The sequence below is a fragment of the Indicator indicator genome, chromosome 2 (assembly GCF_027791375.1).
Source record: "Indicator indicator isolate 239-I01 chromosome 2, UM_Iind_1.1, whole genome shotgun sequence".
Taxonomy (NCBI): domain Eukaryota; kingdom Metazoa; phylum Chordata; class Aves; order Piciformes; family Indicatoridae; genus Indicator; species Indicator indicator.
Window position 1 is genome coordinate 30663113 of NC_072011.1, and position 130083 is coordinate 30793195.

The window sequence follows — 130083 nt, forward strand, 5'->3', positions numbered from 1 at the left end:
CTGTTCCTGGGAGCTGGTTCCCGAGGCATTTTTGCACTGCCGGTGGGCAGCGTCCCCGAGTCAGATGGAACAACGGTCCTGCAACCCCCTCCACTGCACCTTGGGAGTTTTCCTAGGTTCGTATGAGGCTAGTTTTTCCCGTAAAACACTTGTGCTCCTTGGCTATGTCATTGTGCAACATTGCACGGCCATGGTGTTGCAGCAGCTCTTAACTACACATAGTTGTTTCTTTCCTACTTGTGTTAAAGTGTCATAGAGCAGGTGGGGAAACATAAAAGTAAACAATGAAGTTTATAAATTGCTACCTACATCCCACTAGAGTGCTACATATAAAAATTTAGGACCTAAGAGTTAACTTAGCAGAGTTTTTGCTTGTTCATGAAAAGATGACTGTGCAGAACATGTGCCCAGCCAGCATCACATTACTATTATGCTGTGGCTGGGGAAGAGGAAGTGAAAAGAAGATAAACATGCCCAATGTGGCAGCTCAAAGGTTGCTCTTTGCTATCAGGAACATCATCAACTGGACTCTAATCTCAGAGAACAGATTCTCTTATTACCCATGCCTCTGACTCCCTTTGCCAAACATTTGTGGAGTCCACAATCACATATTCCTTGAAGAAATATTTTCTTCTTGATGGCCAAGGATGTTGCCAAGTTACTTACATAAAACAGTCCTTCTGATCTATCTTTCAGTTCCAGTAGCCCAAAGTATTGCACTCACCAACAGCCAAGATTGTAGTTTTCAGGTTTAGGGATGGTGGCATTAGTTTCTTGCTGGTGAGTAGTTTGTTGGGTTTTTTTGACACATTCACTCCCATCTCCACTGTATGGAAAAACTTCTCAGGATTGCAACAGCAACTAACCAAGCTCCAAAATTCTAGTTTCCTTGTGTTTCTTAGGGGTGCCAGCATGTCCTCTGTTATAATGCAATCTTTATTAACAGCTTTATAAAGCTTGCTTACATACAGTAAAGAAAGCAGGATGCATTTACAAGTCATAAGACAGTTCTCACCCCTTTTGCTTGGCTTTTTGTTTGACCCTTGTTTTCTTTAAGTTATTAAAACATCAACTCACAACCCTCATGTCCCTAGGCACCACATCTCTTAGAAGCCTCCATTGATGGTGATTCAATCACCTCCCTGGTGAGCCTCTTCCAGTGTTTGATAACTCTTTCTGTGAGGAAGTTTCAGGTATTAAGCTTTCTGTTTGCGAGAAGTTCAATCTCTGCATTTTAGTTATTCTGTACTTATCTTTTATTTGAAACGAAAATAAATTTGAACCACACAAAGCCTTGAAACAAGCCCAGGGAAGGAACTGGTTCCACCCTGGCAAACCACACTGACACACAGACAGGCCCACAAGGAGCACTGGATCCACATGGTGGATATTCAGAACTGAAATTTCATTTCCCAGTACCAGCAACATTTGAAAGAAACAACGGGTTTCCAGTTTAGACACTGTCCCAAAGCAGTGAGTCAGTTCTGTGTGATACTGGTTAAGTTTTCAGTTCACCTGTGTATTTTACATTTCCCCACATGCCCTACAAACTTTCAGCCATGTGAAGATGCTGGTACTAGACTTATAGGCTAAATGAGCTGGTCGTCTCTTTCCTCATTTATCACCACATTACATATGAGGCAGTTATAGCAAATTTTCCAGAAGAACCCAAAAACTATTACCAGTAGGAGTTTAATCACAAGCTGCACATTTAAAAAGATGGGGGAAAAAGAATCCCCAATATTCTACAACTTAAACTGGACGACAGGTAAATACCCAACTCCTAGTTCAAGCAAAACAGTTATGAACCTCTCATCATCAGAGATAAAAACACGCTGCTTTGCAGCGTGCATCCATGATGAGAACGGATGGATGGGACGTATCAACAATTCTTTCCTGAGGCAAACACACTGCATAGTCTTTCTCCTCACATTACATATTCTTCCCCAAAGCAGATACCCATAGCATATTTTTACACAGCATGTCCCATATTCCCCCCATGCCCACCCACACGTGTTTTGTCTTGGTTTCATGCATCTGTCTCCTCCCCTCCTACTTTGTCGTTTCTGTTCAGCTCACCTGTTCCTCTGTCCTGCTAAAGACTTGAATTTATCCCCAATGGGTTGGTGATTTGCATCGCATCTGTCCTTCTACTTTTGGAGCCAGCATCCAAATTTGGGATAAGTGTGCTGTATATGCACTTCAAAGCTATGGGGAAAAGCTGGATGGAACTGAGTAAGTGGTAGCAAAAGTCAACAGAGCAAATTCTCTGGAACTGGTTTTGTCTGGTAGGACAGAGGACCTTGAACCTGCTTCTCTCAGCTGTTATCTATCCCTATCAGACAGGGTCAGGCAACTCAGATTCAACAGACGCTTCAGAGTGAACACAGCTCCTACAACAATGGAACAGCACAAATAGACTTCAATGCATTTACAGTAATTATTTACATACAAGCTTTAATTACAGCCACACCAAAAAATGCTAACTATTTTATATGAAATCTGAGTATGGGAGACCTAAATTTCTGCAGATCCATACCCAGCTCCCCTCAAAAAAAGCAGATGAGATACAAATTCAGTTAAGTCCCATGAATTTCTTCAAAGTCTTTGCTGTTTAGTACTCAGAAATTCCCACTATGTATTTTCAAATGTATGCAACTATGTGCATGCCTGCAGCCAAGGTACATGTGCTGGACTTGGGGAGTGTGCACTCTCCTGTCCCTTCAAAGCATTCAGCAAGCACAAAAATGGTACTACCCAGTCTGATTATGCTTATCAATATGACTTAGATGATCTTTCCATTACTGATCTTAGAGTGGGTCAGCACAGACAGATGTTTTACATAAGATTAAGGTTGTGTGCTACTTTCCTTTGATTTGCAAGAGTCTTTCTTTTGAGAAACACCTGACAGACTTCATCTTTCCCTTGTGCACTGTTTGGTTTTACTATGCAAAATGACCAGGCGATAATTAAAAGATACCAAGTGTACATGGGATGGTTGCAAGGGCTAGAAAGGTTTCTTCCTTGTTCAGCGTTAAACAGATGGGGAAGTGAGAGAACATGTAAGAAGTTACACAGCACTGAAGCATGGAAAAAGCCTCAAAGCACTTTGGGATCAGGTCAGTGTTGTTGCATTTAGGTTTCAGCTTAACACATCTTAAGAGCAGAATTGAACACAACAGATACCCAAGTGCTATGAGAGCTGCACTAACACTGGCAGATTCATCCAGAGATCAAGGTAACTTTTTCTGAACCAGCCACACACAAACACACACAGGGGGATTCACAATGGCAGATGCACAGCCAGCCCTATGCTTCTTTGATTACCATACAGGCATTACAAAGCTCATGAAAAAGCTGAGGGAAATTGTGTGGCATCGTGGAGGTGCTGGCAGCTGTAGACTCTACCAATCTTCTGCCATCTTCAAAGGCCTCATAATTCATTAAGAGCCATGTAAGAGCTCCTATTTTAAAAATCCTGTTTGAAAAGGGCTTTCACTTTGCACCTCATGTACCTGTCAGAAAGTGGTGGGAAAAAAAAAATAGAGGTGCCTCTATGCCCAGCCAGTCTAAACTTGGTAATGTTTTCCAGGGAGAAAAATAATGAACAGAATGATCACCATACACAAGTAGACTGTTTTTGCAGGTTTAGTTTGGTTGTATTTTTGTTTGTTTGCTTGTTTGGTGTTTTTTTTTGTTTGGGTTTGGATTTGGTTTGTTGTTGGTTGGTTGGTTTGGTTTCCAGGCTGTAGGCAGTCAAACAAACAAACAAACAAACAAACCCCCCAAAACCAAACCAAAAACCCAAAGAAACAAACATCCCACCAAAATCCAGATGCCTCCTTTATCAGGGAAGTACTTATAAATTAGCTGCTACAGAGTAGCTGTTAAAGTTACAAAGACTACAAATAACCACATAGTTTTCAAGAACCTTTATAGTTTTTTTTTTTAATTAGATTAGCTTTACAAGCAACTTGAGAGCTCTTTCATAATGAACACTGCTTTTCAAATTACACAAGTTTATAGGCAACCTGTAAATGAATCCTGAATTTTTGCCTGCTATAGATAAAGGTCTCGTATTTCACAGCCAGCTAACATCATGAATAAAAATAGCATTATGAAGCTTTATCTTTAACCAGGACTAGACACATACAGATCATAAGACAGTTTAAAAAATAGTTTTAAAACAAGGACCTGCTTGGTGATGTTCAAGACTGAATATTCAACCGACATGAAATGAACAGTTTCTAAAGGACATGGAAGAAATGGCTGACCTGATTTGTTGACCCTATTGTAATGACTTACATGGAGTGAAAAATTAAGCACTTTTTAAACCTGTCTGGCAAGCACAAACCTACAGTGTGATTTGAACTTGATACGCCATGTAACTGTATAAGTTTGAATTACAGAGGGACTGAAATGAGTTTAAAGGCTTATGCTTACATTTCTAAAACAAAACCAACCAAACCTCCTTTAAAGTAGTACTAAAGAAGATGAAGTAGAAGAGGTGGCTTTTTTTTGCTTGTTTCATTGGTAGCCTACATGCACTGCAGACCAGACAGTAATAAAGATTTGCACTCCTTGGCCAGGTTGGCAGAGGCACTTACAGTAAAGGGATCCTGTCTGTTTCTCTGGGAAGAAAAGAGGAAAGAGGAAGAGAACAGCGAAGGGCAAAAACTTACTAAAGAAAAGAAAAGTGAAATCAAAACAAAACTGGGATTTCTGTTGGTTCTCCTAAATGATATACCAATACTGAATTTTTTCTCTCTTCTGTCAGTTTGTTATTAAACAATGAGCTTTTTCATGTTTTACATGAACAATAATAACCTTTTTAATAAAAAATTACTGAGCTTTCCATAGAAAAGGTCTCTAATTGAATACAAACTATACAGATGTTAAAATGGTCACACGTGGTAATATATACAGAAATATTTCTGTACACTCACATTGTTTTGGCTAAGTAAGGAAACAAGGGACAGATAGAAAACTGCAGTGGGTAAGTTCATCAACTCCCAAACTTCTGTAAATGTGAATGTTGTCTTTTATAGGTTTGCTTTTGTTTTCTTAAGCTTTTAAAGCTCAGGGGAAGGGGGGGGGAGGGGGGGGGGTGAAGGAAAAAAAATAAAATAAAAATGTGTCCAAAACATCAGTTTCTTAAGAATAAGAATATAAACATTTCTGCACATTTGGCTTATATTCTGTGATGTCCCCTCTCCTTAATAAAATGAAAACAATGTAAAAGAAAGTAAATTTCTTCTTACTAAATATATACCTCAGTATTGATCAAAGGGCAGTGCCTTTTTGTGGAAATCCTTCAGCACAGTGAAAACCTAACGATGTATTGCACAAGGAGCCTACAGTGATGCACTTCAGCTTCAGTGTGCTGACTATCTCCTTGATACTATATAATAGATCAAGGTGTCAAATCACAGACTGCATAGGACACCAACATTTGAAAAGGAAATTAAAAAAAAAAATTTAGATATTCTATTAACTTATATACAAAGGAAAGGGAGGTGGCAATTATACTTTAGGAAAGGAAGAAAGCTCAACTTTTTCTGTCAAGTATGTAAGGAGGTTCTGGGTACCTCTAATAGCCTAGGAAAGCCCTTGTATATTCTTGCAACTTAATGGTATTTACCAGGTCCCCAAAGCCAATGACAGCAACTGATAGTGTCAAGTTCACTTAGTGCCAGTCACTTAAAAAAACCCCAACCAAACAAATCCACCCCAACAAACCACCAAAACCACTCTCTACTCTCCCCCCCAAAACCCAAACGAAACAAAACTCAAACCCCCAAACCAATACACAATCAAAAAGAAAAAAAAAAACCCAACCAACTAAAAAAGAAAACCAACCAAAAAAAACCAGAAAACAAAGAAGAGACAGAAATTTCCCCTCTGTAGACTGAACAAACAAAACCCACAAACTGAATGTTAATAACAGTGAGATACTGATTTGCTTCTGTTAATAAGGTTCACGAGGACATTAAAAAAAACCCCAAACCACCACCACAAAAATAAAAAAAACCCCAACCAACAAAACCCCCAAAACAAACAAAAAACCCCCCATAAACAAAATAATACAGCAGCAATCTTTAAAAGTTAAGATTAGTGTGAGATATGATATAAAACAATCAGGTTTTTAGCTGGTAATTAAAGTGCTCCTTTTCTGACTTAAGGTGTAAAGAAAATTAAAGTGATTATCAGTTACTGGCAACCCTTACATTAAATTAGGTTTTTTCATGGCAGAGGAGAGCAGTATGAACAGTTTTACAAAAATAGATCCATGTTATTTTGGAGAATACTGTAATTTTTTTCTCTTTTTTTTTTCCTTTTTTTTTTCTTTTTTTCTTTTTTTTTTTTAAGACTCAATTTTGATAAACTGTACCTGGTCATACAAAAATTACCCAAAATTCAAACTTTTACCATATAAAAAAAGGGAGAGATGAATTGGAATCAGCTGGATGACAGGTCTGGCAAAATATAAGGATGGCCAAATTCTATGTAGGGCACTTATTTATGTCCAGATGCATATGCTGTTTCTTACTGATTGCTTATCTTCTTCACATAAGCAGTCACAGGCCTGGAGTCACAATCACATAGTACAATGCTTCAGTGGTCAAAGGACCTCCTATTTGATGCAACATTGAAACACTGTTTGCTTCTTTATTAAGATGTTGGCTTGTTGTTGATTTTCTTTTATCTTGTTATTCACATTCAGAAGTTAATAGATAGCATCAAGATTTATCAGGGACAATAGCAAGGGGAGTTGCTAAATCAAAGGCTTATAAAACGTCTTTCCCAACTGAGTCAGAAGGTTTATTAAGTTCAACCCTCACACCTTTTTCACCTGCAGAAATATGAAAAGGAAATAGGTATTATTTTTCAGCATTTATCATCAAAGTACAACCTATCAAATTGCTTCACCAACATCCAGATTAATTGTGAGAGAATACTTCAGAGATTGTCTAGTACATACAATCTAGCAAGACGGATATTTTTGTATATTCTCTGTAACCGTGGTTACTCATTATCTCTGAAAGTGGACATGGCTGCCCAAGTAGAAAACTGGATAATTCATGTCACATGGGCAGTTCTGAAGCTCATCTGAGGATATTGACCAGAATACCCAGAGTTTCTGGTTATTTACCTTTGTAAAGAAACTGAGGAATTTTTAAGATGTAACACTGCATTTGATTTTCTGCTAAATAAAAAGAAAAAAAACACCACAAAACCTATAACCAAAACCCAAACAGAAAACCACCAACCAACCCACACCTTTTCTGTCCTTTTCTCTAAAAATTTACATAGATATCCTCAAGTACCCCTGTCACACTTAGTGATGGATAAAGTTTGGTAAAAGATTAACCTCCTTATGTTCTAGCCAGTCCTCAGAGGATGTAGAAGGGCTAGGGGATTCATCTCTTACCGAATTTAGCCATTACTAAATGCAACAAGCTTTTACAACTGCTAGATAACTCTGCTCCTACTTATGTGCTTCAGATGCCTAAGAGCGATGAATGGAAATCTCGTTTGGAAATGACTGGCACGTCTTCAACATCATTGGTTTCAATACTGCTGGAAAAAACCCAAACTGTGGAGAAACTGGTGCTGTGCATATGTAAACTTGTGGTACACCTTATTTCGTTGTTGCTTGGGTTTGGTTTTTTTGTGGATTTTTTTGGTTTTTTAAACTATAATAAAAATACAAAATCATGATAGCAATTACAAGCATGACAGAAGTCCTAGGCTAATTTGAACAGGAAAATTAGATCAACTTCCTCTTGAAGGAGAATCTAGAAAAGAAAACAGATGCTAGACACGTAGAATTGGAAACTGAGGAAGTAACTCCATTCTTTGCTTCCACATTTTGATTTCAAGCTTTGTTTTTCCAGTGTAGATATTCTAACAAAGGTAAGTTTTATTCACTTGTTGAATCACTATATCCAATCAGACTACTTCCAGGGCTCTCAGTTCTGCTGTGCCTCTCGGGCTCTGCTGTATTTATCCCCCACATCTCGTACAGAGACTAGACTAGGGAGAAGCTGTATCCCCCATATAAAAATACTGAGCAGTCTCAGGTCTCACAGGAAGTGTGAGCAGGATAAAGCACTGACCTGGATTTCCTAAGTCACTGCCTAGCAGCTCAAACACTGGGTCACCTTCCCTGTAAAACCTGACTTGAGTTACACTGTTTTTTTTCTCCCTTTTTGTGCACAGGATGGGTCAAGGAGATGAGGCTAGATATTTAGCGATTCTTCCAGGAAAAAAAAACAACAACACAGAAGATAGTAACAAGAGATTACCTGTTAGATATTTTACTTTAGCTCGTGCTCTTTCATCTGCATCAAAATACCACACTGTTATTGCGTACCTAGGGAAATGGATGGAAAAAGAACTGAACTATGAAGAAAAAAAAAAAAAACAACCAGTAAAGCATTTGACACAAAACACAACTTAAATGAGGTATTTCCACAGTCTGAAAAAAGAAAGATTTTGTGAAGCATAGGACTTTTTTTTTCTATTAGTGTCACCTGAACAGTCGTTGAAAGTGTAACACTGATGCTGCAAGCTTATGCTTCTTTTTCCTAATGAGCCGGTTCAGATTCTTGCCCAGAACCTGTAAAACAATCTCTGTCCATATCACCTTGCCCTGTAACTTCAACATTTGCTTTACTAGTTCAAGCCAATCAGCAAGTCAGATTGGAAGAACCTCTTTATGGATGTTTGCCATATAGGAAAATTAACCACTCCTTATTATACAGCTCCTCTAGATTTCCACTGCCCACAGAGGATTTAAATATGAAATGCTCAAGCAAATGGCATTTCACTCCCTGACTCTGCTCAGAGCAAACAGGGAGGGGAGAGCAGCACAGCTGTCTGACATGCTGATGGCAATTCCAAGTTGCTTCTTGCAAAGGTACTTGTGTTACCTCACACCTCCAGTCAGTGTCCAGTGCGCTGGCCATCCAAACATATTATTCTATGTTGTGAAATGGGCAACAGGAAGTCTGGATCAACAATTCTAGTGATTCAACTACAAATGCTACCTGGAAGCTGGATGTGGGGGCAGTATAGGCAGGTACCTTTAGCATCATCCACTGTTGTACACTGAGGGACAAAGGAGGTATCAAGTTCCTCTGTGACTTAAATTTGGCACAACTCCTCTAACACTCTAGAAAAAGGAAAGATTTGTGGTTGTGCCCTCTACCCATTCCCAAACTAGAATGGGGTGACTTAGTTTGACTATTTTCTAACAGCTCCCTCCCAACAAGAGGGGACTTAAAAGTTGAAGCACCTTGCCAATCTTCCAGTAAAGCAAAACGCTAAGAATAAAGCGCAGGTAGAAGAGTGCAAAGCCATTACAAAGAAATAATGAGGACAACACCCCTTGGCTAAGGTGGGGTCAGCTTATGGCTCTGCGTGCTCCTACCCAATTCTGACAAGTACATGCTGAGAAACTTCTGACGTTTCCAGTCCTCCCTTCTACCTGCACTGGTATAGAGTCAGAAGCAAAGCAGAGGCCTAATCAATCAGTAGAAAAAACCCTCTTCCCATCCCAGTGGGACCGGAATCATACAGGGAAAGACCTCAGATTGGGTCCTTTCTTCTTATGATTTGCCCATCAGTCCTACCTTGTAGCAAATGCTGGCTGTACTTCATGAGGGTTGCGACGATCAGACCAGAAGAATAGCAGTCTATCGAATTTGGGTTCAATATCAGCAAATTGGGCTTTGCCTTCTGGAAATATCCGAAGGATGCCTCCACTTACCTACAAATTAAATATTTAAAACCAGTGCTTGAAAACAATGTCTCATTGTATTTAAAAATACTTAACATCTGAAAATATTTCAGACACCTTTAAGTGCAATAAGATGCTACAGAAATTATGAACCTATTGCTTTTCTGTTGATAAATTTAACAAAATATTTCACCCAAACCTTTATTCATGTTTAAGTAAAAAGCTGTGGGTTTTGATTGGTTGGTTTCTAGCTGCATTACCTACTCACAAAAAATGCGTAAGACTGATTTTACACAGGTGTCTAAAATATGCTGGAAAGATGAGAGGAACATTGTATTTCGCATCCCAGTTTCACCCTCTCCCATTAAAGAGATTGTTTCAGCAGCAGCACAAATTTATGTCACGTTTCTGTAATTAAGCTTGAATGTCTATTAATCCTGGCCAATTTAGATCCCTCCAGGGCTTTGAGACACTTGGACCTACCTATATATGCCTAGAAAACAGCACAAGTAGGTGGGGTCAATTATTTTTAAGTCACATTAACATCTTCCTATTGATAGTTATTGACATCATTAAATCTAACTAAGATAGCCACTGTAACCTTCATGGGAAAGTCACAACAATGCAAGTATTAGCAAGGTAAATTGATACAAAGAACTGGTTTTTAATCAAGAACTAAATCAGAAAACAAGAAGTGACAATTTGTTCTCCTAAAGAAAGTCTGAGCTTCTTTGATAACCAACACACCTGGTAATATATGAACTTGTAATTTAAAACAAATTTTGCAGGAAAATATGTATTTTTGTTCATAAATTAAATATACAGCTAATAAATTTTTCAGTTAATGCAAAAACATGATTTTACTTCTACTCTCTGGTATGTATTAATTTTTTTCCAGAAAGGAATTGTAAATCAGCTAAAAATGCCCCAAAGCTGTATTTTAAGATGTTCAGTCCAACCCGTTCACTCACATGCAAAGATGTTATCATGTCAAAAAAGGCTAGCCATTTATTTTCTATTTGACGTATTCAACTTAACATTTCAAAGAGGAAGTGTGAAACAGCTTTCCAAACTAGTATTTTCTATGCAAGTATGTTATCAGTCACATCATCGCATCCAGCTGTTATGGAAAGCACTCAAGAAAAGTGGGAAAACCCACACAAAACAAAAATCTCTCAGATGCAACCTGTGCTACCCTTACTTAGTGCACTCCATTCACAGAAATGGTCTGCTTATGTGTCCTTCCACACGCTACTTCCTAAGTAGTAGTAGTACCAAGCATTTTTCATATATGACAACAAACTTCTTCACAGCTAGCTGCACAGCAATCAAGGAATAAACAATTTTGCACTGCTGTGCTTTGAATTACTCTATATTGCTTTCAATACAGACAGAAGCTGCATTTATTCTTCGGATCTGCCTAATCCCACTGAATTGCTAGGAAAATCCCTATTAGCAAGTTCTTTCATCATAGTCACTATGTCTATGGAGAGTTTTGAGTCACTGGTAGTAAATTTTTAAGCTATTTGAACAGTTTTATAGATCCTTATCTAATCTACACGCTGTATCTACAACGATACAAAGACTTGTACTGCTCTGAACTATATTGATATAGTAACAACCATAACACTTGCCTTATCTGAAACTGCTCCCCAACTATACCATCTTTCAACGGCAGTATCAGGAAAAAAACAAACTAAAAGCCATTTATTTTCAAATGTTCTTTATTTACTCTTTGTGTCTGCATATGTGTTTACCATACAAATAATAACACAGTAAGTTGTATAATTATATATTTATGAAATTTGGATACTGGCATCAAACATGAAAAACATGCAATTTTCTTTCAATCTCACTGTCAAGGAGGTCCTGCTGGCATCATTCAAAATCCTGAAAATAAATTCCTCATCTCTACCTGCTCTTACCAATAGCAGAATCAAGGAGGCAAAGGATAACCACAGTTAACAATGTAAGAACACAAGCAAACAAAGGTGCATTAGCAAGTATATGTAAAAAAAAAAGGTTATAGAAAGAAACTGTTGCATACCTTGGCATCCCAGTCTTTATTAAGGTAATATATACAAGTAACACATCTTCCGTCTCCATTTGGATTATCAACATGGCGCACGTATCCTGTTCCATTGCCTGGATAACAAGCCACCATAGCCTACAGTTAAAAAAACAAACAAAACATGATAACTAAATTTATCTCTGTGTTAGAAAGGCTACATTTTATCTGTATCAATTCCTAACTCATTCATTCATAAGCGTGTGCTTTCTTTCCAGTTAAAACCTGGTTTTGAAGCCAAAAGGATGTCTACAACAAAGGCATGTAACACACTGAGGAGAACATTGCGCTATGGAAGGTGGAGATGCTCCCGTGTTGTGACTAATTATTAATATTTCCCTCCTTGAAATACAAGAGAGGAAAAATGTCCTGTGTATAATTAAGCTACTGCATGTGCTACTCCTTCTGATAAGAATACTTGTTTTCCAGACTAAAGTTCACAAACAGCTATCTTGCCCCCCCCCCCCCCCTTCTTTCCTTTATACCTCCTTCTGTGCTTCCAATGCAAATAATTCCTCCTGAAGAAAGAAGCATCAAACTATTTTTAGTAGACATTTTAGACAAGACCATTAGCCCATCTTACTCAATTATTCCAAATACACCCTTGGGCTCATGTTTTGGCCTGTACAGAGGAGGTCTTTGAACCTTTGTTAAAACAAGCCTACACGTAAAACAAAAACATCCTTTTTAGTCAAGAAGTGAGAAACTGGAAACAGTCACCAAACATTAATCTGGAATAACCTTCTGAACATCAAACGATTCCCAGTACAGTAGTATATTTCTGATGGTGCACTTAGCTCGGCTGACCTAAAAGATCCCTAGAAGGTGACTTGATTTCTGAGTCTTCAGACCTGCAGATGTGCATGCAAAACAAACTGGTCATCTTGCTAACAGATGGCCTCATTAGATTGATTAGCTATTAGTTCACATGGTCAGTTTGTTGTACACCATGTCTTCATAACTTTATGTATTTTCTGCAGTGATCATTTCAGCCTTTTGAAAAATATCAGAACAAAATTTTCCAGGCCAAGTTATCCACTACTATCTGCAACAATAATCTCCAATCTGCAATGAGTCATCACGATTTCAAAAGAAAAGCAAAAAAGTGAGTTTCTAGCAACACTCCAATACACTACTAACCTCAGTGAATGTCTGCTGCCTAAAAAAAAAAACCCAAACCCAACAAACGTTAAAGCTTTTAAATGCAATCATTCTTGTCTAGATTTTGCCTGATTTAAGTCAGATTTTAAAGTCAGACCTCTGGATTGCAAGCTCTTTCAAAAGTATTTTTCCCAATAAATGTTAACTGTCAAAATGTAGCCCATCAGATCAGAATTTCAAATCAACTGTTTCACTGATTTTTTTTTCTTTTTTTGCTTTATACTGATACTTTTACCTTCCTTCACCCCTCTTTTTTAAAACATTAACAAATAAAACTTGCTACTCCATGGATAATTCAACCACCAATCAGAAAACAAAAGGGGCGTCAAAGGAATTGCATTACTTGCAAGAAACTGTGCTTTGAGCAGGATTAGAAGTGCTTGCAGTTCAGACAAGTAAAATATTTCTGTATCACACATAAGCAGAATAAGTAGCAAACATTTTAAAGCTCTTTATTTCCACTCTGTCAAGTGAAGGGGCAATTTTTTGGTAGATCCTTCTAGGCAGAAATCGGAGCACAGCATTCCACCAACAGTAGTATCCTGGCTATAAAAAAAACAGCCAACCAATGAACACACACCAAACAAACCAAAAAGACTGAAAACAACAACTAAAAATTAGGCTGAACTTCATTCACATAAAAGGCAAGTGACTACTCTGAATGAAAAAAAATTAAAAACTACTTAATTCAAATATACTTATTTTAAGATTAGGCTCTTAAGCCTCTCAATCCCTTTACTGCAATCATAGTGTAGTCATCATTACAGGCCTCACGTAAACATATTATATGTATCAAGTATTGTAACCTAATATTTGTCAAAATCATGACCTACCTGTTTTGCTGCAGGAAGATAAACCCACAAAAATCACAACATCAAGTTAAAGATATCAAATAATGTAATAAGGGTTTTGTAACTTCCTTTCTTATGGAGAAAAAAAGGAACACAACAAAAGTGAAGCTGGGCTGGAAGAGGAAGATGTTTTGTTTCCACTGAAAGCCAACCCTTTTGAAAAACGTCCCACGTACCACATAAACACTGTCCAGCTCTCATGGAGCATGAACAGTCCCGTGCTGAAAGCAGATAGAGGTCCAATCCCGTAACAGCATTCCTAATAACAGGAAAGTTTAATTTAAGGGGTTTTGCTGAGATACATCATATAAATTAAACCCTGGCATTAGTTGTTGCTCAGCATCCTAGTGAAACAGCTATTACATCACAGTCAGAATGAATGAAAACATTGAGACTGAGTAGCTAGTGCAATATCATTCTCACAGAAATCACAAGCAGTTACTCAGATATGAAAAAGCCTTCAGGCATTTCAGGCATATTTAGGCAACTGACCTAATATCTGCCACTAAGCTGAAAGAATACTGTTGAAGTTTAGGACAGTTACCAGGTCTCTCTGGGCAATACAGGGGTTTTTCTGAGGGCACACTTGTTCGCCATCTGTTCCTCAAAAAGATAATTTTGCCATTAGAGAAGCATAAATTTGCATCCTATTGCTACAGTTTCCTTTATAAGGTACTGAAATGGGTACTTGTTCTCTTTGCTGAAGGGAAATCGAGAAAGGAATCTTTAACATCAACATTGCCATAGGGGAAAAAAAAAAAACAGCAGTGCATTTGGAAAGTCTGGGGAAATATCAGTTGTCATCAATTTCACATAAAGAGCAGTTGTATTCAATGACAGAAGCATCTCATACAACCATTTGAGTCTAAAATACTGTAAATGTTTAAAAAACAGCTTATTTTTTACTTTAGGGTCTGAAATTTCCACCATCATCAACTGCAAGAGATGAGAAACAGTTTGGCTGCGATAACTTATCTAATATGTATTTGTTACAACAGCAAGAATGACTCAGCCTGTAACGGCAAATTGGAAAGCAAACAAATTTGTCAAGCAGTCAGTGTAGCATAATATACATTGCTCTTGACAGCTCGTGTGACAATTCCCTTGCCCCAGACAAGCTAGGGTAAGGATAGTCACAAATCAATATACAGCGCGTGGGAAACATGTTTCTTTATGAAACAAGGGAGATTGTGTTAAACCACATGGAGAGGATGGAAAAGCAACACAGGTAAACAATGAGGTCAGATACTTTTGTTGTTATTTTAACATTTTGCAGTACAAATAAGAAATGCACATGTGCTGAGCAGAGAGAAAATGTTGGGTTTGCAGCTTGTTTTTTTTAAATACTGTTATTTGCAGTGAAGAGAGCCAGGTATTTGAGATTAGAACGTCCAAGTTTCCGAGACATTTTAGACTATGAACAATGAAGTTGTTAGCTCTCCAAAACAAAGTCTTATCAGTTCTCCCTTAAATGTAATTGATGAATCAACTTCAAGGCATTATGTGCATTTTCTTAATAGACAAGGAGGTCTCCCCTTTTGCACTTCTTGTGCATAACAATTTTTAAGCATTCAGCAATCTTAATTTCTGCAAACAATATGTTTAAGTAACACACCGAATTTGTTCACCCAGTGGGTTATTGTGCAAATACTTTTAATACCAAGCGTCTTCAACCAAATGGAGTTCTCTTTTAGTCTAAGCACTCGTGTATACCACATGAGCATTGTCCTAAGATACCCTCTGGAATTCATAAGTAATCCAGAAAGTATGAAAAGCGTCCTCCTGGCTCTGCAATCCACCCAATTTATCAAACTGAAGTAATCACACACTTCAACTGCAGAGCACTCATTCACATCCAGATGTTCTACTTGAAAATGTTTAACTCTGGAAAACCAATTTTAGGCCATCAGCCCAAACTAGGAATGTTAAGTTGTTAACAGAAAACCTAATCAAAACCATGGATTTTTTGCTAAACATAGGCATCCTTAGTGTGTCAACCATTACTCTAACAATTAAATGCACAAAGGTAACATCAGAAGGAAGAACCATGATGTAACGAGGCATCAGCTAAGGACACTCCACTTTGGGAGCCACAGCACACCAGTGCAGCTGACCTAATTTGGGAGTAGCCTCAAAATCCTTTCACAGGGAAGTATATAAAGATGGAACACATGCAGGTAAACAGACTGAAGCCTTTTCCTCTATCCTATTCCATTCCTCTCAGAGATGGGTATCTGTACGTTTAGGTATTGTTCCTTTAAAAGAAAAAAAAAAGGAGGCAGCAACAGCAAGGTCTTAGGAAAGAGGGGAAAATCCCAGTGACATGAGACCCTAACATTCTTTAAAGAGGGAAAAAAACCAAACCCAAATCACAAACATAAAACAGAGAGAGGACATGTCATATTAATTTATTAATGTAAAATAACCCCCCACACCTCACTGGAATGAAGAACCGCAGAAATTAAAAGATCCAACACCTAACATTTGACCTGTCCCTGTATGGTCCATCTATGATGCACTTCTAATTCAAGAATTTGTTCTTCCCCAACATTTCAGTTTAAGATTTTTCACAAGGTGTACAAAATGACAATCAAATTGAAGAAAAGAAGATTGTATTGGTACTACTTTGTGTGAGCAGCATCAAGACTACTGACTTAAACATGTTAATGTGGCACATACAACTTGGCTTGAATTCACTCTCCTGAAAATTCCTCAAGCAGAGATAGGAACTTGCAACAGAAAGAAAATAGCAACAGGGATAAGCTCCTGTCAGCCTAACCCAAAACAGAGGAAGCTGAAAGGGGTAAAATAAACTCTTTGGGACAGAGCTAATCTCAAGTATTTCCATATTAACCTTCATCTGAGAAAAATGTTATGCTGATATCCTTCATAATCTAGTAAACAAGGCTAGAGAACCCAGTTTTCATCCAAGTCAGCACTGTGAAACTGGAAAAGCTGGAGAGAAATATCAGTCCCTGTAAAGATTCCCTCATTAAAAATGAATGCCTTCCAATCATCCACTGGAGAACCTGCAAGAGGAAAGCAAACTACTACTTATCAGCTTAAAAATTAAACAATGCAGTAATTCACGCGTCCCCAAGACAGAATGTGAATCTGTAAACTTCAGTTAGAAGCTAACATACAGAAGAGTGACACATTGCAGCAGCTTTGAACCGTTTAACTTAAACTCTCTCCTAATGCTAAATTACCATTATAGCCATTCAATTGATCTGTTAGCAAAGGAGTAGGAGTTATTATTTTCTGTTGCAAAACAGAAACAACCAAACAAAACAACTGAAACTACTTTAAATACCAGCTCTTAGCATGGGCTAAGCTGCTCTTCTAGGGAAAAAAAACAACTGAAGGCAGGGATGACAAGCATGGGTCACCTCTCTCCCATTGCTGTCAAAGGTAGCAGCAAAGTTTTAACTGAATGTAGGCCTGGCAAAGCTGCCAGCTTTTGATCTGGCACAGGGAAGGCAAGCTGAACTGAGAACAGATGAAAAATTAACTCAGGAAGGGAGAGAGGAAAAATTGAGTTGACACAGCTGCTTACACTACAGACTGTGTACAAGGATTGTGTCTTCCACGTGCATCTCAGGAGTTCAGAAAGCAATGGAAACCTGACTTATCTCACTCCTTCCCAGGCTTCTCAGTGCCATGACCAATACAAGATTTCTCTTTGCTCTAATCAAACCACACTTCATAAGCATACAAAATCAAGGAACATAACATATCATTAAAGGCTGGAACAGATTAATACTTTTACTATACTGGTTATATTTAACTTGCCAGTCAGATGTTGATTGTCCAGACTGAAGTTCAGAGAAAGCCTTGCCAACTTAGCAGTTCAGTGGCAAGCTCTTCAACTTCTCTTCAAATTAAGTCACTCTTATCTTCAGTTTTACATGGCATTACCTGCTTACAAAATTGACTTCACACAGCCAAATAAACTTACACAAATAAGGCAGAAATTTTCATGCTGCATGAGTGGCCACATTCAGCTCAGCATTCTAGGCCCAGAAGATCCACATGGAGTTCTAAACACCTTGAGTGTAACCAAGGTGCCACTCAGCAAACAAGCTCTGGTATTTTTCACTGAAGCTACATAAATTTTGGCACTCCCCTTGTACCATTCAATTCTAATTGCAAGATCACAAAACTTGATGTCCAAATATCATTTATTCATGCATGCACACAGGCATGAAAACGTTAATGAGCTCTTGTACGCACATTTCTTCAGTGATTCAAGTTTGGATAATTTATCAGTTCTTACAGGAAAAAAACAGAACCACAGTTGTTTAAGTTTGATGTTCAGGAAGTGACTGAGAATGTGGGATGTGCTCACACTTGGATGAATGCATTTAATAGAAAATTTATATAAGATAGAGAAGCTCCCATGACGCCATCAAGCAAGAGCCATTAACCTGGGTGAGATGATGGAGTTGCAGGGACAAAAGGCACATCCCCTTGCAGAAAGGCTTTGAGCAAGCCCTGAGGAAAGCAAGGCAGAGAAATGCATCTCAAAAGGCGAACACCAATGAGTGACTGAAACCAGCATTACAGACAGACATAACAGAAACATCTAAAATACACTTCCTAACTGCCAACTGAAGTCCTGCAGCCTCCACCACTACTAAACTGAGATAAAACCATTTAAACATTAACAAGGTTCTCTCTTGTTCTCCTCTACCTGAGCTTGTGAAGTTGCAAGTCTGAAATCCCCAAAGGCAAAGGGATTGCTGAGTCAGCTTACAAGCTCAGGATTAAAAAAAAAAAAATAAGTATTAAGTAAGATACAATTTTTAACACATCAGTATTTCCCAGTTACGTAGGACATGCCTATTCTCAAAATTGGGCCAGCTTAACAAAAAAGTGCTGATTTAAAACTGAAACTCATGCAAATACCTTTGCAGCCCTTCAGCCAAGCTTTCATTAGCTTAATCGAACTGATTATTAGGAAAATAAAACTGGATTCAAGTCTGAAAAAGTATAGGGAGCTGGGCATGGACTTAAAACAGCTGCGGGTTTGGGGGTTTTGTTTGGTTGGGTTTTGCTTTGTTTTTTTTATAAAAATAAATTTTATCTGACATATCTCTGAATACAACAAAATCTTCAAGCCTAAACCACCTGCATTCCCTTAAAGAAAAAAAAAATAAGCACATCAAACCTACATTAGTGCTTCAAAACATTAATAGCTTTTCCAAGGTTCAACATGACACATTCTGATAGTTTTGATATCAAAGTCTATTACAAACTTATAAAAGCCAACCACCTAGAACAATAAAAAGCATAATATATAAATCCCCCCCCCCAAATTTTCTCATACAAGCCCAGGAGCAAACACAACACTAAGCTTTGCAGCTGAGAAGAGTTTAAAGCATATTTTGTTAGCCTGAATCTGTCTATATTATGATTAAGTAGACCAATACACTTCAGATTCAAACAACTGTTGAATAATGTAAAATGTGTCTGTAGAATTGGCTAGCCTCCATGGATAACTTCCCATTCCCCCCAAGAAAAGCAGACTGGTGACTCAATGTTTTGGCACCATACAAAATCTGACAGAGAAGTAAGTCAATCAACAAAAATTTTAAGAGTCTGTTTTTAATTTAATATCGTAAATACTCTGAAATGAGTAATACCACTTAGAAAATAAGTACTTTGGAACTTTTCTCCCCCCTAAGATGGGGCAGAACATTCTGCTCTCACATGAGACTAGTTTCATTACTAACCATTCAGAAAAAGTGCAGAGAAACATCTTGGAAGAACTAAAATTAACACAAGACTACAACAGAATTACAACAGACTTCTTACTAAAATAGTAACAAGTCAAGTCTCATTCAGCTACACCACCTAAAATATATTCTGACATTTCCAGAGCCAACCACATGACATCAGCAGACGCACTGATGAAAAACACACATGAAAAAGCAAGGTTACCTATTTTAAGTAGTGTTGGATATACCAGATAGACTTAATTTACATTACCTTAAAAATAAAGTATGCTAAACTTCAAAGCTGAAGATGTTTTATGCATCTAGTATGAGGAGAGGCTGGGGAGGAAGAAATCCTGAGGATTAAGGGTAGGCAAGGGGTGGTTAGCTTTTTTAATGATTTTAAAACAAAGTTTCACTGTAGTATCTGTGAAAGTGATCGATTGAGACAGCTACAATTTAAAGAACATCACTTACCATCACTATCATTCTCACCCCAAAGCTATATACACTGAGAAGCCTAGAAATTCCCTATAGAAGAACTGTACATGATAGTCCTGCTAAGTATTAGGAGATATATAAAGGAATGATTTTAGTTATTTCTTAATTAAAACTGTGATTTTGTTTCTGCTTTAGTATGCAAAATAACCATATAACTGAAATTAAGTTTGCAGAAAAGGTATCTTTATATAAATTCGAATGTTGTGAAACTGCACAGTAATAGGATTGCATATTTAGAACCATGGTTAGCCAGATACTTCAAGATACTTGTGTACTCTAAGTATCTTAAGTTTATTGCATCTACACAAACATTTAAAGACGTGTCAAAGTCAAGGCTTCAGCTGTTATGTTGACATTTTAACCAGAGGAACTTACTGCCATAAACGGTATGTCAAAGAAAATTATTTTTAAAACAGTTTTTAATATTTGCAAGGGGTCATACATGATTCTGCATGCCCACAGCATTCCAAACTTCACACCATACACTATAGCATTTACTTCTGCTATTAGAACTCAGACTATTCATTGGAAGTATTTAAAAATTAAAGAAAAAAAATAAAATTATGCACTGAAATGCTAATAAACAAAGTGCTGCTTTAATTTATATTGACACTGCACAAGTGTGACTAAAGCTTAATTAAAGCCGAATAGCAACAAGCAGCCTGTAATACACTTTAAAGTCACCTACAATTCAAATCCAAAAAATGCTGACTCTGCCATACTGGTTTTTATAAGCTTTCATACATAAAAACTGTCTCCATCCCACTCCTTACAACCCCACTACCACACTGTAATAGGGCCTCTCTCTCTGCTCACATCAACAACAATTGCACTGTTCACCCAGTGTATCCAGTTCAAACGTAAGCAGGCATTATAAAATCCTACTGGTATTCCATCTATATTGGGTTCCCACCAGAGCTTGGGGAAAGCCTTCAGGAAAGGCTGTGGCTATGCAGAGCTAAAGGCTGACTGACTATAAATGCCAGAAGCAGGACTGCTGACTCTGGCATGCAACTCAGAAAAGTAACTCAAAAACCCATCCCCCTTCCACGTACCTCCCAGCAGAGCCAGCCACTTTATTTCTGGTTAAGAGGGCATATTTCAGGGTAAGAGGGCATTCAGCTGTGCTAGGGAAGCTGCACTGGCTCAGTGAAACTCCTGGAACGGGAGGAATGCAATGCATTTGCTCCAGGAGCACATGAGCATGAGAAAGATCAGAATGTACTCAACGCTGACTCCAGGCAGCAACAAACACCTGAGGAAACTGCCCATGCTTGTCTAGCTGATAAAAAAGCCCCACCATCTTCTTAAGTGTCAATTCTATCAATTTCACTGACTTTACAGCAAATTTACACTCATGCCAGCCAGCAAGATTATCTTTAGTTAAGGACTTACTGAAAAGAGCAGAGCTCCCTGGTGCTGCTCCAATAACTCTTTTCCCACTCTATCAGGCACAAGTGCTTACACCACAAGAGACCAGGATAATGGAAAAACATCACCCTCATGCCTTGGGAAAAATGAAATGTGCAGCATTACCAATTACCGAGTGATTAAAATGAACCTGTCCTGTTTGTTCCAAGTCCATTTATACCCGACACTAGGAAACTGCTATAAAAATGATCCATTCAGGCAAAAGTTAACTGCTTTCCTCCTCGCCACCTTTTCAGTAATAAAATCAGTGGTTTATACATTCATCAAAATTATTCGCCCTTCCTAAAAGGAAAGTAGGCTTCTCCTCTGATAGGCTTTTTTCTGTGAACAACTAGAAAAACCTGTTGATGCTTTCTGTCAAGGCTCCTGTCAATCAACATTGCTCTGACTGTCTGCAACTCTAAAAATCAGAAAGTGGTGGAACCCAAACTCCACACAAAATGATGATGCAAGCAGAAAAGCCAGGGTACAAAACATTACAGGAACAAGAAGAAAACCTCTCTGAAGCAACTTGTCACTGAAATGTTTTGTTTCCTCCTCTTTCAAGGCATTCAGAAAAGCACAGAACCAAGACTTCTCCTTCACAAATGCTCACACAGAAAATTAGAAATCACAGTATCACAGTATATCAGAGGTTGGAAGGGACCTCAAGAGATCATCAGGTCCAACTCCCCTGCCAGAGCAGGATCACTTAGAATAGTCTGCACAGGAATGCATCCAGGTGGGTTTCGAAATTCTCCAGACAAGGAGACTCCCCTGGGCAGCCTGTTCCAGTGCTCCGTCACCCTCACTGTAAAGAAGTTTCTCCTCATGTTGAGGTGAAATCTTCTGTGTTCTAGTTTGAACCCATTGCTCCTTGTCTTATCACTGTGAACCACTGAAAAGAGCCTGGCCCCCTCCACTTGACACCCACTCCTCAGATATTTATAGGCATTGATCAGATCCCTTCTCAGTCTTCTCTTCTCCAGACTAAACAGCCCCAGGGCTCTCAGTCTCTCTTCACAGGGGAGATGCTCAAGTCTCCTAATCATCCTTGTGGCTCTCTGTTGGATTCTCTCCAGCAGGTCTCTGTCTCTCTTGAACTGGGGAGCCCAAAACTGGATTCAGTATTCCAGGTGTGGTCTCACCAGGGCAGAGTAGAGAGGTAGAACTTCCCTAGACCTGCTGGACACACCTTTCTTGATGCATTCCAGGATCCCATTGGCTCTCTTGGCCACAAGAGCACATTGTTGTTCCATGGAGAACTTGCTGTCCACCAGCACTCCAAGGTCTTTCTCTGTGGAGCTGCTTTCCAGCAGGGCAGCCCCTAACCTGTACTGGTGCCTGTTGTTATTTCTCCCCACATGGAGGACCCTGCACTTGTTCTTATTAAACTTCATGAGGTTTGCCTGCACCCAGCTCTCCAGCCTGTCCAGGTCACGTTGGATGGCTGCACAGCCTGAGGGGTGTCAGCCAACCCCCCCAGTTTTGTATCATCAAGCAACTTGCTGAGGGTACTCTCAATGCCCTCATACAGGTCGTTGATAAAGATATTGAACAAAACTGGACCCAGTACTGATCCCTGGGGGACACTACTTGCCACAGGCCTCCAAGTTGACTCTGTGCCACTGATGACAACCCTCTGAACTCTGTTGTGGAACCAGTTTGCAATCCACCTCACTGACCAGCTATCTATGTCACATCTCCTGAGCTTTTCTATGAGGATGTTATGGGAGACTGTATCAAAAGCCTTGCTGAAGTCAAGATATATGACATCCACTGCTCTGCCCTCATCTACTCACTTGGTCATAACTTCATAGAAGGCTATCAGGTCAGTTAAACAATATTTCCCCCTGGTAAATCCATGTTGGCTACTCCTGATAACCTTCTTGTCTTCCATGTGGTTAGAGATGACCTCCAGACTGGAGTGGCATTTGCTTTCTTCCAGTCGTCAGGCACCTCCCCTGTTCTCCAGGACTTTTCAAAGATGATAAGAGAGAGGTTCAGCAACACTATCAGCCAGCTCTCTCAGGACTCGTGGATGTACCCCATCAGGGCCCATGGATTTGTTTGCCTTCAGTTGGTATAAGAGATCTCTAACCCTGTCCTGACTGATCAGCAGAATGTCCACATCTCTCCAGTTCTGCTCCCTTGCTTCTAGAGACTGAGCTTCCTGAGGGCTGGTCTTAGGAGTGAAGACTGAGGCAAAGAAGGCATTCAGCAACTCTGCCATCTCTGCATCATCAGTTACTGTATCTCCCCTCTCATTCAGCAGTGGGCCCACCTTTTCCCTGCTCTTCCTACTTCTTAAGAGCACTGTATTTAATAAAAAATACACTGTCCCACATCCCACTGAGAAATTATAGATTTCAAGACAGGACACAACTTATTCTCTAACGTTTCTGCTGAAAGATTTTTCTGTATGTGCTTCGAAACTCAATCAGCAGAAACATTACTAGTAATGCAAAGGACAATTAGGGCTTTACAATCTACTATACTGTCACTGGGGAGAGACTGATTGCAGGATTAGAAATAGTGGCCTAGATGAGAGGTGCCACATCAGACCATGAGGGCTGTTCCACAGCACATATTTATGCAACCTATATGCATGATCCACAGAGCTTAAGTTTTATTTTCCAAAGCCTGTTCCCAGCTTTAAGCTGTGACAACAGAAGAAAAAAAAATAAAAAGAATAGCAGCACTGACAAAGGTCTGCATTACTGGAAAAAGCGAAAATAATGCTGAGTATTGTGAGAACTAAGGAACAAGTGGAACAACAATCAATTCTGTAAAGTACTAGATTCCATATTTCTACACTTGAAATCAACTTCCCCTTCAAGTCAGCAGACAACCACTTCAAATTTCAGGGTTGGCAGAAATATGTTTTTCAGTAACAGACCATATTTTTAAATTAACATTCTATATAATTACCGAAAATAAGCAACAAATTTTCTAAAACATGTACCTATGATTGCACACTAACAGTGGACAGTAGTTTCCCAATAGGAGATGGCATTCCAGGAAATTATCCATGGACAGCCAACTGTTTTACTAACTTCTATTACATGTAGTAGCATGTATCTTGGCATTAGAGACATTAAGAAATCTCAGAACTCACTTTGTGGCCTCTCCAAGTCTTCAACTCCTTTGCGTTGTACAACTGAAGAAAAGGAAAACCAATGTGAAGCTGAAGAAACACGGACAATGGATGTGCTTGCCAACCCTATGCTGTTAAAACAAAGGGAGCAAGTTCCACAGCATGGCTTTTAATTGTGACTGCCCTGCTACTAACCCCATGAAATTAAGCTGCAAGTACTAATGACCGAGATGCTACATCAGGCCTCATCTATAAATGCTTTTCTGTGTTCTCTGGTCCCTTAGTCAACCACACTAACATCTCAGACACCGGAGGTTTCTTTCAGAAGAATTCTACAATTCTGCTCAGAATTGTAACTGAAAATAAGAAAAAGCTCTTACTCCATGCACAGCACAGTACTATCATGCTCATATCTACCCACTGCATGCTGACTCCTAGATAAAATATTCACAAAGAGGGCCCTTGCAAAAAGCTAACTACCTCTAGCCCTTCTCTCTCGGAATGGCAGCTCTGCCCTCAAGTGTATCGAATGCTCCCCCAGCTTGGCACACACACAAATGCTAAAGTGCCAGTAAAAAGATTGTAATATATGTTATTGCCAGGATCAATACAAGCAATACAATGCAGCTGCTATCAAGATGACTGAATCACTCCAGAAAATAAGAATTTACTTCTTCTGTAGAGGCAACCTTAATTAAGGGTTTCCAAGCCAAGATAACCCTTTTCAAATTAAGGACAGATGCAGAGAATAAGAGATTTTTCAAAGGGACTCCATCTTCACATCACTGGCAAATTCTGTTTTCCACTAAGACTCTTTGGATTTTTCACTAAAAGGCAATTTTTCTTTGGGGTTGTATTATGGAGCTATTAGTAGTTCAACTGCAGAAGCTGAAACCTCAATAGTGAGGAGAGATCATTTGTTAGCAGCTTTGTCTTTCAATGGGTGTGTACCTTGCAAGTAGCAGGATGTGAGTATAGAAAGAATAAAAGGCACAGTAATAAGTCAAAGTCAGAAACATCTCTGCAACATTCATATGAGAATGCCATATGAGAAGACTGAACTGAAAAAGCAGCTTAGCTGATAGTATCATCTATGCTTCTTGTCCTGCAGCAGAATATGATTTTCTGTGTTTACAAGCTTCTTTCTAAAGTTAAAGGACTAAACAGGTAAAAATAATGTATGTTTATCTTATTACCTATATAATGTGCACCATAATTTTGATGTAGCTTTTGGCTCATGACAGAGACTACTCCCATTTTCTATTTTCACTAAGGCAAATGACAAAGTCAGGACTCCAGTCTAGGAACTCCTGTGTTGTTCTTGAGTCTGTGCCAGGTGTTAGAAGGCCTCGGGGAGTCACTACATGTCATTTTCTCTAAGCTACCATGGAGGTTTAATAAAAATGTAACTCAAGGTATCAATTTTAATGTGAAATGTAGGCATTTTGAAGTATAAAGCATTTTAAGCATAGACCTTACTTCCAAGGCATTCCAAAGTACTGGAATAAGCAAAGACCAATAAAATAGTAAATTGCAATAGGAATTTCCCTACAGCAAACTAACCTCCTTCCTTTCAGTCAAAAAAAAAAGAAAAAAAAAAAAAAAAAAAAAAAAGAGAAGTTACCAGCAAGTTTCCCCACAGGATCTGTACTTTTCTTACATGACCTTGGAAAAGCAGTGAGCAGTAGAGTGACAGTGTTCAGATTCAACACTGAAATAAATTGCATAATCCATCCCAGCCTTGACTGTAGAAAGGTGCACAGAAAGGTGAAACACCACCAAGTGCCTGGACCACAAAAATAAAAAAGAAATATGACTCATTACACACAGTGATGCCTTCTAAACTGGACAGCATCCCTTTAGAAAAAAATGCAGTGAATAGAAGCTGTTCTCCTAAGGACATCAGCTGAGCGCAGCAGCAGAGGCAACTAACGTCGTAAATCACTGTGATGGTTTTAAGACTGTCTTTTTAATTTTTCTTCACAAAGTTTGAGCAGAGAAAGTGAAAGAATGTAAATAAATCACTATTGGATGTAAGAAAGCAAAATAATGATTATTCTAAACACTTCCATTGGAGAGGTAGAAACGTTTAAGAATCTCTACTCAAAACAAGGTCAGGGAGTTGGGCAGTCTCAGCCTCTGCTCGGCTTCTGTCTGCCTGCTTGTTCTTTTTTCTAGCTGAAGATAACACACATGCATACTGACCTCGACAAGCCAAGTCTAACAGCCTCTCTGCTTCTTGACTCTCTGCCTTCTGCCAGGGGGGCCTGGGGGATTCCTTCTGGCTGGGGGGGGAGGGGGAGGCCCCTTGGGGAAGAAGCACAGCCCCTCAAGGGGAAGGGGAAGCCAGGGGGCGTGGTTGTGTTTTTCTGTTTGATTGTACATATTTGTAAGTGTTGTGAACGGTGTATACTTGTACATATTCATTGCATTTCATTATAGATTGTAGTTTTGCTTGTAAATACAGCTTTCATTTGCTTCCAGACTGAGCTAGCCTGGTTATTGTTGGTGTGGGAGGGGGATTTCAGCTCTCACACTGTTACAATCACTATACATGCAAAGACGACACAGAATACTATATGACTACACCAGCACGTAAATTCATGATGTACTTGCATGTTAAATACTGCAGTTCTGGTTGCCTCACTTTAAAGGGGGATTAGCAGAACCAGAAGAGCTGCACAGAAGAGAGCACAAATGACCAGAAACATGTTACTGTACCCATCCAAAGAAATACCAGAAAAACTACCATTTTTGAGTTTTGGTGGGAAAGAACGTTAGCTGAAAAATTGCACAGAGGCAAATGACAGACTGAAAAGTAAATGAACATAAGTGAAAAGTAAAACTACTGGGAGAATCGTTTTCACAATACAGTCTAAGAGACACTGAAATCACCAGGCAGCAGGTTTTAAATAAAAGGAAGTTCCTTTTCCATCTAATCAAACTGTGGGACTCGTAACAGGATGTTGCAGAGGCCAAAAGAACAAATGGCTTTTAAAACAAGATTACATAAATTAGTGGCAAGTATGTCCATCCATCTGTGTATTACAAGCAGTGGTCCAGATATAACATCTGGCTCAGACGGTCCACGAATTGCCAGAAGGCGGAGGGCATAAAAGAGCATCAGTTTACATATATTTCAAGGCTTCATCTACACATCAATTATTATTTACAACAGATACATAACAGTATGAATAGAGATGACAAATACTTGCGTGAAATGCAGATATCTGTCAAGGAAGAACTTGCATCTAGCAAGCATGAGAAGGTAACTAATCAGTAAGAGTGCAAAATTGGTAAGTTTGGAACAGAGTGGTTTGCCAGCATTTGAATAGTAACAATAGCTGGGTTACACTTTGTTTCAATGCATTTTTAATTTATTATTATTGTTTTTTACAGTAGGAGTGGATACTCTTCAAAAAACACATAGCTTTAACCTGAAATTCAGAAGCCAATCACTTCCATGACCAGCAGTTTGAGAGAGGTGATTCTGCCACTCTGCTCTGGTGAGACCTCACTTGGAGTATTGTGTCCAGTTATGGGACCCCCAATATGAAAGAGACATGGACCTGCTGGAGTGGGTCCAGAGGAAGGACACCAAGGATGATCAAAGGACTGAAGCACCTCTCCTGTGAAGACAGGCTGGAAGAATTGGGCTGTTCAGACTGGAGAAGGCTCTGGGAAGACCTTGTAACTACATTTCAGTATCTGAAGGGGACCTACAGGAAGGTTGGGGAAGGACTGTTTAGAAGGGCTTGTAGTGACTGGACAAGGGACAATGGTCTTAAATTGGAGCAGAACAGATTCAGGTTGGACATAAGGAGGAAGTTCGTTACAATGAGAGTGGTGGAATACTGGAACGGGTTGCCCAGGGATGTGGTTGAGGCTCCATCCCTGGAGACATTCAAGATCAGACTTGATGTGGCACTGGGCAGCCTGATCTAGTTGGAGGTGTCCCTGCTCACAGCAGGGCAGTTGAATATGACCCCTAAGAGTCCCTTCCAACCCGATGCAATCTGTGAATCTGTGGCTTCAATTTGCAACTACATACAGGGCACGGATGGTCAAATTGGCATCTCCCAAGAGACGTATGGCTCTTATCTTACAAACACAGTCCTTGCAGAGGATAGCACATCAACAGGATACCTGCAACTGCTGAATGCCTGGCAGGAACAGCAAATGGGCAAGCCTCGTCCTCTGCAGCCCTGTAGCTGGCAGCCCATCTCTCTCAGCACCAGCATCTGCTGTCTCCTCTTCCTCAGCAGTGAAGGAACCCACCACTGCAGACGGTTCTCCATGGGAGCAGAGGCAGGAGCAGCAAGTACCATAGGGAATGCAGATGAAAGAAAAATGGCTAGAAGTTAAGTGGGAGGTCAGGATTATACTTTGAAAGCTGCAGGTTTTCCATTTATGCAACAGCCTGAAAAAATATATGAGTCTCTTACATGTTCAAAGGTTCTCTCCTCAGACTTCTCTGAAATTGCATTTCATGGTAAGTGGCAGCATTTTTCTCAAGTAAAATAAAACTAAAAAGTACTAAAAATAATCTTGTCTAGATGTTTGTTACAGATTTGCTACATAAAGTAGGAACTAAGTACTAATATTAAATATTAACATTAAAGCACTTTTAGTATTTTTTGGCTCTGAAACAACATATTTCACTTTTCTGTCTGTCTAGCAAAGAAAGGACAGCTGTCTGTGGTGCAATATGCCCTCTCACTACAGAAGAGGTCCCCAAATCATATATAACTTCAACATTCTTTTGTAGAGAAAGTATGAGTCCCCTTATATTTAAATATTTTTATTTTTTAAACTTTTGCTTAAATTAGCCTTGGCATGAAGTGTTCACATGTTTTAAATCAGCAAGCTGTCCTAGGACAGGGATGTGTAATGGGCATGGGCACACAGGTACTGTAAAACACGCAATATAGGAGAGGAGAGTGAAGAAAGCAGCACAGACTTAGAACAAGTAGCCACCTGGATGATAAAGGAGATCCAAGCCAGGAATATGTCAAAGTGTTACATTACTTACATATTGGACCACACGTTCCTTTAAAAAGCAAAGGACCATTAGTAGGAAGACAGACTTCTAATCACTCAGAGATGTAATATGCAGGTCTTATTACTGACTGTGCCACTGATGGAAAAAAAAACCCAACTATTTTAACACTGTAAAAAATCGGCTTGTATTGTAACTCCTCCACTCCAAACTGCAATTTTTTTCAGTTATTCCTTTTTCCCCACAGGTTAGCAGGGACCTCTGGATATCACCTCATCCAGCTCCTTGCTTAGAGCTGGGTCACCCACAGCAGATCGAGTGACCAGCAGTCAGGTTTCTAATAGCTCCAAGGACGAAGGCTCCACAATCTCTCTGCCAAAGTACTTCTCTGTTTGATCACCTTCCCAGGTGCAACAAGTGTTTCTTATGTTCAAATGGAATTTATTGCATTTCATTGTACCCATTGCTTCATCACTGGACACCACTGCCTGCCTCCCTCTTCTTCACTCCCCCATCAAATACACACTGGTACAGTCCTCCTGCACCTTCTCTCCAGCATAACAGCACCTGCTCTCAGGTTAAGCCAAAGAGGGGTACAATTAGACAACATCTATTTCACTGGGCATCATATAATACGCCAGATGAACCTGAAGTCAGTTTAAGATGCCCTTATCAAGTGGCCACAGTTTCCTTTCTCACAGCAGCAAGGCTGCATGCCAGCTGCCTGAACAACAGTATAGCAACTGCTGGAACTAGAAGGGCCCAGTGCCTTCCACTGAGCACAGACCACACACTGTTCAAATACAGCAGAAGCTGTTGAGGGAGCTTGGTGCTCACAGAGGATTAGCTGCTTGAATAGAAGCTTGAACAGGAAAGAGAGCAGCAGCAAGAGATATTATTAACCAACTAAAAAATGCTTTTCACAGGTTTCATCCTTGAACTTTTTCAAGGGCAGAGAACATATGAAGAATTCTGCCTCAAAATTATTACAGATCATGTGTTTTATCTCTAGCAGTTTAAATTCCACATTATCATAACACTCAGGTTAGTCTCTTGTAACTTTTTGGGTTAATTTGACTAGTGTGTTTTGTTTGGCTGAGCTGGAGTTAATTCTCCTGAGTATCTTTTGTAGTGCTGTGTTCTGCAGTGCTGTAGCTGAGTGTTGGTAACACACCAGTGTTTTGGCTAGTTGAGCCAAGCACCAAGCCTGTGCTTTTTCAGCATTCACCTAACAACAGCAGGCTGAGGGGCAGGCAGGATCTTGGGAGGGGACACGGCTGGGCCAGTTGACCCAAACTGACCAAAGGGGAATTCCATGCCATAGTACCAGTTCAGACATAAAAGCTAAGTGAAAGAAGGAAGTGTTGGGGATGTTTGTGGATGGTGTCTGCCCTCCAGAGCAACCACTACACGTATTGAAGCCCTGCTTCCTGGGGAAGGGCTGAACGTCATCTGCTGATAGGAAGTAGAGAATAACATCTTTGTTTGCTCTTGCTTCCGCATGAGGCCTTTGCTTTTGCTTTTCATCCTGTTAAATTCTACCTTGACTCAAGGGCCTTTGGTTATATTTTCCCTCTCCCCTGTCCACCTAAGAAGCAGAGTGATGAGCAGCTTTGGTGGGCATCTGGCCCCTAGCCAGGGCCAAACCACCACAACTGGTAATTTCAGGACTGTTCTAAATATTAAGTTGTAGCCTTCTGAACTATGCAAGCAGGAAGGTAACAGACCCTGGCACACCAGGTCAGCAAGCCACAGCAAGATTACACCCAGCAGTGAAACCTACAGGCTCTGACACACCACCAAGAATTTCAGGGTATCAACAGAACAAAGTGATGCAAAATGACAATATAAGTTCCTCCTTTGAGCAGATATTTTAAATCTTCACACATTAAAAGCCCTAAATATGAACCAAGCAAATACCTATAAAATTATCAAGTCTTCAGCCTATTCACTGCTTTTTAAAACTTCTTAGTCATCTGACTACCAATGCAACAATTCCTCCACCCTGTTACAACCAAAAGGGAGAACAACTTCCTGACCTCCCTACATGTTTTCACCCTTTCAACATAATGCTTGTTTTCCCTGAAACAAGGCAAGGCAGTCTCAGGCTCCACTCACACAGCAGCATGCTGGGGCCACATCGGAGCATCTTCTCAAAGTTGTAAATCATTTGTACAGTCAAGAATGCTTTCACGGTCAAACTATGTGCTCTGAGCTTATCTGACCCTGAATTAATGTGCAAAATTAATTCTCAGTTGTAAAATAGTCTTTTTTGTTAAGCCCCATTAATTACCTTACATGTATGGCCTTCATCTCTTTGTTAGAGCACTATGCACACAACTGCATATTGGTAACTGCCCTGCCTTCATATACAACATCCCCATAGACATTTCCACCCAATTCCTAACATTACATGTTAACAAAAATATTCTTGAGTAGTTTTAATACTAAAAATCAAGAAAGTCTTCTACAGCTGCTATGTGCTTAAGAACATTATGCTATTTTTGACAGACACTGCCTTGGAAGAGACATAGAACTTGCTTTAGGCCTGAAGCTTGCAAGGGCCACTTACCAGCTAAATTCTGACACAAGCCTACACTGAAAATATGCTTGATCAGCTATCATTAACCAAAAATCTTCAGAATCTGGAAGTTTACAAGGATTTAATGAGCATCAAATGACTTTTTCAAAAGGCCAGAGACCAGCATGAGTCCTCCTTTTTAAGGGTCTAAGTAGGAAGTCACAAATGTGGGAGACTAAAAGGATATAATAACAACTACTCCATTCAGCAGTAGCTGCAAAGTCAAATAACTTTACTGTCCTGTTCACTGAAAATACTGCTTTGAGAGTAATGTTTCCTTAGTATAGTGTAAAAAACCATGCCAATGATTAAAGAGCTTGTATCACATATTCCAAGTAAGTTTATTTAAAAATAAAAGCTTGCACAGTCCTTGGATTGTCCACAGCCACTCCCTTACTGTAAAGTAAGAGAATACAGCAGCACAAGATCTAAGGAAGCCCCCACAAGCATCCTACTTGAACTGAAAAAAAATGCTGTCTTTGTACAGGAACACTCCACGTTCTACAATAATTTAGTTTCTGGATGGGCAAGGAGAAACTTTTGCTCTGATCCATGCATGCCTCTTTTAGAAAATAAGTTTCCTCTCCACTGCAGTATAAACCCTTAAATTACAAGATTAAATGTGTCTTACTAGCTACAAGTACACTATGTACACAACTACAGTTATATAGATACTAACACTCAGAACAGGACACCATAGTAGCAACTGGAAAGACAACATTTTGCAAAATTCCACTAGCAACCTAGCATGTCTCAAAAGTTGTCAGGTATTGATCAGAATTATCTAAACACCCTAAATGAAATACAAACATCATGAGCACAGGTAAGTACCATGAAGGAGAGTCATCTGGAGTACTATGTTCAGCTATGGGCTCTCCAGTATAAGACAGACATGAACTTGCTCAAGCAGGTCCAGAGGAGGACCACAAAGATGATTAGGGGGCTGAAACACCCCTTCCATGACAAAAAGTTGAAAGAGTTGGGGTTACTCAGTCTGGAGAAAACTGTACAGTGGCCTTCCAGTAGCTAAAGAGGGCCTACAGGAAAGATAGGGAGGGACTTTTTATCAGGGAGTGTAGTGATAGGGCTGGAGGTAATGGTTTGAATCTTAAATAGGGTAGATTTAGACTAGGTATAAGGAAGCAATTCTTTACTGTCAAGGTGCTGAGGCACTAGAACAGGTTGCCCAAAGAATGTGGATGCTCCATCCCTGGAAACATTAAAGGCTAGGTTGGATGGGGCTTTGAGCCACCTGATCTACTGGAAAGAGTTTATTATTTATCTGCAGGAAACAGCTGGCAACCTACTGAGAAATTAAGCATCATCTAGAAAAAGAGAAAACATCTCAACTGCTGTTCAGACAGTCTTATGACTTGGCAGGACATCACTTCCAAGGAATTTCAGTCTAAGCAGCCACTGGCAAGGGAAGACAGCTCTTCCTCTCAAACTGAACAGCTACAATGAGAAGCATCCCACCTGATTTTTAGGTGGTATTGAATCAAGCCCATTCTGCACAGGAAAGCTAGCATAGCAAATAAAAGCAACAACACAGTGAGAAAACCATTAAGAACACTGACACAACAAAATGAAATTAAATTACCTACAATGTACTGAAATCACTGATGTACAAAAATCACAAGGCTACGGGTTCCTAATTTCCAAAACAGCAACAACTTGAAAACTAGCTGCAGTTGTACAGTCAAAAATTACTGGGACAAAGAAAGCAACAAACCAAGGCAGAATTTCACTGAGCTATCCTAATGCACCAGGGAACAGAATGGAAACAGGGCAAGAAAATTGAAGTAGTACTGTAATTGCCCATTTCAGACAGAGCCCCTGAAGCAGAACAGGTGTTGGACGTGGCACAAGGGGATGTGACTGAGCAGGTAATCTCCTTACCAGTGGCCGCCACCAGCCAACAGTAGTAAGCTGCAGCACCACATCCATCTCAGAGGATGCCAGTCCAGCACTCCCTTGAAACAGAGAAGCCAAGAATGCCTTTGGTGCTAATAAGACTCTAGGATAATAGATAAGAGACAGCCAACATGGATAAAAAAGCTAGATAGTAGGTTAGTTTTGAAGCTGGGAGAGGAGGAGATGAGATGAGAAGAAGAAAAGAAAAAAAACAGTTTTCATTTGGCAAAAATACTTGTTTCTCTGCACATATTGCATGGGATCACATGGTGGGTAAACCAGTGAAACTCCTGTATAAAACTGTCACATGAAAGATCTGTGGAAGACAGAAGGATGCATTTCTGATAGTAAAAATCAAGTCTCATACTGGACATATAAGAGGAAAGCAAAGAAAGGGAAAAAAAAAGAAAAAAAAAAAAAAGAAAAAACCACCATAGCTAGCAAAGATTTCTTAACAGTGTTTGAATTTTCAGAAGCAAATTTCCAGATAGTCAGTCCCTAAGTTTTAAACTAAGGCTGTAGTTTGGCAAACATTTTAAACTGGCATAAATTTGCATCGCTGCTGAAAGAAAGTCTCACTATCTGCCAGTCCCCAGTGCCAGCACAAACATCCGAACACTGAACCAGGAGCACTTCTTTTGCTAGTTCATTTTTCAGATGGATCAGTTCCCCAAACCAGTTCACAGCATGGCCACGTAAATACTTGTGCTGGCAAAGAAGAGTGACTACTCTAGCAGCACCAGCCAAAACGTTCACTGAATTACAAAGAAACATGGTAGAGAAGTTCCTAGCAGTCACAGGCCGTGCTCCCCACCTTCAGACATTCTGTATTTATGCCACACTTCAAGGTTACAATACCACAAAGCTGCCCCTCAAACTTAGAACTCTTTTACATTTTCTCTGGTATGAGAACTTGCAAGAATCTCTATGTTCTCATTTCCACTGGCCATAAACAAGTGTCTTTTCTGGATCCTGTGCTCCTGGATCAAAAGATCATTTGCCTTAGAGACAATAAGCCAGCCTTTTCATGATCTGTTCCACTGTGGGCTACTGAATACCCTGAATATCCATGAATGACCATACAATCCTTTACTGACCATACTGACCTTTACTTGTCTAGAAGATGACACCATCACCGACAGAAACATTGCTGTCAGAAAAAGAATCGATAAGGGTGAACATCAGTCATATTTTATATCAAGGTCAAGCGACTCAAGTGATTGTTGGGAAACAGAGACCTAGCCATAATTTGCCACTGCCCAGTAACAAATTCTAACCCATACAGTCATCCAGCAGGAACCAGTTAAATCAGTAAGCTTTCTAAGAAGTAATAAATCCAAAACATGATAGTGAAATAAATCCCCAGAACAATACAGAAGGATCTCTGAAACAGACAATGCCACAAGCAAATTTAGGGGAAACTCCATTTGACAGACATTTCTTAGGCCAGATCCTCAGCCACAGCTCTTGGGTTCTCTGAACAGAGCTGGATTCGCCTGAGCTGCAGCAAAGACCCATACTCATTTCCATACTTGCTTTCCTTCTACTGACATTCTGCCACCATCACCAGTTTCCAGTACCTGCTAAGTTGCCAAGTCCTTATTGTCTACCTCTTGATTTTCATCTGTCTTCTTATTGTCACATACGTCCATGGTTATGTTTTGCAAAATAGGACACAGCAGAAAGAACATCCAGAAATCTTGCTCAAGTCTCTTGTATGCTATTTTAAACAGCATCTGCAAAACTCAGACTTAACCTATCCTCCTCCCATTTGCCTCTGCCCCCTTTCTGTGCTACAGGGCTGTTGAAAGCTTCAGCTCTACCAGCTGATTACTGCTCCTTAGTTACATTTCTCTATCCTTGGTAACATTAATCTAACATGTTTATAGAAAAGCTGCATAATAAATATATGCCCAGAGCAAAGGGTCTCTTCTTTCGTCTTTACAGAATAGCTATCAGCAGGGTATGAGAAACCCATGCATTCTTAGAGGAGTTGTAACAGTGTGAGAGCTGAAATCCCCCCCACCGACAGTAACCAGGCTAGCTCAGTCTGGAAGCAAATGAAAGCTGTATTTACAAGCAGATCTACAATCTATGATGAAATGCAATGAATATGTACAAATACACACTACTCACAACATTTACAAACATGTACAATCAACAGAAAAGCACAACCAAGCTCCCTTTGCTTCCCCCAAGGGGCCTCCTCCCCAACCAGAAGGACTCCCCCCAGACTCCCCTGGCAGAAGGCAGAGAGTCAAGAAGCAGAGAGGCTGTTAGACTTAGCTTGTCAGGGTCAGTGTGTTATCTTCAGCCAGAACAGAAGCAGCAGCAGCCAGACAGCCCCGCAAGCAAGCTGAGAACTCAGATTGCCCCAACTTTGTTTTGAGTAGAGATTATTGAACATTTCTACCTCTCCAATGGAAGTGTTTAGAATAATCATTATTCTGCTTTCTTACACTCAATAGTGACTTATTTGCATTCTTTTGCTTTCTCTGCTTGAACTTTGTGACAGTCTTAAAACCACCACAGGAGTATGGTCTAAAGGAACACTATTATCTTGGAAATAAGCTAACTTAATAGGGCACAAATAGACTAGCCTAAATTCAGAGCCGTCTAGGTCTTCAAAATACCTCAGGATGCTCTAGTGCACAGCATCATATTGAAAACTGATGAGCATCCAGGGAATTATAAGCAGCAGTTAAAGGATTTACAATCAGATCAGTTTATTTTGAGATTTGAGACGGGGAAAATAAAAGATGAGCAATTATGCAATTCAACAATTTCAAGAAAAAGTAGAAAAGCAGGTTTGCACAAGGTGTAGCTAACAAAGCAATTCTTAACGCCACTAGTGGCTGAGAAGCAACAGGTGCCACTGGCCCACTAGTAGACACAGGAGAAGGTGAAAATGCAGCAATCTGAACTGTAGGTCTTCTGACAGGTTACGTGGAGTAGGAACAATTTAAAAACTGAAAGGATGTAACAGAGACTGTCAAACTGCCTATTCAATCTCCTACCAATAAAGAGCATGGGCTAGGGTTAGGAGGTCAGTGGTGTAGAGAGTGATGGAAGCAGAAGCATGAACAGCTGATACATCAGAAGTGTCTTTATAGGGTGATTACTAGGAACCAAATCCATGACTGGGATGTCCCAAAACTATTGCAATACCAGTAAAGAATGCAAACTTCACATTTTTATTTAGTTTTGGATTATTAGCAGAGTCCACAATAGGAGAAAGATAAACCTAGGGAAAAAAACCCAAACAAAAAACACCCAACAAACCATAAAACTGTTTCTACCCTTAAACCCTTCTCAGTCTCTGTGTGTGGTGAAGGAGCAAAACCTTCTACCTGGGTGAGATTCAGGAGGACTTCATTCCCTGAGTTTGATGAGGTTTGTAACTCCAGTGACTATCTAAATTAGGACAGACAAGAAGTAGAAATACATGCATGTACAAATGTAATAGCTGGTAAGAAAAAGGAAGAGAATTAGTATTTTGGGAAAAGATGGAAGAAAAAAATCTCTAGAAAATAACAGGAAATAGTAGAGACACTACAGCTCATGTCTGCAAATATGTGCCACCATCTGCTAGAGAAAAGAAGGAAATAGTCTAGAAAGAAAGAGACTAAGAGAACAAAAGCAAGGAATGCAGTAAGTCAGGACTTCTGAGTAAACAGCCATTGTCTTACACCTGCTGCTGTACTGTCCACAAATAAGTCTATATGCCCCCAAATAAGTCATCTAGTTTGCATCTACTGCTATATAGATACTCTTCAGGCTGGAGAGTAATCTGCTGATGGTGAGGTCTAAACAGAACCACATCAGCTTAAATAGATGGGTTCTAGGTAGTTAGCACAGTTAATCTAGAGCACACCGTTAAATCTCAGGGAGTTCATACTTAACATTATACTTTGTTTCATGTCCTTTACCTTAAGAGACCAGCCCTGATAAATGTTAATCAGTTTAAAATAGTTTCTATTAAAACAGTGTAGCTTTTCCCCCCCCCGGTAGATAGCTTCACAAGCTATTGCCTACAAGGCCCATTTCTTTCCCCTTTTCATGTACTGCTTGTAGACAAATTGCAGAAGGCAAGTTCAATGCCAACACCACCAACAGGCATACAAGTTATGCCTCAACTAAATTGGAAGTGGTAATCTAGTTACCATTTCTCCCATTTTATCTACAGCTATTTTTCTCCCAACACCAAAACCAAATAGCCTTGATCAAAAGCATCATTACAAGTTTTCACCAACAATCCATTCAATTCTATAAATTCTATAAAAGCTGCTAAAGCACAGAGAATAAAACTCTAAGAACTTACAGGCATATATAGTTAACAAAACATTTTTAAGGACTCAGCAATAGAAAGAGGGTAGGAATTTCAGCACACTGTGGAGCAGAATTACTTATTGTTCATGCCCTCTAATAGGATGTGCTTGTTTACAGAGCTTGAACTAGATCTGGTAAAGGTTAAAAATTCAATAAAAGCTCCTGTGACATAATGTCAAGCCTTGCACAATGGTCAAAAATAAAGCCAGATTTCTAAGATGACACTGTAATGAAACCAACAACAACAACAAAAAATAACTGGCTGCAAGTGGTTTGGGTTTTCTGCTTGTTTTTAATTTAAAGGTCTAATAAAATAAAAATACATAAGGTTAGGCTTTAAAAAAAAAAAACAAACACAAAACACATCTTTTGAATTGTTAATACAAAATCACCCTTTTCTCAAAGCTACAACACTGCACAACTGATTTCTCAATAAATTACTTTCTGAGGAAACACAGACTCCTAGACTTCACCACTCCAGATGTCCACAGCACAACAACCCTGACATTTATGAACACAGCCCAATTCTAGTAGCTCCCCTATTACCCAAAGTGCTGTACCAATCTGCAATTATTTAATATTGTGCCAATCCATCACCTTGTGTGGCTAGTATTGGTAGTGCTTTAGAGCGCAGAGAGATCCCCAAGGGCTGGAATAATTTTGCTGGTTCAGACAGTGCAGAATTACAAATCTCACCATGACACTGCAAATTGGTTTATTTAGCACCTTCAGTAAAGTAGTACACCAAGTTCTCCACACACCAACTATGCAAACCACAGTGTTGCAACATACATGTGCAGGAATATAGTAAAATAACTCTCTAAGAGCTCAGTTTGTCAGCGCACTACATTTCAACGCATTCTGGTCCTGTTACTTGAAATCAGTAAGAATAAATATTACACAAGGATCACAACTTAAAAAAACAAAAACCAAAAAAACTTCACTGTGAATGCAAGTCCCAAATATTCACCAAGATTTGAAGGCAGAATGTATTTAACTACATGAGCTAAGCAGCTGTCATCACACAGAAGTGCGCTAACAGAAAAGCTCCAGAGTAACCTGCCGCAGCGATGGCGGAATCTCCACTACACACCCATCTATATATATTGCTAAGAATAAAATGTATAACAGGACTCCAGCAGCAACACAATCAAACCCCTATTCAGAAAAATCAGGAGCAAAAAAAGAGAAGAAAAAAACTACTTCAGATAACCAAGAGGTGTCTTTGGGTTTATTTTACATCATCCCTTTCCCCGCTCTAAACAGCCATGAGCCCTGAGGGAATGTACAGCAGCTTCCACTGCTAGACCCCTGCCACAACCCTTCAGCTCAGCTTACTGTGGCTTTACTGGCAGCGGAAACGTGCAGTTCTCCAAATACACAAAAACAGATGATGAAAGTGAGATCTCTCCTATCCCCGCTGACTTTATGAACAAACATTCCCAAACCCCAACAAACCAGGTTTCAACAAATCAATCTCTTCCACTGACGTGTCCATCTCTTCTCACCAACTGCTTCTGTTTATTCAACTTGGGTCAATCTGTCAGAGCAACCCACAGTTTTCATTCTTTTCTTGATGACACTTGATGGAACTGAGCTTGCCTGAAGCACTACAAGCATTGACTTTCATGGGGAAGTAAGCAAGGGAAGGTGAGATGCATTTCTTTAACACCAAGGAGAAAAACATGACACCTTTAGTGATCTGATCCTTCTAATACAGAGGACTTGAAGAGGGCTAACTTTGCCCTCTTCAAAACTCTACTTAGAAGTATACAGTGGGCTATGGCTCTAGAAGGAAGGGGGGCCCAAGAGAGCTGGTTAACATTCAAACATTACCTCCTCCAAGTTCAAGGAAAATCTATTCTCTTGAAAAAAAATCAAGTAAGAGAGGCAGCAGATCTGCATGGATGCTTAAGCAGGGAACTCTTGGAAAAATTCAAAAAAAAGAAAAAGGAGGTTTACAATATGTGGAAAAAAGGTCTGGAAGGATTATAGAAATATTGCCAGAAAAGTAGAGATGTGACAAGGAAGGCCAAGACTCTCTTGGAACAAAGTCTTACCAGGGAGGTGAAAGAAACAAGAGCTGTTTCAAATACATCAATGACAAAAGGAAGAGCAGGGAAAAGGTGGATCCACTACTGAATGAGATGGGAGATATGGTATCAGAGGATGCAGAGATGGTACAGTTGCTGAATGCCCTCTTTACCTCAGTCTTTACTCCTAAGACTGGCCCTCAGGAACCTCAGTCTCTGGAAACAAGGGAGCAGAACTGGAGGGAGGAAAACACTATGCTGGGTTAGAGATCACTTGCAGCAACTGAAAACACACAAATCCATGGCCCTCAATGGAGTGCATCCATGGGTGCTGAGGGAGCTGGCTGATACTGCTGCTGAGCCTCTCTCCATCATTTTTGAAAAGTCCTGGATAACAGGAGAGGTTCCTGATGACTGGAAGAAAGCAAATGTCACTCCCTTCTTCAAAAAAAAGCAAGGAGGACCCAGACAACTACAGACCAGTCAGCCTCATCTCCCTGGAAAGATGATGGAGCAGATCATCATGGAGGTCATCTCTAACCACATGGAAGAAAAGAGGGTGATCAGGAGTAGCCAACATGGATTTACCAAGGAGTGATCTTGCTTGACTAATCTGATAGCCTTCTATGAAACCATGACCAAGCAGGTAGATGAAGAAAGAGCTGTGAATGTCATACATCTTGACTTCAGCAAGGCTTTTGATACTGTCTCCCATAACATCCTCATAGAAAAGCTCAGGAAATGTGGCATAAACAATTGGTCCAAGAGGTGGATTGCAAACTGGCTCAACAACAGAGTTCAGAGGGTTGTGATCGGTGGCACAGAGTCAACCTGGAGGCCTGTGGTGTGCCCCAGGGATCAGTACTGGGTCCAGTTTTGTTTAGCATCTTCATCAATGACCTGGATGAGGGGATTGAGTGCACCCTCAACAAGTTCATTCATGATACAAAACTCGGGGTGGGGGGGAGAGAGGGTGTGGCTGACACCCCTCAGGCTGTGCTGCATCCAAGGTGACCTGGACAGGCTGGAGAGCTGGGTGCAAGCAAACCTCATGAAATTCAATCAGGACAAGTGCAGGGTCCTGCATCTGGGGAGGAATAACAGCAGGCACCAGTACAGGTTAGGGGCTGCCCTGCTGGAAAGCAGCTCCACAGAGAAAGACCTTGGAGTGCTGGTGGACAGCAAATTGTCCATGGCACAGCAATGTGCCCTTGTGGCCAAGAGAGCCAATGGGATCCTGGGATGTATCAAAAAAAGTGTGTCCAGCAGGTCGAGGGAGGTTCTTCTCCCACTCTATGCTGCCCTGGTGAGACCACATCTGGAATACTGCATCCAGTTTTGGGCTCCCCAGTTCAAGAGAGACAAGGATCTGCTGGAGAGCCTCCAACAGAGAGCCCCTATGAAGAGAGGCTGAGAGACCTGGGGCTGTTTAGTCTGGGGAAGAGAAGACTGAGAGGAGATCTCATCAATGTCTATAAATATGAGAGGGGTGGGGTTCAAATGGAAGGGGCCAAGCTCTCTGCACAGTAATAAGGAACAATGGAAACAAACTTGAACAGACAAGGTTTCAGCTCAACATGAGGAGAAACTTCTTTACAGTCAGCACTGGAACAGGCTGCCCAGAGATCTTGTGGTATCTCCTTCTCTGGAGACTTTCAAAACCTGCCTGGATGCATTGCTGTGAGGACTACCCTAGGTGACCCTGCTTTTGGCAGGGGTGATTGGACTCTATGATCTCTGGAGGTCCTTTCCAGCCTCTAACATTCTATGATTCAGCAGTAACTGAAAATCAAGTAGAAAGAAATAATCTTCATCGCTTTGCTGTTGCTCCACAAAGGCATGCAGCATGAAGATATTTTTCTCTATTTTTCACAATTAGCAAAAGTATCAGTTACTACTTACAAGATACAGTAGTCCAGAAATCATGTGCACGATCCAGGATTGCAATTCCAAAAGTCCTTTGCTAAAGCCCTGGCACTATTATTCACAGAAGCATACAATCTCACATAAAACCAGAAGCAGTGTATCTCTTTACTGCACAAAACTGAAACACAGCAAAGCCACTGACATTTTTAAAGTGCAAGTTTGAAACATTGGGGCCTTTAAGAGATTTGGGGCTGTCTGAAAGATGAATCGGCTTAGAAAAGTCCAGGTTAACAGGAATCTAGGAGGAAACTAGACCACGTTCCCATTAAAAAGTTCTAGCACAGTACTGGTTCAACTAAAAGTATGCAAAGACAGCATTTAAAAAAAAAAAAAAAGAAAAACTCCCACCTACTTTTCTTTATCCTGGGAGCTTCTCATAGCCCAAACAAATCCAAGACTGTTTCATGCCTTCCAGTTTTTCACCTCCTCCCTCCCACAGCTTCCTATCAGCTGAGATTCTGCAGCTGCAGCAACAACAGTCTGTCTGTGACAGTGAAACTGCCACATCAGGATGGTCCCTACCAATTCACTAGTTCCTTATGTTTTAGTAGAAGCAGTAAAATGTGAAGGGGCTTCCCGTCTTTTTTCAACTGAAAATTTACTGATGAATATTCATTACTAATCCTCTACCAAGGGCGGGAATTTTATTTAAAGAAAGGAATTGCAGGAACTGCAAATTGGGCTGATAGAGTGGGAGATTCTGACTCAGAACTCTGGTCTCAAAATACTGCTAATGAGTAAGGCTTTTGCAGAAGAGAGACTTGATATAGTAATTAAAAAAAAAAAAATTAAATCTCACATTTCTCTTCCCTGCTCCTCACAGCTATGACTGCTGCCCACTGCAGCACCAACTGCCAGAGGGTCACACAATGCCACCGGGGCACTCACTCACCGACTCGGGTCTTCCATCTGTATTTTACAAGTTCAACATTCGGCAGGCCGCATTATGAGCCAGGAATCACCCACTCTTGCGAGCCTGCAGACGTTGCACACAGGTTTTTCATACTGCTCAGCAAGCGCCGTTACGGATGAGGTGCGCGCTGCTACAGCCCGGCACACGCAACCCTCCCGTCCTCAGGACCTTTCAGACATTTCAGGAGACCACAGGAAAAGCTGTATTTCAATTTTAGCCTAGCGGATAAGCTTCCTGATCAAGTTTTTAACAAAAAGCTGGGACATAAATGAGATTGCTTTTTTCACGCCCCTGCTCTGGAAAACGGAAGAGGCAAACAAACCCTTTCACACCCTCTCTCAATCGAGACCAATCCCCGGGCGCTGACCGCGGAGGACACCCGCCCGCCGCCGAGGCAGAGGGGCCAAGCCCGCCTGAGCCCATGGCTGGGGATCCCGCCGCGGCGGGGCGGGAGCCAGCTCCGGGAAGTGGGGCGGCAGTGGACACACGCACCGACGGGACACACACGCACCGACAGGGCACACACGCACCGACAGGACACACACGCACCGATAGGAAACACACGCACCGACAGGACACACACGCACCGACAGGACACACACGCACCGACAGGACACACACGCACCGACAGGACACACGCACCGATAGGACACACAGGCACTGAAATGGACGTGCGCACACGCACGCACACCCAAAGACAGGACACACGTGCGCGCGCACACGACCCTGCCCGGAGAAAAGCCGGCTCCGTCGTCTCTCTCCCGCCCCCCGCCGCAACCTCCCCACCAGCTGCAATGGGGGAAGGACGGGGGGGACCGGGGATCCTGGTTCCTACACTCACTTTCGTCCTGCCGTTGATTTTGTAGTTGCCCAGCTTGCCGTTGCAGTGTCGGATGAGATCGTCCATGCTGTTCATTAGGAGCCGTATGGTCTGGCAACCCGGCTCCTTGCCCTCCACCCAGGTGATCTTGTCGCCGCGGATGTCCTTCGAGGAGTCGCTCTTCTGGCTGACGAGTTGCCCATCGGTGAAGCGGCCAGTGTGGTGAAGGGCCCGCACCTCCTGGGCCACCAGCCCGCCCAACTCCTTGCCAAGGAAGTCGTCCACAACGCAAATGCCATGCTTGTTCATGCAGGGCACGATGTACTCCAGCGCCAGCCGCTGCGGCACCAGCGACTTTGTCTGCCCGTTGGGGCGCAGCGCGGCCCCGGCGGGTCCTGCCTGCACGCCGCCCGCGTACAGGTTCAACTTGTCCCGGTACAGTAGCACTGCCTCCCCGGAGGGGGACGGGGAATGAGCCGAGGCCTCCGCCTCACCGCCGGCGGCTGCGGCGGCGACGTGGTTGCTGGTTAGCGGGGTGGTCTCGGCGGGGGCTTCCGGGGGTGGCGGCGCCGCGCCCTTCCCCGCCGCAGCCGAGCTGCCGCATCCCGCCGCGGCCCCGGCGCTTTGGGCGCGGGTCGACGGGGGGTGCCCGCCGCGGGACTCGGCAGCGCCCCCTGCTGCGGCCGCCGCGCCTCCGCCGCGACAGATGAGCTTGTGCTTCTTCCAGTCCTGGCGCTGGTGCTCCTTGCTGCAGTAAAAGGAGCTGCGGCAGCGCCCGCACCGCAGCAGGTTCTCCATCTTCCCACACAGCTCGCAGTACTGCCGATCCCGCTCGCTGCTGCCGCTGCTACCGCTGCCGCTCTCACCGCCGCCTTGACCGGCCGCGCCGCCGCTGTCATTCGCCATGGCGCTGGTGGTGCCGCCGCAGCCCTGCTCCGCCGCCGAGGGGTTATGCAAGGAGGCGGACGGGAGCGGCGCTAACGCGGGCCCCCGCCCAGCCGCGCGAGGAGGGAGCGCTCACTGCATCATGGCCGCCCGGCTTCGCCGCGGTCCCTGCCGCCCTCCGCCAGCCCGCGGCCTCCTCTGGGCGAGGGACTGCCGCGGGGGCCTGTGCCGCCCTCTCCGTGCCTCTAACGCCGCTAGAGCGTCTTCATCACCGCCCTACCGGCGGCGGCGGCCCGGCCGAACGGGAGAGCGGCGGCGGGGGCCACCGGCTAGCGCGGTGGGGAGGTTGCCTTCCGCTCCCCGCCGGCCTCTCTGCCCAGTGCGCGGGCCACCGCCTCTCCCCGCCGCGCCTTCGCTGCTGTGTCGGGGCGAGGAGGAGGCGCCACTCTCGCGGCCCGCTTTGCACGTACGCCACTTCCAGCCCGCCAGAGCCGCCGGCGCGTCAAGCGGGCGGGGCCGCATCGCCAGGCGGGCGGGGCCGGGCAGAGTCAGGCCGCGCCGCCGCAGCCGCGGGGCCCAGCCCCGGCACCGAACGCTAGGAGAGGGGTTTCGCCGGAGCGCGCCTGCGGCGGCGAGAAACTGGGCGGTAAGCGGCCTGCCGAGGAACGAAGCCTTCCTGGCCGCCTCTGCTGAGCATCTACGATGCCAGGAACGGGGGTGAAACTGCACGGGGTGGCCGGTTTGGGCCGCCCAGGATACCACCGAAGTCCCCAGGCGGGCAGTGGGTCGCTAACGTGTGGATGTCCTTGTCCCTGTTCCCAGTGAAGAGCTGCGCCGCTGCTATAGCAGAGTGAGGAGAGGGGGTGCAGCCTGCCGCAGGTGAGGCAGGGGGCACCAAGCTGATAAGTAAGCCGGGCACCGTGGCCTTAAGTGACAGGGAGGGTGGTGGTGGCGGCACTGTGCCACAGGAGAGGGCCAGGTTTTGTCACTCACATAGGCCCCAAAATATCACCACCGGATACCTGGCAGAGTGGGATAGGCACTGCCTCCCTCACATTATGACATATGGCTTGTGTCCTACCTAACTTAGTAGTAACAAGGGCTAGAGTCAGGCTGATTAAAAGAAAGCAAAACAAAAAGCAGGAAGAAGGAACAGGTGATGTGGTTGCTGAGACAAGGAGGGTCCAGGAATTTGGGGCAGTGCTGTGAACAGCATAGCCAAGCCCCTGACAGGAAAAAGCTGGTTTGGAAGAGTAGTGCCAGTGGAATGAGGAAGGTTGTGCCAGAGCCATGTCGTGTGTCAGAATCCAGATGAGGACCCAGACTCCTGGGAGGTGATATGTGAGCTTCCATTGATTCGGCTTAACTGTGGCTTTGCATGCTTGTAGATGTCAGGAAAGTGGAGTGTGTTTTTTCATTTCCTGTGATACAGCCAAATATGTTGGTTGCTGCCTCAGAGCTTCATGGTGACCTGGGGAAAGTATGCCTCCTGGGCTAGGGCTTCTCCTGCGCACCCCCTTAGACAACTGTTTGGTGAACAGACAGCAAGAGTTCACTCCATGGGCTGGGCTCTTAAGAGGCAGCACCTGCAGTTAGTGTGCAAGTTGTATGTAAGTAAAACAAATCTATTCTAAAGTCCAAGAGCTTCAATTACAGATAATATATGGATAATATACCCATCTGGAGGCAGAAAGGTGAAGTGAATTCTCTGGTTGGTGACCCATAGGCTGCCACAGGCTTTCTTGTGATTTTGATTAAATCAGTTTTTCTTTGCCACCATAGAAGAGGAATAGTAATGCTGCCACTCCTTACAGGCTATTTTGAAGGTTAAGAAGGTAATATATTTGTATTATAGTGAGATGTCCTTATGTATGCAAATAAAATTATTTGATTCCTATCATCTATGTATAACTGGATTTAAAATTAACTGGCATAGCAGTAGGACTTAGATGAATGTTAGGCACCTCATGTACTATGTGAAGGATATAAAAGGAGAAACAAAATGTTTCAATGTTACAAGTGCCTGTGATATATATGAGAAAATTGGAAGGAAGACAGAGTGAATTACTAGAAAGGCATAAGGAATATTGAGAGGTCAAGGCCATGAAAGCCTAAAGGATGAGATTTCAAGGTGACTGTGATCAGCAAGCTCCAAGGCTGAATTAAAAAAAAAAAATCCAGCGAACTGCAAAAGTTGGGAACAAAAAGAGTTACAGTTTAGTAATATCTTTGTCCTTTGCTCTTGAAGTAAGGAAAACACAGCAACAGAGGCAGAAGGAAGTGAGTTAAAATGTCCAAAGCATAAAGTGGATGGATTTTTAACCAAGGTTTAATGAGAGTTGTTCTTTAACTACAGACGCATGAGGTATGTCAGAAATACTAGACTAGGCATTCCTCTATCTTCCTTTGAACTGAGATTACGGCAACTGAATTCCTTGGACTTGCAGCATTGTTTAACCAGGCTAAATGAAAAGAGTCAAGGTTGTTACTTTCAAAACCTTCAGAAATGCAAGCAGTGACATTCTGCCAGAAAGAAACTGAAGTGTTAAAGGCCTTTTGCGTGTGTTGCATACTCCTTCAGCAAACGTAATGGAGATGATAGTCACGGACTGAAACAATAGTCCAACTATGACACAAATAAGAAAAGGACAAGGGTATAAATATAGTGCCTGTCTAAAACCTAATGATAGTTATTAATTCATGGGCTAATTTGACTTCAAAAGTCTTTAATTCTTTCCCTCTCTTTCCCATGTCTTTTGGGATGCAATTAAAGATCTTAGTTTTTAGATTTGCTAATGTTCTGAGTTATTTCAGGTTGTCTTGACATACTGTTCCCCAGTATGGCCAACAGAAATACCAAGTTGAACAAAATCCATCTTCATGTACAAAGCATTTGCAATATTTTATGATTTTTAGCCCTTCACCAGTGGCATAAAAAATTTGATGAAGGTTGTTGTCCAGTGACAAACCTGCAAAAAAGACTAGTGGTGGTGGTAAGGAAACTCTGGAAGACAATGAGTATTTATATTACAGAAGTGTCTACGACATGGTAGAAATGTTTTCCAAGCATATAAAGACTCTATTCATTGCTAAAGAGCTTGTTCCTTAAAGACAGTCTAAGGACAGAGCATGCTGAAAAGCATATGGTATACAGAGCAAAATGACTAACATGATGGTTGACAAAACTGAGAGGAAGGGATTTCCTCCTCATTCTTTTCTGCTGGCTATTCTTTATTTGCTCAGTAACATGGCGTTTCCAAGATAGCAAATTTCTTGTCTCTGTCAGTGAATGTTGTAAAAGAACTTGACTGGTGACTCAATGATAAGACATACTGCTTTGCAGGGAATGAAGATGGAAAGTCTTTAAAGTAATACCATGTAAAGTAAAGTAAGTAAAGTAAAGTAAAGTAAAGCCATGACAGGGTTGTTGTGGGACAAACTTACGGCAGGGTCATAGGTTTTTGTCACCACTTAGATATGGATCTGATATGTTTATTAGAAATGGGAAAAAAAAGAAAAAAAAACGCAAACAAAATCCCCCACCTAATTGGTCAGTGAATAACTGTTTTCATTAAGTAGCAATAAAAGCTGCATTTATACCATGTTTTATATGTTTTGAGTACTGCAGTGGTAAGGTTGTATAAAGCAACCAAGAAAGAATCTTTGAAGCCCAGAGAGAGAGAGGAATGCAGAGTAACAGGATTAGAGAGATTTCATTCATAGAACAAAATCAGCTTAGAAATAGTTTAAATAAAAAGTAATATTCAGATAGTTTTATTATGAACGAGAAAAAAAGACCCTAGGACTCCAGGCTAGGTTTTTCACTGCTGCCAGAAGTCCACTTGGAAGCTACATAAGCTCCTGAAGTTGGTGGTAGTGTGAGACATCAGAGAGCATCACAATTAAATTTCAGAACTTGGGTACTGATAGCATTTGCTCACTTCCCTCTAGACTACTCCACCATGTTCTTCAGCTTGACTGCTCTTATTCTGCATAAACCATTATTAACTGATCTCAACAGTGGCATTTTTTGGGCTTGCTTTTCCTATCAGCAAGTGAACTGTAACAGGTTTGCAGCTTTTCCAAATAAAACTAGAGAACTGTTTGTCTGAGTGGGGTTCTCTGTTAAATTCACTTACTTTCCAATCAGGACAAACTGTACAAAGTACATCCACAAGGCTATGCAAGTGCTCCTCTGTTGAATGTACGCTGTTTTCCTGAGGTACTTGGTGTCTCCTAAATACCTCCTCTGCCCCCTGTTTCTGCAAAGTGAGGAAAGGGTCATCTATCAGAGGTGATCAGGAAGGTATGGGGTTATTGACTGGCTGTGCTAGTGCTGACCATTATGGAGGATCATCTAATTGGTCAAGGTACCTTGTGGCTGTCACAAGCTAGGGAGTCTCAGCAATTCTCAAGATCCAGGCTTCAGCTCTTTGCTACACCAAGCGTTTGATATTGACCCTTGGGACAATGGCAAATCAGGCTCAGAGGCCTGAAAATAATCTGCAGTACCCAGGACCATCTCCTGTCCCACTTAGTGCTCACTGATGCCATTGTAGAATTTCCCTATAAGTTTTTGTGGAAATGGAAAGTATAAAATAATTGTATTGTTTATCACTGAATAGCATAATGGTGTAATGTTTACAGGAAAAACCTTTCATTATAATCTGAGATTGGGTTGGGCTAAATTAAAAAAGTATTCTCAATTACTTCGTGTAAACCTTTATTTAATACTGTATTTAATGTTGTGGGAATCCTCCAGGCTCTTCAGCTCAAATTGTTTTTGTTGTCCCTGAATCTGCCTAAAATGATATGCATTTACTTCTCTGGGAATATAGCCTGTTTCTATCACACCAAAGATACGGTGAGGGTTGATCTGGAGAGATACACACATTTTAAAATACTATACTACCTTAATAATTTTATTGTTATTTAAAGACAAATTATTTGTGCTAGTGAAATACAAGACAATGTCCTACTTTTTTTTTTAGCTGAAAATGCTGCTACCAGATGTCTATATTTGTAAAGCTATGGAAATGCGACAGAACTCAGAAAATGTTTGACTGACTCATTCCACTTTTGTCCTCATTTTAAACTTTGTACCATGGAAAGTTCAAAAGCTTTTTCCACATTTTTTGTGAGGTTCTCCAGAAGGAGTATTTCTGGCTTTGGCCTTGTATTCAGAAAAGAGAACAGGGGTGTCCTGGGGTGTGGGCAAGAAGGACAGTTTACTCTCTGCCCCTTTGTTTGGGAAGCTTAAAAGCACCCAAGCTCACGTTACAATATATTCTGCTATTTAATGAGTTACAGTCTCTTTTTTTTTTTTTCCTGATTCCCTAGAAACTATTATCAGGAGGGGAACTCAAGAACTTTTCATGAAGCCATGAAGATGTATTTGTTAAAAGATTGGACGTTTTATCTTTGGGTGAAGATTCCCTTTCTGTGTGGCTAGCACAATTTCTGATATCTCTAAATTATTTTTCTTGTTGAGGGAGTTGTACCAGTAAGAGAAATTAAAAGAAAATGGTGAGCTTAAAAGATTTGCCGCTAGGAAAGGATAAACCTGTCTCAATAATTTAAGAGAGGAAGGAATATATACTAGTGGGGGAGTTTTTGAGCTGGTAAGACTGACTATGTATTACTCCTCAATAAGACTCAGGGGGATGATTTTTCTGTGTTTTTTATGAGGTGTTTTCTCAAGAAGAATGGGGGCAGGCTTCGTTTTTGTTTGTTTTCAAGTGGACAATGGTGTCCTCCCCCTTTTCTTGAACAATGGGAATAGAGTATTGTAGTTCATGTTTTGTTAAACTATCAAGATAGTATGTCTGTACTGAAGAGCTCACCTTTGCCAGCGCTGGCTACAGACACACACACGCAGAAGCATTGTGAGCCTGAATCCTAAAGATGCCATCACTGAGCTCTGTGAGCTCACCACCCCATTCTCCTGCACTTGCAGTTTCCCCTTCTGCTAGGACAGTGTGTGTGTGTTCCCATGCACCCCTCTGATGCATATCAGGATGTAATGTCCTGTTGCTCTTCTGCTATTGCCCCCCTCGGTGTCTTCCCCATCCCAAGGCTTTGTGATGCCTTTTCTTGCATTTCCATCCTTGCTATAGACACAGGCTTTTACTCCATGCCTTTCTGTTTGCCTTCAGTGCTCATCTTGTGCCTCCCTGCAATGCTTTCTTCAGTGGTACTCAGTGTTGAGTTGCTGCCCACCAGAAAGGGTGGTTCTGTTCCTTCCAGCAGCATGCTCCTTAACACCACGTTTGTCAAGCCTTTTAGTGAGTCAGTTCAAGAGAATAGTTTTCTGTTGGATTAACAAGTTGGATCAGTTTACCCAGTGGTTTGATGTGGTGCAAGAGAGGGTGTGGACCAGCAGGTCCAGGAGTCAGGGAGGGAAAAGCAGGACCACCCAAGTCAGAATGGTAAGCTGACTCAGTCATGTCACATAACTTCACCCTTATTTACTTCATATTATGTAACTTGACCCATTTCTACTTTCTCTCTGAGAGAGAAGCCTTTCCTTTTGAAACTCTATTAAGAGAATCAACTGATCCAAAGTGTAGGATATTCTATACCAAGACAACATAATAGCTAGTATCAGCTGATTCTGATACCTAAGGACATAAGGAGAGGTGCTTTAGGTTATTGATTCTGTGAACAGCATGCCAGTGACTCACATTTTGTAAATTACATTGTTTGGTTTGTTGTTTTTCAGGTATTAGTAGTTGAAAGTTTCTGTCAATTAAAATAGTTATTGAGATTTTAGAACTGAACAAATGTGGTATTAAAAATTCCAATCCCGATGCACACTCATTATCACAGTATATCAGAGGTTGGAAGGGACCTCAAGAGATCATCAGGTCCAATCCCCCTGCCAGAGCAGAATCACCTGGGATAATCCGCACAGGGACGCATCCAGGTGGGTTTTGAAAGTCTACAGAGGAGACTCCACAACCTCCCTGGGGAGCCTGTTCCAGTGCTCCGTCCCTCACTGTAAAGAAGTTTCTCCTCATGTTGAGGTGAAATCTTCTATGTTCTAGTTTGAATCCGTTGTTCCTTGTCTTATCACTGTGAACCACATTATGATGATGTTCTGTGTCTTCTTGTTTCCTGTGCTAACAAGCACAACCCTCTGTGCAAATACTCTTGGTATAATACCAGAGTAGGATATTCCAGCATGTTTTAACATACTTCCCAAGCAACTCATACCAAGAACATACTAAACTGGAATGCTAGTAGTAGAATGTACAATAATTTAAATTCCTATATTAGTCTTCCTCCTGCATGATCTAAATTTATGTTATTTGTTTTATCTCTTCCAATGGAAATTCAGATGGCACAACTCTATTAATGAATCCAGTAAAACATAAAGCAGTACCTAAATATTAAGTTCCATGAAATTAAACTTACCAGGAGTTTGTGCAAACACACAGATGAATATAAATTATTAACATCTCTGGTTTGTTCTTAGAGTGATAGTACATACTACAGAGTTGTAATTAGGGCTGAATTATGTCAGAGTCTTGTTATCATACTGCATCAGTTTGTCACTGTTAGAATTGCTTACCCTGAACCTGTTCCTTGCTCACCCAGCTAGCTAATTAGTGATCTAGAGATAAGGTAGCACTTATTGTTACTAGAAGAATTTGCCTTTCATTTTTATGCAGAAGCAAAAAACTGATCAGTAAGCAATTTACACATTCTTCATCTTCCCACAATGCAATGGAAGATGATAATGCTTATCTTGTCAGGAGGCAGAATTCACTTTTCCACTTACTGTTTCATTAGGCTTACATATGCTATCTGGCATTGTTCTCTCTTTTTGTTGTTGGTTGGGGATCTTTTGTTGTTGTTTGTTTTTTCCTTGGAGCAGAGAGTTAACCTCACACTCTCTCTAATGGTAGGACAATATTCAAGAGTCTTCACTAAAAACTATTTTCCTAAAAGGATTCCTCAGTATGTGATATAGATAGAGTTTGAACTGGAGGGGACAGACTGAGAACATACTTTATCCTTACCTGCTTACCAAGTAGTACACATTGTTGAAATTTAGGTGGGAGGCAATGCTTCTCCCTAGTACAAACATATCTTCTAATAAAAGCCACATGCTATGGACACAGCTAGTTAAAGGCTTGCTGGCTTCTTTTATTTTTCTTCTTAAAAAAAAAAAAAAACAAAAACAAAAAAACCCCAAACTTCTCAATGTGAGAGGTTGAATGTGACTAGCTCATATACACAAAGAGACTTGTGTGTTTGTGTATATGCCTACTCTGCATATGCAGGCTGACTCCTACCTTATTTTAGCTAAAGTGACCATTTCTTCAGTTTTAAGAAATATTCTATATTTCATTTGTGACATGAGTAAAAGAAATGCTGAACCTTATCTTCACGGAGCAACTCTCAGCAGTGCATTTATTAATGGAACCTTGGTTTGGATTTAAAAATATCAGCCTCAGAAAATGGAATCTTTTAAGATAAAAACTACAGCACGAAGCTAAAAACAGTTCTCCCTCTCTTTTATCTTGATAGGACTGAATTGCAGGCTTAGGATAAAAATAAGTTGAGGTTGTAGGTTCATATTGGAGAATCTGCCCTAACTCTCTGGGTTTGCATTTGTAATCCAGACATGGACAAGGCATATCAGGAGGAAAACTTCCTCAAAGGTTCATAAATGCCAACATGTGCACCTTTCCTGGTGCACATTATATTTTACTGCAAAGGTTTAGTGAATGCCCTATGCAAGGCAAAGCTACCAAGCAAGATAGCAAACTTGTTTCCCTTTGTAAACCCTCAGAGCAGCTAGATGGGAACCCATCCAGAAGTCTCTCTGGAAACTTTCATCTAGCCTCAGTGCTCTATAAATAGAGGAGGTCTTCATCCCCAAGGAGGCTTTGCAATGCCATCCTGCAAGAGAGTGCTGAACTCCAATGGAGGTGACTGAAGATATACAAAGTGACGTGGGGTTGGGAAGGGGAATGGGATCTCCTTGAATACAAGATGAGGTTGTCAAGATGAGGTCAAGAGAAGAGTAATTAACATGAAAGGCTCTTCCCAAAAACCTGTGTGCAAGGAGAAATTCCCTTAGGTCCTACACAGAAACTGCTGCCAGCAGAGTGGAAAATACAGCCGTAGCAACTGGCAGCTGCAAATGACAGATACTAAATAGTTCCTGAGTCAGTCCTGAAACATTCCTGAAGAGAAGGTCTTTTGCTCTCCAGAACAAATCAAGAAGTGGTTTCACTGGGATCAGTGTAAACAGAAGTAAATGCTGTAAGAATTTTTTATTTTAGCACACAGACTTGTTTTAATTGCTCTAATGGACCGTCATGTGTGAGATAATACACAACAGAGTAATCACAAACATGTCTGGAGTAAGTCCCAAGAGCAAAACCCGTGAAACATTGTTTCCAAAAAACATGTAAATGTAGAAGAAGACAAGGTGACTACTACATAAGCTAGAAAAATCGGTCCTAACACTCTCGATTGTCATTAATGTAGGTCTCTTGATTGTGACAGCAGACTAAAAAACATTGTCTTCCAAAATTTAGATAAAGTGTATCTTCCAAAATTTATCTAGGGTTTAAATGGGGGACTTTTTTTTTTTTTTTTGATCAAGCTTCATATACTACTTTAAGAAGAAATAACTTTTAAAATGGAGTGGAAAAAGGAAAATTCACTGACTTCTGATAGCTCAGCATCATAGTAATATTAATATATTGGTTACTATACATTCGAAAGAGGAATACTTCATTACGTATTTGATTATTTGGGGCAAAAAATCTGAAAATATAAAAAGTGGCAAAGAGGCTTAATTTTGACTAAGCAGAGTAATTTGGAGCAAACAAAGCTAATTTGAGAGACAACAGTCTGTCTACAGAAGAATGAAAAATTAAACCAGACCATTTCCCAGCTCACAGGCTGCATATTGAGCATACTGGGCTACAGATGAGTTATTATTTGATTTCAAAGACCTGTGATGTGCAGTCTTTAAATGTTTTCTTTCCTACCATCAGAGTTTCAGATTTAAGGGAGACCTTTATTTTGTTGATGTAAAAATAGTATGGAAATTATATATAGGAGCACTAAGCCTTTGCTTTGCAAGATTATAATCTCTCTGCCTTCCTGAAAGTGTCATCCACATACATCTTTAAAGGTGAGATGTGCTCCCCGTGCCAGAACAGTATTTACTTCTTTTAGCAGACTAAGGTTTAATGGTAGAGTCTTAAAATCAGCAATCTGATCTTAGATGGACTAGAATACAATGTGCTAATTATAATGTAAATTATAGTTAAGAACAAAAGAAACAAAACAACAACAAAATAAAACCCCACACACACCACACCCCCCAAAAAAACCCCAAAACAAAACAAATACTGATGACAAATTACTATGTCATATGTGTGGCTTTTAAGTATACCATGACAAAACATGTACAAATGAGAAGAACAGATTTCAAACAGTAGCATGCATTAGCTCCCAAATGCTTCCCTTTCTTTTTGATTCCAGTGAGCAAAATCATCCTAGCCTATCCTAACCTATTAGGATATAACCATCTACTGCAATCTCAAAATTGCAGTGGCAAGAGTTTTCTTCATGTAACAAACCTGTTTACACACACAAGAGAAGAGTGGCCATTCCAGTGTTGGTGCCATCGCTTTGAGGAGCTTCACAAAACCATTAAGGCTGTACTCTTACAGTGATGCACACACTGCTGAGATGTGTACAGTGGTTTCCAGAATATATTAATATTTTGCTAAGTACTGAAATACAGTGTTAATAAATTAGTCTAGCTCTGCGCTGTATCCATATGAGAGTGCCTGAGAAGGAAGGGGGAGGCCAGAATTTGTTTCCAAGTGGTATATTAACTATTAAACTCTTAGAGCCAGATAAAAGTAGCAGCAAATAACCTGATCTATGTGTTACAACAGTCTCACTTTCCCTCTCCCTGCATCATATTTCCTATCTAGGTCACTGTGTAGTGTGAGGTTGTTGGTTTACCATATAATGTTTCTGCACTTAACCCAGACGCAGTGATGACAGGCATGTTTTCAGGCTGTTTATGCAAAGCACCAGTGTCCTCAGCCTGCTGCTGACAGGTATTTTACCTTCCTCCTTGCTGCTTTGGTGCCTGGTACAGCTTGTCCAGCCTTATGGATAGAACTGGCTATACTGACATCTAAACAGCTTTGTAGATAAAGCCATCTTGCCATCAGACTGTCAAATTCCACTGCTATCCTGTAACTGCTATGTAATTAAATGTTCTCCTGCTAGCCATCTCTGGTTTAATGAGTTTTATGAGTCATGGCAGCAAAGGGAAAGGAGGGTTCCCCAAAACAATATCTCATTTAGAGAGAATAAGGATCTTGCTTGTCCAGAGAAGTGAACACCAGGTCTCCTCAAATCCCTTGTCAGAGTTCCTCATAATGCTGCTCACTAAGGTACCCAGAGAAAGTGATGTTGCAGTTCTGAATTACATGAAACTTGGCAGTACAGATGCTTGCAAGGAAGATGTTTTGTTTTGACTGTGCAGCACATTGGTTTGAGAGTGCTTGAGAAGAAAGGAAGAGGTGAGAACATGCAAATTCTGTGCTCTCATAAGCTAATCCCCAAACCCACCAACACCACAGGACGTGTATTAGATTTACGAGAGCACATCCCTCTCCTTTACATCGTCAGGCCCAGCAGTCAAGACCTTAGCATTTAAAGCAGCACTGAAACAATTTCTTTCTAGATGCATGAAAATCACTGCTGGGAGAAGGCAGTTCAGCAGCACCACTCTCTTGCCTCACCAAGGCAGAGAAATGCTCGCCATTCATCACCAGGACCATCCACATCCTCCTGCTACCACATCTTATTCTAGCAGTGAGGGACTGTGCCCTGGCAGCAGATGTAGGGTGCTGTGGCTTTGCTTGCCCCAGCATGGACCTATAGTGTAGCTGTAGATAATTGACAAGGTGGGGAAGAGAAAAGGTTTGGCTTAGCTGGAGTCCCTCTGACCAGACTTGCCCTCTTGGTGTAGCTCACATGGAGCACAAGCCATGGAAAGCAAATGTCAGCTGCCTTAGCTTCTGGGTGCATTGGTGTGGCAGTTCAGGCTGGGTGCTCCTGTTACTGCCACATAAGCTACACCTCCGGTGTTCCAAGTGTACCACCCAATAAGGAACAGCGTATTTCTACCCATAAATCCTGTGCCCCATAAATCCATTTGCAAAGTCATTGCCTGCCTCTTTCTTCCCTCTCTGCTCCCGTGGGAGATGCTCAATTATCGGGTAACAGTGGGGAGTATCTCAAGGCCTCTTAGGCCTGTCTAGGGGGCAAATAATTACAGAGGTATATAAGTGAATCTTTAAACTCCAGGTCTGTTGTCTGAAGAGATTACCACTTGCCCAGCACACAAGTAGGCATGTTCTCCACCAGCTTCTCTTGACCTATTTCCTAGCAATGAACTAGATGCGGCAGACCTTGAGTTTCAACTGAGCTTGAGTTACTGTTGCTCACTTCAACTCCCTTGGCAAACAGTTTTGCTGACAAAATGGGAGGGTAGTTGCAGTTAGGAGAATGGTGATGAGCTGGCAGGGGGCACACTGGGGCATTAACCCCTCAACTACAGCTGGAAGAAGACTTGGGTCTCCAGCCTTGTTGTGGTCATATGGCTATGTACAGGATATGACTGCCCAAGAAGGGCTTTGAGGACTGTTCTCTCCCTTCCTCTCCCTGTGCCACCCCAGGAGGTGCTGCAGCTGCCCCAGTAGCCTCCCTGTTCTTTCCATGGCTGTCCTTGTCTCTCCCAGGACTAATTGCTGCATCCTCATGCAGGGGCTGGCCAAACCATCCGGAGCCAGCTTGTACCCAGTGCTTGCAGCAACACACAGCATGAAAGGCAGAGCTCTGCTGTTTCAGGATAAGGATCAGCCTCTGCTGCAGCCCCTTTGCTTACCTTGCCCTTTCACCTTAAACTCTTCATCTGTCTGGATCCCATTGCAATTGCTGAATTAAACACTTAATACCCTTGAGCAGGGATGGAAGGTTAAATCAGATGAAAGATTTAGAGTACCTGAGTAGGATATATGCTTATCTAAGGGTCCTGAGTCTAAAACTAAAGTCCTAAATGCCTCTAGGCAGCTGACCACGCTTGGTGCCAAGTCTTGCTAGGCAGCTGCACATATGAGTTGCCAGTCCCTGCTCATACCCAGAGCTGCTGCTCTCTGGATAGCTTGACACCTGCTTGTTTAAGACCAGGACACCAGCCTCATATGGTGGGCATTCTAACCCACCAGCAGAAGAAAATTACTCATGAAATAATTTGCAAAACCCTGCAAACCTGAGGCAGGTGTCTGACCTGCCAAAAGCAGTGGGATTCGTGCACAGCCTGCTCCTCCAGACACAGCCAGTTTCTTGCTTCTCCCTTTTTCAGTCCTCTAGGCAATTTCTGAGGTAGCAACTGATGTAGCCACCAAAGCACATACTTGAGGTGCTACCAGAAGAATGGGGCCTGTGAAAGCAGGGCCCATACATAAGTAGCATGAGAGTTCTGGCATACAGCATCTTCAATTTGTGCATACCAGAAAAAGATGAAAAACAGTAAATAAAACTGCTTGTTTTGGCTCAAGTGACTGGAGATTGAGTCTAAGTAGCGTGAGTTAGTATAATTTATTTTCCATTTCTTTGTCACTTTTAAGCTGTGGCATTCATGTCAATTTTCTGTATCTCATAGGACTTTTTCAATTTTCATAGGCTTCAGTTATGATCTATTTTGAAACCTTGATATATCCATGCTATTTTTAGTCTTGCAGCCTATTTTTTGATAATATCTGCAAGATACGGTCTTTTTTAGCTAGGCTTTCAGCCAAAACTGTGCAAGATTCGCCTCTTATACCTTGGTTGCTGCAACATCCTTTTTCTGGTTTTGAGATGCACGCAAATTTTCCCTGCAGATACTTATTCATAGGGCTGCTGCTGCAGAAGTTGCTCTCTTTGCTTGCCATTCTGTCATTCCTTTCCACTGACATCCTTATCTCAGTAGAAGTAGTCAGCCTAATTTATGCAAGCCCATTTGTATTGTGGCTGGTGGTATTACTCTATACATGCAGATGGACTTATTTGCACACACACAGCAAGTGGAGTGATTTTGCTGTGGCCTGGGTTGCTTCAGGAAGGAGCACAGCCAGAGGCTGATGTGACGTCTGCGAATGCCACACATCCCTCAGGGCCCTCCACAAATGAGCCACAGGCCACTGAATTGCTGGTAGAAACTTTGTTTCCAGCACCACTTTTCTTGGTGTCCCATGGGCCCATTCCTGTCACATCAAGGATGTGCTCCACTCCCATGATGGGCAAGAGAGTGAGGAGCCCTGTGAGAAGGTGGCTGCAGCGTGCCAGAATAGACCTGCCACCCTCAGAGCAAACTCTTTTCACTTGCAACCTAATTTCTGTGCACTCCAAGCTGCCTCAAGAACAGGTTGTCAAGGGGAGGCTCTAGGCCAAGGGGTCTGATTTTCATTAGTACGATCCATGATGGGCCACTCAGAAGCCATTTGCACACTTAGGTAGGCCAGAGCCCCTTCTTCCCTGGTAGACTGCCTGCCATTCTTCTTCATCAGATCTCCTGCCTCCGCTAAGATGTTGTGTAAGTTATCTGGAGGCTTATTTTAAGGAGCAGGATGGCACTGATCTGCAGTTTTGCTAAGACACATGCTATACATATGGAAATACTGTAAAACTGCTCTCAGCAAGCACAGATTGAGTTTCTCCTTATTTTAAACTCTCAAACACCAGTGCTTGCATTTGCTTTCAAAGCCTTCCAAGCTTATGTCCATTCTCTCCGTGACAAAAAATGAGGTAAAATCCCACCTTCAAGGAGATGTCCCATAGTACCCCATATTTCTATTTTATTCTTGCAACTTTGAGCTCTCTATCACACTGCCTCTCACTTGTGGGAAAAGCTCCCTGCAAACATTTGCTTCCAAAAGTTCCTTAGATCCACTCGCATCCAAACTGGCAGTGGCAGGGCTGCTGGTATCTCACTGCGCCTGGAGGTGGCCAGGCAGTGATACCGCAGTGCTCCTGCATTCCCAAATGGCTGTGACACTAAGTCCTATAACATACAGAATACTGCTCAGTTTCTCTGCATGCTGTAAATGAATTTAACTCAGATCTTAGAAATTAAAATAGACATATATAGGCTCTGGGCTCACACTGGTGGTTATACAGAGAGCTTGGGAAATAAAGATCCCAAGCCTGATAACAGTAGTGAAAGAAATGTCGTGGGTTTGGGGTTTTTTCTGAATTTTCCTCTCTTATTGCCACACAGAATTTGCCTTGGGCAGATCTAGGGCATCAATTTACTTAATTTTGTTTTAAGACAGTAATTTATTTCTTCTCCAAGCTATATTCTAATATTAGTATTTTACAAAATGTAGAAGCTTAGACGTTTCAGCTCATACAGAAGTAATCATCACCACCTATCGAGCAGAGAGCATAAAGACATTTTATTCTAGAACAGCAATTCCCAAATAAGAACTGGAAGAAATTCAGCAGTATAAGTCACCTCTCTATCATCCAAAGTAGGGCTTTTGCCAGTATAAACTAGTCTGGTTACAAAACATTGCAATTCTTGCTGCAATTATTATACCAGGAAAACTAGTAGATCCAGACCGCCTACAAAAACCTGACTGCAGCAGCAACAATATCCTGAGGACTTGTTATGCCAAAGTCAGTCCAGTTGTAACTTGATTTCATTGAAACTTATTCCAAGCATTAATTTGTCCCACTGGACTGGATTCTCTTTCATAACAAGAGTGTAAAGTGCACTTTTAGTAAACTCATGTATTCCAGAAAATATGTAAAAAGTTGTGGTTTTTTAATGGTTGGGGGAGGGACTGTGGGATAAAAATGAGTAATTTCTGTATTGCTACAGGAAACCTGCTACTCCGACCTCCCACTAGCATGCTGCCCTCCTTATTTTGTAGCCTTGTGAGATTTTTTTACAGCTCCAGGTGGCCTTTTCCCCTCCTAGATTGGGCAGCTAGGCCTCACAGACAACAAAACAGTTAACCAGAACTTTTTTTTTACCTTGATAAATATATCTGCATGAAGATATTGCATGGTGTGTGTGAATCTGAGCAGGGCTGAGGCACAGGCTAGGCAGCGCACAGCCTAGGGCTGAGGCAGCCACATGCCAGGCAGCAGGAACTTTCTCCCACCAAGCACGTAAGCAGTGGAAACTTACAGACGTAGGGCACAGCACTGCTAATCCTTCTCTGCTACACCACTTCCCAGCCCCATGCTTTTCATTTCTCTCAGCACTCAGACAGCATTATGAAAGGCATGCTAGGTTACCTGTGAATGGACAGCTTGGGGGCATCCTGGCCCCACACTCATCCTGGACTCTTCTCCCTTTGTGAGGCTTATCTGAGCTCTTCTTCTAACTGCTGTGCTGTGTGGTGGCTTTTCTAAGTCTGACAGAGAAATAAAAGCATCAACTCCAGGATAAATGAAGCTGCTTTTGAGCACAGAGTAGCACAATACAGGGAATACTAATGCGATTCAACTGTTGCTCTCACTCTTGGCAAAGTGAACAGCTGGAATGGTGGAGCTTTGCTAGATATTTCAGCTACAGAAGAGTTTGGGCAGCTGGAATGGGAGGGTACAAAGTACTGTCTCTGCTTCTACCTCTGCTGTTTCTACCTCCTGCAATGGCAGTAGGACAGCATACCCAGATCTCCGGTCTTCTGCCAGTTTTGTGTTCCACCTTGGCTATTTCCATCTTCCCATGAGTGGTGTGAGCCAGTCCCAGTCCTGACCTTTTATCCTTGGAGTGACAAAAGTCAGCTTTGCCAGCTCAGCCAGGGAGCCCACAGAAATGGCTTTGACCATACAAAATAGCTTTGACCATACAGACCCAACCAGGTGCCCTGAAGTGCAGTGTTCCCCAGGTCTGCTCTACTATGCACCAGGCACAGGCTTGGCATGTTTTGGTACTGATGCTTGCTATTAATGCCAACCTGGTTTACTTCATATTGCAGCATCCTAGGAAAGTGCATACACTTGGTGATGGGACCTCACCTAAAAGGGCAGTAGCATATTAATACTCATTTAATTCAGGCTTTTCTCTTGTCAATCACATATTTGCAAGCAGCCAAGTGGTGCTCAGGCACACGTCAGCTTGAAAATTTTGGTGCATTGGGAGTTGCTTCACACGCAGGGCAACTGTACCATCTCAGCAGCAGCTGTCTCCTGGAGAAGGGGAGAGTGGGCAGTGAAGCACAGGCACCCTACAGCTGTGAAACTCTACTTGCATGTATGAGATACCTCCTTTACCTGTTTTTGTAAAATATTGCAAGGTTTATGTATTTCAGTATTTGCCCTATGCCAGTATTACTCACTTGTTAGAAGCCTGTCAGTTATTCCCCTTCATCTGGTGCACCCCACTGTGGTTTATCCTAACTGGGCATTTGGAAAAATCTTTTCATCTAAACTACATCATCAGCAGGTGGTGAAAGTAAGCAAGGAGTAAACAAGAACAACTGCATACATTCCATGTCTGTAAATCACTTGTTCTTATCCTGTGGAACAACTGTAGATGTTTTTCTTACCTCAAACAAACAAACAAACAAACCCAAACAAACAACAAAACACAAAACAAACAAGCAAACAAACCCCCACACAGACACACCCCAAAACAACCACTACACAGCTATATGCACATAGCTGAGTGATGCTTCCAGAGCAGGGCAAATTCCATTTACTTGGCTCTTTGGGATTAACTGTCCCCTTCATCGAGCTGGCTCGAACGACGGTTGCTGCTGATCGTGCAACACAAATCGTTCTGAGACAGGCTCTCAGGGTATTGATTACAAAAGTTACCCACTTCAACAACCATTACATAACAAAATCCAGTCCCTCAATGTTGCAGGCTGTTTATTGATCACAACCAGATATCAAAACATGCATCCTTTACACTAAGCAATGTTGAATATCTAGTGTAGCAAGATGAAAGCCATTATTTATGCCACCTGGGGGAAAGACCTCTGCCAGAACGTGGGAGAACATACATTATCTAACATCCTACCTAACACATAGTGGCTGACAGCAACAAGCAGGATAATCACATCACTTCTACTTGTGAAACATGATGCCTCAGAAACAGAGGGGTGTGGATTTACCCCCACCTCAATTTAGGTGTCTAAATGAGGAACCTAAACGGTGGCAGGAGCATAGTCATCCTGGGCAATCCCTGGAATTGAGATGAAGTTTAGATTTTAGGAGTGATACATTGCTTTCTGCAGACACTTCCACCTTTCTCGACCACAGAAGGTGAGCTACGCTCCTCACCTGGGAGGAGTCCAGCTACAGCAAGGGAGTAGGATTGCAGAAACATTGCCTGAAGGGAAGATACTAGTAGTTGTTTGGATCCACTTTTAAGGAAGAGAAAGGGGAAATCCTAAATGATTGGCTCAGGATTCCTCTGGTAGGGGGGACAGCCACAGGTAGCATCAAGCCAGCATGTACAGCAGATCCTGTTGTCGCCAGCCCAGAGGTATGCTCAGGAGAAAGGTTCTGCTGGGACAGTCCTCATGGGATAAGCACCTCCTGTGATGCCAACCCTGAAGCTACAATGATTTACACTAGGATGAAAATAGCCCTCACACGTTTTACTCTAGTGAGAGGTCAGCCAGAGTGGGACGAGGGCAAACATATAAAGGAGGGAGAAAAAACAGCAACTTTTTTTTCCCTGTGTGCTGGATCTGTGCTCTAAAGATAAACTCCTGAACTATCTATTGAGACAATTGTGAGTCCCCTCTGCTAAGACAGATTTACCTCTGAATGTTAGAATTAGTATAGGCACTGGATAGTTTTGAGTAGCCCTGGGCTCAGGCCAGGATTGTACTGTGCTAACAGAAAAATTAAAATACAGCCCCATCCCATATCTCCTGCTTCCAGGAGCTTGCTCACAGTGTGCTCCCTGTTAACACTTCCTATGAAAAGTGGCCAGATACTCTCTCAAAACCCTTGGGACTCCTTGGTGCCAGCAGACCTTACAACAATGTGAGTTGCTAGATGGACAAGTTCAGTGCATCTACGTCATGCCAACATGTGCAAAGGAAAATCATAGAAAGACAGAATCATAGAATCATTTTTGTTGGAAAAGACCTGTACGATCAAGGCCAACCATTATCTAACTCTACCAAGTCTGAAGCTAAAACATGTCTATGACACCACATCTATTCCTCTTTAAACAAACAGCTTCATGGATGGTGATTCAACCAGCTCCCTGGGGAGTCTTTTCCAGTATTTGAAAACCCTTTCAGTACAGAAGTTTCTTCTAATATCCAATTTAAACCTTCCCTGGTGCAAGTTGAGGCCATTTCCTCTCATCCTATCACTCCTTACTAGAGAGAAAAGACCAACACCCATGAATATCAGCTTTTACTTTCCCAGCAGTAAGCTGGGAAGATGATGCTTTCTTGGAGCAGTGAGGGGACATTCTGCAGGTACTCACTCCTTCCTTTGCCACAGAAAGCCACTGCCAGCAAGGAAGAGGGAGAGCAGAGAGGGGATGGCTTCAAGGAGAATTTGGAAAATTTCAGTTATAGCAAGGCCAGTACCATACTGGAGAAAAGAAAGTGGGTGGTTCAGTAAAGCTGGCATGCCTAGCAGTACCAAAGTGACAAAGGACATTTTCCTGGCAGTCATCCTCAAGTCTGGGGGGCTGTTGTGCAGCTGCATGTCAAAGTAGTGGAGGCGAAAGTGCGCATTGGTATGAGCACACGTAGAAAGCCGGTTCCCAGGAAATGAGCAATGGCTTTGGAGGTTTGGGGCGCTCCACATGTGTGAGTACAATTGACAGAATGTGGTGGGTTGAAATTACCCCCCAAAATAAAATTGCCAGACTAGCTCGGATGGAAGCCAGTGAAGCTGTATTTACAAGCAAAACTACAAACTAAAATATGAAATACAACAAATATGTACAAAATATATGATATCTACATATATTTACAATTTATAAACAACACAAGAACACCCATGGACAAAACCAGGGGGCTACTAATAGCTTCCTCCTCCCTGCTCCCTTCTCCCATCCTATGCAAGGTAAAAGAGAGAGAGAGAAGAGCAGAGAGCAGCTTGTTAGTATTTAGCCAAGTACTAACCAATGAAATGCAGCCAAGGTCAGCAAGCTGGCAGAAGCACCAGCTAGTATCTGCTAGAGCGAAGAGGCAGAGAAAGAGAGAGTTAGTTTATGCAACTAACTTTATGTTAGTAATTAGACCAATGGGATTATTTAGACCTTATCATTATTTTCCCTTTTACATCCATTGGTAATTTATTTACATTCTACCACTTTCCTACTCAATCTGTGGAAAATTTTCCCAGGCACAGCCTAAAACTGCCACACAGAACTCATAAGCCACTTTCTCCTCTGCCCCTTCTTCTAGGAACCAGGCTTTGGAGGTCATAACTTTGAAAGAGCACTTCTGTGATGTGTTTTAGCACCTGCCTATCTACCATGGTCAACATGCTGTTTTTAAAGTAGTTGATACCAGAAAAGATCATGTTAAACTTTTCATTTCTTTCCCCCAGTGAGAAAAGCAGCTGCCCTACTATGAACATGTAGCCATGCCATAAATAACTGTAGCTGCATGCCTATCCTTCCTCCTTGTCCTCTCCCTATGAGCCTGTGTGCACCTTCCTGGCAATCATTGGTGCACGTTTTGGCCAGACCTGGTGCTTGCTCTGGTGGGTCCCTACAGACACTTGTGCTGCCACAGTTGAGAGCATGGTATGCTGCAGCCCCGGGGCAGAATCAGAAAGCAATGAAGTGTCAGAGGCAGAAATACCACCCAGAGGCTCAGCAACCTGCCTGACATGGTGCCTGCTTGTTTCTTGTTGCCTTGGCAGAGGAAGCACCTGGGGAAATGAGCTGTTTAACTGCTGCCTAAGATCAAAATGAAGAATGCCTCTGGAAAACTGGCAAGTATTAAGCAATGCCCAGGGTAGATGGAGAAATAGAAGAGGATTTTGTATTTTGCGCAGCACTGTGAGAAAAGGGAGCGATCTTCCTCGAGGGCTGAGAGACAGAGGTTCAAAGATTTGTCTGTCAGTCTGTGCAGCTGGTGAGACACCTGCTTGTGTAAGACCAGACTTCAAGAACATCTTCCTAGGATACCACCGGCAGCTGCTTTGAGGACAGGAGCAAAGACAGAGATGGGAATTGATCCCTTGGAGCCCTGAGCCTGGCCTGAGTTGATGCATACAGCCATGTGGTGCAAGCTTCTTGGAATCTAAGTACACCTCATACCAAAAATTTGCATTGCTTGCTGCTGTCTTCTTCTGTGGGAAGCCTGTTGGGTTATATGTCTGGTAACTAGGAATGTTCCTCTAATTTCAGGATTCTATTGATGGCTGGTTTGTACTCAAACATTTCAGGGTCAGACTGTCCCTAAAGCTGAATAGTGTGTCTTTTTGCCTCCTATCCCCCCATGGTGTTTACAGAGAGAAATTGTAAGCTCTCTCATCCTTTCCTTTGCTGAAATTCTTCCCATGTCTTACAGGACAGGCTGTTCTTTCCCTGTAATTTTCCTGGACACCTCTTCACAGCACCTGTTCCAGTTTGAGGGTTTTTTTTAAGTAGAGCTAACTTGAATTGTAAACAATATTCCAGATGAAGTTTCTTTGGTGCCTTTTAAACAATGTTATTAGCATCATGTCCACCTCTTTTCCACTGTATTTTTACCACAATGTCTGACTCTGTTTGTATAATTTCATCTTTCAGGGATCTCTGCCTATGATATCCATGGCTTTGTAGGTACCAGCAACACTCTCCAACTTTCTGCTGTTGACAGATTTCATCACACATCAGTCATGTTTCACAGCACTCCTGTTTTTTTAATATTGACAACCCTAAGAACAATGTTTGTGGAACTCCCTCATTCCATCACAGGACTTTTCCAGTGTTATTTATCTTCTTCCCTTCAGGCAGTTCCCTTCCCCTTTACAATTTGTCTACTAATCTTCATCTTCTCTAGCTTGTCTTTTCACCACCTGCTTTACTGAAGTCCAGTAGGTGAGACCTACCACGCTTTCTCTGCCAGAGAGTCTGAGTTATCACATCTAAGATAATTGTTTAGTTTGACATGATTTGGTTTTGAAAGGCCTGTCTTGTATCTTATCTTGTTTCCCAGCTACTCATCACATGCAATTTGTAATTATTCATTCCTCTAAATTTGTTCTCAATACACAGTTGTCAGGTACCTGGTGAGGACATGTTCCCTACAGTTTCTCATAAATCAGATACGGGAGTTTTGTGAGACTGAGCTGAACAATGTGCTATGCCTACTTGTGCTTTCATCAGCTTTTAACATAGTCTATTTTTAATTTATCAGTCAGGTGAGTGCTTTCTCTTGAAGGTGTAGGTGGATTCAGAGACCTTTTTCAAGACCTTCATTACAGACTTCATGGGTTTTCATGTGCTTTACTTCTCAGGTTGTACACTGTGTGAATGCTTTTTGCCTTCAGGCTCTGTGGAGAATGGGCTGAAAATTTGCAGAGTTGCATGGCTGATTGTAGAATGTAAAATTAATGTTTGAAAGGGGAGACTAAAAGAGCCAGGGTAAATGCAATGTTTCTCTTTGGAGTCACTCAGGTTCTTTGTGAGCTGCAATGTTGCAGGAGCAGCCCAATGTCAGGGGAACGCAGGAATTTGTTTACATCAGAGAGACGCTTTCTCTGCCAAACTGGCAGCAGCTACAGCTAAAGCCTTAACAGGGAAGCACTTTCATAGTCCTTGAGCTAGGAGAGAGTCCTCCACTGGTGACTGAGTGACAGAATAGTGACCTTCACCTTTTGATCCCCTCCATCTTCTTTCTGCCGTCGGTTTTTCTTTCACTTGTCATTTTGAAACTACAGTAAAGTTCTTCACAGTGATCTTTAAAGCTCTCCAAATGTTTCTTCTTTATTATGTAGTTGTGAAGATACTGTATGCCTGAGGATTTGCACATAGCAAGGGCAGAATTCACAAGGTGAGAAAAACAAGTATTGTGTAACACTCAGTTTTCCAGCACAGCTAAGATAAGGTTTCCTTCCGTCCTCAAGCTGCTTCCCACAGCCATTCTGAGGATCATTTCCACAACCTGCTCTGAATTATGGGAGATTCTGGAAGAAGTTCATTTGTAGCTTTAATCCTGCATCAAGCCTCTGTGGTTCATGGGCCTAACATCTAATAAACTCTCTATCAGTTAGCTGATCCACTATGTTTTATCCACCATGGGGAGGGAAAGATTCCACTCCCCATTTACGCCTCTCTCCAAGGTTAAGCATCTAACTTAACTTTAGTGTGGCACAGCCCAAGGTAATAATTAGAAGGGATGCTGATGGCCAGCCTAGAGATAGTGGCTGCACTTTTGCAAGTGATCCTGGTGCTGGAGGGTCATGTAGGGAAATAGCAAAGAAAATGCCTATTTTCAATTATGAAGGGGAGGTCAGCAAGATGAGCATTGTAATTATTTGCTAGTATGGGGCCCCTCAATGTCATCTCTGGATGGGAAGATACAAGCACTAATGAGCAGAGAACAGCCAGCCATGGCCCTGTGGATTTAGAAATCCACCAAAACAATTACTGCCTTTATATTCTATTTCAAACTCCCTGCATACAGGCTAAAATTTCACTGTCATGGGTATTTATGGGATGGTTAAGGTACAATAATTCATGTTTTGAAGGATGCTGTCTACTCGTACATGAGACATTGCTGTCATATACCCAGTCTCATTGACTTCTTACACTGCCCGGTACGTAAGGCAGATGTCTACCATAACCAACCAGTCCCCTGAAAACATTCGAGTTGTTCCAACTCCTACCATTCTGTGCTTCTGTGATTATTGTGCTCCCCCGTGTTCCTCAGGGTCACTGTCTCTTCTTTCCTCTTTATGCTGAAACAGAGCTTGTTGAAGGACCTGGTTATCTGGCACTCTCAAAACATGGACAAGGTCAATCTGTTTTCTCCACTGTACTATTTGTACAGCTGTGGGTAATCACACAGGCTCTGAAATCTCAGCATTCCTTTTGCTCTCTGGCTGCTTTATGATCATTGTCCCCTGCAGGCATCTGCGCTGAAAGCACTTTGATTTCTGGGGAATAGACATGTTCTTCCAAGACTTCAACTTGTACAGGTGTATGTGTAATGTACTTTTAATAACTGTGGCTCAAAAGAGCTTACAGAGAAACAGCATTGATGCTGATGACTTCCATATGGGATGTATTCTCAACACTGAAACAAAGAAAAGATTCCACTCGTTCTGATATATTCTTAGACATGCACGTCATATATAGGTATCCTCAAAAGCCCCCTGCTCCAAGCTTAGTCTGTGTTGTGTGAAGTTAGAAACCATTAATAAAGGCATTTAGCACTAAAAATGAATTTGGATTAGTTATTACAGTTTTCTAAGAGAGTATTGAGTCTCTGGGATTTGTTGATATAAATAGATTTCCCTAGAGGACAGGAAAATAAAAGCTTCATGTTGATTTTTAAAAAGTGAGGTAATAAATGCACATCAAACTGTTATTAGTTTGCTTTCTAGGGCCTTTGCACTGTGACAGAGCTATAAAATGTTTGGTCTGTAATGAGCACAAGAGTTCAGTTTTCTAGATCGGAGCTGATCATACAGTAGGGCAGTTGGAAAGCAGGGCTAGAATTTTGGAGACACTCAGTCAAGTAACAACCTATGACCAGGTCACAGCATTGACTTGTGTATGGTAGCTTCAGCAAGAAGGTTTTCAGTCTTACCATCCTTAGCATCTTGAATGTCATCATGCATGACACAAAATCACATTCTTAGACCTCTTGACAAAGTTTTCTCCAGCTCATTTTCAATGGACAAAGCTCTACAGCACTATGTACATAATCTACTTGATTTTTATTTCTTTGTTTTGTTGCAGCTCTGTGTAGGAACTGACTCAAAACCCTCCCTTGAGGCCCAACATAAATCTTCTATGCCTGGACCTACACATCTTTTACTTTCTGCAGAGTATGAGTAGGCAAATTAACCCTTTGTGGCACAGAGGTTGTGGATAAAGTCTGTGGATAAAGAGCGCCTGGCTGCAAAAAGGTAGAACAAACTCCTCATCAGCATTTAAAGAGCAATGTGAAACCTGGTCAGTATTCATCACCATGACCACGTGGACCGCAAGAAACTTGGTTGAAAGCAGCAGGTAGGTGTGAGAAAGTATCAAGCTATGTAAGAAGGTAGATGGAAGACCATGGCACACTTCAAAGCAAAAGCTTCTTCAATGCAAATCTGTAACTGGTACCCCTTGCTTCTGACCCTTTATAATCTAGTTAGCATAACTAATGCCATTTAATAAGGCAAATGGCCATTCTCTGTGACAAAGCTGGTCATGTATCGGTCCCCTTTTCCTTTCTCATTAGGCCTGAAAGGTCCTGCACATGAGGCAGATTTGTTCTGCCCCTTCTTATCAGCCTCTGGGCACCAGCCTGACTACTCCCTTCCTTACCAGCCTTGAGCTCCCTGGTAGCCAGCCAAGCAAGTTATGCTGACCCCATCACAGAATAGAGAAGTGTAACAGCTCACTGAGCACTGTCTGCAAAATCAAGCAGTTACAAGTCCTAGAAGGGATGTGGACCACAACTGCTGCTTGAGAGAAAAAACAATGATCCCCTACTGGTCAGGGATGCCTCCACTGTCATCTACCTCCTCTAAGGACTGAGTGAGAGACCTGTATTCTTTTGCATGTTTTGTGTCTGTATTATGATTGCTATATTGATACTGCAAGCGAGGTATTAAGATTTGAAACAATCTGCAGACTCCAAGTGATTAGGAACTGTAAACCAACCTGTGCTACAAACTTTGTTCTATGCTACTTAAAAAAATATGCTACACTAACTCTGATTTTAAAAATCATGTGCTATTCTGGTCATAAATTTGTATGCTATGTTAATCATAAAATTATGTTAAAAAACAAAGCTATTATCATTCTGTCCAGGATTCCTGTAGTATTAGATGACAAAGCCCCTTCCATATAAAATGTCTCCAGGCCTAGCTGAAAATAAATCATTTGGAAGAAGAGCCATACAAATATTTGATGCAGATATAGTTATTTTTGCAGCAAGTCAGATTTACACTGATGTCAATTCATCAAATAGTTCATTCTCCAACCTAATAAAAAGCAACAGATGGCTCTTCGGCTCTGCTTTGTGGAGGGGGTGAACCACAGAAAAAAACAGTGCCTGACAAAGCCAAAGAAGGTCCTTGAGATCAGCAGTGTGCATGCTTCAGGGGCACTTGTTAATGTTTCCTTTTTTCCCATACTCAGGGTAGCCTCTACATAGGCACCAGTCGTTAATGTTACTGTTGCAGAAATCAGAGTGGGTTTTGCACTGAAGCCTGTAGGAGTAATGGGTATTTAGTTTGTTTCTTTATCCCTCAGAACAGGGGGAACTTCTTTTTGGGGTTTGGAGTCGTCACTGGGAGTGGTGAATAAGAGATGTGCATGATAGTTTATGTCATTTCTTGTGTGGGTGTGTTTTGCCCTGGAGCAACCGTAACTGCTTTTTAACAGAATGTTTTGGTGGGAATTGTTAGGAAAGCATTTCTCTAACTATCTGAGCCTTGCTGTGGTTTTTTTGGCCCTACCTATACCACAGTATAGAATATTCTGTACACTGGGAATTCTCAAGACCTGATAGTCATCTCAGTGGCACCCAATTTAAATACAATTATTCCTGATTTACATTGGCATGAATGAGGGTTTTCCACATATAATGTAATATTTTCTCTCACTCACATGCAGACACAAACACCATTCTTACAGAGGGTTAACTGCAGATTAATCAGATGAACTCTTTTGCTAAAAGCCATTACCTCCAAACTGCAGCATTGAAGACAGCCAAGAGGGTGAAGGAGAATGTATTTAGCACTGCTTATCCAGGGCTACTGAAGACCATAGATACTGAAGAGTGTGTGAGACTCATCAAAGTTCATAGTGTTCAGATGAGACACTTAAGTACAAAGAAAGAAAAAAGAAAATAAAAAAAAGCAAATTCTACTGTTATGTGACCAGATTTACCATTTCTGATGAGAACTGCACCTTCAAGCACCCTCATTTTTGTGACTCCCACAGCTGAAGGAAACGTTTTGGGGTTGCTTTGTTTGCAGCTCTTACTTCATCAGTATCTTTTCTTAAGATACTACAACAAATTATAACTTTGGTCTGTACATTTTCTTTGCCCTGCCTGGCAGAAAAGCCCAGCATTTCACTGAAGGTCCCAAACTGAAGCAGCTATAAAGGATTGCATCAATTCAGCTATAATTCACAAAGAGTTCAGGCACAGAGAGAGGCATGGGGGAAATGAGGGAGAAGGGTTAGTCTCTGCACTTAATTTCAACTGCATTAAGGGTGCTGGTGATGATGTAGATGGAGAATAAAGATATTCTCACCTTGAATTCCTTTAAAGCAATTCTTTCATGTGGTTGTCTCAGTAGAATAAAATCTTTATGAGATAGCACACTCACCCAGACATAAGTCAGACACTAACTGTTCATATTTAGAAACAAACTTTCCCCATGGGCACATTATTTATAGCCAGTCACTTGCCAGAATTCCTTTGGAAGATACAAACTAAACATTAGACATAAAAGTAATACAAAGGCAAAGCATAGTTGAATCTCTCTTTTATTTTTTTTTTCAACTGGATGTTGTAGCAAAGGTGTAGGCTCTCTCTGACTTCATTTTCACTCATTCATTTACAAGATGGCTAAACTGATGTGCATTCCCCAATCCACTCAAAGGCTACACTGTGTTGTATTTGTACTTGGAAAGATCCTGACACTTCCAAGAGAAAGTCCAAATTCAACCAGCTGAAAAATATTTGCAGCTTTCAAACATTATTCCAGGAAAAGAGGAAATCATCCTCTTGATCCATCCTGCCAAAAGACTATTGGCATTTCTGTTGCCTGAGAAGCATAACAGGTTGTTGTTGTAACAGCTAGAGACCAGCTGACCTCCTGCTTCCTTTCGTCAACCAGCTGCAAAACTCAGTCATGTAACAGTCTCAGATTGAACATCTAACCCCAGTTTATGCAATTCCCCCGTGACCATTTTGTGAACTTTTTGTCACTTCACTCGATTTTTTGTTGAAATATTGGGCAATGTGAATGTTTCAGCATGACAGCTCTATGGTTAGCCCTCTATCTCCTAGGCAGCCTCATAACATTGCTCTAAGTGTACGTCATGCCATGCAATAAACCAAAAACTGAACGGATACTCAAAGATAATTTCAGCTCTGACTATCCATAGTCCTATTGCTTTAGCAGAGACTTTGGGAAATATTTTCAGGCTGTTGTTTTAAACATGTGAGGACATCACAAAAATAGTATTTCTCTAAAGCTATACAAGCTATATGGGTCTATGAAGACAAAGTACGCTGTGAGCTCTATCAATTCCCAAGGAACTTAAAGTTTCCAAAGAGCTACATTGAAATGATTGAGGGCATGAAGGTGTGGTGATTTCATGTATCTGTCAAATCACTTGAGCCCTGCTTCTACACACCCCATTACTTGAGGCTGTAGGTATTGAAGCAGCTTGACTACCACTCCTGTATCTGCGCTTCACAATGTTCAGCTGCATCAATATTAGAATTGGGCTTTTCCAGAGAAGGAAAGATACATTCTCCACTCCCTTAAGCATCATTTCAAGGTGGTCTCTGCTGACAATACTGCAGCAGAGCAAAAGCCTCACCAAAGAATACTGTGTAGGAGTGTTATTAAAGTATATTATTGTTAAAATATGTTATTGCCCAAAGTGTCAGACTTCAAGGACAAAATAAAAAAGTTCCTGCCTCTACTGTGGTTGCTTTCAGTTGGTTTGTCCACTTTTCTTCCATGTGAAAGCTGAGTTATTGACCATGCCTTAGGATGTGGGACACAGTCATATGCAACCGTTATGCAACATCTCAGTGTAACTTTAAGTCTCTGAGAGAACCTCACTGTTAGTTTGCTTGTTTTTTCCCCTCCTATCCTAAGACCTTGTATCTCCTTTCTGTTGTCATTTACTCCCTCAGTGTTGGTATTCTTTCTTCACACTTGTGCACGTGCCATTCTGTTCAGGCATAAAGAAAACATAACTAGAAGGGGAGGGGTAAAGGTATAACTGTCAGCCAGAAGAAAGGCTGTTGACAAATGAAGTTTAACGTTGCCACATTGAAATGGATTGTCTCAAAAAAACCCATAGCAACAGAAAGCAACAACAACAACAAAAAACACCCAAACAACCAACAACTTAGTTCTTATTCATGACAATATCTCAGGGATGTCAAGCAAGCTGTTGAGTACCTCTGGGCATGTGCAAAGAGGTGAGTCCAACAGAAATCAGTGGAAAACCAAACTTGGGTGAAAATTCTCCACTGCTGGGAAACACTCAAATGCCAGCACTCTTTCCCCTACAACATAACCAAATCCACTCTGCTTTCTGTCCAAATAGCTGCTGAGAACAGGGAAAGAGCATAGCAAAAAAACCCCAACAAACAACCCAACCCAACCCAACCAACCAAACCAAACCAAACCAAACCAAAGTTATGTTTGTAAGAGAGATTTGTACACCTTCCAAATGAAAAGGCTGTGCTTAAATGTGTGCAGCAGTAACACTGACACAGATAATTTCATGTTCTTATTTTGCTATAGAGAGAGCACAAACCTCCTATGCAGCTGGCAGGGCAGCAATCAAGCTATTGCACAACTCAATATGTAGATCAGGCCTGAGGAAGTTCTGTTGGGATCCTCTTTGTACTCTGTTTTTCAAATGTGATAAACATCTGTTTTCCTAGATTAGGAAACTGATCAGAGGCATTATGTTGTGCTTCTATATAATTCTGAACACTGCACAATAATCACACAATAATTCTAGATACTTGACAATACTAGGTTTTAACAGCTCTTGATTGGCTGCCTAGAGACCATTTAAAGCTTATTCTCAAAGCTTTACTCCACTACTGTCTGACTTAGGTGATTTATTGTCATCATGGATCTGCTGATAGATTCACCTGTTATTCAAGTTTACTAATAGCTGTATTTGTTTATTTGTTAAACACAAAAGCTTGAGACAGGGCTGGTGTTGCTGTTCTGTGAGAACTTCCAAAGGCTGGGCTCTCTTAACACTGGATTCTGAGGAACCCACATCTCACAACTGGGCTTATCGAGTTTCTAGTAAGGTGCAAGTTCCACCCAAATTTTTTTCCCTACTCAGGATGTTTATAATCACTCCTTGAGGCTCTTTCCCTCTGTCAAATCAGATTGACCAACTGACCAGCAGATTAAAAAATTATTAAGGGTGGGGAGGAAAGACAGACACACACCCATACACAAAGGCTGTGAGCACTCCACCTTTGTACTCATATGGGCTTTGTTTCCTTAGGAATCCAGCTACTAAAAGAGGCAACAGCTGTGACAAGTAAATAAATCTAGCAAAAAGACTGATGATTTGCAAGCCTTTTGTTTTGGGGATTTTTAACACTCATTCCTTTTGGAAACATGTTAGAGGAACACATCAATATGCATGTGTAGGAGGGGAAAAAAAAAAAAAAAAGGATGAATAATCCAGCAAAGCAAGCAGCATTTTTGTAGGTCATTGCCATAAGTGTCCTCTGTGCTGCGAGATTAAATTTGAGAGTGTGCCCAAACATGTGATGTTTCCTATGAAGACTATGAACACTAAATCCCTAAGAGAGGAACTACTATTTTTACCAGGCCTGACAAAACATAGGATGCAAATAAACCCGGGTTCAGGAATTAGCAGTTCCCAAACCAGGTGATACTAGCAATTCACAGTCCCCTCAAACTTCCCTCTCTCTGCCTGTAGGCCAGGGACCTTTATTCATCTGCTGTGGCCACCCCTTCACCTGCGGCAGTAGCTGTATCTACTGCTTCTCAGATTTCTTTTCCATCAGGCGGCATCAGTATCAGATCTTTGTGGTGTAAAGTTAGTGTTTCCAGTTTCCAGGTCCTGCCTCACTGTCAGCATCCTCTCTGGTCTCCTTCACCTTGTACACCTCATAGCTGGTCCTGTGCTGCCGCCTCCCCGCTCGGCACTGGGGGGAGCAACATGACACAGGGTGCTGGCTACTCTGGGCTGTTACCGTATAATCATAGAATGTTTTGGGTTAGAAGGGACCTTTAAAGGTCATCAGCATCTGTTGACGCGCTCCTGTTCACCTTGATGTAAGGAAAGCACCACCGCTTCCTCTGCTCAGCCGATCGGGCGGGTGTTGGGGGAAAGACGCTGGCTGTCGGGGGGACAGCAGGCAAGTAACACCAAGGCTTCCCGGCCAACCGCAGCTCTGCCACCTACACCTATCTGACAGTACCGCCTCAGCACTACATCTCCCGTCGAGCCGCGGGCACGGGAGGCCCCATGGCGGGGTCGCAGACCCGCTGCCATCACGGTGTCGCCTGCTCGGAAGCACCGCACGGCTCTCAGCCCTACCCCAACTTTTCGCAGCAAAGCCAGATATCATCCATCGCTCCGCCATAGCTCCCCATCGTGCCTCCCAAGCCGCGGGCGACAGGCCGGCAGGCTCCGCCCGTGTGGCGTCTTGCCGTCAGGCATCTGTGCGGGCGCCCCGACCGCGCTGCCGGTGTGAGGACTGCGGGCGGCGTGGCGGGGACCTGGCGGCGCGCGGCTGAAAACGGGTTGCCGGGGGCGGCGGCCTGGCTCTGCTGTGGCACCGAGATGAGCGGCAAGGAAGGTGATAGTGGCGGCGCGCGTGTTCGAGTTCTCCCTTCCCTCTCACCCCGGCCTTACAGCAGATTAGAGCCGGCGGCCCACCAGTGAGTGGTGAGACCGCGGCCTCCTGAGACTTGGGGCCGCCTCCCCGCCGGAACAGGGCCGCCAGTCGCCAGCTGGCGCGCGGAACTATTGGCAGGCGCCTCTCAGGGCTGCGCGGCCGATGCGCCGCCTGCCGCCGGCCGAGGCCTCTGGCTGTGCGGGCCCCTCGGGGTCCGATTCAAATCCCTGAGCCGGCAGGAGGTGCAGGCGTGAGGAGCGCCTGGTGAAAGGAGTTGATGAAAGCGGAGGGAAGGCTCTGCAGCTAGGAGGGTGCGGAGATGTGAGGCTCTGCCGTGGACTGGTGATTTCCTTCAAGTGCTTCACCAAACTCTGGCATTACGCCGAGAGAGAGAGTTTGTCCAAAGGTGCCACTGCCTGCTCGCTTGGGCTTTACAGACAGATCTTATGGCGGTAGAAGCAGTTGCAACAACCAAAAGCAGTGTGTGTCAGCCCTGTAAAGCACAAGCGGTGGTAACTAACTTTCAGTAACACAGCAAGCACTTTGTGGTCTCTGTGTTGGTTTAACCTAGGTAGCTGCACAGACCTCTCTTCAGCTGGAAAGTAGGCTCTGCAACAAGGAAGCTGGATTTTTTTTGTGTGTGCGTTTTTTGTTGGTTGTTGTTAATTAAAGCCAATTTGCTGTAATTGCAGTCTGTGGCTTTCTGATAGTCAAGACTTTGGTTATCCAGTGGAACTTCTCTCTATTTCTCTCATCCCCCAACACTTTAGAATGGCCTGTTATTCTCCCGTAGGTCATGATGATGTTCCCTAATTTTGGAATGCTGCCGAGAGTTTAATTCTCTGCACAATTTCAGGGGTTATGCTTGTAATGTTTTCAACTACTACAGTGAAAACAGAACCCTGAACTCATGTCCTATTAGGAAAGAAGGAAAAAATGATTTTTTGGTTTCCTCCTTTAGAAAGTCACTACGCCCACTTCTGGTTTTGGTTTGGGATAATAAACAATTAAACGGAAACATTTTAAAATCCAGTGTTCGTCTGTGGCTTCTAAGTAGCTTCCTTTTGTTCTTTTAAGGAAACTGAGAGAACGCCACATATTAATAAATTAAAGTATGCTTGTATGTAAGAGTTTGCCAAATTTTGGTCTTGTTTAGGAACACAAAGAGTACAGCTATCACAAAGGAGGTAGGAAGAGAGGAGAAATGGTTAAATCATATATGACACAATGAGTCAGTTCTAGATGAAGGAAGGACAAAAGGAAGAAACTATACCAAGTGTAAATCACTACTAAAATGCAGTCTGAAAGAGATGAGTTCTGGGTGATGGTTTGAAAGGGGAGGCAGGTTGAAGGGATCAGCTATGTTGAGGTGAAAAGAGAAGAAAGTGGTTAATGGGCATAGTTTAAGGACCTTAAGATGCTATACTGCAGGAGCTAAACCTGTGCACCTACATAGTGGTAATCAATACTTAAGTTACACCTTGCTTTTTCTGATCACTGAAGAGCATTGACAGAATTAATTACAGTAATGAAGAACTTGTAGTTTCAATGACTCCTGACAAACTACTTAAAATATTTTTTAAAAAAAGGTGGTGGGGAAGGAGGGCCTAATCCAGTAGGCTCTTGCTCACACAAGGATTCCTATGCAGCCATTCACTTACAGAAAGAAATCATTAAAGGATGTGAAGACCTGACCAAGAGAAAAAACACCAAGGATTTAGGATCCTACCACATTCATCCACTGAAGTTGGTAGAATTTTTTTCTAATTTTCACTAGGAATGTGGTAGGAAAAGTAGCAAGCTAACATGATGTTGGTAAAACGGTTCATCCAATTACCTAATTCATACTTTAAAGTATGGCTACAGTTAGGAATGCTCTGAAGACAGCATTCTGATGGTGGTTATGATCTGGCAAAACTACTTCTAAATGTGGGATTCTTTTTTGTGTTTATCTTCTATTAATAGGATCTGGTGGGTTCAGAAAACGAAAGCATGACAATTTTCCACATGGTCAAAGGAGAGAGGAAAAGGAGAATGTTAATCCATCTTCAGCTTTGATGATGTCTTTTAAATGTAAGTAAACATTTCTGGTGTAGAAATTACTAGGAAATGACTAATGCTTAGTGATGGAATAAACCATCTTTTTCTGCGGGAGAAGCTTGAAACTTGTTGGACTCATGCCTCATACTTCAAGAGCTTAGTGTTTTGGGTTTTGTGGAATAAAGTCCTGGGAGCGGGATTTCAGACGCATAACTTGTACCCTTCATCCTGCCTGCTGTTCCAAATCCCTGTCCAGCTTGTGCTGAACCTGATGCTATGCACACTGTGTAAGTGTCCAACCAGGGAAAAGGTGACCAGGTCCCTTGATGGCAGAAAGCTATAAAATCTTCAGAGCTGTAATGCAAAATACAAGCCGTGGAGACAAAAGGAGGAGATAGCTACCTTTGGGGAGACGGAGAAGACTCTTAGCTGTTGACCTTAGTGCTGGTGCACAGATGACTAATACACTTTAATATAAATCTGGGTCTTTGTTTATACAGGCACTTAGTCAAAATAAGAGTTTAGCTAACTAGTATAGACCTGTAGATAGACAATTATTTCAATTTGAGTGTCTTTTAAAAAATAGCGTATATTTCAGTTTCTTTAAATAAGCAGGTGTAAACTTCCCTCATACCAAATTGTTTTTGTGTGATTTTGCACAAACCCAAATTTGAACTCCAGTAAATTTAATTGAAATTTCTCATTAGACAAGCCCTATCAAAGGAAATTTCAGCTTCAGAAATGAGAAGTCTTGATAGAAGAACAAGGGAGATGTGATATGGGGAAGTTTTTGTTTCTTGGTTTAAAATTTACCCCATCGCACCTATTTTTTATGAAGCTAAGGAGAGTGAAGAAGCAAGAGCTGGATGGCTGTTATAGTACCTCCAACTTCTCTTTTTTCACCGTTAGGCATATCAGTTTATCATAAGGTTGTCATTAATCCAAATTCAAAACAGCACTTGTTTCCCTCCTTTCTTATGAGATCCAATCAGCAGTATTTGGTTAATTTCAGAGAGGATGCAAGGGATGGGGTTTATTCATCTTTTCAAAGCTCTATTGTTTGTATTGCATTAGTGATTGTAAGCCCTGGACAGAGACACTGGTGGTCTTTGTCTCCGTGTCAGGCACAAGCATTAAGAAAAGTTGTGCTCCAGATGGCTTATAATTAAACAAGCTGTGTAAGCTGAGTGCCAGCGGTGCGTTATTCCTCTGTGTGTTGCCTAAATCTAAAAATTTAACGTATGAAATTAATTGGTTATACACATTTTGCCTTTTTTAATCTCTTTGGAAAAATGTCCTACTTGAGTTGACAGTTAGCTGTTGAAACCAAAAATTTATGAAAAATTAATGGGAAATTGTTTTCTGCAATAAGAATAAAAAACTTTTTATTTTTGTTTTTTGCTTAATACATTTTAATATGACAATTCTGTGATACAGAGAGTGGAGATTATCTTGGTTTGTAAGTTAAGGTTTATTAAGTGTGCTTTTTAAGGATTTAGTTTTGTACCACCAAAATCAAGAGTCTGAGTCTTTGCTTTCAGTGACAGGTTAAACATTAAAGCAGAATGTGTGGACATGACTGTATGGTCTTGATTTGTTAACCTAGAGAATATCCCAAGTTCTAATCCTTTGCAATTTTAGGCAACACTATGGAGGGTTTTCTCTAAAAGCCACAATTGTTCAGAAGAAATTTGGGGCATTGCTTATATTGTAGATCTTCAAAATAATGAATTTCCTGGTAGATGAAATTTGTAAATGGTTGTTGGAAATCTCATACATGACATCCTATGAAGTACCTCAAGTTCCTGTCACTGATCTGAGGGGAAATGGATTCTTGGTGATAATTCAGTGGTGGACTGTCAGAATCTGGAAGAGACATACCAATCTGACATGTGAAAGATTTAAAAGATGAGTAGGAGCATTTGTGAACTACAGTTTCAGAAGAAGATTGGGGAGAATGGAATAAAACAAGAGCAATGAAGTTTTTACCAAAGCAGTGAGTTATTTTTTGCAGCTTCATCTGAACTTTGCTTGCTAGCAAACTGCTGTGCTTTTCTAAAATATGCTCAGTTGTCAGACCCTTAAAAATGTAGTTTGTTGGTTTATTTTCACTTTACACCTCAGCTGGAACATAGGAAGTGTGTTAGATTTCTTAAAAGTATCTATGAGTGGTTTGAGTGGAATAATGGTCTATAAATTGTTAATGGTATCTGTGAAATATTCGTAATGTTTGACTGATAACTAGAAGCACATCCTCTTCTCTGTTGTAGTTAGAATTTACAGCAGTAAGTTAGAAATCTTATTTTAAGTAATTGATCTCACTTTGCTTTTGTACTTCTAGTTCCTAAGAATATTAAAATACTTGACTTTTGGACAAGTCTGGTTAGGATGTGAAATGCAACTTTTCATTTTACTACATGGTGAAGTTTTAACAGTATGTGCCTTAGTGAAATGCCTTTTTTGTTTGTTTGTTTTGGTTTAGAGACTGGCAAATTGTATTTACTAATGATTGTAGGTTTTTTTTGTGGTGGTTTTTTTTTTTTATCTTGCTGAATTTGGGTGAAATTTAGTCTGTTTCCCAAACAGCAGTATTGCAGAATAGATTTTAATAGTCAGAAAATGTATTTTACCTTGAAATTGTTTGGGCTGCCTTAAAGCATCATCAGGGTTGATGTATATGTAAGTCTGACTTATTAAACAGAAGTAGTGTTAGTGATGACTTTTGCAGCTCTGGGAGGTGGTGGGCAGTGATGACCTCTGCTGTGGCTGTGCTGCCCACCTTGGGAAAAGGGGCTGAGGTCGATAAGCAGTTGCTGCAGCACAGGCTCTCTGCTCTTCTGCTGTGCTGTGTACATGTGATAACCATGCTTGTTTCTGTGCAGCCTTTCAGCTGGAGCTTGACACCAGGCATGACAAATACGAACGGCTTGTGAAGCTCAGTCGTGATATAACTATTGAAAGCAAAAGAACAATATTTCTGCTCCACAGGTTTACCAGGTGAGCCATATCGAGCATGAAAATGTTCATGGAAACTTAGAAGCTGCATTTGGTGTTTTGTGTATTTGTGATTAATAGCAGCAATGTTCTGCTGAAAGGAATTTAATTAACTTCCCATAAACATCCTTTAGGGTGTATGTGAGCTAATGAATGCATGTGCCAATTAGAAAATTAAAAGATGCTGATTCAGGTTTCTCAGTTGGATTTATTGATGTATTAAACAAAATCAGAGTATTAGACTATAAAAGCAGCTGGATGGTTTCCACCTTTCCAGCTTTCAGCAAGCTGAGAGAGAAGAGCATGTACCCTTCATTCTGCTTGGTTGCTTCTGCAGTTACTTCAACATGTTTTTTCCCACTCCACCCAAGTCGTCAATACAAAGAGGAGGTTACCCAAGTTCTTTTTAATTCAGTACATACTGCAACCTAAGAGGTTTTTGTGTGAAATTCTGAGCTTCTACATGTTTTGTCTTAGGAGCTTTCCAAGCAACTTTTGGAAGTCACAGATAAACTAGAAGAATAACAGGAAAATTTGAAGCTTTGCATAGCCTGTTGTATATAATGTTTACTGTATGTGTCAAACATTGGTCTTATGTGTTACAGTTATAAAAGCTCTCTCTGTTAATTTTATTCTTAATCTAATTTATTTTTGGTTACCTATCAATGCATTTCAGATGTAGTAACTATGTATAGTTATTGTCGTACTAACAGTTATAAATAGGGTTGCCCTCTTTTTAACTTTGTCTTTTCCTGCAAAGAGGCACTGTGATTATTCTAGTAACCACTACAACCTTGACTCCCACTACAAGGAATAGGTAGCTGGGAACCGGTAGAGGAAAGTACAACAACAAAAAAAGTCCTTCTTTACTCTGAGCTTTAGATTCCTGTTTTGTAAGACATTCCTGTTTGTCAGAGTGGAAGCTTTCCATGCTCTATTTCCTTCTCCTTTGCTTTTCACTGTTAGTGTTTTTACTTTCAGAAATCTGTTTGCTTTTAAATGTTTTCTCGAGTTCAGTCTACCAGTAGTTCATTAAATAGACTGTAAACTAATATACCATACAGATGATTTGGGAACAATATTGTGGTTGAGAATTGGATATTTCAACTGTTCCTGAATAGCATAGCCCATAATTAATTCCTAAAAAAGAATTGATCATGCATTGTATTTTGCAATATATTGCAAAAGACTTTGTTTGTTTGTTTGTTTGTTTGTTTTGCTTGTAAATTTATCTTTTTGAGAGGTTGAAGAACTTCTGCCAATAATGCTAGTTTTCTGGAATACTTTTGTGAAGTCTTTGTATGTATTTCTCATTGTTCTTGCTTGAACAATAATTAACATTCTAGCCTGGAATAAACATCATGCTGCCAGAACTGTTTGACTGTTTGATTATTTTCATGGTAAAAATCTACAGAATTTCAGAATCTGCAGTAGGTGTCAATGAAAATTAAACTGTTTCTCATTCCAATATTAGTTTTGCTTTTTTGCTGAAACCATTTAAAATGTATTGGTCAGCAAAATGTGGTGTTTTTTTTTTTTTTTTAATTGTTTCCTTATGTTCTGAAAGCTGTTTTTTTCAGTTTCTGTTCTATGATTGCAGTGCTCCCAATGGGGAAGAAATACTAAATGAATCTGAAGTCAAGCTAGATGCTGTCCGACGGAAAATTAAGCAGGTTGCACAAGAGCTGTTTGGAGAAGACATGTATCAGTTCCACAGAGCTATATCTCCAGGTAAATTATTATAAAAAGGCAATGTGTGCTATTTTGCATCAAGCTCAGTTTCTCTTTATGCAGCAGTGCTTTCTCTTCATGCTGTGAATATGAGTTTGTCGCATTTCTATGGTTATCAGTCAGGACTTGGATTAATCTTTGTTGTTAGCAAAGTTAGCTCTGGTATTAGAGAGGCTATTGTCCTATAGTCATCTTATTACAGTTAAATATCTACATGGGGGACTACAACTGGAAAAATATGGACCCTAACCTAAACTGAAATGTGGGATAGTTCTAATGAATGTACTGGCTGGTCTTCTCTGAGAGGGGGATGTACAACACACTTATTTACCTCATGTGAAGGGTTACAATTTCTGGGAGGAAAGCAGGAAAAACTGTCTTGTGAAATGATCCCATTTGGAGTTGCAGTTAATGAACTAAACCCCTTAGATTAGAACTTTCTTTTTTTGAAAGACTGCGAATGTGCTTTTTATTTCTGTTATAAGCATTAAATCAGAGTTTATATCTTTTAATCGCATTGTTCTGCTCTTCTTTGTAATTAGCAGTATTTACTAACATCCTTGAGATACCAAGTCCCAGTGTTTTCATGACTCTTGCTGTAAAATCATATTTCTTTTCTGAATTTTAGACAGTCTTGCCTAAAATAGTTACGCCTTGTTTGTGGCAACACAAATGAAATATCTAACTATTGCTTTAACATCTTGGTCATGGCACAAAAGCATCTTGTGTTTGTCAGTCTTGTTTTAACCATTTTGGAGTCTTCTATAGAATTTCTTATTTGGGCATGAACAAGGGAGCTGAAGATTTGTGCTGAATGGTTTAGTTGTCTGCAAATGTCTGTAGGATTGATTTGATAAACTAGCTGCAAATACACCTCTGTAATTTGTAAGACAAACAGTGAACATACTAACTTGTACTTGCATCTTACACGGATTTAAGAGTAGGACAGCTCTTAAGTGAAAGCTCAGTTTGGTATTTCTGAAGCAAAAGGGGCTTGCCATGTTACTTTTCAGTGCCTCTAATTCAGTTCCACAGTCCTCTTACTTGTAGTCCACTGAGTTGTTCAAATTAGATGCAAGTAATTATTCTTAAAGAGTCAATCTGTGTACTTCTTGCTGCTGTTTATATCTTATTTCTATAATGAGGCAATGAAAAGAGATAATTAAAAATTGACACTATAGATGACCTCAAACTAAACAGTGCTAGTCCAGATATATCATGAGTATCTTGGCATGATGAAAATGTGTTTGAAGTTTAAGTACATCTTGTGAAAGACGAATATCCTTGCATTCAGTTTTATGAACCAAAATTTTTGAGATCTTCTCTAACACCTGAACTTCATAGTCCCATGTAAGTCATACAATGCTACCTATATAACAGCAGCATTTGAGGTCTGTTACCTCATTCATCCTTATGAGGCCTCGCGATGCAAGCTATCAGCTTTGCTATGTGAGCAAAATTGTTATGGGGTAACCCTGCATAGGATGCTTCACCTGAATTGTTCTGTTTTCTTGGTACCTGGCTTTGTGTGGGTAAATTCAAAGAATCATACCTACCTCTCTTTTTACAGGGAGGCAGATTGCCTGAGTTTAGCTTAAATTCATTGCAGACTTACAGGAGTGCACCTACGTAACAGACATATAAAAACTTACCCTGCAATAGTTTGTGCGTATCCCTGTCTTAGCAAAGCAAGTGAGCAAACCTGATGCTAGGTTTCTACTTCTAGATTCTCTCCTCTGAGTGAAAAAACAAATCAATTGCTGGGTTTTGTTTTAAAAAAAATGTATCTTTTTTCCAACTTGAAAAGTTAGCTTTTCAAATTTTCTTAATATGAAAGATACGTAAGCTTAAGATCGTCATAGCAACCTGAAAATAAAGAAATTAATGAAAAAATTTGTTCAGGTTTGCTTTGTGTATTTGGAAAATACCACAGTCAGCTACACTGGTTCTCCTGTGTAATCAGTTCCTGACTTACATAAAGATACCTGTTACTGTCAAAACAGACCTGAATAAACTCTTTAGAAAACAACTGAAAAGGTGCTATCGGAAACAATTCACATTTCTAGAACATTTCCCCTGTGTTTTAAATCTCAGCCTCTTAAAATGACTAGGATGTATTTGTCCATTGTAGAGCAGGCCAAATTGCTGTAGACCTCTAGCTGAGGAAGTTAGAGGTCTGCTGCATGTGTATGATGACTCAATCCATCCACAGCCACAAAGCTTTTATAATACAATGGGCTATTTCAGTTGGAAGGGATCTACAACAGTCGCCTAGTCTGACTACCTGACCAACGCAGGGCTGACTGAAAGCTAAAGTGTGTTGTTAAGATGATTATTCAAGCGCCTCTTAAACATGGGCAAGCCTGGGACGTCAACTGCCTCTCCTCTGGTGCAGATTTGAACCATTCCCATGCATCCTGTCACTGGATACCAAGGAAAAGAGCTCAACAACCACCCTCTTCTCTTCTCAGAAAGCTGTAGAGCAGTGAGGTTGCCCCTCAGCTTCCTTCTCTCCACATTTGAGAAGCCCAAAGTCCTTAGCTTGTCACAGAATCAGAGAATGGTAGGGGCCAAAAGGGACTTCTTGGGATCCCCTAATCCCAATCCCCCTGCTAAAGCAAGTTCATCTGGAGTAATGTGCACAGGAACATGCTGAGGTGGGTTTCAAAAATCTCCAGAAGGAGCCTCCACAATGTTTCTAGGTAGCCCGTTCTGGTGCTCCATCATCCTCAATGAAGTTTTTCCGTATGTTAGGAAAACAGATGGAACTTAATTGTGTTTTAGTTTGTGCCCATTGCCCCTTGCCATATAACTGGGCACCACTGAAAAGAGTGGCCCTGAAGTCTTGACTTCACAGGACATTCTTTCCATCCCTTGTTGCCCTTCTGGATGCATTCAAGGACCTTCACTTCCTTTTTAAATTGTGAGGCCTAGAACTGCACACAGTTGCATACACAACAGTATATGTATGGGACTTGGAGTGAGATTGCATGGGACTTGGAATGAGATTGTTATAGAATTGAAGGATTTTCTTCAGACAGCTTAAGCAAGCGAATCTTACTGACCTCTTTAGGTAAAAATAAAGGAGGGTGAAGAGGTATTAGTACACTGAATACTAAGGAGGAGGAGGAGAAGCAGACTGCTGTTCATCTTTCCAGCATTCAGGTGTGCAGTCTCTACAAAAAATGCCTAAACTTTGCTGTTCTGTGGATGGAACTGCTAGAACTGGGAATGGCTGTACCCTTTACCCTTTTTCCTCTCTTCAGGTGACATGTGTAAGTGGCAAATCTGTGGAAATCTCATTAGTTGTATAATATTGCCTGACCCTGAGATGTCCCTATTGTTTCTGTAATTGGGTATTTCTTGCCTCATTAAGAAGACATACAAAATCAAACTGAAATAAGCTGTGTGTCACCCACAGCATTTACTTAGATTCTAGCTCTTCTACATGGTGTTCCTCTGTGAGGGGACATTGTGTAAGTTGATCTCTATTGTGCATGTTTTGTAAGAGCAGGTGTTAGAATAAGCCTGTCACTGAGAAGACAGGGAATGCTTTTAGGCATTAAGTGTATGACAAGTATGAAATGCAAACTTGTTTAAACAGAGCTTTATTCTTACATTGTTCGTTAGATCATTGGGATGGGAAAATGAGGAACATGCAGGCTTAAAAACTTGTAGTGATCATACTGAACTTAGGATGGATCAAGAAGGTGTCAGATGTGAAGGTGCTTGATGTCAGGATTATGAAGCTGAGATAGAAAACATAGAGACATGAAGAATGAGAGGACTACCAGATGAAGAACAGCTGTGGGAGGGAATGCTTTATTTCCCTGCCTCTTACTGTTTATGAACACCTGTAATTGGGAGGGAAATAGTGATGAGATTTAAGAATGATGCTTCTACTTTTGTTTTTTAAATTTACTGTTCTTTAATTGTTGCTTTACTTTTTTTTCACAGTGGGAAAAGCTAGATGCCTTTTTGAAAATAAATATAGTTAGGAAAAGTGCTAGGTCTTTTGTCTTTATGTATTTACCAGAGCCATTAGTCTTGACCTTCCTTTCACCTAGTTTTCAATTCTGATTTTGTATCTTAAAGAGATTCTGGAGAACTAGTTAAAAAACTTTTTATGAACAAAACCATTGACATTAAACTGCATTTTTTTCCTTCAAAAATAATAAAGAAATGCCTATGTCCCATATCTCAAAAGCAGCATGTCCAATTAACCTCAAACTTCCTAAAAATATTCTCCTTTGTCTTGAAACCAAACATGAAACATCCTCCTGTTCCCCACCCTGCCTCCCACAGAAAGAGTAAAAGGTATCAAACCTGGACTTACAGTGGAAATCATGTAACAGGCTCAACTGGGCAGTCATAACTGTCTGCATAATAAAGCTGTCTAATACATATTTTATTCTGTATAATAACTGTTAGCCTATAAATAGAAAAGTGCTATCAGTATAATGCTTGGGAATATTGTTTGCCATTCGTAATTGTTAAATGCTTTTTTTGGGGTTACTCCAAGGAGTTGTTCTTTTGACTTGAAGATAAAACAATTCTGGCAGAGCACTAAAGGAGTTTCATGCTTTCCCTCATTAAGAATAGTGCTAATGGCACGCAGGAGGTTTCCCCAAAGGACACTTGCATGAGCTCAAACACTGAGTATAGCACTAATTGAACAACAACAAAAACTGATGACTAATTTCTACACGTTTCTTAACAGTACAGATTGTCCCAGGGGATGATTAAATAAGCAAACAAAGAGATACTGAAATAATGAAGTCTTTTTTTAAATGTAGAGCTCTTAATTTGTTATGTTAGAATGTTCTGCTTTGTTGATATTTTTAAAGCTTTACTATTTGTAGTATAGAATTCCTGCTCTTTTGCCCCACTTTGCACTGTATACCTTATATATCCTGTGAGGAAACGTGTACTATTTCTTTAAAATTGTTGTGCGACACTGGGCAAGAAAAGGGCTGAAGAAGATTGCATGGTGTTATGAAGGGGTGGAAGAATCTTTGCAGGATTTTATGTCTGCATGTTCAGGTATTTATATATACACATATAAAACTCTAATACTAAGGAAAATATCGATAGTATACAGGAAAGACTTGTATGAGTCTTAAAGACGAGAAAGAGGCTGCTATACAACATTTTAGCGTTTTTGGAATTATTCTAAGGATGTTCTAAATCCTCATAAATGCAAAACTTACGTAATGGAGAGGGAACGTAGCAGTTGTGTCATAGCTTGACATTGTGTGGGATTGAACCTTTCAACTTGATTCTCTAAAATGAAATTTCTAGCTATTTGAAGATTCACTTTTTTTTCCCCCCCTTAATAAAGATGTGTGAGAGAACTGGAAGGCTTTTGAGGTGGTTAAATATTTTCTGTAGGGCAGCTTAACTGAAAAACCTCTTGGATTACAGTTTTAACTACATGTTGATGTTTTTCAGAATGAGGTCATTAGATTCTTCTAAGCACAAGTGTGGTATTGTCTTCACAACTGACAGTTGTACATAAACCAAAATATGGAGTCCATAATTCTTCTGAGGCTTCTTCAGTAGTGTGGTGTAGAGTGATGATAGTAGCTGCAACTAGAGTATTGTTGATTGACCTTTCTGTTTGCTCTGTGTGCCTGTGCTAGCAGCAGTAGTACATGGAGTGGTGTGCTCAGAGAAGCTCATTAGCTCTTTATCATGTCTGCACTTGCTCTCAATGGGATTAGATGGTGAGGCTGTAAAATGTCAGCACCTTGTCAAAACTATTGCTCAGTGACTGTTGCTGCTGTGGGAAATTCTGTGTAAAAGTTCAGCATTGACGCAGTCTAACACATAATTTATCTTGTGCAGGCACTATTTGTGTTCTGAGAAAATGGTACAATGGAGCTTATTTCTGTCTTCTGCCTTTATGCCATTAAGAGTCACTTTAGGTGTGCAGTCATACAGCAACAAACTGTATTGCTGGATTAGACAAAGTTAGTTAAGCCTGTGTGATGAACAGGAAACACTCTAATGGTTCTAGAATACAGTTTTTAACAGCATTATGTAGGACCACCAGATATGATGCTGTAAGAAATGCTATTGAGATGACTGAGGTCTGTCCAAGGAAGTTCGATTTAGATTACTGATTATATGAGTAATACTGGGGGGTTTTGGGTATTGTATGAAGGATTTGGATTAGAGCACTGTAGTGGTGTTAGGTTGACAGTGGGACTCAATGATCTTGGAGGTCTTTTCCAGCCAAAATAAGTCTATGGAGATATTTCTGTGGTACCTGTTTGGTTTGATTCGTTGGTTTTGGTTATTACTCTTTTCCTTCTCACTCACAATATAAAAAGAATGTCTCACACTCGAACTGCACTAGCTACATTTGTATTTGTAGACACCTATGCATTCCTGAAAGAATGTCAAAGTAAAGAACTATACTGTGTATCAGGAACAGTAGAAGTAGGACATCTTTTATTCTTAAGGAAACTTTAAAGCCTGTAATAAAAGTAGATGATATATTTAAACGTATAATAAAAGGAGATGATGTATTTAATCTACCAGTTTGGTAATACAAAGGGAAAGCTTTTCACTGCCTGGGGAAGGTATCATGGATTGTAAATGTCCCACCCAGGAGAAGGCTTGAATAAACTTAAAACTTGAAAGGAAAGCTATCCGTGAAGGAAACATCCAGGTTTGTGCAAGATGGTGGGAAAACATAATAACACAGGAACAGGATGTCACTGAAGAATTTAGGTTAATCTCTTTGCTATTGTGGGTGAGAGGTAAAATGCCAGAATGGAAACAAAGTTTCCTGATTATACTGGAAAATTAACAGAATTTGCAATGAATTAGCTAATATTTATCAGAACTAAGTTTCTTAATTTCTTTGCTTCTGTTTTGTTACTTTCTCTGTTTCTCTGTTCTCATATCACCAAGCTTGGTGCCAAACAAACTTTATCAGACTAATTTTCTTCACTCTGCAAGTTGCTTATTTGAAACTCGATACCTTCAACTAGTTACATTGTTACTATGTTTTGATTTTCTGGTTCATGCCTTTTTTCCTGAATTTTTCCTGGCAAAGTGAAAAATCAGCCATTCACTTTTTACTTTCTGCTGCAGGGTTTGTACATCCATACACAAAAACTTAAAACAAACCTGGGAAAATGAATGAAAATTCAGACATGACCAAACAGAGCATTCACTATGAGCATTGATTATCAGCTGGTCCTGAATGCGCCACTGAGTTCAACATAAGCTGTGCATTCAGCAGGAGCCATTGAGGGGAGCATAAGTCTTTAAGAAAAGCTATATATGGTCTTTTGAAGATGTGTGCTATGGACTGAACCAAAAAAAGATTGTGCTTTCCTAGTTCTACCTTAAGACTTAAGTTTCCTAAATGACAATATGAAAGTAGTGATGTTGTCTTTTCAGTTTCATAGCTAGCAAACAGAGAACTTTTGCACTGACTCAGGAATCATTTTTTTTGACCTTGCAGCCTTTAACATCAGTCATTTGCAGACCAGAGCGCTCCAGCCTTTACAGGACCCAAGTGCAGGTGGAACAGAAGACTTAAAACCCCCAAAACCTATGGACCTTATTTATTTGTTTAAAATCACACAGGAGAATGTGCCATAGAGGAACTCCATTCCAGGAAACAATTAGCATAATGATTAGTTTCTTGGTGTGTAGTCATGTGATGAGAAATAGGAGTTGGTGAGTGGTGATGTACCTTTTTTTTTACCATCTCACTAGGTCTATATTTATGAAGATAAATGGCCTCCATTGTTGTTTCTGATATGCTAGTGTGTTGAGGCTGTTGTATTGAAATACCTATTATCAAGGCAATCAGAGGTAATCAAAGAGATCAGAAAGTCTGCTCTTCACAGGAGTAGTTAGTGTTTTTGGTTTTATTTTGTTTGCTTGCTTTTGTTTTAAGAACTAATGTAGAACACAGGCTGCTCTTCAGAATTACATTTTGGGGGAGAAATCAACAAAACCCCTTCAGAACAAAACATTTACAAAAGTAATCATGGTACATCCCTCAAGCCTTCAAATAGGAGCAAAATGGAATCTTGTGAACTTCTCGTCTATGATGAGATTGCAAAAAAAAATAGCATTTGTCATATGTATGTTTTTAATAACAATTGCAAAAAGGGTCAAATAAACCATTCTGTGCAATGAGAGATTAGAATATTAGCTTCAGGGCTTTTGTTCTTGTTTGGGGAATACTAGAACTCTCACAGGCACCTGTACCTATTAAAGATGGAACTTGATTTGTTTGTGTAGTTGTTGGAAAACCAGACTAATCTTGGGATTACCTTTTCCCTAAAGTTGGTGTGTATTCAACTTTAAACAAAGTAAAAACCATATTAACACTTAAGTATCTGAAATACATGGCTTCAACATGTGCAGCTAGAAGGAAACAGAACTTCTTGATTGTCATAGATATGTCAAGTAGCACTTGATTAATCAATGAAGCATTCAGGTCTTAATGTGAGAAATTTGCATCCATGTAATTATTGCTATAATAGTAAACTGGTTTGCACAAAGCACTTCTAGATATAATATGTGATCTTTATTTACATTTCATTAATAATGAGTTCAAGTTTATTGAAAATATTTTTTTCTGACAACTATTCATATCTGGGTTTGTACTGATTACTAAACTAATTTTAAAACCAGATCGATAAAATTGAGCAGTTTGTTTATGTGGACTTGATCAAAAGAAGGATCAATGAAGGAATAGAACCTGACACAAGGCCAGGTTGAATGAGGCCTTGAGCAACTTGCTTTAGTAGGTGATGTTCCTGCTCCTGGCAGAGAGATGAGAACTAGATGATCTTTAAGGTCCTTCCAACCCAAACCATTATATGATTCTATGACTTAGCTTTGGTTTTCCTCCTCTCCAGTTTCCTTCAAAATTCAGACTACTTGTAGCCCTGCCATAATGACTCAGCTTTTGAAGCATTATGCAGCAAATAGAAACAGCTGGGGTTTTCTTTCCCCCAAATTTGTAACCTTTTATGGATATTTGTTCTAGTGCTTTTATTTGTATTTGTTTGTTAATCCCATTTTAGAAAATCCACTCCTGAGTGGAATTATTCTTTAATGCTGTTTTCACAACAGGATGTCCAGAGCATATCTGTCTCTGAAGATGGCTGGCTTTATGTTCTTTCAGTGTACTGTTATAAAATGAACCTTTGACTTCATGTTCACAATCAACAAAGCAATTGGACTGCTTCACAGCCTCAGTTTTAGTACTTCTTTTTATCATTTGTGGGTGGAACTAGACCTGTTAACCTGAGGCATCATTGCCAAGTCTGGAGAGAACTTCATTGGAAAAGTCGGAGGTGTGATTTGTCAGTTTCATCTTATAGGATGCGACTCTGAAGCAAAATCATTTAATGAGTGTATTAATACTTTTAAATTTATTGCTCATACTTGTTTTGGTTGATGCAACTGGGTAATTTGCTTATTTCACCATCCTTCTCTTCATTGAACAATCTGCTTGTAGAAATGAGTTAATTCTAGCATCCTCTTCATATTCTTCAGACCTTAGTAATGTGGGCTCTCCAGTTTAACTTTGGGGTTTCTCTGTTTGAGATTTCCACAAGAATATGACTTCTTTTCTCCCCCTGGGTTGTAGGGGGGGTTTATGAGTTTTAGGGTTTTGATTTGATTTTTAATTTGTTTTTCAATAAGAATGCCACTTGCCAGCGTAAATATGATGATAAGGTGAAGCTGTGGCTGTGCTGTTTTGATGTTTGTAATGAATTTGCAAGGGGGCAGTTTCTCATGACTCACCCTATAAATAATGTGCCCCACCCTTCTTATAGTGATCCTGGAAGAAACTTCTTTTGTGTATTTCCCTATTGTCCTTGTAGTGGCTGTCATTAGTCTGTGATTCTTGCAGAGTGGTTTAAGGGAGAAGCTAGATAAGAGAACACACTGTTATCTGCTTTGTGAAGAAAAAGAGGAAAGAGGACAAAAGGAGAGAAAAAAATATAAGTTTGAGAAGAAATAAGGAGAGACGATGTGTACTCAGGAAGATGGCAGGTAGCATTGGCATTGCTAACCATAACAACTGAGAAATGTGAAATCCATTTGAACTCAAATTTTAGCTGTTGAACAGATATTTAAAGGAGGAAATGAAGTAAACAAAATTTTAGGAGGAAACTTTTACCTCTCCTTTGATCTGTCATTTGGTGTTAAAATTTTCATGCACGCGTGTACATCTTGGATGAATTAGGTTCTTTTTACCCTAACCTGGAATTTGTATTCTTGACTCATTTTTCAAGGAGAACTAACTTTTGCTACCCATCATGCATTCCTTTAGTGCTCCAATGACTTGTGGTTTTTTTTTAAGAAAACAGATTTATTGCTAAGTTTCTCAGAGAAACTGCATAGCACTTCATTCTCAGATACCGTGTATGTAGGTAGGGATAAAGGTCTCGAACATCAGCTGGTAGAGCTAGCAGTAGCGCACAAGCTTTCAGGCACAAAATCTTCTTCATATATAATATGTGCTCAGAAGATATCTCAGTGGAGCTTTCTAGTTCTTATGCAGAAAATAAATTTCAAAATAGAGAAAGAAACTCTTAGGTCACTGTGTCACTAGTACAAATTATTTATATAGATTAAATAAAATACCAGAATACTCAACTATTTTGTTACCTTACATCTGTAATTTTAAAATATGCTGGTAGAAAGAATACAGGGATTTTAACTGGGATTTTTGGTCCCTGTACTAGAGGAGAAAAAAATTTACATAAGAGGCCGTCATACAAACTATTCCATTACTGGCAGCTCAATCCATAAATAAGGCAATTTTGGAATAAATCCAAAACAAGAGCATAAGGGGAAAGGTATTGTTGGATGGTGTATTGAAATGAGATGGAGTTTTTCACCTTGGGGATTATTTGCTGAAAATAGCGGATGTCCTACCATTAAGCTAAAACATAACATTTAAACATCCTTCTACCTGCACATGGAAACACCTTATTTCAAGGTCTTGGGTCACTGAAGTGTCATATTGTAGCCATTTCTGGAACGACTTTACAAAGAAAAAAATGGAAGTCAAATATGAGTACTTCTTTCAAAGTTGTTGCTACCAGGGTTGGTTACCGGTCTAGTTGTAATAATAACAACTTTAAATGAAAATTTTTAAGGCGTACTTGTAAGTGGGAAACAGATTCCCTCATTGTGAAAAGGTGACAGTAAATGACTAAGCAGGGTGAGTGCAACATTCTCATTGTGGTGTTAAAACAGGAGTAAGGAAAAAAATAGAACATGTCAGCCAGGGTAGACTGGTGAGAGGAAGCAAAAATGTCTGTGTGTATACTTACCACAAAAATATGCCTATATAAAAGAAATACATAAAAATAAATTAACAGGGGAGCCAAAAACTTATTCTGAAAAAGGACTAAATGTGTGTGGAGGAGTAGAAAAGTCGAGTGAGCTGAAACTGAAAGTTATGATTGATTGGGGAAACTGTTCACCAAAATGTTTGAGAGCTGATTTAATCTCTCTCAGAACTTGGGGAAAATGCCACGTTGGTTTTCATATGTAACAGTCTTCTCCACGGACAGCAGAGAGAGATTCTCAAAGGTGTTATCATGTTGATTGCTGCTATATCTGGTAGCTTACAGCTTCCCCACAGAAAAAGCCAAAATTTTGTAATGGCTCATTGGTCATATTTTATCAGAGGGCAAGTCAGGAAAAGAATGGGTGATGAAATCTAACTCTCTGCAACTTCTGAAGATCTTAAAGATCCTGGGCAGCTTTTAACTAGTGTTCTTCTATTGCTTGTGCCCAGAATGCTTTACAAAGTTCAATTGATTTTACATTATTTCATTTAATTTTCCTTGCAGCTCCCTCCCTGTGTTCTGATTTGTGAACAGCAGTGCTGAGTGTGGCTCTGGTTGCTGGATGTTTATTCTGCTTTTCCCATTGCTGCTGTACAGAAGCATAAAGTGTGCAGGCTGAGTTGCCATTCTGAATTGCCTCCACTCACCTTGCAAACACATATTTAAAAGGAAAAAATGCAGGTCACTGATCATGCTTTTGTGATTGCAATGTGGAAGGTTTTCTGCAGCTGAATTTTCCCTTGAAGTTACCTTTAGTTGTTTTGGGGTTATTTCCACCCTCATCTGTTAGTCAAATCTGTGTTCTCTTCTTTTTGATGTAGACTTTTTTCTTTGATGCAGATGAAGTCTAAATTTGTTGCTTCCTTCATAAGCTTAGGTCCTGACTCTTCAGGGATTAGTTGAGGATTGTAAGATTATTCTAATGGAATCAGGAGTCTATTACTGGTCCCCTTGTGTACCTCCACATTTTCTCACTAGGCACTGGTAAAACTGTTTTCTAATTGTGACCCTCTTGCAGTATGATATGGTAGTGTCACCACTTTCTTGAAGTGGCACCATCCCTTTAAAATGGCTGAGAATGACTCTGCTGGAGCCATCTCTGTCACGTTTCAGTCTGTTCCTTTAATGTTCTCCTCTGCGTGTCTCTGTCCATAGATCAGATATACATGTGCATTGATTTTGTCTTCAAAATGTTTTTTAGCTTAACCCAACTGTGGCTGTTCCAGGTTGTATTTTTTTTTTTCCACCAACAATGCCAACTTCAGCTTTCTGCTTATGAACTTTTCCCACATGCTTTCCCCAAATCTGCTCACTGCACATGAGGGAAAACTGACAGAACCTGTGAAAATGCTGTCTGAACACTGAAGCCCTTTTTTAGATCTCACCTATGCTAAAAGGCACACAGAAAGCACCATCTGTTAAGTAGGCAGCGAGAGGTAATTGTGGGAGATGGCTGCAGATGGCAAACAAATCCGGTACAAACTACATTTGTTAATCTTGCCAACACACCAACTCCTTTTGCCCCCCTGCATGCCTTTTTAGAATATAAGCTCTATTGGAGAGAGCTGTTTATTTTTGTTTTTTTGTTGTTGGTTGGGTGGGGTTTTTTTTGTTTTGTTTTGTTTTTGTCTGAAGAGGTTTGTAACAACAGATGCTTTGTCCTGAACATGAATTTCACCTCACCTGCATATTTTAAGAAGCCTGTTTGCTAGTCTCCAAAAAGTGGAGAAGTGGGAAATTTGGTTTTAAAAAAGTGTGTTGCTAGTGAGATTAAACAAAGGAGGTATATTTGTAAGTGAGCTGCCCTCCTTTGATTTATCTGCAGTTTTTTTCTCTGCATTGTGTCTCGTGTCTTTGTGAACTCGTGGAATAGTCTCCTGCGCTCTCCATCTCACAAATGCTTTATTTAAAAAGTTTGGGTTGGAAGGGACCTTTAAAAGCTCATCTAGTCCAACCTTCACGCAGTGAGCAGGGACATCTTTAACTAGATCAGGTTGCTCAGAGCCCCATCCAACCTGACCTTGAATGTTTCTGGGATAGGGCATCTACTGCCTCTCTGGGCGACCTGTGCCAGTGTCTCATCACCCTTATTAAAAAGTGTTTCCTGTATATCTAGTCTAAATCTTCCCTCTTTTGATTTAAAACCATTACCCCTTGTCCTATCAGAATAAGCCCTGCAAAAAATATTGTCCCCATCTTTCTATAGACCCCCTTTAAGTACTGACAGGCTTGCAGTAAGCTTTCCTGGGCTGAACAACCCCAACTCCAGCCCTCTGGTAATTTTTGTAGCTCTCCTCTGGATCTGCTCTAACAGGTCCATGTCTTTTTTGTTCTGAGATATACAGAGCTAGACACAGTAGAAGGGAAGATTAACCTCCCGTGGCCTACTGGCCACACTCCTTTTGATGCAATCGAGGACATGATTTGCCTTCTGGGCTGCAAGCACACATTGCTGGCTCATGTCCAGTTTTTCAGCCACCAGTACCCCCCAGGTCTGTTTCCATAGGGCTGCTCTCAATCCCTCAGCCTGGATTGATACTGGGTGTTGTTCTGACCCAGGTGCACTTGACCTTGTTTAATCCCATGAGGTTCACACAGGCCCACTTCTTGAGCTTCCCTAGATCCCTGTGGATAGTGTCCTGTGTCCTGTCCCTTAGATGTTAACTGTCTGCTTGATGTTGTCTGCAAAATTTCTGAGGATGTGCTTGGTCCCACTGTCTTATGTCACTGATGAAGGTACTAAACAGTACAGACCCCTGAGGGTCATTATGGGGAGCTGCTGTTTATGAGGGGAATGTAGAATGGTTTGGGTGCAAAGTGACCTCCAAAGGTCATTTCGTCCAACTGCCTTGCTGTGAGCTGGGACATCCTCCACTAGATCAGGTTGCTCAGAGCCTTGTTGATCCTGACATTGAATATCTCCAGGAATGGGCCTCAACGACTTCCCTAGGCACCTGGTCCCAGTGTTCCACCACCCTCATGGTAAATAACTTGTTCTTAACATCCAATCTAAATCTACTCTTCTCTAATTTCAAACCATTTCAAACCATTGCCCCATAGCCTATCACTACAGGCCTTTGTAAGCAGTCCCTCTCCAGCTTTCTTGTAGGCCCTCTTCAGGTACTGGAAGGCTGCTATTAGGTCTCACCAGAGCTCTCTCTTCTCCAGGCAGAACATGATGCTTTATACTGAAATTACAGAAGGTTTTGAATGAAAAATGCAGTTGGAGTGAAAACTTATCTGCTGTGTTCTTGGTCTGTTTTTCATACTTCAGAAGTGCACTGTGTTGGATATGTGTCAATGTTATTTCTGGATTAGATTAATTTTCACTTCTTGCTTGTAACCTTAAAATAGTCTCACTTTAAACATTTCTGAAAAATAAATTTTGAGGATGGATCATTGCTGGAAAATTTGAATCATCTTAACTTTTTTTTTATATATATACTTTTGCAGGACTTCAAGAATATGTTGAGGCAGTCTCATTTCAGTATTTTATCAAAACACGATCTTTGATTAGTGTTGAAGAGATCAATAAACAACTAATATTTACAGCAGAAGACAGAGAAGAAACAACAAACATGGTAAAAGTTTTTCTTTCATTATATGACAAACATCTTTCAGGGATGGAAATGCAATGAGTAGGCTTAGTCACATTTTTGGCATCTGATTAAATAAGGCCGGTTAGTGGAATGGGATTAGATACACACTTGTTTAAAATGTGCTTTTTATTCTGACAAGTAGTAAACTAAACCTGTGGGATGCAAGTTTATAAATTTCACATCCTTTTTATTCAGAGCAAACTGAGCTCTTTCTCGTAGTGGGGAAGATTCAGGATAGTGAAATACTAGCAGACAAATGTGGAGGAGTGATTTCTAATGGCCTCTTGGTTGGTAGTGATATAGCAAAAGTTGGGGAATGCAAATTAATCCAAGGCAAGATAAAACTCATGAATGAAATCTTACTGCTGGTACTGAGCTAGTCATAGGAGGTGCTGTAGTCAGGTTCTGTTAAAATGCAGCTGCATGTGTCTTAGCTTGGTCATTTATAACTTTCCTGGAGTTGTTCTTAATGCTTCCCCTAAGAGGACAAGCTTGTACCTTAGCCTTAACATTGTATCAGCTATTTCTTGAGTTGTCCATACTCCTACCCTGCCTTAAATAGAACTTTTTACATAGGGACAAACTGCTGCCACTGACCACAAACTGGGTGCAGTTTGACTGGTGGCAGGGAACAAAAGGGGATTTTGTTGTAGTGCATAGAAATGCACAGGTAGTGTACAGCAGTGCACAGCACTACTGATTTGTGAGCCTGCTTCTGTTGAAGAGATTCTGCTATAAAGCACTTCTTATTTAATCTTCATTCTCTTGGTAAGATATACGCAAAGAAACCAAGATTTTAGCTGAAGTTTATTTGTTCTTACCAGAGGTAAACCCATTGTGGCACACTTGCTTTGACAAATTGAAGTTGTTAACCCCTACTTACACACCACTTACCTGATATATGAATTTGGGTGGATGGCCTGTTATGGGAACAAGGGAACAGAAATAAACCTGTGTTATCTCTCACATTACCAATATTTTGCCAATTAAATGACTAGAGACTTGGATATAGGGACAGACTTGTAACTTTGTGATGAGTTTTCTTCATGAAGTATTTTTTTATACTATTTTAAGAAGTACAGTTGATGCAAAGTGGATCTGAGAGAACTGTACCTATCAACTTGTAGAAAATACGTCTTGAAAGTCAAGATACTGTTACAGGATTTTATTTGTTTTCATAATGCAGTTGCTTTTTCATTCGATTGCCTTAGTAGTATTGGACTGACAGTTTAGGAAAAGTTTAAGTCTGTTAGCCTGAGCTCCATCAGCCAAAATAACTCAAAGCAACTGCAAATAAATACTGGTACAAAGACCTGATAATTCTGTTTGCAAATAGAGATAGTAGAAGCAAGGCATATTTATGATGCTTGCTAGAATGGAAATTGCATCTCAAGTGGAAATGATGCTTTCGTACGTTTCAGTGTGCTGGGAAGACATCAGTACTTCTGAACTCAGACTGTGTGGAAGTGCCATGCAACTTAATTTTCCAGAATGTTTTTAATTACCAGCTATGTTAGATGTTGGTGTGTATTTGAAACATTGCAGACTGCTTTTTCCGAGTTCTCTGTACTGGACTTTGTTCTGTTCTGTCCTCAGAGCTCCAGTTCCCATGATAAACAACCACAGACGTGGAGCCTGAAGGTCACACCTGTAGATTACCTGCTGGGAGTGGCTGATCTAACTGGAGAGCTGATGCGGCTGTGCATCAGCAGCGTTGGGAACGGTGACATAGACACGCCTTTTGAACTGAGCCACTTCCTGCGTCAGATTTATGACGGTTTTACTTTCATTGGCAACACTGGACCTTACGAAGTATCTAAGAAGCTCTATACCTTGAAACAGAGTCTGGCAAAAGTAGAGAATGCCTGCTACACGTTAAAAGTACGGGGATCTGAAATCCCGAAACACATGCTGGCTGATGTGTTCTCCTCCAAAACAGAATTGATTGACCAAGAGGAGAGTCTTTCTTAAATCAGGGAGACTGTTGCAACTCAGAAGGCAAGAAGACTTAGAGAAAGCTTTTTAGTTATGGTTTGTGGGGTTTTGACCCTACCCAAAGTTTTTTTTAGGTAGAGACATAACTCAGTTTTATCTATGAGAAGTTTATTTGCAGTGGTAATTGGTAACCAAAACCACTTTTTATACTGTACAAGAGAAGAAATGTTTGACTTTGTCCTCTCAGTATGGATTTTCCTGTATTGCTCCATTGTACCTTTTTTCAGAATGACCAAAATTCCCACTGCACTCTACACCAGTGACTCTCAGTTGTGCGAGTCACTTCAGACTGTTGTGGTTGCTGTTAGCAGTTTTCAGCAAGCACAGCACTGGGCAAAAGAAAACAGATTAGGTACTGTTATTTAGCATTATCCATATGTTTCTGCTGACCTGTTTTCTGAGTATTTGGGTTCTGTATTCAATGCATTTATGTATGCATAAGTTCATCCTTGGACTTGAAACTGAGGTGGCCTCAAAGTGCCATGTAACTTCAGTTTTCTCTGATTAATGCTTTTGAGCATGAAGCTGAAAATAAGCCACCAATTGATAATGAAGCTACTTGCACCAAGTAAATATTACTGTGCACTCATTATTTTGGGGTTCTGTTTAAACTGAGTTCTGTTCACATTAACACTGGTATTTCACAGTTTTGCCATAAGCTAGAAAATCCACAAAAAAGAAATTGTGGAATGTGTTGGTTTACAGTTTTTATAATACAGTTTGATTCAGAACCTGACATTTTCCTGTCTGTAGACAAAATGAGAAGACTTATCAAGTATGTTTAACACAAATAACTTGGTGTTAGGACAAGCAGTTTTGGGCCAGAAAAAATGTGATGTGGTGTTGGAAATCTATTCTCCATTGTTTGTGCTGCCCTGAGGACCTCCAGTGGGGTTGAACTGGTATAATTGAAAAAGGGCTAGTCAAGGTTTAAATATCTGTTAGCAGGAACTATATCATGTGCATGCTCCTATGGAAAGGAAATTGCAAACAGAAGGCAGACATTCTGACTTCCACATTTATCTTTGAGGTGGGTATGTCACTATTGGCAAAAAATCAGGGCTTTCTGCCGGTGTCTGAAGTTATGAAAGTCTGATAATGTACATTATGCTAAAGGAAAACAGATAAAAACAACATGATCCTTACACTTCAGGAAATAGGCCTCCCAACTGCAACTGAAAATACTGCATGTTTTTTATTTCCACTTCCATATGCTGTGATACTGCCAATATTTTTTCCCATGAGCATATCCTGCATAGCTGGGATCATCTGATACATGGATAGGAACGAGTAAATAACATTTCTGTCACATTTTTCCATTGTTTCCACATAAGGCAATATGTGGTGGTTTGAACAAGGAGTGGCTTTTTTCCTATTGTTTAATACGATTTTTTACAATAAATTACAAAACGCAGTCGCTGCCTGTACATCGGTCCTTTTGCATGTCGGTCCTGATGGTAAATAACGGTGTGAATTCCCTACTCTGCAGCACTTGGAAGTTTCACTCCATTCCTATGTTCATAACTTTGAGGGGCACTTTCTAATCATGACTTTCTTCACTTTCTCCCTTTGTTTTGTGAAATGTAAAAACTAGTTAGCATAGGAATTTCACATGGTGCACTTAAAATGCAAAAAGCTCAGATGACAAAAATTTATTGTTGGAATAAATGTACAGCAGTACCTATGTTTTTACATCTCTCCTTGCTTTTCCTCTGCTTTTTTTAATTTGTTTGTTTGGTTTGGTTTGGTTTTTTATTCCTTCCTAATGAGAGGAGGACAAAGAGAAGAGCAGCATGCCTATTGAGGAATGGATTGGTTTTGTTTTTCTTTTTTTCCCCAGAAGTGTAGCATTTACTATTTTAGTTGATACAGGTAAGAGTATAGTTCTGTATGTGTGAAGGCAGATATCATTAGACATATCGTGTGATGTTGAACAGAGGTCTGCTTCTTGTCTGTCCTAACAGCTGTCAGGTGGAATTTCAGAATTTTCATGTCACAGTTTGAAAAGGGATGAGATGAACTCCCACATGTGGCAGTGCTCAGCTGAATAATGTTCTGCCTCTATCCATGGAATAAGTACACATTGGCCACTGCTTTAGTGCAACAGCTCCTGCTTTTGTACAGTCATTCACTATTTTTAAATTACAGATGTCTAAAAATAGTACTTTTTTTCTATCAATCTTTGTAAGCAGAGGTTCTTTCAAAAACCACACATTGGTTCTAATGGTTTTCAGATTTAAATTTTCTGTAAGACAAGAGAAAACTTTTTAATAATATAGGTGATTTCTAAATTTCAGGCTGCCTGTGTATAACCAAAACCTGAGAATAATGTTTGATAGGCAGCAAAGTGTATTTGTGGTGTATTAAAGCACCAGCACAGCTGGGAAATAGCTAATGGCCTGCAAACCTCCTGCTCAAGGAAATATTTTCTCCAAAAAACAATTACACTGTAGCTATTTGAAAAGCGACAGGCATTTATCAGCAAAACAAGCTGCTAAAGCAGCAATGGCAATTTTCCCATTTGTTATCCCATTACTCTGTGGAGCTATTGATACGCTTGGTCTACAGCCAGAACAGGAGTACGTCATAGCAGATGTTTCATGAGGGCAGCTCTGCGTGCTAAAAATCATCTGCCTGTCTAGAATCTCCTTTCTCAGAAATGATTATGCTTTATGGGTTCACTTTTGTCCTGACTATTAATTTGCAGTGAGGAAAATAAACCCAACCATGTTTAGCCTTCCAGAACTGCCAGAGAAGTTATGCAAGAGGAGACTTCCTGTTGACAGAACACATATGTCTGTCTACTTAGAGTCCTGCTTGCTTTGATTTTCAGTGAGTATAACGAAAATCAAAAGTAAGGACCGTGAAGTAGGAACTTTTATAATACTTTAGGGTATTAGATGCCTTATGGACTGGATTCTGATTCAGTTTACAATTTAAGAGTATGCAAAAGAGTACCCAGAGAAAAGTAAGATGGTAGAAAGGGGTGAGGGGAAGATAAAATGACAGGAGTTTTACCAAAAGACTCTGTGGTAGTAGGTTGGTTTACCACTTCTCATTCAGAAAAAAAACTTGTCAAAACTTCAAAAAGTCTGCAGCGTGACAGTAAAGGTGACATTAGTTGGGGAGGGTGAAAGCAGTGGATAGGCAAAACGTAAGGAAATGAGGGTAGAGACAAAGCAGGGAAGAATGGCAAGGAGTAAGACAGCATGGAGGAGAAGCAGGCTAAGCTGAAGGACAGTGGGTGCACATGTGAGTAGGGTAGGACTGGGGAGGACATGGGACAGGAAGACAGCCTTGCAAGAAGTTGGAAACAACACTGAAACCAGGCGACTCAGCTATAAATGAAACATGGAGCTAATGGTAGGAACTGATGTTTTTTAAATGACCACGAGGTCCCTAAAGCATCTTATCTATATTTGGGTCATAAATAAGTGGCACTTGATTTTCTGAGCAGCTGAGAACCTGTGAGTCCTGGACTGAGCAGGGTTTGCAGGCTTCCAGCTATGCTGGCACAAATCAGTAATAGTTCCCATACACCCCAGCCTCCCATGCGCATTCTCTTCAGTCCTGTATTGGTAGCTACAAACCTTGATATGTGAACTACCACCATTTGTAACTATTAGAAATGGTTAGATACACATAAAGGAATGCTTACGGTGACCACTGTTTTCCCCTTGTGCGCTGTTTGTGTCTCCGTTTCGCTGTCATGGCTGGCTTCAGCTCTCTCTGCTTCTTGCCTTTCTTATCTTTCCTTAGGCTGTACTGTTCTTTTGAGCCATTGCCTATGTCCATCCTGTGGTTCAGTCCTTTCCATGTTTAGCTGGAATCCTGGGGTAAAACATCTCCATGGAAGAAGAGGAATCAGTTGGTTTCCTAGGTAGGTTTGTCTACTCGCACCTCCAAATTTGGAAGTGGTGCTCTGGCTGTGAGGGGGAGAGGTCTGGTACATCTGCACTTGGATAAGGGCAAATGCATATGTCCTACAGCAGCTGTGGTGCTGTGTGTCGGGATGAATGAATGGGCAGATCTCGTGCTGCTTTGCAGGTGAGCAAACCTTAGTTATTCTGAGGTTTGCAGATATCATGAGCCATGGTAAATTGCATAAAATCATGAAGGAAGTTTCTTCAGTTCTGAGGAAGGTTGTCTTTGAGGAGTATTATTTCCCACCATTTCTCTACCTCTTTTTTTACCTGACCCATTATCCCTTTGAAAGGCCTAGTTGCAGAATGTAGCAGAAGAGACTTGCCTATGGCTTCTTCTGGAGCCAGTCAGTGCCTCCCTGAGCATTGGCCAAAACTGATGTGATGACTCCTTCCTCAGCTCCTCCCATAGGCCAGGCAGACTGGCTCTGGTGTCCCTGTGGCCACGTGGGGGTTGAACTCTGAGCTTTCATTGTTGGATTTTGCTGATCAGTGACATGGGGTTATTTTTTTCTTTTTTTTTTCTTTCTTCCCTCTTTTTCCCTAGTGGTGTTGTTTTCATGTCATGCAGATGTTCATTCCTTCCAAAGAAAGAAGCTGTTGTGTATGCTTTGCTCCTCCACTGCCACAACAGGTCAGATGACTTCTGGAGCCCATCGTAGACTGTTCCTTGGCTATTGGTAGAGTGCAGTTTCATGGGACGTCGTCTATCTTTGGACACTTCTTCCACAGCCCTGTGCTGTCCTGCAGGCTCACAAAGCCCTTTTCATCAGAAAGGTCCTGCCACTTAGTTCTTCCTCAGTCCTCTCCTCTGATGGCCCCAGAAAGAAGATGTGACAAAACTGACCTGAACCCTGGGATGAGCTTTTGCAGGTGGACAAGAGATGCATTTGAAAAGGCAGTGCTGGGTGCTTTGCTGTCCCAGGACTATTGCTAGGCACTGGAGTCCTGCGACAGGAGTGGAGCTCCTGGCAGGGGTGTGTGTGGGGGGGTGGGCATGTGCTGACCCTGGTGGCACAGAGCAGTTCCTCCACCCGCCTCCCAAGCCCCTGCCTCCAGCCTTTTCAGCTCTGCATTTACGCACTGTGGCCCCAGGCAGCTGAAGGAATGTGGCTTTACCAGGTGCAAAACAATTACTAGCAGATAATCTTGATTCTTCTTTCTTAATATGAGCTACCTGTGCAGTGTCCTACCATCTGGCAGTGACACCCAAGTTCCTAAATCAGTTGGGCTTATTTGAGACTCATACTTCTCTATAAAAGATTTTTAGCATCTTAAAACTCTTAAATATTGGGTTAGGGTTTGCCTGGTCCAACTTTAAAAATGCATTGTGTGAGGAAGGGGGATTGATGGGCTTTTGCAGAGAGAGGCCCAAGATTGTGACTAAATCTTAATGCTTATGTGTAAAGAACATATATAAGCTTTAAGCCCAACCTTAATGGGACCTGTGTTCTACAGGAACAGATCAGGGAAAGCAGCACAGCTATAAGCTGTCAATTTGTGCTAGCTATATGCCATATGCTATACTTTCACCTCTCTGGGCCTGTGGCCTTGCTAGAAGGATGTGTATTTGTCAGTTATTAGAGAACATATATTTGTTCTGCCACCTAGTGTCCAGCTCTACAAATACTCAAAACAAGCTTCTGGCAGGTTTTTTTTGTGCTACAAGTTCTGTTTTCTGTTTTAAGTTCTTGCAAACAATTAGTGCTGCAGTGGAAGCTTCATTTTTTTAGCCTCTGATAGTAACAGATTATACTCAGCGCTTTCTGGAAATTTCAGGTATACCAAGAAATAGCATATGCTTATTTTATATCTCATCATATGCATCTATGGTGTTTTGAAAACAAATAAGACATGAGAAACTTTGATTAAATATGTTCTTGTACCCTTGTGAACTATTCATACACTGTTATCTGAACTAGTATTCTTAAGCAGTACCAGTGCTATGGAGGATCTATAGAATGCAGTCCTTAAATTCCTTAATTTACATTATAATCGTGCTACCCATACAAAAAAAAAAAAAAGCCATGTTTTTTAGCTGTTGAACTCTTGGTATAAAATCAAATACTTCCACAGGTGTGAATGTGCCTGTGTACTTCCCTGCCATGACTATGGTTGCCACAAAAACCCCTTGTGTAGAAAGCACAAGTGGCTTCAAACCCACAAAACTTTGTGTCTCTAGCATGAAAGAAGTGTCTGCTGTGCTCTGTGATGAGAGTGGGACTGGCGTTGGTGTTTAAGCCCTGGGTGATTGCCCAGTTCATGCTAAAAGTCAGTTCTTCTTGTCTTGGTCCATCAGCTCTCCCATGCCCTGGGCTGCACAGGGACATGCACCACAGAATCATAGAATGCCCTAGGAAGGGACCTTAGAGATCATCTACTCCAACCTCCCTGCCATAGACAGGGATATCTCTCAACTAGACTTGGCTCATCAAGACCTCGTCCAGTCTGGCCTTGAACACTCCCAGGGAGGAGGCATCCACAACCTACTTGGGCAACCTATGCCAGAGTCTCACCACCCTCATCCTGAAGAACTACTTCCTTAAGATCCAGTCTAAACCTACTCTCCCTCAGCTTAAAACCATTCCCCCTTGTCCTATTGCTACTCACCCTTATGAAAAGTCCCTCTGCAGCCTTCCTGTAGGATCCCTTCAGGTAGTGGAAAGGCACTAATAACAATTACTTATAAAACTGCCTCAATAGCCATAAAGATGTCATTCAATGGAGTGATCACTTAAGGGTCCTTCTCCTACAGAGCCCATCCATTTCTAAGTACCTTTCACAGGATATGTACTCTGGGACTGAAAGCCATTGAACAGCACAGGTCTTCTGTCTTACCCCCGGCTCCAGGGTGGTGGGCTGGCACACTGAAAACAAGCAGGCAAGGCTGATGTGCCTGGACATGCAGCTGCAGGTACCTATTGCTACCCAGGCACTCTGCAATACAAAATCAGCCCTGTTTTATGGTATATTGTCACTGTCATACCTGAGCATCTTTAGGTTTTTGTAGCTTAGCTACGGGCCAGATATCCCATTGACATAAACTGCTCTCTAGATTACAGCCATGGGAGGAAGGAGATGCTTTTTTGGGGCAGTTCTTTTGCTGCTGAAGATCACAGGTTTTGGAGGAATTTAGGGTTTTTTATAGGATTCAACTTCCACTGCATATAAAGGTAAGAGTTCAAGTATTGTCAGTCTTTTGGAAAAAAACTCAGGTGAGATTCCAACTGGTATCTTCAATAAAAACACTTTGAAATCCCTAGTGGAGAAGTTAGCAGCATCCCTCAGCTGCTGGAAATCAGCAGCTGCTGAAAATCATCCTGCAGCTTTGCCTTGGGTCAAAGCTCTCCCTGAAGTCATTACAAGATCTGAGCTCAACTTCGTATGACCTCTGGGCAGCAGGAAAAGCTGGAGATTGGCAGCTATGAAGGTGGCTTCTTTTCTGATTCCAGTCTCTGTTGTGTTTGGGAATTACATTTTCTTGTAAGGTGGTACCATGGGGGCTCACTGATGCAGTACCTGAAAACAGAGCAACTGGTATATGCATCCATATTTGCATTTAGGCCATATTCCATGTATACTTCCTTCTCCACTGCCCTGTGCACACACACAGAGCATACTCATCAAGATGTAGAAAAGGAGGTGAGCCATGAGGTAAGGGTTTGCTCCTAATGAGGCATCCACAGCAGTTAAACACAATGGTTGACTCAAAAAATGCAGAAGAGTATGAGACTGCAGAGCAACAGGCTGGATAGACAGAGTGTAAGTAGGTGTGAAGTGATATATATATAAGGAAAAATTGTGTACTCCCTTCAAGATCAAAATACTGTGATTTTTTTTTTTCCCCATGGAAGTATCAACTCAGTGCCAGTTGGGAAGTAAAAAAGCCAGTCAGTGTTGAGAATTACTAGGAAACAACTTGAAATAAAGATGAGGGTATGCTGTATAAATATCACTATATGAATCCCTGGGTCACCTGGTTTTCCAATCTCTTATCTCAAAAAGAATATAACAGAACTGGAAAAGGTCCAGAGAAGGGCAGAAGGGATGACCAAAAGCAGGGAAGAGTTTCTCTGTGAAAGGAAATGGGAATCCATTGGACTGGAATGCTTCAGCATAAAAAAAATATTTTAAGGAGGGTATAATAGAGGTGTAGCGAGTTGTGTGTCATAAAGGTGGTGAGTATGGAGCAATCATTCAGTGTCTCTGCAAGAAAAAAATCAACTGCAGCTGGCCAGAGCCAGGCTCAGTGCAAGCACCAGGAGCTGATCAATTGCGCAGTGGATGGAGACCTGGGGAACCCCTCACCTGTGGATGCTGCATGGGCCAAAAGCTAAAGTAGGCTCAAGGGGATGCTGGGCAAATACTTGGAGAGCATGAGATCCACTCAGAATTACTGACCTGACAAATCAAACTAAGCTAAAAAAGCCCCTGAGACCCATTTGGGCCCAGCCTGCTTTTAGTTGGGTCACTCTTGTGGAGCTTTGCCACCCTGCCCCACTGTGGGTGAGTGCTGTACAGCTGGGCAGCCCCAAGAGGGGCTGAGCACAGCAATGGCAACCAGGACCTTGCACACCCTGGGGAAAACAGCCTTTGCTCTACACCAGCTGCTACTGCTGGTGTCTTTCTCCTTCCTAGGAGACGGATGCCAGGAAGCAGCCACAAACATGAGAAGAAAGATTGTTGGCATAAACTGCTGTGGTCATATTTGCACTAAGCTGTGTTTCAGCACAGAAGAATAGAATTTGAACAAGGTTTCCTTGCCAGATGCTTTTTATCAGAGCCAGCTATGTCTTACACCTCTTACTTCAAGCTCCCAAAGCAAACTGGTTGGTTTTCTCATGGAGTGTTGGAGGCTGGGAAGAGAAGAGAGTAAGAGTGGCCACAGCTTCCAAACAGGGAACAGCCCTGAGAAGCAGTGTAGCAATGCACAGGAGAGACCATTTGGGTACCTCAATGCATAGCTACAGCTGGATGTGATTCAGGCACAGTTCTACAGCTCAAATAGGACCATCACCACATCCCCCAGGCCTGACCTGATCTCTTACCTTGCCACAAAACTTGCACCACTTGAGCTAATGCAGATTTTGATGTCGATGTCCTTAAATTGTTTGTCTCTGTTTGTAATAGGCTTGTATTGATTTAGGTTAATTTGGTTACTCCCAAAAAGGGGTTGTGCTGATTGCTCTAAATGGATTAAATAGTGATATTAGTTAAACTGATAGCAGACTTGTGTGTAGACAGGGCCTGGAGCTTTGTAAGTTAATGACTTGGCAGCAATGCAATGAGGTTTTTTTATGCAGCTGAGACCAAGCTGTTGTTTTAAATATAAGACCAGCAGTGTTACTATTGTAGTAAAGAGTCCACAAACATGATGTTTTTCACCAACTTGATCTCCTTCTGAACCCTGGCAGATCTCTTTGCTAAATCTTACTTTTCTGATAATAATTTAGCAAGTACGAATTTCCATTCTTTGGCAGGATTTCAAAATTTTTGTTCACCTTCCCAGCCTGCTAAATGTTGCACATTTTTGACAATGGAGAAAAGGAGTTTAATTTTTGAGAAAATTATTCAGCTAGAAGAAAAATACAAATGGGCCCAGCTCATCATAGAATTGTCAGGGTTGGAAGGGACCTCAAAGATCATCTAGTTCCAACCCTGCTACCATGGGCAGGGACACATTCCACTAGATCAGGTACCCAGAGCCACATCCAGCCTGTCCTTAAGAAATTCTAGGGATATGGCTTCTACAACCTCCCTGGGCAACCTGTTCCAGTGTCTCACCACCCTCATGGTGTAAAACTTCTTCCTGACATCTAGATCTAAACAATCTAACAATCTAAATCTCCCCTCCCCTAGCTTGGATTCATTCCCCCTAGGCCTATCCCTACCTGATATCCTAAAAAGTCCCTCCCCAGCTTTCTTGTAGGCCCCCTTCAGATACTGGAAGGCCACAATAAGGTCTCCTCAGAGCCTTCCCTTCTCCAGACAGAACAGCCCCAACCCTCTGTCCTCATAGGAGAGGTGCTCCAGCCCTCTGATCATCCTCATGCCACTTCTCTGGACACATTCCAGAACATCCATGTCTTTTAATAGGAGCTCCAGAACTGGATGCAGTACTCCAGGTGGGGTCTCACCAGGGTGGAGTAGAGAGGGGGAATCACCTCCCTTGACCTGCTGACCACACTTCTCTTGATACAGCCCAGGATGTGTTTGGCTTTCTGGGCTGCAAGTGCACACTGATGTCTCATGTTGAGCTTCTCATCCACCAGCACACCCAAGTCGTTTTTTCAGGGCTGCTCTCCAGCCAGTCACTGCCCAGCCTATATCAGTGCTTGGGATTGCCCTGATCCAAATGCAGGACCCTGTACTTGTTCTTGTTGAACTTCATGAATTTGGCTTGTGCCCACCTCTCCAGCCTGTCAAGGTCCCTCTGGATGCCATCATTTCCCTCCAGTGTGTCTGCTGCACCACACAGCTTGGTGTCATCAGCAAACTTGCTGAGGGTGCACTCAATGCCACTGTCCATGTCGCCAACAAAGATGTTGACCAAGACTGGTCCCAGGACTGATCCCTGAGGGACTCCACTTGTCACTGGCCTCCACTGGGACATGGAGCCATTGACAGCCACTCTTTGGGTGCAGCCATAAAGCCAGTTCTTTATCCACTGAATGGTCCATCCAGCAAATGCATATTTTACCAGTTTGGAGACCAGGATGTCATGTGGGACAGTGTCAAAGGCTTTGCTCAGGTCCAGATGAATGTTGTTGGCTGCTCTCCCCTTGTCTATTGATGTTGTGATCTTAGCATAAAAGGCCACCAGGTTTGTCAGGCCTGGTGAAGCTGTGTTGATTGTACCTGATAACCTCTTTGTTTTTTTTCTGCCTCAGCAGTGCCTCCAGAAGGATCTGCTCCATGCTCTTACCAGGCAAGAGGTGAGACAGATTGCTCTGTAGTTCTCTGGATCATCCTTCTTTCCCTTTGTTGAAAATGGGAGTTATGTTTCCCCTTTTCCAGTCAGTGGGGACTCCGCTGGTCTGCCACAACTTTTGTAATATAATAGCAGTTTAGTGACCTCATCCACCAGTTCCCTCAGTACCCATCAGCATCTGCCATTGGGTTCCATGGACTTGTACACTCTCAAGTGCTTCATATGGTCATGAACCTGATCTTCACTCACAATGGGCAGTTCCTTCTTCCAGTCCCTGCCATTATCTTCTGTGATTCCAGGAGTGTAGCTGGAGCCTTGCCAGTGGAGACTGAGGTAAAGAAGTCATTGAGAACCTCAGTCTTCTGCATGTCACTTGTCACCAGTTCTCCCATTTCTTTTCTGAGGGGACCTACACCTTTCTTAGTCTTCCCTTTGCCATTAATGTACCTATAGGAACATTTGCTATTCCCCTTGATCTCTCTGGCTAGATTTAATTCTAACTGAGCTTTAGCTTTCCTAGCCAGGTCTCTTGCTGCTTGGGCAGCTTCCTAATATCTGCCCCCCCCCCCAAATTCTAGCTGTCCTTTCTTTCACTCCTTGTAGAGTTTCTTGTTGTGTGACAGTGTGTCCAGGAGCTCCTTACTCATCCAGGCAGGTCTCCTAGCATTCTTTCCTGCCTTCCTCTTTGTTGGTATACTTTGCTCCTGGACACAGAGAAGTGATCCTTGAACACTGAGCAGCTGTCCTGGGCCCCTCTTCCCTCTAGGACTTTGTCCCACGATACTTTGGCCAGCAGATCCTTGAAGCGATCAACGTCTGCATGCCTACAGTCCAGGGTCATAAGCTTGGGAGCATCCTCCTAGATGCCCTGAGGATCTTAAATTTTGATTGATCTGCTTTCTCTGTTGATGTTTTTATCTCCAAATTTGGACTGAAATTTGGAAAGAACATTAATGAGTCAGTGAACCCTGGTTATCTTTGATTTGCAAGGAAGCCTACTGAGATACTGAATAAACCTTAGCTCAGAAAACAATAGTGCAGCAGGTAGGCTGTGGAGGCTTCCTGTTTGAGGCAGGTTTACAAAACCAGAAGCAGAAAGTTTGTGGCAAGAATGAGAAAAGACTTTCTGCCTCAGAAGACAGAGAGAACAGGACAGTGAATGGAGACCAAGAGTATGGGTTACCTAGATAAATGAGTATGTGGTAACCCAGAGTGCACTAAGACAATCTTTTGGCAAAGAAGTTTCTACACCACTAGTGCATGTTGAAACCAGAACTGTTTTCTGCATACCTGGATCCAGAAGGAATAACAAACTGATTCCTTATCCAAGACACAGGCCAAAGAGATGAAGGTAATCAGCACTGCAAAAGCAAGGGAGTTGTGTGTGACCCAGCTGCAGCAACTTGCTGGTGGTGGTGGTCAGAAAGAGGTAGGGAAGGGCAAAAGCACAGCCACAAGGCAAGTCCCACAGCCATAAACTTTCAGTCTGCTTGTAACCCTGTGGCAGTAACACTGTGGAAGCTGACCCCCTTGTCAGAGCTGTCTGCCAGTGGACAAATGCCCTTTTATACCTTCTAACCTGCAGCATGTTCCCAGCCATTTGTGCAGCCCTTGGGTGTGCAATGGCATTCATCCCTTTCACGTACATCTTCAACATCCATGACCAGGGTGTATCAGCATCACAGGAGCAGTGATGAATTGTCCTTGCACAAGGGAAAGGGAGCTGACTCTCCACTATGCACTCAGGGTAAGGATACAGACTGTGGCAAAGCAGGGCCCTGGATCCACATGCCCCCCAGGCCCCCTTCATTCCCATTCATCACCCAGGATGTAACAACTAGTCCTAAGGTAAAGCTCCACCAGAAGCCAGGATTCTCACCTTGTATCTCCCTCTACAGCCCTACTGAGAAATCCTAAGGGCTTGATAATTGAGACATCATATCCAAGTCTAGAGGCCTGGGGGTAGAAGTATTTATTAAATAATAATTACAGTATCATATTCCTGCCTCGAACACCTGAAATGTAGGTGAACAAGTCTTAACCAAACTGACCCAAAAATTCACACAGTACTGATAGAACAGCTGGACTGGGAATAAGGCCATTTATCCTCTCCTTCCATTTGTCATCAGATGGTGTCTGAGAGCTCCTTCTGAACAGCTTCAAAGATGTTCCAGGCTCACAGCACAAAACGCTGCCCATGAGGGATGCCCTGCCCTGGAACACAGCTTTCCCAGAGCTACAAGTCACAGAATAAACTCTCAGATCAGAACATCTGGCTTTGCTACAAAAGACTACAAAGCTCACAATGAGTAAAAGAATATCCTACAAAATCCTTCTTCAGACTTCCCTGAGCTTCTTCCATGAAACAATTAGTGGATGTTCTGGTTTTGAACTCTGTGACTCACTCCTGTAATTCAGTTGTGGACTGTGATCACTCAGTCACTTAATGAGGTGTGGGGAAATAGGCGATTGTGAGAATTTCCTCTCTCCTTCCCTCAGCCTCTCGCTGTAGCTCTGTGGCACATTATAGTGCAGCACCATGCAACCAAAGCCTGTGTGCTCTCATCCCAGATGTGCTGGCTCACCCTTCAGGCAGAACTTCCTCACAATATTAAATGGTGATCAGGAAGGTTTCGCAAAGAGAAAATGCATCTTGTTATGTTTTATAGTACTTTGTAACCCAGCTGCAAGTGCAATCCTTTTATCAATGGTCTTAATAGTTAGGTTGTGGCTTGCTTTACTTGAGTTTTATTTCTAATTTGATATCACTTGTGTCTGTACATGTGTGTGTGTGTGTTTATAAAAACCTTTAAAGATAATAAACTCTATTAAAGCAATTACACCCCTTCTCATCTCACATTCTTTTCTATTAACTGTATTTAACTTTGGCAGTCAGCAGAATATTTCCTGTAATAACTAGTAAGTGATTTTTAATCACTGGATGTGTATGATATATACATTTATACATATATACATTTATCAGTTAAACTGAAAGTGTTTCTAGAGATTCCCAGTACCCATATAATATGTTTGGAGGCTTCTCTGTGCTTACCCTGCCTTGGTCATCTTGTGATAATTTTGCTTGCAGAGCAAGGAAAAAGCCCTGAATAATTTCCCAACTTTTTCACTTTTAAGAAAGAATGAAAACAGGAATCTGAAAAATTCCTTCTGCTGGTACTGTGCCCTGTGTCCATTAAACAGTGCTGTATGTTTGCCATGAGGAAAGGTTGTTTCATTCTCTGTCTGCTGACTACCAAGTGCTAAATTTCTGTCATTAAGAGGCCTGGCAGAAGGGGTCGTGGCAGGAGTGGCCTGGCCAGCAGAATCTGCAGTGTCTCTTATGCCAGCCTCCCTCCAGCCCCCTGTGGGTAGCTGAGCTATGACTCCTGCAGTCGCAGACAGCAGGGGCTTCTTTGTCAGGGTTTGGGGATGAGAGCTTTTTCATGTGATGCTCTGGCTTCTTGCTTCACTGCTTTTGACTTCCCTCTACTTGATCCCTTCGCTCAGACACTTTTCCCTTGTTAGTCTCTTTGACGTTTCCCTTGGGCAGTTGCTTTCCCTCTTACCACTCATCTTAATTTCTTTGCATTTCCTCCTTCTCCTCTTTTAGTTCCCCTATTTCTCTTCCTTTTCCCTCTTGGTTTCTGCCAAACTATATGCACCACTTTCTCCCTTTCTGTATTCTCAAGGGCTAAATCACAGCAGCTCTGTTTGCATGGCCATTTGTATAGCCCAGCATCATTTCCCACAGCTTGTGGTGCTCATCTGAGGAAGGTGACCTTCCCTGGCTCCCTCTGTAGTCAATAGGGAGAGACAAGAGCCTCCAGAAGGTGATTCAGTTTACAAGGCTGTTGAAAGACCCTGTGAAGACTGATGCTCTACCAGTAAGACATGAATATCACAGAATCACAGAATGTAGGGTTGGAAGGGACCCCAAGGATCATCTGGTCCAACCTTTCTAAGTTATAGTATTGTTGAAATGAGATGGCCCAGTCAAGTTTAGGCTTAAAACCACCTGATGTAGGGGAATCCATTACTTCCCTTAGGGGATAATTCCAATCAATGTCTAACTGTTCTCATGGGGAAAAATTTTCTTCTGAAGTCCAATTGGAATCTCTCCAGGAGTAAGTTTTACCCATTGCCCCTTGTCTTTTCTATGTGACTTCTTTTGAAGAGGGAGTCTTCATTCATCTGGTAGCCACCCAGAGAAGAGGACTACCAGAGTGCCAACGCCTTCTCCAGTAGGCTCTGCTCTGTAGGGGCCAGGCTCACTATCTCCTCCCCATTGCAGCGAGTAGTCGTCCATCACAGATTGTATTCCTCTCTGGCAGTGTAAATACTGACAAAACCCTGAGAAGTCACGTTATTCTATCTCACCCACATGGATGGCCAGAAAGATGGGATGGTCACCTGGCTTAGTTTATACCACAGAAGTCCAGGGGAAATGCTGATGACAGTTACGTTGATTGCAAACTTATGATTCAAAGAATATCATCACACTACAAGTGTCTGAAGAGCCAGCAACCCTTGAACAGTCTGCATAAAGGAATTAAGGAGAAAATTGAAAGGGGAGGTATGCTGCCTTACCTTCTTGGGTCCTAATTTGAGCTAGAACAGAATTGATTCTGCTCAGGGATTTCATTTCTCAACTCAGTCTCTGCACAGTGCTCGCGCTTTCTGAGCTTTGAATTGGGGGTCAAAAGCTTTTTAGTACAAATTCCGCTTTTGCACAGTCTTTTGGCACATGTCAGATAGGTGGGGAGCATGAATCAGCATCTTCCCTCTAACCAACATTGCCCTCCCAGGTGGCAGACTTCTACCCACACCCTGACAGTCAGCAGGAGTTATGCTTGCAGCACAGCAGCTGACTTGCTGACAGAGACTTGGAGCAACTTTTCCCCACCCCAAAGTCCTGGCTCTGTGCTGTTATAGAGGCAATTATTATTCAGACAAAGCATTTGGTCTGACTTCAATAAGCCAAGGGAGCATTTAAGCTCCTGTTCCTCTTTCACTCTAAAAATAAGTGTCATGTTAAGGAAATGAGAGCGAAAAGGGAAGCAAAACTTTCATTCTCACTGAACCATTTAGATGCAGACATCTGCCCAGTTTCCAAGGCTTTTATTTCACTGGAAGAATCTCTCCCAGGTAATAACTTCAACATTTTGAATGGAGTCATGTTTAGCCTTTCCATAGCAAATCACACAGGAACCATGAACCACAAACGTAGCCTTATCTCCATCCAAACATTTGTTCCCAAAGAGATTTTTTTCCAACTCTTGGTGATCAGACCAAGGCAGTACAGGTGACATTATAACATCCCTCCCAGTGTTTCTCTGTAGGCATTTTCTATTTTATATTGCGTTTGCTGACAAGCTGTTACACAATAAAGGTCTATTTTCTATGTAGAAATCTGGGCCACCAATCTGCCTGCATGACTTTATCCAGAACTTTCCTAGAACTTCACCTCTAGCCTGGGTCACAGCTTTTATGGCTTGCTGATTCACAAATGTAAACACTTGTTGAAGTTACATGAAGTCAGTGACAGAGGAAAACTGGGTCCACATCCACGTGTTCTTTGGCCCTGATAGCTCTTGGGAGTGTTTTTTGCTAACTTCAGTACTGACTGCAGTAAATGATGTAACAGAGAAGCGTAATTGCTTGGCCTTGTATCTGACCAAGGTGACTGTTGTGGTGGTGGCTGTTACAGCTTGCTCTCTGCCCTCCGGCTGCTGTTCTGTGTGTGGCTGACCTGGTGCCTTTGATAATCAATATTTTATTAACCTGTTAAGTTAAATCCTGGCATTGAGCCACTGGCAAGTTGAAAAGCTGGCCTCATCATTGGAAAAAATAATTCGCTCACATTGAATGTAATCCATTTAAAGGTGATGCTTACTTCCTGAATGGAAATTAATCTCTTCTGAGGATTTAGTTTACATTAGTTCACTGCATGGTTTACTTCAGCCCTGTAATTTTACCACTGATACATAAAATAGGTTCACAAATAGAGCAATAGAGCCTTGGCTAAGCCAGGAGATAGTGCTATGCACTAATGTAAATTACAAATGCCTGACAAGCCCAGCTGGCAAAATTCCATCTATTATCTCACAATAATTGCTTCCAGCCAGTAGGTATTTTTTGTACAGCAGAAGGCACATTATTTATATTGTATAATTAGCCCAAAACTGTAATAACATCCTCTGGCAAAGGTATTATCTGATGGTGTCTGAAATGGAACTTAGCCTTCCTCTTTCCAGGCATTAACAAATAAAAATCTTCGTGTCATTTCATGGCATTTCCTGAATTGGAGAATAAAATGAGGAGAATTTTTAATTCATATAGTTTATTTCCTAAACAGTAAATCTATTTCTGACAATCAGGTTTCCCAGAATTGTTACATGTGGTTTGTATAACCAACCAGAGAAACATTTCCTTTACGATTCTAATCAGGCAGAAAAAACAGCACTACCGGCTCTTAGGTTTGCACAGTCAGAAAAATACCTGTGAACAAGCAAGGTGTATAAAGGTCACAGAAGACAGTATGTTTGATTGGGTTTTTTTCCCCATTGCCTCAGAAATATCTGGATGCCTGCTATGCTGACCATCTGCACGTTCTCAGGCAAGCACTACAGTGGTGAGTGTGTGATGCCAACAACTGGGAAGACTAATACATTTGAGAAATCTTAGGCAGAGACAAATCTTAGTGATGGGTCGGATTCACTACTCAGTGTAGCTGTTCCAACTGCTGGTAATTACAAAGAATGAGAAAGCAGAAGTATGGTACTAAAAATTTATGAAGACATCTGAGGTACTTTCCAGTCCTTTAGTATCTTGGGAAGATGTAATGAATATTAAGAAATTGGTTGGCCTGAGTTGCTTGCTTCCTCCCCAGTCACAGGTTTTGGCCAAGGACGTCTCTGTGCTGGGCCTAAGGTCAGGCTGTGCTAATGACAGGCTTCTTCCCAATACCACAGACTAGCCTCAAGGAATTCTAGGCAGGTTGGCTTAACCTCTGCCCTGGGCAAAGCCACTAAAATAACTTAATTACTGGTAAAGAACCCAATGAGTTGTGAACTGAGGATGCTGATGTATAAGTTCAGAACACATTAATGAAAACATGTCTCATCAGGCTTGGGGCTCTGTACTGATTGTTGATGAGAGCACAAGTTTGGTGGATATGGATCATCATAAATGTAAGAGTTTTCTCTCAGTTATTTGCACAAGTATCACACAACAGCCTAATGTTCGTTTCAGAAAAAGAAAGAGTAAAACTGTGCAAGATCAAGATATTCAGTGGTATGAGACCTGGTGGGCTGAAAAGGAACGCTTGTCCAAGGAGAACTGTTGAGGAATGTGAGTTACCGTAGTGAACTCTGCATGGAGCATGTGGTGGGTTGAAAATTCCCCCCAACACTAAATTTGCCAGACCAGCCCAGCTGGAAGCAAATGAAGCTGTATTTACAAGCAAAACTACAATCTACAGTGAAATGCAATGAGTATGTACAAAATACACAGTATTTACAGGTATTCACAATTTATAAAGAGCACAAGAACCCCCCCTGGCCAAAAACCAGGGGAGCTAATAGCTTCTTCACTCCCTGCCTCCCCTTGGACACAAAGGGACAAGAGAAAAGAGCAGAAAGATATTTTGTTAGATTTAGCCAAAACAATGCAGCCAAGGTCAGCAGAAGCCAGCAGAAGTATAAAGTTAGTATCTCCCTGTTAAGGGATTGCACTTAACCAACAAATGATATGGCAAGTGGGTATTAATAACAATACTAGTAGCCCTTTATTAATATGAAAAATTGCCAAAGCTCAATAAATAGGACTGTTGTACAGTTGGAATATATATTTACAATAGGAATGCACAGTCTTTGGGCCAAATACAACAATTCTATCCAAACTGGGAGCAAATAACATGGAAAGAGAGGATCCCCAGGAGCGAAATAGCTCTCACCCACAGCATGGAGTGGGGGAGACTCGATAGGAACCCTTAAGCCCAAGAGGCAATGAATTAATTACTCACAGCTGATTCTACCCACACAGGGAATGCTGCTGCTGCTATGTTAGCTATGAGGCTTTGGGACACTCTCAAGCGGCACTGGCATGGCAGGTTGCCGCCCAGAAGGGTGCCACATTGTCCCAGGGCTCATCTGGCTTCAGCGGACGGCAGGTGGTTCACAACACATTCTTTGCGACAGGCACTTGCTTTGTCCTGGGTAAACTGAGGCACGGCACGATTCCAGTGGCAAGGGGAAGCAGGCTTGGCTCCTAAGCTCGTGGCTTCTCTGGCTTGCTGTGTTGTGGGCTCGTGGCTTTATCCCAGGCTTTGGACTGGGCACTTGAGGCAGGGTCGGGCAACTCGAGGTAGCTTCATGCAAGACGTGTCCAGAAAGGCGATTCAAGCACAGCTTGAGCAAGGCTCGAGCAAGGTGTAAGGGCAAGGCGAAGGCGACTACAAGTCAGCCTGTACATGTATCTTGCCTGAGATCCATCTGGGACAATGGGGCAGCATAGAGCTGCCCAATGAAAATGGTTCTGCCAGGCTGTGGCCATAAAAGGCAGAAACAAAGGTCTTGTTTCTGGGGGAGCAGTGGCCAGTACACATGCTCATACCTGAGGTAAACAACTTGTTTACCAGACATGCACAGGTCCTGTCCCCTTTGTTCCTTTCCCCGTGTTGCCCTGACTTTCTGCGGGAAGGAGAGGCGAGAGGGGGACCATGTCTAGACACCCTAGGGCCTGTCTGGGTTTGTGCTGGGCCTGTTTTGACCCTACCATGAGACTCCCAGAGCGAGGAAGCTAGAAGAGAGAAAGATTGTTTTGTACAACTGGTTTAAGTCCATTATCTCTCCAATGGGATTGTTTAGAGTTATCATTATATTCCTTTTAACATCTAATAGTGATTTATTTACATTCTACTGCTTTCTGTTCAAGACCTGTGGAAAATTTTTGAAGGCATAGCCTAAAACTACCACAGAGCAGTATAAGACTTGTTGCTGTTTAGTGATTTTACCAAAATCTGAGAGTAAACATAACATTTCTGCTAAGAAATTGGATGGTGCAAAGAGGCACTGACCAGTTGACAAAAGATAATGAAGAGTCACCTAGAGTGGCCACGACTTCTCAGTAGCCAGCCCACCCAGGTAAATGATGTCTTAGTACAGTCCTAAGATATCTAGCTAAATTAGATACATAAAAAGCAGGAAAGTGAGTTTCAAAAGGTAAGCAGTGACTCTGAAACACTTTGGAGAGGTCAGAACAGAGAAGCAACTCAGTAGGAGCTCCCAGTGTGACTGCAGAAAAGGTGTTGACTGTCTTTGAAGACACAATTGGTGAGAGGTGGGTAATGATCAAAAGCACCACATGAAACCATTGCTGGAATACTCATCCCACTGGAGTGTTCCCACTGAAAAAGAGCACTGAAGAATTCTCTGACAGCACATCAGAGTCACAGAAAACAAGACCTGGGGAAAAAAAGGCCTTTCATCAACTGCTGCAGAGTTCACTTTATTTAGTTTATTCAAAGGAAGAAGATACCAGCTTTCACCACCTAGGGTATAAATACCTATACTGGGGTAAAACCTCATGGTGGGATTCAATCACCTAATCATGGCCAATTACAGCATGTTAGATTCCAGATGTGTGACACCTCCTCTGGGCAGAGGGAAGGCTAAGATAAACTCTTAATGTCCAAGAGTGTGTCCGAGAGTCTGCTGGATATGCCACAAGCTCAGAGTTAGGCAGTGTGCACTCCCTGCATTAAGTGCTTCAGTCTGCCCATGTCAGCAAGTTCCCCCAGCTGCTCCACCAGCTCTTCAGGTCACAGCAGAGTTGTTTTAACAGAGCAGCAGAAATCCCCTGCAATTACTGTTAACACAGCCACAGGCAATCACAGAAAATAACCTGCACTTCCTGATGTAAATGCCAAGGACAGTCTCAGAACATATATGCATGGATCAAATTGGATTTGAAACCAGACCCCAGCCTAGAGCTGAAGACCCAATTAATGCACTGGGCTTTCAATCTCCAGACTGCAATCTTGCTCTGGCACCCTTTGGGTTTCTGGCATGCAGTTCCCTGTCCGGCAAGGAACATTCTTTATACACTTGCATTTTTAATGTCTTGTATTTGTGCAAGTAAAGTACATGAAAATGGGAAAAACAAATGTGTCAGTAACTCATTGCTAAAGCTGACATGTTCAAATGTTCTGCATGGCTGGGTGTGTGACAGCTCTGAGGGGCTTTGTACAGCCCAGGACATGTACTGTGTTAACCAGCTGTGGGCAGATCACAGGATGATTCTTCAGCCAGCATTTTTCCCTGCATCACAGCACCTGCAGGTCATTTGATAGCACTGATGTGGTCAGCTGTGGACTAATACAAGTGTGGGAAAGCCAACAAGAGCAGCTGTGTGCCAGTGTTGCAGGATGGGACAAGCTGTTGCTACAGCTCTGTGAAGGTCTGAAGTGCCACAATCACTGTGACTGCCCAGACCCCAGGCCTTCCTGGGGTGATTGACTCAATCCATGCAGGAAAATGGGTGTATACAATGATCATCTTATGGGTAAGATGTTAAAGGGGTAAGTACTACGAAAACGAATGCTACAGCCAAATAATGGCAAGCTCAAATCCAAATACACACCTGCTGTTGGAAAAAAAACCCACCATAATAATGGCAGTTCAATAGAAAATAGTTCTGTCTCCAGAAATAAAAATATAAATGCAGGAATGGTTGTTTATTTAGAGGCAGTACTGTAATGCTTACCCCAATTTGTGACAAGAGCATGAAGCAAATAAATTTGGGATTTGGGGGGGTTACTACAGTATAAATGATAGTTGCTGAGAAAAATATGCTTATTCTGCTTTTTAAACAACCAATGCTCCTACTTTCAGTTCTCCCAGTTGTGTTCTTTGTTCACTTAATGACTTAAAATTACTGCTAGCCCACACTACTGTGGGTTGATAGTCGAACATGAGTTGGCAGTGTGCCCAGGTGGCCAAGAAAGCCAATGGCATCCTGGCTTGTATTAGAAACACTGTGGCCAGCAGGGACAGGGAGGTGATCATCCCCCAGTGCTCAGCGCTGGTGGGGCCACATCTTGAGTATTTTGTTCACTTTTGGGCCCCTCATTATAGGAAGGATATTGAGGTGTTGGAGCATGTCCAGAGAAGGACAAGGAGGCTCACAAAGGGCCCAGAGCACATAATCTAAGAGGAGCATCTGAGGGAGCTGGCATTTTTCAGTCTGGAGAAAAGAAGGCTAAGGGGAGGGAGACCTTATTGCTTTCTACAACTACTTAAAGAGAGTGTAGAGTGAGGAGGGGGCCAGCCTCTTCTCCTTGATGACAAGCAAGAGCATTAAAGGAAGCAGTTACAAGCTGTGCCAGGGCAGGTTCAGGCTGGATGCTAGGAAATATTTCCTCATTGAAAGGGTTACCAAACACTGGAATAGTCTGCCCACGGCAGTGGTGGAGTCACCATCTCTGTAGATGTTCAAGTGGCGTGTGGACCTGGTGCTTAGGGACATGGTTTAGTGTTGACCCTTCAGTACTGGTTTGAAGATTGGATGGGATGATCTTTGAGGTCTCTTCCAACTGGATATATTCTGTGATTGTATGAGGACATGAGCATGACTGTTATTTACTCTTGTGCTCTGTGGTAGATGCTGCAGTGCCAGATGTAAGCCTAGCTTAAAAAGATCAAGATGCCTTGATCCTGGAGAGATCAAAATAAATGTCTAACATGCCTAGGCGCCTAGGCTTTCCTCACTTTTATACTAGGCAATCCCCCTTTTTTTTTTCTTTCCTGAATTTGACTTGAATTTGTAAGTAGACTTGGCTTCCCTTCAGTGGCATGTTTTGGTGAATATGTTATTTACTACTGAAATAGAAAAGGTCTGTGGTGTAGCAGTGATGGGGTAAAGAGCAAAAAACAAAGATGAATGCAAGAAAAAGAAAAGCAGAGTGCGCAGCTGAGCTATGAGATGAACCAGAGGTCACAAGGAACAGAGCTACAGGAAATCTGTTCACTATGGCAGCAGGTGCAGGGGGGAGCTTTCATACACTGATGTCAATTGGAAGTGAAGGTATCATACAAAGAAGCAGCTATGTGCAGACAATAAGAAGCAGAGAGGCTGAGACGAGGAGTGGAAAACAAAGGGGGCAATTCTGAGCTGGCACGAGGGCTCAGGAAGTCATTTGAGAAGGAAAGAGGCAGCAGCACTGCCTTTAGTAGACAGGAAGGATTGTTAAAATTTGGTGGGATTTCTGATCCAGCACGTAATGCTGTAGTTTCACAGTCCCTTTCAACTGGAGAAAGGCTTATAGTGAAAAAAAAGAGAGGTTTAAATCCACATCTGTTCCCAGTTTACTGTAGAGTCAGAGAAACACTCTTCTCGAGGGAAGGGAAGGAAGGCACAACTGCAGAAGTAGGGGAGGGAGCAGTCAAGACTATTTCGTTTGGAAGCTGTGCCTCTATATACCATCATAATGAAAATTCTAAATTATGAAATGGCAAAATACTCCAGCTACCTCCTGTCTAACCAAAACCAGAAGATAGCCATACGATATCCGCTGTTAGATATGCTCTTCTTTGTAGTTTCTTACACAATCTATCACATTAAACAAGTAAGTACTGCCCAACAGCACATTAGGGCAAACTGTAGGTAGGTAGATTTCTTTGTAACCTCCAAATGTCTCATCATGTTATTTGAATCAGATCTCCTATGACAAACACAACTCAAACAGCATTAAACCCCCAAAGTACTATTCTCACCTACTAGGATTTGCTTCACAAATCTACTTTTGGCACCTTTTTCTCCAGGTGTGCTTAAACTCTCCAGTAGAAACTATCTGCAACCTCCTTACAACTCCTTTCCAACAGCCTGACACCTGAATGACAGCGATTATCCAAACCCAGCTTCTCTCTTGATAAAGGAACAGATTGTCCTGTTCAATATATATGTATATATTTGTATATATATACACACACAATATTCACACATACCACTGATTATCTATGAAGCAATGAATTACAGCCTGCTGAGTATTCTGCTGTGGTGGGACTTCTTTGTTATACACTTTCATGTGAGTACACGTGAAGTAAGGCAAAGTCACCTGAAGGAGAAGTGCTGAAGTTCTTTCTAAGCCAACCCATTTTATGATGCTGTGATTAACTTTTGGAGTGGATTCGGGGCAAATGCAAAGAACCCATTAGCAAGGCTTCTTTCTGAGTACAGATATGCTGTGCTTCTTTTGAATGTTAGTTTAGAGAATAGTAACCTTTTGTTAGCTTTGGACAGATCGACATCTCTAGAAAGCTCTGCTGTTCAACATATAAACTCCTGAAACAAGTGTCCTGCTGCTGCTGAGTTATTTGTGGTAGCACAAACAAGGGCTGGCTGCAAAGAACTGCAGAAGGAATTTATGAGGCTGAATAACTGGACAATGAAACAACACATGAAATTCACTGTGTATAAATTGAATCAGCACCTACCAGTAAGAACAATCTTAGCTTCATATATACGATGAAAAACTCTGAGATGATCACTGCCACTGAGAAGCAAACTGTGGAAATTAGTTACATACCAGAAAATATCAGCTAAGTGTGTGGCAACAGTCAGAACAAAACAAGTGTTACAGACTGTTGGTAAAGGAACACAGAACACAACAGGAAACACAAAGATGTGACACAAAGATTGTAGAAATCCAATGCTAACCTACACCCTTACACCACAAAGTTTGTAAATGAGATCACATGATGTAATAACACGTATGGAAATCATCAGAGGCACAGACATACTGGGAAGCACAAGAATCTGGTATCTTTCAAAGGCAGTGAGCCACAACCAGGCTCAGGGCTGGTGAACTTGTGGAACCCTTCATCCATGCATGCTGTGTGGACCAAAAGCAGAGGCAGGTTTAAGGATGGCCTGTGCGAATACTTCGAGAGCATGAAATCCACTGTGGGTTACTGACTTGGCAAACTGAACTGCACTGAGGAAGCCTCTGTGCAGACATTCGTCAGAAGGTGGGAGAGTTTAAAGGAGAAGTGTTGTGTGTGCTGCTTTTTTCTACTCTTGCTGAGGCAACTGCCCTGAGTTTGAGTTGCAGACAAGGCTGGACCCTTTGTCTGCATCAAAACAGCTGCCTTTTTACAACAAATTTCTCTCTGACTGATGGAAGCTAGCACTGACATCATCTGAATCAGACGAACTACAGCAAGGCTGAAGGAAGAAGGCTATTTTTGGCACGTGAGGCATAGCTGCTTGTTGTTTTCTCTCACAAGGCAGGAAGGGCACAGACTGGATGATGAGGTTAAAACTCCTTTACCATGTCCTGTATTTCTTAATAAATGGACTGAAACTAGAGAACACCAATAAATTGTCAGTTGTTAGATAAATTTTGGATGTTATGAAAACTTCCATCTGCACAGGTATTTTTAACTTATAATAGTCTTTGCTGCATCTAAGAAGGCAGAAGCATTCTTGAAGGCTAGGATGGATGGAGGTCACCTTGATTTCATGCACACGGCTAATACAGTGCATATGATGATCCATGATTAAAGCAGGTACTACTTGAGCAAAGTCAATAAAAAGCTGTAGTCAGTGGACAGTCATAAGCCTATATAAGGCTTGTAATTAGGGGTATCAATAGGAATGGAACTGTCAGTAGAGAAATACTAAGGATAGCAAAAGGTGATGCATATGTTAACTAAGGAGAAGGTATACAGGAAATGATGGAGGACTAAGATTAACTAAACCACAACATAGGACAAGCGAGTTTAGCAGAAATTCATGTTGTTGCAATGATATGTAAGGTCAGGGGTGCTGCAGCCACTGTTCTGAGGGCAGCTGCTGGACATGTCCAGAGTGCATGATTCCTTAGCTGACCAATTCCTTAGCACGCTGCACAGAGCAAAACAATAACATTCCATGTGTGCCAAGAACAACATCCTCATGCTGGCACCCTATGATTGGAGCATGCTGCAGAATCCACCTCCTTGACATGCTGGCACCTCTTACTGGGAAAAGATTTTAGCTTATGTATGTGGTTGGATTTTACTGGTTAAGCGATTGATAACAAAGAATATATAAACAGCCACTCTGAGCGATAGTTACTTTGGTTAGGAACTTAGGTTAGGAAGCTTGGGGGTTTAGGGCTGCTAGGGACTTCTGCTTCTGTTAGTTAGCTACTTGTCTGGCTAGGGCTTCGGTTTAGGGATGCTGCAAGGGATATGCTCTAGACTGACTTCTGTTAGCTGCTTCATCTGTTAAGGGCTTCCTGGACTTCTACTGTCAAGGACACTCTGAAACTCTGAAACTCTGTAATGCAAGGGATTCTACAATGCTATAATAAAGGACTTCTGGGAAGACTTCTGAGATTCTCTGCCCTCTGCATTTCTGGAATCTCTTTGCTATACGGCAACAAGGTTTGTGCCTTCACTTGTCACCCAATGGTACCTTGTTATGAGAGGTCTACAACTACATTCAGCTCCCCCAGACCAGGGGAGCGATACAAGGGGACAGCCTCAGGAAAGTTACAGTGATCTTACAAAAATTTACTTGAAATTACTTGCTGTATATTGTTGTGGGTTAACTCTGGTAGGCAGCTAAGCTCCATGCAACAACTTGCTTACTCTCCCCTCTTCCTAGGTGGGATGGGGTAGGATTCAGAAAGGGAAAAATAGGAGAACTCATGGGTTGAGATATAGACAGTTTAATAGGTAAAGCAAAAGCCACATGCACAAGCAAGGCAAAACAAACAATTCATTTGCTACTTCCCATCAGCAAGCAGGTGTTCAGCCATTGCCAGGAAAGCAGGGCTCCATCATGCGTAACGGTTATTTGGGAAGACAAATGTCACAACTCTGAATGTTCTCCCCTCCTCCTTCTTTACCCCTGACTTTATTGCTGGGCAGGAGGTTATATGGACATACAGTTCAGGATATCCCTTTGGTCACTGGAGTCAGCTGTTCCAGCTGTGACCCCTCCCAGCTTGTGTATCACCAGGCTACTGGCTGGCAGGGCAGCACGAGAAGTACAAAGGGCTTTGAGGCACTGCTCAGCAGTAACCAAAACACTCCTGCGTTACCAACATTAGTCACAAACCCAAACCAGAAAAGACCTCTAGGAACATCAAGTCCAACCATCAGCCCAGCACTATCCACTATCATGACCACTAAACCGTGTCCTGAAATATGACTTTAACATATTTTTTGAACACTTCCAGGGACGGTGACTCCAGCACTTCCCTGGGCAGCCTGCCCAAATGCCTGAGCAGTGTTTCAGTAAAGACATGTTTCCTAATGTACAATCTAAACTTCCCCTGGTGCAGTCTGAAGCCACTTCCTCTCATCCTATTGCTAGTTACTTGAAAGAAGAGGGTACACTCGATCCACTCATCCAGATTGACAAAGATATTAAATAAGACTGGCCTGAAAACTGAGACCTGAGGAACACCACTTGTGACCAGCTGCCAACTGGATTTAACTTCATTCACCACCACTCTCTGGACTTGGCCATCCAGCCAGTTTTAAATCCAGTGAAGTGTACATCTAAGCTGAAGATTGACAGCTTTTCCAGCAGAACACTGCAGGAGATAGTTTACTAAAGGATTTACTAAAGTCCAGGTGGACAACATCCACAACTTTTCCTAGGCAGGTCATCTGGTCATAGAAGGCTATCAGGCTGGTCAAGCAGGACCTGTCTTTCATGAACCCATGCTGGCTGGGTCTGATCCCCTGGCTGTCTTGCACATGGCGTGTGAGTACACTCAGGATAAACCATTCCATAATTTTCATGGTACTCATGTCAGGCCTATACTCTCCTTCTGGTTCTTGTTGATGAACTACTATGAAGAAAATTACGTCTATCCCAGCCAAAACCTATACATGCATACAAATGATAGCACCTGCCGCAAAATGGAAAAGCTATTCTTTGACATGAAGAGATATGAAGCCATGCAAAAGTAACAAAAATACATATGGACCACTGGCTACCTAAAGCAAATGAGTAACCATACTATCAAATTGTATGCATGCCTTGCTGAATTCAGCAAGTATCTCACATGCTACACAGAGCCAGAGTTGGGCTTCTGAATGGTCACATGATGGCTGTAAGACCCGAGCAATGCATAGAATGGCTAAATTTGAAAACAAATGATTTCTCAATAGCGTATTTAGTGTATGTATTTGGTATACTCATATCTCCACGATGCTGGGACTGCAGCTCCCCACGACACGCAAGAGGGAGGCCATGTGCCTCTGCATGTGTGGTATAGCTGGCTCTTCTAGTGTGCTGGTCCCTTCGGGCTGATACAGATGGGGAGTGAGATCGTAGTCGCCTGCGCTTCCGTCTTAACGCCAGCATCCGGCAGACCCTAGGATACAGAAACTAGACAGCCCGAGACCACCAAAGGGCAGGGACCCTCCTTTGGCCTGACGAACCTTTTCTTTCGGGGCCCACCTCCACGGTCGGGCCTCTGCGTGGAAGACAGTTCTGGCAGCACCGCTCCTCCCGCCCCTCCACGACCCGCAGCACCCTCCCACGCCGGGCCCACCCGCTCGCCTGTTCGCAGCCCTCTTCTTCCCCAAGGCAGTGGAGCTGCCTGCGGCCCGCCCCCAGCTGGGAGGGGCCGGCGACACCACAGCTTTCCGCCCCAGTGAGGTTGGGGGGGGACCGGGATGTGGCGACCGCAGCCCCGGCTGGGCGGTACCGACAGGCGGCGCCGCGGCGACGCGGGGGAGGCGGTGAGCTCAGGTGAGCGGGTGGCGGTTGAGGGTCCCGGGGCTGGGGAGGGTGGGCCAGGCCGGCGGCATAAGGAGGTTAGAGAGATTAACGGCGATGGAAACCCGCCGTTACCATCTTCCTCTCACCCTCCTCACGGTGCCGGGCCGGCGAGGCAGCAACGGATGCGAGGCGCCGAGTGAAGCCCGTGAACGGGCTGTGGCCGCTGGGGAGCGAGTCCGAGCACCATCAGGGCCGGGGCCAGCAGCGCTTCACGCAGCGGGGGCGGGTGGGCGGCTCGGCTGGACGCTGCCTTCAGGCCGGGAGGGCCGGCAGTTCGTGATTTTGGGTCGTGTTGAGTATAGGGGAATTTAGGGTCTTTTAGGTGAAAAAATATCCTTTAATTCCACTTCAGTCAGTGTGAAAGTATATTGATACAAAGATGTTTCATTGATTTATTTAAAAACAGCCAACTGCGAAGACAGAAGTCATGGTGCTTTTAGAAAAGTCACCCATATAGTATCCCCAAGTTTGGCTTAAAGAGAGAAAAAGTAAACTACCATCTTAACAGGGAAGCCCTGCTTATACTTTTATTAGTAACTGAGTTTCATAAGACTGCATCTTCTTATGTGGATGAGCTGCCCTCCTTCTTCTCTCTCAGTGCAGTAGTCATCAGCTGGCCTGCACTACAGCTGCCCCATTACCACTGGTGCTGGCGATACACTGGAGCAATTGTAGGGAAATGCTGGAAAAAAGCCTCCAAAACTTCACCTTTCCCAGGAGAGCTGGGGAAGAAAGGCATGTCACTCGCTAGGTGCCTCCACTGCCTTTTGGGGTGTCTGGCATATGCAACTCTCTGAGCTCCAGCCAGACTTTTCTGCAAACACTTCAGTTGTCCTTGCCAATGGAAAGCAGTTCATTCATGTTTTGGTAATCCATGCTAACCTTGGTGTACAAGTGTCTGAGTAACTTTTTGCTGTGCTTCTGAACAGTGATTTAAGAGCGCTGTAGTAAAGTGCTTTTATAGTAAAGGCTTTTGCAAAATATAC

The 130083-nt window shown here is 41.8% G+C and overlaps 2 protein-coding genes across 2 annotated transcripts; one reads left to right on the forward strand and one right to left on the reverse strand.

Moving 5' to 3' along the window:
- Nucleotides 1–6374: 6374 nt before the first annotated feature.
- On the reverse strand, nucleotides 6375–44971 carry EGLN1 (egl-9 family hypoxia inducible factor 1). The gene is made up of 5 exons (XM_054399313.1): nucleotides 44087–44971; nucleotides 11793–11912; nucleotides 9639–9775; nucleotides 8310–8377; nucleotides 6375–6853 (listed from the first exon to the last, which is right to left on the reverse strand). Exons 1-5 carry the CDS (start codon nucleotides 44969–44971, stop codon nucleotides 6789–6791), a joined length of 1275 nt encoding a protein of 424 aa, XP_054255288.1. The 3' UTR covers nucleotides 6375–6788.
- Nucleotides 44972–76691: 31720 nt separating this feature from the next.
- TSNAX (translin associated factor X) lies at nucleotides 76692–100459 on the forward strand. Its single transcript, XM_054398690.1, has 6 exons — nucleotides 76692–76707; nucleotides 78712–78819; nucleotides 81669–81783; nucleotides 83381–83511; nucleotides 98316–98443; nucleotides 100058–100459. The coding sequence occupies exons 1-6, from the start codon at nucleotides 76692–76694 to the stop codon at nucleotides 100430–100432; spliced, it is 873 nt and encodes a 290-aa protein (XP_054254665.1). The 3' UTR covers nucleotides 100433–100459.
- The last annotated feature ends 29624 nt before the right edge of the window (nucleotides 100460–130083 follow it).

What these genes read in the sequence shown, in the direction of transcription:
- EGLN1 (XM_054399313.1), bottom strand. Translation starts at nt 44,971, where the DNA reads ATGGCGAATGACAGCGGCGGCGCGGCCGGTCAAGGCGGCGGTGAGAGC. An exon ending in AAATCAACGGCAGGACGAAA is followed by an intron (nt 11,913 to 44,086) that starts GTGAGTGTAGGA and finishes TTTTAACTGTAG; the next exon opens with GCTATGGTGGCTTGTTATCC. An exon ending in TAAAGTAAAATATCTAACAG is followed by an intron (nt 6,854 to 8,309) that starts GTAATCTCTTGT and finishes ATATTTCTGCAG; the next exon opens with GTGAAAAAGGTGTGAGGGTT.
- TSNAX (XM_054398690.1), top strand. An exon ending in TTTGATGATGTCTTTTAAAT is followed by an intron (nt 78,820 to 81,668) that starts GTAAGTAAACAT and finishes GTTTCTGTGCAG; the next exon opens with CCTTTCAGCTGGAGCTTGAC. An exon ending in CCACAGAGCTATATCTCCAG is followed by an intron (nt 83,512 to 98,315) that starts GTAAATTATTAT and finishes ATACTTTTGCAG; the next exon opens with GACTTCAAGAATATGTTGAG.